The sequence below is a fragment of the Scomber japonicus genome, chromosome 16, assembly GCF_027409825.1.
Source record: "Scomber japonicus isolate fScoJap1 chromosome 16, fScoJap1.pri, whole genome shotgun sequence".
NCBI lineage: Eukaryota > Metazoa > Chordata > Actinopteri > Scombriformes > Scombridae > Scomber > Scomber japonicus.
Genome location: NC_070593.1, coordinates 15,968,995 through 16,100,152, shown reverse-complemented (window position 1 = coordinate 16,100,152; position 131,158 = coordinate 15,968,995). Strand labels below are relative to the sequence as shown.

At 39.8% G+C, this 131,158-nt stretch overlaps 7 protein-coding genes across 8 annotated transcripts; 4 read left to right on the top strand and 3 right to left on the bottom strand.

Moving 5' to 3' along the window:
* Positions 1 to 16,533: 16,533 nt before the first annotated feature.
* LOC128375938 (14-3-3 protein beta/alpha-1-like) lies at positions 16,534 to 23,781 on the top strand. 2 transcript variants are annotated; one of them, XM_053336360.1, is made up of 6 exons: positions 16,534 to 16,664; positions 17,195 to 17,637; positions 21,055 to 21,178; positions 22,136 to 22,299; positions 22,394 to 22,489; positions 22,743 to 23,781. In XM_053336360.1, exons 2-6 carry the CDS (start codon positions 17,344 to 17,346, stop codon positions 22,815 to 22,817), a joined length of 753 nt encoding a protein of 250 aa, XP_053192335.1. In that variant the 5' UTR covers positions 16,534 to 16,664; positions 17,195 to 17,343; the 3' UTR covers positions 22,818 to 23,781. The 2 variants fall into 2 exon arrangements, with proteins under 2 accessions (XP_053192335.1, XP_053192336.1); XM_053336361.1 differs by having other exon boundaries at positions 16,555 to 16,660.
* A 1,587-nt stretch (positions 23,782 to 25,368) lies between these two features.
* Positions 25,369 to 41,155, top strand: adam17a (ADAM metallopeptidase domain 17a). The gene is made up of 19 exons (XM_053336357.1): positions 25,369 to 25,557; positions 25,800 to 25,932; positions 27,217 to 27,350; positions 27,947 to 28,035; positions 29,200 to 29,389; positions 31,492 to 31,622; positions 31,854 to 31,940; positions 32,632 to 32,757; positions 34,030 to 34,174; positions 34,698 to 34,786; positions 35,215 to 35,367; positions 35,924 to 36,123; positions 36,251 to 36,354; positions 36,516 to 36,650; positions 37,094 to 37,224; positions 37,386 to 37,464; positions 37,580 to 37,668; positions 37,821 to 37,880; positions 39,463 to 41,155. The coding sequence occupies exons 1-19, from the start codon at positions 25,452 to 25,454 to the stop codon at positions 39,865 to 39,867; spliced, it is 2,586 nt and encodes an 861-aa protein (XP_053192332.1). The 5' UTR covers positions 25,369 to 25,451; the 3' UTR covers positions 39,868 to 41,155.
* A 141-nt stretch (positions 41,156 to 41,296) lies between these two features.
* Positions 41,297 to 44,449, bottom strand: iah1 (isoamyl acetate hydrolyzing esterase 1 (putative)). Its single transcript, XM_053336362.1, is given in 7 exon segments — positions 41,297 to 41,599; positions 41,601 to 41,698; positions 42,391 to 42,512; positions 42,605 to 42,766; positions 43,888 to 44,039; positions 44,198 to 44,250; positions 44,353 to 44,449. Coding segments are annotated over 7 exon segments (723 nt in total). The 5' UTR covers positions 44,416 to 44,449; the 3' UTR covers positions 41,297 to 41,526.
* A 794-nt stretch (positions 44,450 to 45,243) lies between these two features.
* On the top strand, positions 45,244 to 46,802 carry LOC128375936 (dnaJ homolog subfamily C member 18-like). The gene has a single exon (XM_053336359.1). It carries the CDS (start codon positions 45,244 to 45,246, stop codon positions 46,264 to 46,266), a length of 1,023 nt encoding a protein of 340 aa, XP_053192334.1. The 3' UTR covers positions 46,267 to 46,802.
* A 1,575-nt stretch (positions 46,803 to 48,377) lies between these two features.
* Positions 48,378 to 53,549, bottom strand: LOC128375935 (cleavage and polyadenylation specificity factor subunit 3). Its single transcript, XM_053336358.1, has 18 exons — positions 53,479 to 53,549; positions 53,292 to 53,355; positions 52,654 to 52,751; positions 52,337 to 52,465; positions 52,076 to 52,253; positions 51,827 to 51,916; positions 51,563 to 51,713; positions 51,273 to 51,448; positions 51,023 to 51,181; positions 50,198 to 50,344; positions 49,925 to 50,077; positions 49,658 to 49,766; positions 49,434 to 49,532; positions 49,223 to 49,317; positions 48,946 to 49,033; positions 48,773 to 48,839; positions 48,584 to 48,680; positions 48,378 to 48,479 (listed from the first exon to the last, which is right to left on the bottom strand). The coding sequence occupies exons 1-18, from the start codon at positions 53,547 to 53,549 to the stop codon at positions 48,378 to 48,380; spliced, it is 2,073 nt and encodes a 690-aa protein (XP_053192333.1).
* Positions 53,550 to 53,943: 394 nt separating this feature from the next.
* itgb1bp1 (integrin beta 1 binding protein 1) lies at positions 53,944 to 57,368 on the top strand. The gene is made up of 7 exons (XM_053336364.1): positions 53,944 to 54,033; positions 55,820 to 55,940; positions 56,038 to 56,116; positions 56,218 to 56,348; positions 56,457 to 56,549; positions 56,890 to 57,039; positions 57,182 to 57,368. The coding sequence occupies exons 2-7, from the start codon at positions 55,869 to 55,871 to the stop codon at positions 57,251 to 57,253; spliced, it is 597 nt and encodes a 198-aa protein (XP_053192339.1). The 5' UTR covers positions 53,944 to 54,033; positions 55,820 to 55,868; the 3' UTR covers positions 57,254 to 57,368.
* A 3,115-nt stretch (positions 57,369 to 60,483) lies between these two features.
* asap2a (ArfGAP with SH3 domain, ankyrin repeat and PH domain 2a) lies at positions 60,484 to 116,532 on the bottom strand. Its single transcript, XM_053335343.1, has 29 exons — positions 116,319 to 116,532; positions 96,642 to 96,714; positions 87,760 to 87,905; positions 86,047 to 86,121; positions 79,464 to 79,513; positions 75,889 to 76,018; positions 75,404 to 75,489; positions 75,215 to 75,290; positions 74,991 to 75,077; positions 74,505 to 74,513; positions 73,523 to 73,626; positions 73,036 to 73,105; positions 72,461 to 72,548; positions 70,848 to 70,896; positions 70,247 to 70,413; positions 68,814 to 68,947; positions 68,234 to 68,328; positions 67,524 to 67,713; positions 67,266 to 67,351; positions 66,795 to 66,910; positions 65,540 to 65,607; positions 65,310 to 65,417; positions 64,537 to 64,780; positions 63,910 to 64,062; positions 63,348 to 63,453; positions 62,763 to 62,821; positions 62,520 to 62,599; positions 61,979 to 62,098; positions 60,484 to 60,669 (listed from the first exon to the last, which is right to left on the bottom strand). The coding sequence occupies exons 1-29, from the start codon at positions 116,442 to 116,444 to the stop codon at positions 60,595 to 60,597; spliced, it is 2,970 nt and encodes a 989-aa protein (XP_053191318.1). The 5' UTR covers positions 116,445 to 116,532; the 3' UTR covers positions 60,484 to 60,594.
* Positions 116,533 to 131,158: the final 14,626 nt, after the last annotated feature.

Genomic DNA, 131,158 nt, shown 5'->3' with positions numbered 1-131,158 from the left:
ATCCCAAATATTATAGTCACATTAGTTTGTTCAGAAATGCCTTCAAAGACTAATAACAGTGATGACATTTTCAGTCTCACCAATGATGATTAGATGCTGGCTTCAAAAAGTTCCTGGCTCCAAGAGACTCCCATTCAAAAAGCATAAACTTCTCTGTAGATATAGAGCCTTGAGATTTGAAGACTTATTGTTTGTCACTTTGATGTCTGCCTTGTGGACATTTATTGATAGCCGCGATTGACAGTTGGTTCACCTTCTGCTCTCTCTGGCTAATATTTCCGTAAGTTTAACGCACAGATTGTATATAAAGATGGACAATACGTCTCCATCTTCTACCGCTTTGCTAAAGTGTAGCCAAAAGAAAGAGCAGGTTGATCAATAACTAGAATGATAATAAAAACTTGTTAGAAAATAAAAGGTAGAAACTGAGCTAAAGAGAACCACAATAGGACATGAGAGGGGAGACAGCCTCTAATATCGTATCTAATGCAAGTTCAATGCTGAAGAGGAAATGTCAGCAGCTCACTGGTATCTACAATAAACACTTGAGCTGAAGGGCCTTGGTATGGTGGAGGCCTGCATTGCATTCAAATACACCCCCATACAAACACACACACACATGCCCTCAAAAGCCCTCAGTGAGCCAAGTTAAAGAAATAGTTAAACATTTCGGAAACTGCACTTATTTACTTACAGAGTGATAAGAAGAGACAACACAGATATCACTCTCATACCTTTACGGTACAGATGAAGCTAATAGCCAGAACCCGGTTAGCTTAGTTTACTTCACTAAAAAACAAGTTAAAATATCTTGAGGTGAAATATGTTCCCCACTATTTTGTGGCAGGGTTCAAATTAAACAAACAAGTTCACTGAGGAGTTTTAGAGGCGCTGGAAGGCAGATTTTGTTACTTTTGGACAAAGGTCCAGTTCTAGCTACTTGGCATGCAACTCTAAGAAAGCAGTAAACCAGATGATGTGTGTACAGTATATATTTAAGAATGCAATATTTATGCAATATCTCACACATGGCAGTGGTATATTGTGATCATGTCACAGCTAAAAGCTCTTATTCAACTCCCTTCGCAGTTACCAAATATTATAGAATATAAATTACAGACATAATCAAATAAAAACATTTTTATTAAATTACATTAGAAGATTCATTTACAGGAAAGTAGCCCTGTAGTTCTTATGCAACATTAGACAAGCTGGTCAGCAATCAGTTTATTTATTCACATTAATTTGAACATTCTCATCAATTGTACACACATGGAATAACTGTTCAACGTCTGTGGGGTCAGATTGCAAACTGCTTGCAATAATGTTAGGCCTGCTTATAAGTTTGGAGATGCATTGCTTGGTGTGACGAGGATACGGCTTCACTTTATCGGGACAGTGAGCTTCAGTCACCAATAGTTCAGGAGAGTGCTCTCACATACAGACATTATCTCTCTTGCTTTAAGGCTTGCATCTGAAAGCTTTGCACCATTGTACCGCAGAGACAGTGACTCTGCGTTGTCCCTGCTTGCCTTCAGATTGCGGGCAACATTCAACGATAGAGTGATAATTAAAAAGAGAACATTAAATATCATAGCCGTAGTATATGCTCATTACCACGGCTATATCAACCAATCAGATTGCAAGATTTTGACTACCCATTGTATATTGCTTAGCTTTTTCTTTTTGTCAACTGTATAAAATGTTCTATTAGCCAACAAAACTGTCATGTCTATAATATCAGTGGCAAAGTTGGCCTGCTTTACCTGCTGTGTCTCATATATTCTCATACCCCCCCACCCCCCCCACCACCTACTTATTCTTCCTCATTCTCTCTCCTTCTCTCTATTAGGGCTGCAGTCTGACCCGGCTAGCTGTTGCTAAGTTTATCTCCGTGCCAATCTGTGCCCGAGAGGCTTGCAGAGGCAACCCAGAAAAGACAGAGTGCACTGTCAGTTAGAATAATCAGGGGAGGGAAGAGGGGAGGAGGATGGGATGAAAACTCATGATGGCCTGCTCTGTTTTTACATGCGCTACAAGCTGTAATCTACTGCGGAACAAGGGACAACGTGGGCGAGTATGTGCACGTATGAGCAAGTGTTTTTTTGAGCGTGTGGGTGTGTGTAGAGTCACTGAATTTGCTCTCACATTTTGCATTACGTAACAGTAGCATCAGAATAGCTGCAAATGATAGCAGGATGGCTTTGATCATTAAAAATTAGCCCTGTTCCCAGTGACCTTGCTGCTGTTGTTTGCCTGACTCAACCACCTAATAATTAGCACCAACCCCTCAAACCATTTCATCTGGCCCATGCTAATTATGTTATGGTTAGAGAGGCACCATACTGTGTTTTTGTGAGACTCGCTAGTTTTCCAGCCATGCTGCAGCTTTGTTGGTCATATGTATTTTTAAAAATAGGGCTTGTTACGATCACATCATTTTTGTCTTTCAATGTGGGAACATTAAGGTTTTCCCCTCAATTAAAACCTTGTGGTTTTCACAGGTAACCATACATGGTATCAAATATGTATGTATGTTAACATCTCAGGAAACACCAGGAAACCACATTAGTAATGTCCAGACCAGCACAGCAAATTGTTTTAGCCGATGCACTAGAATATACTCCAAACAGCAGTCAATATATTGATCCAAAATGAGGCATGCCTGTGAATAATTGAGTTTGTGACCTCTATGCAGTGAGCTGACATCATCACTCCTGGTCTGGAGCCAAGTGCCTGGCTTCACTGGAAAAGCCCCTCTGGCCAGTACTGGAAGCCTTGCTGGTAGTGTGCTGTATCAGTCCAGGTTATGAGCATGATATGATGGCTCAAAGATTGACACTTTGGCTGAGGGCTTACACACTGTAAGAACCGCATAGACACTTATTGGTATTAGTTTAGTTGTGTCTGTTGTAATCACATGCTGTATATGATTTAACATGATTTAAGAGTTTATGTACAGTTGAAGTATATTTTGAAGGATTGAGGATTATAGGCGGACTTTGCTAAGGATAAGTATACAATATACTTGCTTTTATTCTGTTCTTGGAAGCTGAAATGCAGGGAAATATATTTTTGCTGCTGTTAATATGCATGTGTATGTTGAAAATATATTTTTGCTGCTGTTAATATGCACGTGTATGTTGACAGCACCACACACGCGGTGCTAAGATGTAAGGAATCTGCAAGTTTTGGTATGTGAGATAGCGGGTAAGAAGTAAGCGTTTCCCTGCCTCCTGTGGATTTGTGAGTACATTGGGTTTTCACAAGAAAACTGGATTTAATTAGATGGAACACAAGTCAAAACTAAGATACTAGAAATATGGTAAAACCGCCACTACAGACACACACACACAGTACAGTCGCCGGACGTTTCTTCCTTTTTTCCCTTTTTTAACCTTTGACATATAGTAGTTTTGAAAGGAGATTGTGTAACATGTCGTTTCTTATTAGATCACAGGTGAAGAAGGCTTCTAAAAAGGCTCCTGAAACAAATGCATTTTCAAGGTCAACAGTCATCTATAAACATATCTACAAAATCACATAGCCATTATTTGTCTTTAATTTATCAGCTGCAGCTTTCTCTTTGGGCATGTTGAAGCACAGACAGGGCAGTGTCTATATGCCTCCTAGCCTAATGCTTGAGTCCTGCCCTCTGATGACTCATAAAATACTTAAAGATGACATTTGTATGTCATTGTGAACTTTGAAATTATGCCTGTTGTTTGCCATGTTGTTTTTCAAAAGCAGATGCTTGCATTTATTGGTCATAACGTTCTCATCCACTCTGCAGCCACAGACGGGACACACCCCTGTCACACATTACAGAGTCCAACTGTGTGGGACACAGCAGCATGCCACTCAGCTCACCTTTGGGGAAACCACAGGGAGTGGCTAACATATCATAAAAGCTGTAGTAACTTTCCATTTCAGTTTACCTAACCACAGAGAAGGAAGGGAGAGGCTTGTCTGACAGCCAGAGAGCATGCTCCAGCAATGCTTTATTGTTTGAAAGAATCACTTACATTTCTTTAATATCAACCTCAGGAACAAAGACAGATACTTAATATTCACACAATGATCCATGCAGAACCAGATCGCTCCAGGGAGTAAACACATGGATAATGTTGTTTCCTGTGGTTCCAACAAACAATGCACCACTACAAGCACACCAACGCTACTCCCCTCAGGAGACACATGTCCTCATCATGCACACTTCCTGGGAGAAAGCGTTCATTCTCTTTTTACCGTCTCTTCCACCTTCATTCTTGGCTGCATTCCTGTGCAGTGCTGGCTGCCTCTCATCTCTGCAGGTCGACACAGGAGCCTGTCTGATCTCCTGACAACCTGCACTCAGAGCGTTGGCATTTTGGGTGTGTAGCTTGCAAACATGCAGCAAACAATGCTTACTACAAATATAAAGGGATGTTCTGGAGAAGGGAGTCAGTTATATCTTTGCAACACCAGCAGCACAAAGCATAAATAAACTGAACGAAAAGCAGGGATGAAAATGAAACAATGAAATAGAGACAGATGGCAAATGAGAGAGAGAGAGAGAGAAAGAGGAGCACTTCAGCCTACTCCTATCACTGCTTCATTTGGCTGAATCTCTGCTACTGTAGCACCCTGGGTGGGAGTATTGGAAGCCCACTTGTTGTGTAACACCTTTTCCCTCCTCCACACTATAACCAAACTCTGCTACAACAAGGTTGAATCACAACAGCTTTCATCTTCCGGTGTGGGATGTTTCAAGTTTTTTTTTTTTGTACTGTCCCCCTCCCCACTTTCCCTAAATATACAGTAAAATCAACATACATCAACATAATTAGGCAAACTGCATTCAACAATCAATCAGAGCAATAAGTCAACCTGACATTGACAGAAGTCAAACAAACCTGCAGTGCATACAGCTGATTCACTGACAGATTGGAGGCTGACTGGTTTACTAAGAGGCTGTTTACACTTGGATTTAAAATGTGTTTTGGTGATCCCAACAAAAGTGGATAGCTGATACATATGTATCCCAGATCACCTCAGCAAGTGGTTTGAGAGATCGGTTCATAATGCAGCTTGGTGGTCATTTACACTTTATTTAGCGCTTTGCACTTGTGATTCAAGACATGTTTTATAACCAAATGTAAACAGGGTCTCAGAAGAATCACTGCTGAGGACAGTGGAGTGCTAAACATCCCCTCATAAAGATATACTATTTTTTTTCAATTAATTTTCCTTTTTCTATTTACTTCTGTACATCATTTATATTTGTTGTCAGCTACATCTGGCTATATATATATATATATACATATATATATATATATATATATATATATATATATATATATATATATATATATATACTGTATGTGCTGAGCTCATATTGCTGGACTTTCTCCCCTTTTCCCCTACCTCGATGGAGTCTATGATGCCTTGAGTAGTTGATGCCTGATGTGTTTTGTTAAAGAAAGTATGACAAATTAGCATACAACTGATGAAACAGGTTTTAGTATAGCCATCACATACTCAAAATCCTGAAATACCTTTTTTTCTTTTTTATTGTTGGGAAGAACAAGATCACACACATCGGTGGAACCTACAGTAGCTTCACTAACTCTGTAACAACTTGCTACACCTCTTGTGTCAAAGTAAGCTATTCTAAACCTGTTTTTTGCACTGATGACATTACTTGATTGCCCTACACCGATACCATGACAACAACATGTCTCTTACATGACATTTATCTAGCCTGGGTGTTATTGTAGGCCTTATTTATGTACATAATCTTCTACCTTTGTGAGGACACCCCACCCTATGGAAGCATAAATCAATTTCAGTGACTAATTCTCAAACCACTGCAACATAGTTGTGTTCATTTGGAATCTGATATGTTAAAGAGCTATCATGTCTCCTGACAGGCTGTTGATTTTTTTCTTTGATCTGCTCTTTCGTTCACCTCAACTGTACTGTAGAGTTGTCCTGGGTTGGAGATTGGCTTCCTTGCATTTCTAACAATTAATAGAGACAGTGATAAAACAGCCTCTACGTCAGCATCTAATGGTAACTTCACTCTGTTTGACATTGATCTCTTTTTGGACCAGGCCAATAACACCACAGCTGACTTGGCTGGTGTGGCTGTGAGACTAATTACACCACAGACATCATCAATAATTGACTGCCATAGCATTCGATCCACTACAGCAGTGAAAATCCAAAGCCTTTGTTGTAATGATGACCTTTCACTTTTCTTCATTTCTTCTCTGCATCCTTACACGTCTTCCGGCTCAGATGGAGCAGCCCAACAGAGAGCTATAAAACCTTGACAGAGTGTACCTCGCTTGGGGCTCCTCTGCAGCCAGCTGCCAAACCACTCTGCAGCGAGGTGGAATGATGCTTGGCGGGCATAGGTTTGAGGCTGAGAGTGCTGCAGCATGTTGTATCTGTGTGAATAGGACTGCTGGGGGATGGATGGTGCATTAAAACATTATTTTAGATGCTTCGTCTACACTTGTTAAAATGAAAGAAAGTTAACATAATGGAGAAAATGGGCACAGCTTGCAATAAGCAGCATGATTTTCTGCCAGTGAGGAGCAAGTGCACGTGTGTGCCTGAACACGTTTTGACTGATTCAGCCTTTCCAGGCTGTAGAGGAACCCAGGGTGAGTGCAAAGAGAGATGGGAGGGAGAATTATTCTGAGCAGACTAGAACATTATACACATTATAAAAGCAGAGCAGGTGGGAAAAGGAGAGGTGACAAAGACTACAGAGGACACTTTTTGAAGGGTACTGTATCTGAATGAAACTCAATAAACATCTTGTCCCATCAGATAGCAACCTTTGCGAGTCCCTGCTTACATCTATTTAAAACTTGTTAAAGATTTTTGCTCCATTTTCTCTTGAGCACAAAATGCTTGATTCAAACCATGAAGACAAAGCAGCACAAATGTGTGACTTTCAACAAAGTCACATTGAAACCACTGAAGCAGACAAATGGGACTCAAGATGATTACACAAATCTGTATTGAAGGTGACATCAGGACTGGCACCTTCACACTGACATTGCATGTAATCATAAAATACATCAGATAATTAAGATTTAAAATCTCCAAGAGGGATGTAAGACTCAAATTTGAGGGCAGTTTGCAGTTCATTTCATTACCTGAATCCAGTTCTGACAACATTAATGCGAACATGAAGGATATCTAGAGTTAAGTAGTTATTGTATCTTGTACTGTAGTTCCTAAATGTAAAGGAGAGATATGAGCTAGTTTGGGAACTTCAATAGTCGAGCGGTTATTTCTTCTTGACTGTAATGAAGTCCATCCAACTGCTTGCATTACATTTTATAAAACAAGGGTTAGCTATCGGAGTGTTGTTGGGGCAGCACGACATTGCAGAATATCTCTATAGTCAAGGACAGGCATGAAGACTGACTGCATAATAACATTATTGATTGAAAAATACAGAAGTCCTTTGATTCTGTAACAGAAGCCTAGTTGGTTTTTAATTTCTGAGTCAAAATGAATCTTGAATGATAGTCTGTTGTCAAGCCAAATTCCTCAATATTTGTATGACTCAGCAAGACAGGTGACATTTAAAGTTGTAATGGTAGGATAGTCAGAGTCACTGGTGTCGGTGGAGAACACCTGTGATTAATAATAATAGCCTGTGATTATGGAGTGATAATTGGATAGTATCAAAGGCAGACCGGGAACGAGTCAGGGCCTGGACTGGGGTGGAGCATGATGGTAAGAGGTCTTGCCTGAGCACCATCAGCAACAACAGTCTGAGCTCTCTCTGTTAGACAAGAGTGGAGCCAATTAAGCGTGGCTTCATCTAAACCTATAGACTGTTGTTTGTGAAGTAGGATTTTCTGATCAATGGTATCAAATGCTTTTGAGAGGTCAATGACGAGAGCAGCACAAAATAGTTTTTTTATCCAGGGAGGAGACGATGTTATCAATGACTGAAACTGCAGCTGTCTGTCTGCCACTTTCTGCTACTGTCAGTCATCACAATCCTATAACTCTTCTTTAGATCTAAATATAAACTGCAGAGGTCATTGATGTTTGCATTTTCAAACACCAGCTAAAATACTCTATGTGGCCTTTATCCTGGAGTCAGATTTATTCCCTTAACAATTTAAGATAAATAATGCACAAAGTTTGGTTTGTCAAAGAAAACATGTATGAACCACCATCAGATGAAGCTCCTCCATTTGGGCATCTAAAGATGATAACTCTAACTAACCCTAACCCTAACCCTGTCTCTTGGTGTCATAATATAACTGTGTTTGCTCTCCTACAAGATCACACCGTACCGCATTGACTTACTGAACTGTAAATCTTTTATAGACTGAGGAGAGTACCATGACCTTCATCAAATATGACTTTTGATGTTATACAGTGATGGCTGTAGTACATATGTCCTATTGGACAGAAAGACTGACATGTACATGAATACACACACATGCACGCACGCAAACACACACATACACACACACACACACACACACACACACACACACACATACACACACACACACACACATATATATATGGAGCTTTGGTGTTGTGAAGAGAGAATCTCTACAGTGCTGTGCACTTAGTGAGCCCAGGTAATGCATTATTCATATAAGCAGTCAAAGAATGAGAGTGAATGCAACCTGCATACCAAGCTAACTACTGCACACACACATACACACGCACGCACACACGCACGCATGCACACACACAACAGATGCAGCACTACATTTTCCACATATGCCTTAGCACATTGCCCTTGTTTAAAAAGCAGTGGAAGCAAATGTGCCTAAGCTAATTTCCAGTGTGAGGAGAGATAAGTAAAGCACATCAGAACCTCAGAAAACGACACAAGCCACAAGGAAAAAGCACTTTGACATCACTAAAATGAACAAGCACAGTCTAAATCCTACTTGATAATTCAGTGACATTCTACGTTGGATTTAATTAGAGCCTAGACCCTATTGAAATCCTGGTGTGTGCTTGAATCTCTGTGTCTATGTGTCTGTGTGTGAGAGAGTGTAAGGGTGAGTGACAGGAAGGCTATGGGTGCTTTAATTACCTCTAATTAGAGCCGAGAGATGGGCTGTGAACTGGAGCACAGAGGCATAATTGCCATGCAACGACCTCCCACCACTACGGGGTTTGGAACGGAGACCACCGTCTACTCTTACAGTGAGCCATTTAACAGTCACAACCCACTAGATAAACACAACGAAGTGCACAGTACCCAGAAAAACAAGCTATCTCTATACACTTAGACACTGTATTCATACAAATTTTCGAATCAGTCGCCGCATTAGCGAATGAAATGTGTAAATTATTGTTAAAAGCAGTCTTTTACAAAGACAGGGTGATGCTTCTCATACACAGAAGAAGAATCTAATGAAGTCTGCAAAATGGCTTCATCTCTCATCTATTATTCAACCTCTTGCCATCAGCAGCTCTAAACACACACACGCTGTAAATGTGCTGTTGAAACTAACAAAGTCCATTTGCAGTGCACATCCACAGTCCATCCGAGGCAAAATGAGGGCTACTGTACAGTGAAAGCATTAAAGTGCTTGCGTGTGTGTGTGTGTGTGTGTGTGTGTGTGTTGCATGTGATTTTATGACATTTGCTAGTGGATGGTTTGCAATAGATTATTATTTTAAAATCAATGCTTGTCTGTCTGTGAATGAGAAGGATATGCGTGTCCTTTTAATAAATCATGAAACCTGTCCAAGCCATCAGTGCTCTTTTCATAGGCTAGTGCAAAGCATTTTATTATTGAACATTATTAAGACTATTTTTAGATATCCAAGCATGCAAGAAGACAATAATCTTATATTACACAACCTTGAATTGCAACAAATAGCCTAAAATAAATACGAATTAAATCAGATAATGCTGTAGCCTGATTTGTATGAGATGTGTTGTCTGTCTGTCCTTCATAAACAAACTGATAACATGATGCAGTTGTGTGGCCAGGCGTGTTAAAGATGTTTCCTCCGACAGCTGTTTAGAAGGCTGCTCTGGCACATATCAAAACCATCAATAAAAGTAAATTAAAGTTCAGTGTTTGCTGAGGTGTGGAAGAGAAAAAGAAATCTGCGTGCAGCGCGAACTCTCAGTCTATTGACTGGTAAGCTTTTTATGCGTAGCCAAGTTGGCTTTTACCATTGTAGCTTTGGTGAAATAGTTATATTTATATTTAAAAATTTGTCTACTTAAATGTTTCAAATTATAACTAACCACAAATAAATTATAATTTGTACAGACCGAACCTAGAAGTTTGATTATACAAACAGAATAACTTCCTTAATCTAAACTGACACTACTCTCAACTGTAAAGACTGCAACAGTTGACTAATTTGAGTCTTTTATTGAGTATCCCATTATTAAGTAAAAGACACTGTGTTTTAGATAATAATGGGATAATCCTAATATGCCATCAGTAGTTATTTTCAGTTAAACATTATGCTGTGGCCACCGTTCTGGCAGGGTGCCATAGCAGATGCAGTGTAACTGATAGGTGGCTGGGCAAATATTGACAGGAATCTATTTTCCGCTTTGGTTCCTATTGTTCTTTTTTTTTTTTTTTTACACAGACAGGAGTAAAAAGTGTATTGGGTAAGGACTATCGTCAGCTGTGGATTTGGTGCTGTTGTAAGCATTTATGGCAGCAGGAAGCACATTTCAATTCCATGACTCAATCTGCTGGATCACAGTGAATCATGTGAATCATGGTCAAAAGCTCCATAGCAGCCTCTAAATGGACCCTGGGGCTGTTTTGTCAACTTCAGTTTCCATGTTCATTGTAAAGAAGGATCATATACGTATGGGTTATCAGGCTTGGCTACACAAAAAAAAAATCAGTTAATTCTTACTAATGAAAAATAGTGAATACCAGGCATATCTTTTCATTTGTATTTGTCTGTATGAATGGCTAAATACACCATTTACAGTATGTGAATGACAACACTATACTATCTATATGGCATTGCTCGCTAATAACGGACTCAATCAGTGCTCAGCTATACAAGCTATAACTTAAGATAGCGAAACAAGGGAAATTTCTAAGTAGTCAGTCACCCTTTTTAAAGGTCTTTAGTGTTCTAGTTCCTTCTCTTACACAATCCAAACCCTCTCACTCTGACCTTTGCACTAGCTTGTTCTCCACTTTTTTGCTTTACCTCTTAGTCGCAGAGGAAAGCAGACTGACAAGCTGCTAAGGTCATGAAAAGGCGTGGGCTTATGTAATGTTTGGAAACCCTTAGGTCTTGATGGTGTCCACTGATGGTGTCTCAATACGGTCAGTAGACATACATGGGTCTTGTGCAGTTTGTTTCAACTCCAACCATGATACAGTCAATAAAACCTCACTGGTTGGTTAATAATTATTTTTGAAAACAAGAGATTTTTTTTTGTTGCCTTGATCCACATGATGATAAATACTGTATGACTCACTGACCAATGAACAATGTAAATTATATGAAAAGCTTATTTGAGATAAGTAATGTATATGTTGTTGGGCTTGACGTGCTGTGCAAATAATAAAACACAGCCTTAGTTTTCCTTCCATATTCTTATCTGCTTGTATCACAGTCTATTTTTTTTCTAGATAGTGTGTGCTGAGTCATACTTAGCCCGGGGGTAGTCACATATGCATTATTTACTGTTCCTGACAGACAGTAATTGAGCTAATTGGAGCTTTAAACAAACCCTCAGACTGGTAGAGAAACAGAGACAGGATTAAATCTTAGGTAGGATGACACTGGCTTTGCATAATATCTTTATACTTCCTTCTTCTTTGTGTTAATGGTTGGTGTTTCCACAGTGCAGACAGACTATATACCTGGCTCATAGGGAATGCTCATGAGGTCTGTTGATCCTTTCAGTTGTCTACTTTTCGACTCATTTATTTTTTTGGTTGACTGCAGGTCTGCACTTGTAAACGAATTAAAAGTCATTCGAAAGGACAGAGCCCATTATTTATTGTATTCTGACATTCTCTTCTGTATTCTCTTCTGGTGGTTATTAATTAAGAAGTGGTTTTGTTTCTGGGTTTTTTTGTTTTTTTTGTTCTGACAACGCTAAATCTCAAATACACAAAACTCCTCAGTGTTTAAATAAACTGTTCAAACCTGTCTGATGCACCCTGAAAGTAATTTGCGGGTTTTTTTCTCTCTCTCTCTCTCCTCTCTTTTTACCATAACTTTACTCCAAATAGTGGGCTGCAACTACAGTATTTGATGCCAACTCCAAATCCTAAAGTGGCTTCAAAAATTAAAGAATTTGACTCCCCATATCAATAATATTAATATTATATTAAATAGTCTTGGTGAAAATTAAGCAAATGCTGTATGTGTGCTGATGTTTTTACAGAACAGTTGTTGCGCAGTGAATACATCCGCTCCTGTTTTCTGTGAAGAGCACATAAGGTATTAGAGTCAGTATTTGCTGTATCAACGCTGACAACACATAGACAGCATATGATGACCTGCTTTCATATAATGTCAGCAGTGCAGGTTCAGTATACATTACAACAACTACCTTTGCTCTCAACAGGAAAAAACAAAGATAAGCATCCTGTATATGTTCAAAACTAACCACAGCAGTCTTTCTTTGCCTTTAGGGATTCTGAGAACTGATGAATAGTTTCAATTCATATTTTCAGAGTAACCACACCTTGTCAAGTCACGTCAGATTTATTTATATAGCACATTTCATACAGCAGGCATGAACTCAATGTGCTTAAAAACATAAGGTAAGTACAGATAATACATGACAAAAATATATAACATTACAGTAACATTACATATATAACGAATAAAATAAGAAGATGTTACATATATAAAAACATGTAAACACATATAAGAACATATAAGACAGCATAAAGTCATTAACCTAACTAAAAGCTTGTGAAAAAAGAGGAATCTAGTCTGCCATCTACTTTTATGTTCAGAAGTTGCATTTAATTATCTTTTCTCTTAGGCTAGTGATTTGAAAAGAAGAATCTAATAAATGAACTCCACACTGGTCCACATCTATTATATTTTTGAAAGACATTTAAGTCAGAATACATGTCCAATACGTTCTGACTTAAGACATGGTTCAAGACGTGTGTAACAATGATGTGTAACATTCTCAAAGCTTGGTGTTTTTTGTAAAAAGGGGAGCCAGAAAGTGTCTAGAATTTGAGAAAAAGACATGATCTAGGGAAATTCTGCAGATACCAGCAGCTATGACATTATTACAGGAGAGAATCAAAATAGATCCCTCCATGGAAGTGAAAGATGTGATTAAAATCTTGATCAACTTGTATAAAGAAAGTAATATGACTAATTTCAGCATTATATTTATGATTTGAATGATGATGATGACCGGGATATATCACACATCCACCATTTCATGCCATGGAAATATGGACATTTTTGGGACTTATTATGTGTTAAGTGTTAGAAAAAATAGTAAAATATGAGGTCCATATGAACTGTATGGTTCTGTATTTCTGTGATTTCTGCAAACAAAATGTGATAGGAAGCGACAGATATTGTTAGTAGGAAGTAAAAAATGCTATTACAAGAAATTGGGGGAAGGTGACTCCCTTGACAAAAAACCAACAATGGCTGGCAACTGTTGAATAAATTACCTTAAATGGCAGAACTGCAAATAAGCTAATCAACAGTACTGCATCCAAGTCAATGAACTTCCACCACTGTTTGTTCCTGCTTTTCCCCTTTTTGATTTTAGTTTTACTTTCTATTCCATGGTGCAATGTTGGAAATCTTTTGATAATAAAGATATAAGTTGGGGGGGGGGGGGGGGCATCTATTTCTGACATATGAAATGGTGTTCTCAGATGAAGAGTCTCTTGTCCACAGTAGGCCACATGGCTATAAATAGGAACGGTTAATAGGTTGGGAAATCCCAGGGCTTCAGTTCTAGTTTTGAGCTGTGCATGTGGATATTAGCCAGCAACATAGCAGCCTCTGTAGCTCATGTTCACATTTCCTGTTGTTTTCTTCTGCTATGTGTCGTCAGGTTTGAAACAATTGTGCTTACATGCTGTGGAAGAAGGGATGGTGACGTACACAAGCCTAACAGTTAGACTCAATTGTCGCTTGTACCCGTGTCTTTCAGGTCTGACCCAACTGAATTTGACTGGTACAGCTAAGTTTGAGGCACAGACCCAAACAGAGACGTTGGAGCAACAGTATAATTTTGGTATATTTCATCACTTACTGACCATTTGCAATGGAACAAATTGGCTATACACTTGTTTTTTCTCTCCTCTGGCTAGACATTTCCCCTCTACTTCCAACATAACACACATGGATGCAGATAATTCACACACTCAGATATTACATTTAAACTTGCACCTGACCTGAACCTGAAGCTTTAAGAAACAAATATCCAGTTCAGCTTGGGTCGGTATGTCAGTATTAGTATCAAGTAACATATAGTATGCAGTGAACATCTGGGAGAGTGTATTCTTGTTACGCTTTTTTATTAAATACTTGGTTAATTTTTTAGCAGTTGCTAACCAGGATATGTGAATAATTTCTGTGCCCCCATTGACAAGTTATCCAAGATTAATTCTATCACTATTAACTAAGATCTGTAACATGTCTGTAGTGCACTTACAGTTTTATCTTTTATGACAGCTAATGCTGTGCTGTTTAAATGATGGCCTCTGTCCCTTGAATAATCTCTGAATGTATTAGGCCTTTATCTGCAACTTCTTTATAGTAGTGTTGAATTTGTATCATATTTGCATCAGAGTGGGTAATGTACCTTTATTTGTAAGGTATTTAACCCATGGGATTAAACTTACACTGTTATCTCTGTGGGGTTATTCAGTTTTCTCAATAACTTTACAGACATGTCATTGCATCACAATACTGATTACATGTGCTTCAGTCGAGCATTTTATCCATTTCATGCACCTGAAATCAGTGTTCATGTTCTTGTAATTCATGACGTCATGCTAAATATTTAAAAAAAGCACCATCAAAGATGAATTTGATGCTATTGCCTTCACTAGCTGCTGTTTTAGAGCCACTGTTTTAGAGTATATAGACAATGCAACATCTAATTTATTTTGAGATTAATAATAAAATAGTAAATAAATAACAAAAAATGTTTAAAAAGAAATTGATGGTGAGTTCTCTCAGGTCTATATGAATATCACAATTAATTAGAATACCTTAAAATACACCTTTTACACACACCTGTAGACCAATAGTGTGGACCACCTTTGTGCTTATGACACAGATATGAACTCTTTAACAGATTTTCACTGTTTCTATAGATAAGTGCATCTTATTTCTTTTGTCCTGACACATTTCTGGTTTATTTCCTCAGAAGAAGTATCAATTTTGTAAGAATGATTGATGAATGCAGACCCTGTTTATTGCTATATCTTTTGTTGGTAAATTATGGGGAACAATGGATCTGAATGACTCTTTTGACCCCTCACTCCGCCCATACTCATGGTAATGACTAAACATGTCACCCATTGATTTGCTTATAGAGCATTTATTTGTTCAGTAGTTTTTTGGACAACAAAGGAAGCCTATTTTTCAAGTCTGTCAACAGTCAGGCGCTCATATGAACACTGAAATCAGTTTTATTCCTCACTGTAATAATTGCTTTCGGTCTATGATGGCTGTTAAAAGATCTCTTTCAAATGTGCTTTCGATGTAAGTGAGGGGGGCCAAAATCCAATGTGTCCACAGTCATTTGATAGAAAAATTCATTTAAAAGTTTATCTGAAGGGTATATGGCTTCAGCATTCTGAGTTAGTCATTATAGTCATTACAGTCTTTTTAGCATCAAATTCTCTCTTTGTGTTTCCTTGGACAGTGCTTCATTGTTGAGCTGCGGTGGAACTATAGTAACAAAGGAGGGACTTTGGTGCTAAAAAAGACTGTAATGTTGAAAGATATCCTCTTGATTAGCTTCAGACGCATTTTTAAATACAGAATTGCACAGAATACTTTATTTATACTGTAAGCACATTATGAAGGGATCTTCTAATGGCCAGTGTGAACAGAAAGAAGGATTTTGTCATGAAAAACAATATTCAAAACACAATGGTCAGTGTTCTTTTAGGCACCTGACCATTGTTTTAAGACAGACTTGGGGGGGGGGCGGTGAAGTTGTCGGGTTTGGACTACACGTGAGTGGGATTAGATCACTGTCGGTAGGAATTTGTTGACTTATCTAGTAATAGAAACTTGAGAGAGATAAATGTCTAACTGGATGGGAGTGGATGCCACGCCTACGCTACAGCGCCCACAGTGCGAGAGAGCAGGGGGAGTGATTGGATAAACATCGCCATGACAACGCGATGACGTCTTCTCCCTTGCTCTAATTGGAGGAAACCCCGTGGCCCCTCCATCAGCTGCAGTGTATCGGTCTATCAAACTATCCCCAAGAAAGGCCCGCCTCTTTTCCCCGCGCTTAACAACCACTGGCTCACACCGCTAAATCCTTCTGTCGATCAAATGAGATAGCGCTTTACGATTGGACAGTGGACTTCCACATGAACCGCCCTGTTTTAGCTGTTGGGTTTTCGCTGGTGCTGCTGCCGTTCTTTGCCTTTCTGACCAATCTCTCAAATCGGATCAATTTGTGGAGCAATCTTGGACCTCAGTAGGTCAGCAACGATGAGTATTTTATTCTTCTTTTCCCCTTTTTAATTATATCATCGCTAGTGAATTGCTAAGTTAACAAACCGTGGCTGCTTTGGTGTTTTTTGTATGAGTATCGCTTAGGTGACATTTTTTTATTGAAAGGAGTGGCCCGTGTAGCTAAGGCTAGTTAGCTTTTGTTGCTAACTTGATAGCTAGCTGCAGCAGACAGCTTTGTGGCGGGTTGCGGTGCCATCAGATCATTATTCCCGATGATGGCAGCCGACCTCAGCGACAGATCAGTAAGATGAGAGTTAGTTCGCTCTGCCACACTCACAAGCGACGGGACATCCTTTTAACGATATTAATTTAGTAGCTTTTAATTGAATGCGGGCTTGGAAAGCTATATTAATGCTGGCTGTTAACTAAATAGGGCCATTTGCAGCCAGGCGGGGTACATGTACTTCCATGTCACCGTGATGATCGACAGATTATTTTACTCCTCAGTTGTATATTTGATCGTCACATACTAATTTTAAACATCTTCTTTCCGCAGCACGAAGCGTTACTGTGGGGTGTAACATCGCCGAGTCCCCTTTGCTACACCCATTCTTCAAGTTAGCAGTCCTAGACTGTCACACCCCCCTGACCCCCGGATTTCTGATATATCAGTCCCCTCAAAATATATATATATAAATATAAACTATGGATAGAACGGATCTTATCCAGAAGGCCAAGCTGGCGGAGCAGGCTGAGCGCTACGATGACATGGCAGAGTGCATGAAGGAGGTCACGGAGAAGGGAGGCGAACTGTCAAACGAGGAGAGGAACCTGCTGTCCGTCGCCTACAAAAACGTGGTCGGGGCGAGGCGGTCCGCATGGAGGGTGATGTCCAGCATCGGGCTGAAGACCGAAGGGTGCGAGAAGAAGCAGCAGATGGTTAAGGAGTATCGAGAGAAAGTGGAGAAGGAGCTGCAGGATATCTGCAACAACGTTTTGGTAAGGTGTCAGATATTTTACCTACATTTTTTAAGCCTGCTGCATTGATCTTATTTTAAGTGTGTGTGTGTGAGAGAGAGAGAGAGAGCGTTATCACCTTTCTGAAAAAGTCCTATCAAGCTGAGCAATGTTGCTACACTACATCATTATGATTTAACGAAGTTCAGGCAATGATGCATATAGCTGCAATATGGTTTCTTTAACCCCCGCCCCCACAGATTGCTGCTCTTAAGGCAGAAGTGAAGGGATGAGGTGTCTTTGTATTGCGTGATATGTGCAGTCTAATACATTTCAAGAGTCCAGATTTTCGTCACTTAAAGGTGAACATGACCGCATTGAATGTCTCACAGCTGTCAGTTTTCACAAATTCATAGCAACATGTGATTTCTTTTTATGCTTGTGTCAAATGGCATCTCCCCTGTTTCCTGCAAGCTCCCCTGTTGTATTAATATGGCCTCCAAAGCGGGAGAGGACAAGGAAGTATTATGTAGTCCTCCCACTGTTCCTGCCTTTTGGGAATCTGGATTTAGAACAATGGGCTTGAAAAGCTGTGAGGGCGTGAACTGACAAAAGGTCACAGTGACTACTACACAAGGTGTGTCTGAACGGGTGGAGAGAGGGAGAAATTGGGACACGCGCAGGAAAGACACTATATACTCTGAATTCAATAAAGCTGTGCTATATATCCATGCAGTCCCATCTGGCAGATGGATGCCTAATGTGGGTAGCCAAGTGCAAGAACTTACATGCATAAACGAGTCATACTCACCCTAAAGCCCAGTTTGCACAGACCATCAAAAATGACTCCTGCAGAGCTACATATTGAAACCAATGAGAATATGTTTAATTGTTGAGACAGTAGATGCACTTTCAGACATTACACTCCACTTTTCAAGCTTAGCTTTACTGGAATACTGGGGAAGGGAAGGGGAGGGGGTATGCTTTCACCTCTTGTTTAATCTAGTGCAACAGCAGGGATTGGTGCTTTACATTATTTCTAGCCTGCCTTGATAATGGATTAGAGGAGATCTGGGTGAAAGCTTAGCTGTAAGATTGAGATAATTTCCCTGAGCTGCGGTCTTTAAAATGCACCGAAAAGCTGCAGGGGCTATTCATTTTCAACTAGCTTTCCATGTGTGTTCCTGAGACTGTGCGCTTGCACGGTCGTGACTCAGCCTTCCGTCTCTCCACCACAGTGTTATAGAGGGTTTGTCAGCAGAGGAGGGTGTGTCAGTCCTCATGCCTTAACTTGTCTGCAGAAGGCTGACAGGTTAGTTATGCACCCACAAAGTCAGAAGCGCAGAGACCGCAGTAGGCAAGTAAGCTGCTTGTGTGCCACTCTATGTTGATTTCCGATTGTGAAACCAGAAGCACTTGCACCTCAGCTGAAAGCAAGTCTCAGGGTTTGGAGGCAGCAGAGACTTGTAGATGTTTGGGTTCCACACAGGATGTGAATGTAGGGCTCGTAGGCCAGACAGGGTGACGCGAGAGCATGCTAAGGCTATTCACTCCTCCTTACATGACATTGTAGAGACTAGATTTCTGGCATAGGCTTGTCTGATATTGCGATGGACATATGGACATTTCCAAGTCTTGTCTCAGTTGTCATGGAGACTGCCACAAGTTTTTCATGCCCAGTCATCATTTTGCTGAGTTAATAAAAGGAACAAAAAACAACTTAAACCTGAAACCACAGTTCATTGTAGTGTAGTTGCTATTTCAATTAAATTGATAATGAAGGGTCAGTCCATGCTTGGGGGGAAAAAAATATACCAATTCCTGTTAGACATGTGAAGGCACCCAGACACATAACCAGTCAGGCATTCGTCCACCAACACAGTGTGCACTCTCTGGTGAGCGCTGGTGACTGAAATCAGAGCTTTGTGTGAAAGCACTGAGAGCGAGGCAACTCCTCTTCTGTCTATTGTGCAGAGCATGCAGTGAAAGAGGAATGCTTAGCACTTGAGACATGCGCATGTTTCGGCTGAGCCAATCTTTGTGTCAGTAAATGACTGGGGAGGGGCTGCTGGGATGGGCTTGGCTCAGACTAGGCCAGCTTCTTTCTGCCAAGGATCGGAAAGGAAAACTCTTTTTTAACAATGAAAAATAAATACATTTCTTCACTTTAAAGGCAGAGAGGGTGTTTATATCCTCTCTGAACACCGTATTGCCTCAGTCGGGTCTGTCATTAAGATCGAGGTGTTGGCAAGCATTTGGAGTGAAGGAGTTAATCTGATCTCTAAATTGATTAACTTGAGCATAAACCACAGTTTCACTTACACAGATTAGCCCTAGTAATCTTCTCATGTCAGTTGAAAGACCCATTACTTAGCCTAGCGTGCAACCGCAAGATGTGATTTGTGAGATGTTTCATATTTTTGCTACATAATACTACATATTTAATTTCTAATTTCTTATCTGTTTGCATTGTTGAAGCCTCTTACTTGAATTTTTATAGAGAATAGTCTCTAAAAGCTGCAGTATGCCTTCTGAGTGGACAAGCACAGATTGAAAGTCTACCTGGTGTATATTGTGTAATTAAATAAAAAAGGAAACCAATATCTAATCTAAAAAGAAGCATGTAGATCTCCAGTAGTGAATCCATAGTAAAGCATCTTTGCTCAGATACATTTTTTCATCTGTTGACTTGTCGGCCAAAGATATAGCTGCCATTGTTTTTTATACATGGACTTATAGTGCTTTATTTTATTAAATTCTTTAGCTCTGTGGTTTCAGGAAATAATTGGGAGTATGATGCATGCAAGCAGTGCTGGTATCTATTCTTAGACTTTGATAATGGAACATTTCAGTAGAGAAATTAAATAATGATACCAAGTCTGTTAAAATCAGCAGTAAGTCTGGTGTCAGCAATAAGACACCAAACTTTGGCATACAGTGCCGATTGTGGAATCTGGGGCAGAAGCCAGCTGGGGACACAGCAGAGGCCTGGCCTGATTGTGGATGGTTTGAGCTGAAAATGACATGGAGAAAAATGTTTAGTTTTTTTTTTTTTTTTGTACATGACACTGGGTGAGCACATGCACTTGACTCCTGCTGGAGCAGAACTGTTCTATTAATCATTGAGCTGAGCAGCTATTAAGAGCAAAGGGAGCAGTGCTCTCTGGTGGATGCAGGATATTGGGACACTTGTGATGGGTGAGGCCCACCTATGTTTTGTGTGTGTGTGTGTGTGTTTGTGTGTGTGTGTGTGTGTGTGTGTGTGTGTGTGTTAAATTTGCCCAGTGTGGCATGGTTAGTATTTGTCTGTTCTGTGAATATAACTAAATTTAGCAGGATGTGGTTCTTGATCTGTCAGATAACATTGTGCTTTAGTTGACTGTTCTGAAGGTTATTCAGAATATTTATTTGATCTGTGCATGTAATTAAATTGATATGATTTTTTTTTTCTTCTCACAGAAACTGCTGGATAATTTTTTGATTGGAAACTCCACAAATCCCGAGAGCAAAGTCTTCTATCTAAAGATGAAGGGAGACTACTATAGATACCTTGCTGAAGTTGCCTCTGGAGATGACAAAACAAGTGAGTTTTTCTCTTGTACTCTTTTTAATTTTCCTCCCCGTCAGTTATTTTTTTACTACTTTGTCTCTTTGTATGTACGGTGTAGTTGAGAATCTTTTAAAGTTTCCAGTCATCCATCTTTTTTAATTGAATGTACAAGCAAAAATAAGTATCCTTCTGTCTTTTTGAAGCTGGACCACTTCACACTGCAAATAGGAATGTGTCAGATTCTGTGTCACTCAGAGCTGGACATGACGTCAAGCAGGTTGTTTGAGTCACAGCCATATGACCACAGGGCTCCACCTCATGGAAGGCCATGACAGTAGTGTGTGTGGCAGCTAACTGAGAGGGCCTCTAGCTTTGCCAAAGGGTAAAATGTAAAGTGACTGAATATTTTTATACATAATAGTAAATTGAATATCTTTGGTAATATCACCAGTCTCATCTTTAAATTAATAATCAGTAATATTAGGAAATTTGCTTAGTCACCCTTGCTTTTGCCAATAGTTAGATTATAGGAAATTGATACAACTCTGTGGTAACTAAATTCATCTACGAGCACCTCAAAAGCTCAGTAATGAACGTGCGATATGTCACGCTTGTTTAATCCATACAAAAAAACAGTGTTGAAACAGCAGTTCACTGGGGCTTATGTGCCTGGTTTTCTTGGCCAGCAGCAGTAACCTTGAGTCTCCACTATCTTGCACATAACTCTAAAACCACAATTTGTCAATCTCATGTTTTTGTTTGGCCAAACTATTGCATAAAGCTTGTGTTTGTCACAGTGAGTCAAAAGGTTTTATTTTTGTGGCTTTGACTAGAAGCTTCTCCGGTTTTCAAAACTAAGTATCTAAGATTCCATGCTCCCACATATTTTGTGTGTGTGTGTGTGTGTGTGATATAGCTGGAGGTGGACTTAAATGTCAACCTTGATGTATACATGCATATTGACCCATTATGTGGTTTCTTTCTCTTCAGAGACCATTGAAAACTCACAGCAAGCGTACCAGGAAGCATTTGACATCAGCAAGACTGAGATGGACCCCACACATCCCATCCGCTTGGGCTTGGCACTTAACTTCTCCGTCTTCTTCTATGAGATCCTCAACTCCCCAGAAAAAGCCTGTGAATTGGCTAAAAAGGTTTGCACTGACTTTCTTGCACAGTCTGTCACGTTCCTCTGCGTCTTCAGTCTTAAGATGTTAAAGTGCTGACATTCTCCTTTTTTGCTCGCAGGCATTTGACGAGGCCATCGCAGAGCTCGACCAGCTAAATGAGGAGTCTTACAAAGACAGCACTCTTATCATGCAGCTCCTCAGAGACAACCTGACAGTGAGTGTCGCAGTGTAACAGTGGTGTCTAAAAATGTCTTGAGGCAAATGTGTTAATACTTGTTTGTAATGGCTACAATGGAAGGCAAGGCTAAAAGCTTGCCGTCATAGAGAGGTTTGAGAGGGGTGAGACACTGTTAACCTCACAAATGGGGACAATTTCTTCTCAAACACATGTTTAGGTGTTTCCAAAAATGGTGAAGGAGTCTGTATCTTGAACATATTTGTGTGTTTGTCTGTTTTTTCTCCCTCAGTTATGGACATCAGACAACGCCGCTGAGGAGGGCGATGGCGGAGACGCAGTAGAGGGCGGCGAGACTGAGAACTAAATACAAATCCTCAGTGTTGGGGTCATCTCCTCCAAAAACGACAAAAGGAAAAAAAAACTTTTTACACATCCTTCATTCCTTATTGCTCCACTCAAAACATTGTACCAATGAAACCCATTGTTGAAAAGAGTCGTGTAAGGAAATAAAATGGAAAAAAACCCCATTCTTTTCACAATACAGATTTGGGCAGCAACCCGTGAAAAGAGAAAACCCTCCATTCCTTTGGTTTGTGTTCGTCCTGGCCTTTCCATTTGTGCAGTTTCAGCTGTAGAAAAAAGTATTGAAAGCTTGACATGTTGTTAACTCTTAGCTCAATTGGCAGAAAACCTTAAGTCCCAACATCGAACTGGAAGTACATCGACACAGAAGTTTTGGATTGTTAAAAAATGTTAGATATAAAAACTAGTTTTCTCCCATTACTTTTTTTTAGTGTCTGTCTCAACACAGTAATGTGGTACGGTTACAGCAGCTGAAATCCAACTTCAAACAGATACAATATTCATACTGCAGGGAAAGCCAGTGTACATGCTGGCATCAAATACTATAATACAGCCAAGTAGTGCCCCTTGGTTTAATCCTCACTATCTGCCCTGGTTATGATGCCACTCTTTCACTGAAGCATGCCTGTTTGCGGGGGGAGGGGGGATTGTGGGGCTTGTCTGACCAAACGCAGGGACCTTTTTAATGGGAAGAAGACAATTCTGTCATGCATGTCTCTTGAGATATTACACTGGAATGGGAACAATGCTGTAACACACACGTGTCAAGTTTAATAATTTTCAATGCAGGTTTGTACACATCCTAAAAGAGGGTGATTTGTTAGTCTGTCCAGTGATTGTCATTAGAGATTTGGACCACTATTGTTTTGCTATTCATTCAACTGTAGTCCCCAAAAGCCTTGTGAAACCGTTTGAATCCCTATGTATCAGCTATGTTAACATGAATAAAACATTTTATAAACCAAGCTCAATTTGTTGCTATTTGTACTTCACTCCAACATATTTTATGAAATGAGTATTGTAATAGATAAAACTACCTGCACTGGCTAATTTTTTTTAGCTATATATTCTTTTTTCTATTTAGTCAAACTTGAAATACTATAAGCAATGCAGTTCACATATTACATCATTCCACCCACTCCACCTCACAAATGAAGACACATCCAACCAAAAAAACAAACACACTAAATTAGAGAGCCGCTCAATGAATTGTGTGCAGGAAAAAGAAGTCATGGCAATGCATGATACTAAATAACAAAATATATAGACAAAATGAATACAATTTCTTGGAGTATTAGTACAACGTCCACCACTTTTTAAAAAAAGTTAAACATTATGAATCATAACATTTCCATTTCATCAAAATGTTAACCACTGTGATTTGAAATGATACTGAAGTCTTAGATGGACAAGTATAATGACAATAAATGAAAAGTATAGTAGGCCTAAATATATATTTTTAAAAAAGGCAGTTCTATGTTATATTTAATAAATGATTAAAAATGTTCTTGTAATGGATTAATATACTTGGACCACTGCCATAAACTCCCAGTGGGTGTGTTGCATCAGTCTCTCACTCTATTAGTTTTAGTTTATTTTATTTTGCACAAGTTAAAATGTACACAAAAGAGGGCAGAAAACTACAAATGGCCTTTTTTTTTAAATCTCCACCTAAAAAATGATAACATTTTACAATATTACAGGAAATAGTATGACCACATAAAAACATAAGTGTAAGTACACGTGTCTAAGTGTGAGTGTGTATATGCGATGGAGACACTGGCCTCAGCATCTGTACATGATACATGAAAACTATGAGTGAAACAAATACAACAAGCAAAATGCATTGAGAAAAACAGTTACAATACAGTAAGTATGCTAAAAAAGTGGTTGCCACTTTCATTGCTACTACACTGAAGACTCTAGTCTAATGTTTCATTCATGGCTGATTTTGTTTTCTTTGTATAAGCATGTACTATTTGTACAGAAACATGTACTGGAAACAGTACAGAAACAGAAAGAATGGGAAACAAGCTCACATGATCGATCATATAATTATCTTAGCTAAGTTTCATATTCAAAAGTGGAAGTTTGCCAACAAAGAAAACTCATCTCAGTTTGTCAAAAACAATGTGAGCAGTATACAGACCATTAAATATTGCACTAATAAGAAGGCTGTGGGAATTGTTGTCTTCATTTAACTCTATGTTGTTGTTTAATTGATATAGTTTTCATTCATTATGTTGAGTGTTTATTATTTGTATGTATTATTATATTATCTCATGTTTGTTAATGGCGTCGACAAAATATTAGGAACACCATTCAATTCAGTACACCACCACCAAGTTCAATAATAAACTTCAAGCAGAATTATCACCTTCTTGACAACGTTAACAAAAACTGAAAATGTATAAACTTCAAAATAGTACAATTTAAAGCAGAGCTGTCTGTTGTATTGGATTGAATTAGATTCTCAAGAATGTACCTCACGTTCTCTCAATAAAGTTGGACACAAAAAAAAGGCGGATGTTTTCCACTCTGTGCTCTTCCGGGTTGCTCAGCTAGCTATCGAAACCACAAACAGACCAGTCCGGAATGATGATAGCTCTAGTGTAGCGGACTTAACTGCCTAAAAATGAGAAACATAATCTTAATAGCCCTTCTGGCCCCTTGTTGGGTCAACGGTGCCCTTAAATCCAGAATAACTGAGGAGGAGAGCCGCGAAGAAAGCCCGGAGCTCGGTAAGTAACACAGCAAGCTAACTGACACGTTAAATGTACTTCTGCTTTAGGAAGAATAAGTATTGTAACTTTATGCTGCTTATGTTTTATTTTATATACATTGACACCGATTTTTGTCGATATTGTTATTAAAGTGGTAAAGACAGAGCTTGGCGCTACACAGGAGCATATCATAATCGTGATACCGGTAAATGAATAAAAGCGTCGTGAATGACCATAGCCGCTCTTTCATGTTTTCCCAGATGATCTGAGCTCCATGCTGTCAGATTTTGAGGTACTGCCGGTGTCGAGCCTGCAGCTGCACTCTGTAAGGAAGAGAGACGTCCACACCCAGTCTCACTTGGAGCGGCTGGTTAGCTTTAGAGCCCTTCAAAGGTACAGCAGCATCCTCACGTCTCATTTATTTACACCCGCTTCAACGTGATGCTGCATTTTCCTACATGATGTTTTAAAGAAGTTATAGATCCACCTTTCCATACTAGCAATTAAAATATCCCTTCTTAGTGCAACTTCAAAGTAATAATTATGGATCACAACCCACAGTCCTTGTTTCAGTTTTAAAAATTGCATTTCCAAGTTCAGTCAATAGTCAAACCTAGCATGTTGCTTACATAGCTGATGTTAGTCAGGTTAAGTGGATGTCTTCTCAAATAACAATACTTTTTAGGAGGAAATGTCCCTCCTTGCTCTCTGTCCTCTGCAACTCAGCAAAGAAACCCTCATAACCATCAAACAACCAATAGAAGCAAAAAAATGATTAATATTTGTACCAAAAAGACTAACTGGAATGTATAATCTTGATTTGTCCAACTACAGTTGCTGAATAGTCATCTGTCAGGGTTTCTGCAAGGTCTTTAAAAAGCATTGAATTCACTTCCCTAAAATAAAATAGGTCCTAAAAGTTATGAAAATGTCCTAGTCCCAGTCTCAGCTTAAAAGTTTTTTTTGCATGGTGTAGTCAGTGAAATTAGTTAAAACTTTTTTTTTTTTTTCTGTCTGTCCTGTCATACTTTATACATCTATATGTTACAAGTGAGACTGGTGTGACAGTGAATTGTGTTGAAGGACCTGTAACAAACACTGTTGCTGCCACATGCTACAGTAGCAGTGAAGTTCATCAACTCATAATGGGGAAGTGAAAGAGTTAGCAAAAACTGATTATTTTATATTTTATTAACCTGTTCGTAAATGTTCTATCACTTAGCTGTGTCCAGGTCACGTTAATTGATTGTGTTACTAGGAAGTATTGTTATGAACAGCTGGCAAGAACTCACAAAAATGTGAAATTGAGAAGTGGTTTAAAGTACCTTGAAGAAACCTTGTATTAGATTCAGATGATCTTTGGGATGCCTTTTTGCTCACAACAAGGACAATAGATTCTGTTGTCCTTCCCTTACATTAGAGTAGCACTAAGAAGGGATTAGTATGGACAGGAAGTACTATTACAGCAACTTATTACTCTGTTGTTACAGGTTGGTAATGGTAATATGTACGTGTTGTATTGAGATAGACTTGATGATGTCAACTTTGAAAATCTTTGATCAGAAAAGAGACACTCAAATTCTGTGCGACTCCTCACAGTATTTAAAGCATGTATGTAGATTCATGGCATCATGTTGGGATTCATGTAGATATGTTGTTTTCTTTACCTGACTCCAGAAATTTCAAGCTTTACTTGACCACCAACACAGACCTTTTCACGGAGGACTTCCGGGCTGTGTTTGTTGATAAACACGGGAATGAGGAAAAATTTGATGTCCCGCTCCAGAACTATTTCACGGGACATGTTGTCGGTGAGTGGATGGTGAAGGTCTTTTTTTAAAATATGTTTTCCCTGAAGCCACATTTTACAAGAGTCTTCGTTTGCGTGTGGGAAAACAGGATAAGCTCTACATACATGCATGTCTGAAAACGTTTTAAAATCTCAATCTGAGAACTCTTGGTCACATAAATGCTACTTTTGAATGAATATGAGCAATAACGCATAATAAGACTAGATGCTGACTACACAGGGTGCGACTTGACAGGGGGCACAGTAGGTATCAGCCCCCTACCCACCCTCTGGTGTTTGTATTCTTGCCTCTGCAGAATTTTTTTTATCCCCAAACCCTCTCCCCACCTTTTTGATTTTGTTTTTCTTCCACAAATTGCACCATGCAGATATAGTTTAATTAAGATGATAGTGATTGACCCAATAGCAGAAGCACTTTGTGTATGATTTGCGGAGGGGGAGTGCGGGGGTGGGACATAGGAGGGAGGAGCGGTTGTTGCTGTTCAAGTTTTTTCAAAGTGCTGTGTGAAATGCAAGAAAGGTAAGAGTCGTTTTAATAGATTACTGGCTGTAGTTCAGATTGATTAAAAATAACTTTTATTTCATTTGTGTTTGCAGGAGAAGAGAACTCTCGTGTGCAGGCACACATAGACGGAGATGAATTTTCTGCTCACATTCAAACCAATGAAGCAGAGTACAATGTAGAGGTAAGGAATGCCTTTAAAGTCATTGGGGACAAAGCAGGAACATGTTTGTATATTTATCCTAAAACATTTTTTTTCTGTGAGGTTTGCTTGTATAAGTGATCCAAGTTAGATTCAACAAACTCATTTAACTGCCCCAATCTCTTATCTCAACCTGTCGAATGTCACCCGTTCATGAGTAGGAGACCTGTTGTGTGATTTAACCTTTTAGCATAATCAATGGCCCTAAAATTACAGTATAAGGCTGTGTTCAGTTCTGTTTGTGGGCAAGTTTCGTTCACCAAAATATCATCAAAGAGTAAAAGGAAAAATTTCATACAGCGGAGCTCCAAGTCATACTGTGAGAAATCAGCAGACAAAACATACGAGAAAATGGATGAATACCACAAATTTTCTTAAATCAAATTAAAGTGCCTCTTTAAAACGGATCTGTTTGCATGAGTGGTTCTTGCAAGAGGCCCGTTGTTTTACACAGAGGCGTAATTGACCCTTTACTGTCCTTTTTTTGTAAGACACTTAACCCTGGGCTGTTTTATCCAAGGCATTTGACTGAAATTTGATAATAGAGAGGCCACATTATTGAACCCTGCAAGGCTCTCTCAGCAATATCAAAGCCACAAAGTATTGCATGCACATTCAAATATTCTGCTGGGTGCACTGGCAAAAAGGCTAAATGCAGTCTAAGTGCTTCCAAAACCATTCATAGAAACAGTACTACAGTGCTGTACTCAGCATTATAAAAATGACTACTTGGCACATCTGTATTTCAGTTAATTGTTGAGTGCAATATTGCTTATACTTGTCTCTTTGTACTCTGCCATCTTGTATGTTGATTGATTACTTATTTTATTTTATTGCTATAATCTTTTCAGCTTGCAGTTTCTGATAATGTTGTTCAGTAGCTTCTAATAGATGCTGATACTGGAGAAGGACATGATTGCATACAGTAGTAACTGCCCTGTAGCCCAGTTTATCTCACAATGAGCATATTTTGCATCAATAAAATTGGTATAATCATCAGTCCATGACATCATCATCATCTATATCTTTATATTTATATTTTCCTCTCTTTTGTTGCTTTTCCCCTCTCTCTTCATCTCTTATCTGCTCTTATCTGATACCTCTGTTTCGTTCTCTAATGCCACCTCTCTTTCCCTGGCCATGCAGCCCTTGTGGAGGTTTATAGACTCTGCCAGCGATGACAGGTTGCTGATTTATCGCTCTGAAGACATCAAGAATCTGAGCCGCATCGCCTCTCCAAAAGTGTGCGGTTACGTCCATGCACAGAACAAGGACCTGCTGCCTCAGTCGGCCAGGAGGGATTGGGACGAGAAGGAGGAGATGGACGCGATAAATGGTGAGTTCAGCTGTCTGGTCTCCTCTCTGATTGTGGCGAGGCCTACGTATGTGTGCGGGTTTCTATTCAATCGTCTGTTGTGGAAATATGTAGGAGGAAGAAGGAGTGTATGAGGGGTTTAAGATCACTAATAGACTCTGTCCTCTTGTTGGTGGATGGTTAAGAAGAGATAAAAAAAAGAGTAGGAGTAAAACAAATGTTTAAGGTGGAGAGAAGGAAGGGGGAGGCTGTAGCAGTGAGACAAAGGAGGTGGGTGTTATACTCTGTAATGGTTACTTTAATAAAAGCTTTAATCTAGCCTATTTTGTGCACATACACACTACTGACAAGAGGGTATTATGTAAAAAGCAAATGCCTTTTTCTTCTTTTGTGTTGCTGTGTAAATGTAAAGCATATGACAGTGGTAATGTGCCTGAGGAGATATCTAAAACACCTCTCACTGGCTCCCAGTTGAAAGCACTCATTGGTGATATGAGTTGAGGTGAAGGTTCTTATGGAGGAGGAATTAAAATTCATGGAGGCTCCGCTGCCCAATGAGAAGACTGGTGAGTCGTCACTGGTCTCCCACTGCTTGTTGTAGAAACCAGAGCAGCGTACACCCACACTCCTGAACAATGTACAGCCAAGTGTATGATGTAATGTTCAACAGAGATTTCCTCCAGTTTTCCTTTTTTGTTTATTCCTCAACAACTGATTGTTTAAAGAGTTTAAGATGTATGATGCTATGAGTCGTTTTTCCGAGTTCCTGTGCATACATACTTTGTGGGAATTCATTCTAACATATGTTGTGTATTTTATGTGAAAATACACAATAACTGAATATTTACATTTAATCATTTAATTTATTGGATTAATGAGTCTGCAACACATTATTATGTTGCAGCACTCATACCTCATTCTTTGAGGATATCCCTAAAATATTATCCTATCACCTCTGTTCAATTTTACGTAATTGAATTCTGAATTTCAACACTTATGGAGGCGAGTAATTTAGAAGACAGAACATGGAGGCTTCACAGACGCACAAATCCAACTTTCTGTCCCCTGGTATTGTTTTCCTACACCTCAACTCACATGGTCCTTGCAGATACCAAGTGCGATCTGTTCCAAAATTCAAATCAGAGTATATCTCTGTGTGGAAAACTTCAGGGTTTGCTGTGGCACCAAAAACTGATTCCGCAGCCCACTGTGATGTATTGTAATGGAATGAATGTAAGTGATAGTGGAAACATAAAGTCTTCTAATGACAATGACATAGAAAACGTATTCAGTATGGGTCCGTCACATCACATCATGGCTGATACTCAATCATCATACCCCTTAATCAGATTATTAATAATGTATCGCTGTGAAATATAGTAGATTTTGTGAATATTAAGGATACACTGAATACTTTGAGGGGTTTGGATGGTTGGTTCACCTAAACAAGCAATTTAAGGGTCTCTGGGAAATTTTCATACAATTTGTTTAGACTAACCGATTTATCAAAGAATAATGAACAGATTTATTACTGATGAAAATAATTGCTAGTTGCCCCATTAACCAAAACATTTCCAAAGTTGAAACTGAGTACCACAGATGTTAGGTCTTGCATCATGAACACTGCCTAATCTGTGTGGTCATGTTTTCTAGCAGTGGATGATTCACAGAATTATTTTGTTCTGACAATCTTTGAGTTTGTCCCGAAAAGCTCTGCTCTAGCTGAATAATTGAGTAGTATTGCACAGTCTATGTGTGAAATCAGCTTTAGTTTACTGAGGCTACATTGCCTAGCTGTCAGGATATCACATTCATTATTACACACTCAAGCCTCTCCTATAGAGGTAAACCATGGTTTAATTCTGGCTTGAAGAGCAGAGCTTAATCAGTTCACAGGCAAACAATAAAGAAGACGTGTTGCTAAATGTGAAAATGAGGGCAATTAACAGTGGGATACTGGAGCATGGCCTCATTGTGTAACTTCTTGATGTCCTTATGTATCTATCTTCATGTAAAGCTTACTCTTCTTGACCTACATGTTTGAATATGGCATTGCTTTTTGTGAACATTTTCCTTCGTGCACGTGTCTCTTAAAGCTGCTCCTGCTGCCTCTTGCTTTGCAGGGTACCACCACAGAGAGAAGAGACAGGCCCACGACCACAGGAAGAACACCTGCCCGCTGTTGCTAGTTGCAGATTACCGCTTCTTCAAACATATGGGCCGTGCACAAGAGAGCGTCACTCTCAACTACCTGGTCAGACTTTATCATTTTGTGTATAAAACCTAATTCAGTAGTGCAGAAAAGGAATGGCCATGTGAAGGTTTAACATGCATCCACAGAACTAGAGGATAATTGACAAATCTGTAATCTAAAATCAGTTTGTCGAATAAAGCGCAGAAGGTTAAAATAATTAAATGCAGTGTTTATTTATTTTTATGTGATGATCATTGCTATATGATTTTTCTTTTTCTTTTCTCATTTCAGATTGAGCTGATTGATCGTGTCGATGACATTTATAGAAATACAACCTGGAATGATGAATTCAAAGGCTACGGGGTCCAGATCCATCAGGTGTGTGTGTGTGTGTGTGTGTGTGTGTGTGTGTGTGTGTGTGTGTGTGTGTCTGTGTGTCTGTGTGTCTGTGTGTGTGTGTGTGTCTGTGTGTGTGTGTGTGTTGTGGCATCAAACATCACTGTTCTCAGCAGCATGGTGACTGTGTGACTGCTGGAAATGAAGCTGAGAATAACACCGTCCCTCAGTCAGTTTGAGAAATACATTTTCAAGAGGAACTGAAAGCTTTTGTGTGTGCCTCGTGGGGGAATTTAATTTGTTCCACAGGCTTTGGTAATGAATGGAGACTCTGTTTGTAATACTATGAGTCCCCAGGCTTTGTCACTGAAAAGATATGCATCTATTAAGCCACTCTGAGTTATTTTCCTTCTTATCTTCTTCACCATATATATCAAAAATAACTTGTAATGTCCCACTTTTTACCTTTTCAGAAATGTTTAGGATTCCGCCAAGTTGAAAATCATATGGTCCTCTCTAAAAATACTGTTTTTAAGCTGTTGCTACTGGTTGGCTGCTAGGCAACCACTGACAATTTATGTTGCAATTTACTGTAATATTATTTTATATCGCAACAGATGTCGAAAATATTCTAAACTTTTCCACGAAGATTTGTGACATTGCAATGATTTAAAATTGTATAATTACATATGATGCATTCTTCATAAATGGTGTCTTTGGTTACCATTTTCAGATTATTATCCACAAAGAGTGGACAAGGCCTCCTTCTGGCCGTGCTCACTCCAACTGGCGCCACTATAATATGGAGAACAGTCCCAACCCAAAAAAGGAAGTCTGGGACGTGAAGAAACTTCTGGAGGTAGGAAAGCAACACATAGAAAATATATTCCTATTCTGACTATTCTGTGGGCATGAGATCCCACACATGAAATGGAGGTGGTATTACAAATAAAAGCATTTTTGTCTTTGAATATATTTTTTGGGCCATTTTATGCCTTCATTGAATAGCAACACTTAATGATGAGATGACACGATATGAGGGGAGAGAAAGACCAGGACATGACATGCAAGGGTGTGGAAGTGTTTTGCATTCACTTGAAAAAATAAAAAAGCTCTTGTTTTTCTGAGTAATGTTTTTCTGAGTAATTTCTTTTGAATTAACGCAATACTTCTAAATCCTGTGGGAAGCCCCCACCTGCAAATAACGTTAACCTACTGTTGCTGCTCCTTAACTACAGAAACGTATTTCTGTCACACCAGAAAAAGAAAAACAACATCAGCGCTGAACATCTATTCAAGTTACAACGTAAAACTAACCACATTATAACATGAAACCTAGAGGTCTGGCCTTGTGACGTTATAATGTGAAAGTCATAGTTGGTCTCAGGACTCTGTGATGTACTCCTACACTTTCTTCGTATACCACAGTGTCATGAAACGGTCTGCCGCTGGTGTGTGAATAGGGGCACACACCATGCCCTCTATCTGATGTGATTATTTTCCTGCAGCTGTTAGAAGTTAGGCTTCATGTTTGGGTTGAGACATGACAAGATTCTGCTGTTATTGAGCACAAAATGCATGGAGCTGTATACAGAGGACTCATTAATCCTGCTGTATACAGAGGGATGAATGAGTCCGACCCTCCAGAGGTAGGGTTTCATTAATCATTGAGGAGGAGTTACCACAGTCCACAAGCACTAACACACATGTTTAGGAGCGCACAGGTCTTACTCCTTTTAGGGTGCACAAAGACAGATCTCTCTCCGTAGATTAGGAGCAGCAACAGTAGGTTAATGTTACTTGCAGGTGGGAGCTTCTTGCAGGATTTTGAGGTATTGAGTTCATTCAGAAAAAATGACTCTGAAAAACAGAAAACAATTACCCAGAAAAACAGGAAAATTATCTTGTTAATTCAGAAAAACATTAACAATTACTCAGAAAAACCAAGCTTTTTTAATTTTTTTCAAGTGAATGCAATACACTTCTGTATGCATTGCAATTATGTGACATGTGTCTTAACCAGTGGCCTACCAGGACAAACCAATTATAGCTCTTCTAAATATTAATGTAATATTTTTGTAATATTTACATGTAAAACTGCTGATAACTAATGGTCTCCTGTGTCCCTCAGCAATTCAGCTCAGACATAGCAGACAACGCCTCCACTGTGTGTCTGGCCCACCTGTTCACCTACCAGGATTTCGATGAGGGCACACTGGGGCTCGCCTACGTGGCCCCCTCTAAACCTCAGGCCTTGGGGGGCCTCTGCCCCAGACGTAAGTACAACGCCCTTCGATGAAATGCTTTCATTTAGATAAGCTCACCACTAAATTCTATATACAATATATTATCACAGCACAGGCAGTAGTGATAAAATGACTTGTTGAGGTTGAAGTCTTCCAGCTACTGACAAAAGTGGCACTATCAGCAGCAGGCCACTCTCCTCTCCTCATCTTCTACACTCTCTCTCTGGCGTCTGACAGGCTCATATTAGCTACGACTTGCCTTTTTGGTGATTGGAAATCAAAACATAAAAGACTACCTGTGACTGTGACAATATATACATCTACATCTTGAAATATAAACATCAGTATATGATAAATAGAATGGATATCTACATGTGGAATATTGACAATATTATTATAATTTTCTCTGTTGTGAAGTTTGTGTATCATGTTTTAAAGACCATCTATGATCGAGTCATGTAAAGAGATTATATTATTGTATTGTAATAAAAAACTGTAATTTTGTAAAGCCAAACAGACACTAACATCTCTTTTTGGTTGTGTTATTTTGCAGCATACTACCCAACTGCCAATGCCAAGCCCAGTTACCTCAATACAGGATTGACCAGCACCAATAACTACGGCAAAACCATCCTAACAAAGGTCTGTTTCACTGTGTTTTTTCAGTCATTATCTTTCATATATAACTAATTATGGGGTGCACACAGTTCCAACCAGGATGTTACACAACATGTCATCCTGCCAAGTCTGAGTAGAGCAGACATACTTTTGGTGTGGGTGTTTATGAGTAATAACATAAAAAAACACACTATTATTAAAAAAGAATTCTGCTGCATTCTGACAACTAAAGTTTCTTGCACATAAAATCAGTTTAGGTTATTTACTAGGACAATGTACTGTACTCACTTGAAGACTTTTCTTTAACACCCGCATCTTACAAGTTTAGACACAGTGTCAGCCTTTCATTGTTCGTTCCTTGATAGAAATGTGTGATTTGTTCTTAATTGATTCCTTGACACACTAGTTAACTGTTTATCGTGAATAAATCTGGTGTGTTTGGGTTCCAACAGGAGGCAGATTTGGTGACCACTCATGAACTGGGCCATAATTTTGGAGCAGAGCATGATCCTGACAACATCCGTTACTGTGCTCCAAGTGATGATCATGGGGGGAAGTTTGTCATGTACCCTATTGCTGTGAGCGGAGACCATGTCAACAACAAGGTACACACACTATCAGTGAACAAGTAAAACATTATATACAGACTTGACATTAACATTTAGTTAATGTTAACCACCAACTATACTGCCAGTTAAGAAAATACACTGACTTAATGATGTAAAGTGTGATATGTGAACACTATTTCTTATCTACAATGTTGGATAAGTGTGACTCAGTTGTTCCTGTGAAATATCACCACAGTTAATGTGCCTCCTCCGCCGTTGGCCTCAACGGCTAATATGCATTTGACTTTTCTTGCAGGTGCAAAGTGGTGTTGTTTATCTCTTGTGACTTTTACTGCACTTGGCAATATCTGTAGGGTTTAAAACTAAATCATTGATATGCATCAATAAAAATGCATACCAAGGCGATGAAGCCTGTAAATACAGGCTCAGTTTTGTCAAAAACAGGAAGGAAGAAATTGAGCAAATAACTGCTGAGAAATGTTTGCATTTGATTTACTTCTGTCCTTTGCCACCATCACCTCTTAGAGTTGAGCCAAAATCCTCCAGTCCTAGTTAAATATAACCCCTGTCTTCTTCTCCTTTCCCATCAAAGCGTTTCTCCAACTGCAGCAAGATCTCCATAGGAAAGACGTTACGGTTCAAGGCTCCTGTGTGCTTCAAGGAGAGGAACAGTAAGGTATGTGGGAACTCCAGAGTGGAAAAAGGGGAGGAGTGTGACCCTGGGCTACTCCACCTCACCAATGACCAATGCTGCTCATCCGACTGCAAGTTCAAACCTGGTGTTCAGTGCAGGTATGAAACCCAAGAGACACAATATCACTGTTTTACAGATGATTCCATTTCAAATGTGTGCAAATAATTCATTTATTGAACTTGAGTTCGAATCACACATACGTTCATGTTTCTGTCTTCTCCACAGTGACAGAAACAGTCCATGCTGTAGGAACTGCAAGTATGAGCTGGCAGGAACAACGTGCCAGGAACCAATCAATGCTACCTGTAAAGGCATATCCTCCTGCACAGGTGAGCGCCATCTGCTGTTCTTAAACAAGAACTGCAGCAAGCACTTTTTGAAAGGCTGCTTGTAATATTTTAAACAATGATCAGTGAAAAATGGTAGTAGGTTTTGTAATGATGTCACAATGACAAGTGATTCAACTCTCAACATTTCTTTCACATAAAAGGCAACAGCAGTGAATGCCCACCTCCCGAAAACGCCAAGGACGACACTGTGTGTGTCGACAATGGCCTGTGTCGCAACGGAGAGTGCAACCCTTTCTGTGAGGCTGTGCAGAACCTTCGGTCCTGTGCCTGCAATGGTAAAGAGCAATTTAAAAAAATACCAGAGAGCCCAAACTGATAGATAGATAGATAGATAGATAGATAGAAGTCAGGAAACTTTAAGATGGCGAATATAGAAATAATACCTTGAGATATTACATCAAATTAAGTATTAGGTATTGAAAAATACAATGTCAGTTGGATTGAAGGGTCCTCCAGTGGATGAGAAGTTTCTACAAACCCTTTTTTTTAAAAAGCCCCTCAAATATATTATTGTTGAGCTAAAAACCAAATACTTTCTTCAGATAGTTTACATTTAGAGGTTTTTCTCCAGAAGGTCTAATGGGCGTTTTCTGTTAGAGTCCTTACTGAATGAATCTTGTAGTATGTACTACCACTGTTAATAAACCAAATACTTATTACAGTTTTGAAAAGATACAAAACTGATGCTCTTCAAGTAAATTTTCTTCCCTGTTTGCAGAAACGGAGGATTCCTGTAAAGTGTGCTGTAGGGGAAAAGATGGCACCTGCGCTCCTTTCATCCAGAGCAACGGCAGTCTCCTTTTCCTCCGCAAGGGAAAACCCTGCACTGTGGGCTTCTGTGACGAGGGCGTGAGTGACCCCCACCTGTTGATTCCTGCTGATCCTGTCATTGTTACATCATGTTTATTAAGCACTAGAAACACTTAGAAAATGTAACAAACATAGCAAAGGCTTTATAGAGTTGCTGTGTTGGCTGTTTGGAGAATGTTAATACTTCCTTGTCATCACAGGGGAAGTGCATGAAGCAGGTGCAGGACGTGATCGAGCGCTTGTGGGATTTTATTGACAAACTGGACATTAACACATTCGGTAAGTTGTGTACAGAGCACTACATTCTCACAACAGGAATATGAATTGGAAAATGAGTCTTGTGATTTTTGTATTTATTGTGCATGTCCATCTCTTAACCCCACCCCTCCATCAGGGAAGTTCCTGGCTGATAACATAGTGGGCTCTGTTGTGGTGTTTTCACTCATCTTCTGGATTCCTCTCAGTATCCTGGTTCACTGTGTGGTAAGAAACTGACAGTAATCATTTTACACTAGCACACTAGAACTGCTCTTTTTTTCTCTGTGGTTGACGATATATTTCTTTACCAGCTACGGTATATAACTTGACTTCATTAAGTGCTGATGATGCTTCTTTTTTGTGTTTTCTCTATGCAGGACAAACGACTTGACCAGCAGTATGAGGAGAACGCAAAGTGCATCTACTACCCTCAAAATGTAAGTTTGTCATCTCCCTGATACTGTGCTCGTATATGATCTTGTGCACCAGCATTGCTGCCACACTAACCAAACTAAACCAATCCCACAATGCTTTATGAAACACACTGACATATTTTAATAAGGAAGGGAGAGGGCCACATAAAGGTTTATTCAAGACATGCACAGTCTGTCAACATTTATCCAAAACCCTGCTGAGAGAGAAAAACATTACACCTAACTTATCTCCACTATATTTGGCAGTAAGTTGAAAAATGTTTAAAAATAATAGTTCATTTCAAGACTTTTAAAATTAACTATATATCTGTCTTTTTTAATCATTTGAAAGTTTTTAAGAAATCATATTTTTGCAACCACAAAGAGGTAGCTGTAATATGAAGCAGTGCGAGTTAGCAGTCAGGCCTCACTGTCACTGCTGGGCTCCAGCTCTGAATGACCTGTCCATCACTCTTTGCCTTGGCCCCTTTCCATCCTCATTGGAACTGCAGCAGATGGTGGAAGTTTGTAGTAGAGCTCCCGCCATAGGTGAGTGCGTTGTGCTACGGCTTGGTGTTGCGATGCGTTTCCATTGAATCCATGATGATGATAATGATGCACGGTCAGTGGCCCAACGTTTGGGATACTCCTGCAGTCGTTCACTCCTTGATGTAATCACTGATCTAGTCGCACATTTCCAGCTCTCAAACTCACCTGCGTCCTTCATCTGAGAGATGAAGCGAGAGAGGCTTAAACTGAGGCTAACTGAATACTGAGGCTAATATCATCCTCTGCACAGATGTCATCCATGCAGAGTCGTATCAGATCAGAAATTACCTCAAGAAAGCAAGATTGCATTTTAGGAGTATTCAAACAGAGAGAGGACTGAACAGGTTTCACCTTGTTGTCTTTTTGTGATATCGGATGCAGTGTGTGTCGACATTTTATGTTTGCATCTGTTGCTGTTTAAAGCCACAACAAGAAGAGGTTAATGTCATCTAGGTGTTATCCTTCTTTTTTTTTTTTTACTCTTTTTTTAATCCTTTTTTTAATGGCTGTTTGCTGTTTAGTCTGTTTTTTTAGGTTTGATTGGAAACACGTGGAGACTGAGGGTACATTCCTCTGTAGACCTTCCTCGCAGTAGACATTTTGACTTAACACTGGAGTAACTAATACAATTAATGATAGCTTAATTTCATGTCAGTGAGCCTGTCAGCCCTGCATGTGAGCTGGCAGGCATAGCAGCAGGGCTCTGATGCCCCTATGGACTTCAGCCATTATTAATATTAGTTACACTTCTGTTTTACAATGCAAAATGTCCACCACAAGGAGGGTCTAATGTTTTACTCATTCCCACTTCTAATGGGGATATTAGGGGTGATGATGGGGATAGAGATGACTATTAAATAGTAATTACAGAATTTCTCTTTAACAATCATGGAAATAATATTATGATAATAAAACTATTGTACGTCATGTAAAGTTCAGGAGAAATGCACAGAATGGAGTAAAAAATGGAATGGATCCTACTTCAGTCAAAGACCGTCAGTTTTTTTTTTTTTTTGTTTTTGTTCTCGCTGTCTCACACGTTGTTTTTGCTCTTCAGAATCAAGAAATGCTCGAGTCGGCGCCCGTGCGCATCGTCAAGCCTCCTCAGCCTCACTCCTCCTACGCAGGCCGGACCGCGCCCTCCTCCCTGCCCCAGCAGTCTCAGCAGCTGAGCCAGGCCGGGGCAACTCCCGCGGGCAGCAGTACCCAGGACCCCGGCCCGAGCTACGCCCCCACCCCGGACAGCGCAGGGGGATCGCGGATGGCCACCATCCAGGAGGACACCAGCAGCGACTCTCACCAGGGAGAGGAGGGCCTGTCGGAAGATTTCACAACCGCAGGAGCCTGCTCGTCGGCTACGAAATCCTCCTACGAGGATCTGACAGATCAGAGCCAGTCAGCCAAGGACAGACGGCGCCTCCAGAGGCAGGATTGTTTTGACACCAAAGAGACAGAGTGCTGAGAAGGACTTTTTGTTAAAAACACGAAAACTAACGTGTTTGAGGGAACATGCAGCAATTTTTCTTGCCACAAATCACAGACAGCAACTGTTAAGGTCACAGCGTTTCTTATGTCAGATATTAGTGTTTAACATTTCAGCTAATTCTAGATGTGGGTACTGTTTAGTGAGCTCTAAATTTGTACCACCGTACAGATGATACATGATTTCTTGAAAGCGAGATTGCAGTTAAATTGATATGTGACTTCATGTTTTCTTGTTGGTGAAACAATGCTGTGCCTTTTTTCAGTTTGGTAGGTGGTTCTTGGCGAGCTGAAACCTGTGGAAGTGAATCTAAGTTGCAGCTCCTTTGTGCTAGATTTTTCGCGGACCAGTGCCCCAAACACACCATAGAGTTAAATTATCTTATTATTGTTTCTAACGTGGTTTCTCACTATACAAATCAAAAAAAAGGTGAAAACTGTTTAATGCCTCTGTCATGTTGTGTCAAAAAAAAATGGATTTTTGTGGTTCTTAAGTAATCAAAGCATCATGTTAAAAGCCTACATCTTGCTCCCCTGCCCCAAAACACTTGCACAAAGTACAACAAAGTACTGTCTGTGAAGCAACATGACCTCAGGTTTGCTCCATTTTAAGTGAAAGATGTTAATATAATTAATGCAGCTGCAGTTATTTTCTGCAGGAAACATTTCAGTGTGAGACATTGACTCTTGGACACTGATCATGGATGGCTGTTTTATCCTGAATTTTAAAAATGTATCGTAACTGCACTTGAAGTATTGTTTGCATCACTGGAGACATGAATTATGTTTTATAAATGTATTTACTGTGCTGTGGGCCATCAATAGTTGTTGTACTCATAGTGTAACATTTTGATTCTGTGCAAGGATTGGGCAGTAGACTCTGCAGTATTATGCTTATTTTATTTGACTCGTCGTTTGAACTTTAAGAAAGTTACTTATGTTAGTCTCCTGTAGTGTGATGCTTTAATGATTTATCATGTACACTCTTTGTGGTTGATCCCTAACACTTTGGTGCCTTTTCTGATTGTGCATGGACTGTTTCTTTTTCTGTAATGAGAGACAGGAAAATTGAAGTACATGCACGTGGATCTGGACAGCCTGAGTTTAATTTTAGATGTCTAAAGTGCTCAGATGTTATTTTTTCCAACATGCTGTTTGGTCTTCGGTCCTCGTGCCAATTTGAGTCATGCACCTCTTTCACTTACTTATGCTGTCTCACCACTGTTGCCTGCTGTGTCACATGTTTAATTGCTTTAAAAATGTATTAACTGTAGGTCAAGAAGAAGAGTAAACTGCATATCTAACATGGAGTCTGTTGAATGGATGTGAACTGTTACACAACAAGCAGATTTTATGTCATATCAGATGAATAATGTGTATTTTTAAGTTGATTGCTTTGCATTACTTACTCAGCTCAAAATAAAATCTTTATTGTGCATTTTGGACACAGTCTTACATTACTGACAAATAAAAACCACAGCTGCTTCATTCTTTGAAGCATAAGTGTAGTCCAGTGTCATGCTCTCAATGTACCAGGCACCACAAAGATGCTGGTGAGTGTTTTCTTCTCTTCTCAAAAGTTCAGCTCTGTTGGATCCTGAAGGAAAATGTTTTCCATATAAAGCCAATGTCCTTCAGTTCACTGGTCACAGAGCAGGCTGCTCTCTGGGCTCTTACTGTCCACGTCTCCCCAGTAGGGCAGGATGAAACCAGTCAACTCGGCTCTCCAACAGCTCCCACAGGTGCTGTGACACAAACTGGTTGCCCTTCTCTGAGAGATGCAGCCCATCAGATAGGTAAAGCGTGTAGTCCTGTGAAGCAGAGGACATTACGGGATTTTAAAAGATAAAAGACTCATACTTTATAATACATTAAAGGATAATAATGAACAGTTACACAGCTACTACTTTATATGAGATTGTTGAAAAATCGTCCTGAAAATAAGTGGAACAATTAGGGATTCATATAATAATGTTACTGAAATTGTAGGGGCTAAGTTAAACAACATAACTTAATATTTTGTATAAACTACATGCTGAAAAGTATGTTTTTCTCTAAAAGAATTCATATGTAAAGATACAAATGAACCCAAATATAAACCAGTATAGCCGACTGAACTCTTCTTTCCCCATTATTCTTAAAATCTGCACCATTGTTTCTGCTAAAAATAAATATAAAACTTAATCCCTTATTTTCAAATTAGTGTAACATTTAAGGAGCTGTAAAATAAATCATTATCATCATTCAGTATTCAATCATATCAGCTGACTCAGAAACTGATGAACTGCCTGTTTCAGTAACACTTATTCATATATTTGAAATTTTCTAGGACCTTCCTTGAAAATTACATAGGAAATTTCCTGAAAAGTAAATTCAAGTAAATATTTATTCTCTATATATGTTGAATTATGTTTCCCTGAAGACAAAGTTCACATTTCTTTCATGTTAAGCTGAAACTTTGTGGAAATAATTTAGAAATGCCGGTTCTGTTATGACTGCCCACCTGTCCATCTTTCTGCATGAGTGTCCAGAGGTCCAGGACGTCTGCACCACACTGACCAGCTGCCTGGACACATGCCTGGGCATACTGTCCTACTACAGAGTTGTGGCGATTGAGAGGACATCCTGGAAGAAATATAAAGAGTCACTTGTGATTTTTTCAGGCCTTGAGTGTAAAAATGGATCAATGTGACGATAAAAGAATGAGGGAGTGTTACCTTTCTGCATACACTCCTTCTCCCAGGCCAACTCGTGAATAGGAGGAGGGGTGATGAAGATAACTTTGTCCAGTGACACTCCGGCTGAAACCAGGAGCTTGGTGATCTCCTTCAGGTTCTCGGAGTACTCCTGCAGAGGGATGTGCTGCTGAGGGTTCTGATCTGTGTGGAGTCAAAATCGGAAAGGAACATGAGGAAGGAATTGTTTTTTTTGTTCTCATTTACAAAGGTCATAAAATGGCTTACATAGAAATATTCAAGAAACAGAGTATTGCACTCCCATTAAGTTGAAGGACTTGCAAAAGGAGAAATAAAAATAAAAATAGTAAAAATTAAAGCATCATATATCCTGAGTATGTTCCAAGCAACAAAAATGCTGGATCCTACATTTCCCATAGTGCAATCAGTGGTATCTTTTCATTACACTCTCCCTGTGTGGCAAACACCTTCAAATTGCCTAATGCTAGGGCTGCAACTAAGGATTCTTTTCATTATGAATTGTTATGTCATTATTTTATTAATTAATCAGTTAATTGTTTGGTCTATGACATGTCAAGAAATTATGAAAAATTTCCAGATGCAACCTCAAATGTCTTGTTTTGTCCTGACCAAGCACAGGCATTCAGTTTACTATCAAAGAAGACTAAAGAAACCATAAAATATTCACATTTAAGAAGCTGCAATCAGATTATTTGGGCTTTTTTTCTTTAAAAATGAATCAACACGATTAATTTATTATCAGAATAGTTGCCAATAAATTTTCTGTCAATCAGCTACTCCATTAATACTTAATTGTTTATGTAGTATGTAGTTATACAAGTATATTAAGATAATATATATAATAATAGTGTTGTGATTTTTGAGCATACTCTCAATAGACACTACTGTCCCACAATGCAATGTACAAAGGAAATGGAGATGGTAGCTGTAAGGTTTTTTTGTATCTGTAAAAAACATATATGTACTATTAAGACTATAAAGATTAGCATATATGATTAGTAGTAATGACATTCTGTAACACAAGTTTATCTGTTAAAATGTGAAAGTCTCCAAACCTAAATCGAGATTAACCCATTGACATCATTGTGGTTATTATGTTAAACTTTAGAAAGCTCCGCCTGAGTATAAGAAATACTGTAACCATCTTCATGTGTATAATATGTTGAGTGCTCCTTCACAATGAATAAAGTAGAGATCTATACTAGCAATCAGGGACAATGTTTGCAGTGAAATGCTTCAAGTTGCAGTGAGTGAACTTCAGCCTCTTTCAGTGTATTTTTTACCTTCCAGAGCACAGTCATTGGCTCCAAAGAAGACAGTGACAGCTGCTATGTTGTTGTCTGCTGAGCTCTGATTGTTGATAAGACGAGGAAGAACAATTTTGGCCCATCTGGAGTTGTATCCAGACAGTCCCCTGTTCACAACATCACACTTTCTAAAGGAAAACATATGCCAGGTTCAGATATTAGTCAAAGTTGCATGCAAAATTCAAAGTCACAGATGTACCATTTGGAACTAAACACCGAAGTACTTATGAGTAATTATATGAAAAATACAACATAAGTCAAAAGACAATAAACAGGAAACACTGACCTTGCTAATTTGTCGGCAATTGTCGAACCCCAACCATGGGCTTGAAAAGAAAACTGAAAGAAAAAAGCACTGTTAGCTAGCAGCAGATATTACTAAACGATAACAGCGAACAAAATGCACAATAATACTGTCCATATTAATATGCAGGAGCTAACCTGTGTGATAGAGTCGCCGAATAAAATCACTTTAGGCCAAACGATTGTTTTGAATTTAGACATGATGAAGCTGCAGGGAGAACCAGGCTGCACAGTGGGCCAGACTTCCGGTTGTGGGCGGAACTTCACAATTGACATCATGACTCTTCCATGAGAGATTGTGTCTAGGTAATATAAATTGTATATATGATAATAACTTATATCTAAAAAGTGTACAAAGTGGCTTATGTTCCCTACAAACTTTGCATTTGAAGTGGGTAGTTTTTTTGAGATTTACAATCACACTGTGTAAATTAGTTTTATTAATACGTCCTCAAAAATAGTCTCCTATCATCGTTTCCGGTGATTCATATGACGGTTTTTCTGTTTTCATGATAATGAAAATGTACAAACTCGTCTGCTTTGCCATTATTATTAAAAGTTATCTTAAGCCATTTTAAATCAAGACCCGTTGTGAAGGTTTGGCGAACCCTAGTGGGGGTCGGGGCCATAGACATATATACGTATATATGCCTATGGTCGGAACTCCCAAGTTGGGAACCTGCAATAAACGCTTTGGTTTTTTGTTGTATATAGTCTATGTTTTTTTTCCCCCGCCGTATTCAGTGAAGACCCGCCCTACTCTGCCTCCGATTGGTTATTACTCACTAACTGCGTTGGTTAGATTGGTAAGATTTAGACATTAGTAGAGTGCCTTTAAAAGCACTCTAGACATTAGGAATGAGATGATTGGGTTGGAGTAAGAATAAGAAAGTCACAGCCAATCAGGGCTAACGTAGGGCGGGTCTTCTCAGAATGCGGGTGGACTGTTACTTCATTCATACTCACCGCTGAGAGGCGCTGCAGTTAGACTAACTTGTTATATCAACCTTCTTCTGCGGTTCTGCGAACATGGCGGAGCTCAGGCTTCGTTTTGGTAAGAGAGCTAACGATATTGTGCACAAACTATGTCACCGGCACCACCTTGAAACTCAGAGCAAACACGGTAAATGTGCAATACTCGTCCCGTCCCTGTCTGCTGGGTGTCTCTCGGTTGACATTCAAAGTGGCGGCCTGAGTGGAGCCGTTACCGCGGTGACCGCTGGAGCTCCACCGGACGGTTACACAAGGGTAAACCTGCCGCCCTGCACCGGTAACTGTGTGTGGGGACATGGCTCTGGGGCCGAAGGTGATACTTGTATTGGACTTAAGAAAGACTATTCAGTTTCTGAAGAGATTTGCATTCAAATTAGAGGAAGACATATCTCTCGGTACCGGAGTCCAGCCGAGTTTCGGAGGACTTTCTGCTCGTCAAGGGCTCCTCGTCGACACTTGTGTTTGAGACCCGAACAGGTAGTGTTTATCAGGACTTTCAGCGAGGAAGGAAGCCGCTCTGTGCCGCTCTACAGAAGCAAAACAGGCTATTATGACATCCTGGAGGTGTCACCCACCGCCACTCACGCCCAGATAAAAACAGCCTACTACAAGCAGTCCTTCATCTACCACCCGGACAGAAACTCCGGCAGCGACGAGGCCACTGTCCGCTTCTCGGACATCAGCGAGGCTTACGCCGTGCTGGGTCACAAGGGGCTGAGGAAGAAGTACGATCGGGGTCTGCTGAGTCTGTCCGACCTCACAACTAAACCCTCCGCCAAGGACACCGCCGGGAGCTCGACCAAACAACAACCCGAGAGCCGGCGGTCTACCGTGGGAATAGAAAGACGAGGAGATGTCTTTGATTTCGACGACTTCATCAAGTCTCACTATGGCGAGCAGCTGCAGAGGCAGAGAAACATCCGAGTCCGCAAAGAGGAGATGCTGAGGAAGAAACAGGAGACGGTGGCCGAGATGAAGCTGGGCTGGATGTTGGAGCTGGGAGTTGGGCTTCTTATGGTGATGGCCGTGGGTGTAATAGTTAGCTTAAAACGGGGCTGAAGTGAGGAAGGATGGATCACTGGACACTGTTGTTGTTGGGGCTTAGAGCTGGGCAATATATCGATGTTATATCGATATTGTGATGTGGCATTAGTGTTGTCTTTTCCCGGGTTTAAAAGTTGTATTACATCACAAGTGATGTACTTTTTTGAACTTACCAGACAGTTATTTGTCTTTACCACTTAGTCATTATGTTCACATCACTTATGATTGTTAACCAAACATCTCTGTGTAAATATTTAGTGAAACCATATAGTTATCCCAATAATATTGTCACAATATCAATATTGAGGTACTTGGTCAAAAATGTTGTGATATTTGATTTTGTCTATATCCCCCAGCCCTGTTGGGGCCCTTAAATCTACACCTGTCACACTGATGTTTATTTAAAACCTCATCTTCTACCCCAGAGACATGAACAATGAACTATCTGTAAAATCACAAAGGATGATTCACAATCATCCTTTGAGTCAGTGCAATATTTTTTAAAGATAACATTCTCCTCCTGCAAGTTGCTAACCAAAGACTTAACTGTAATGTGCATTAGAGCTGCAACAATTAGTCAATTTAATCGTCAAGGAATAATCAGTAACTACTTTGATCATTGTTCTTTTTTAAAGTATACATGATGTAAACTGAGTATCTTAAGATCTTGGACTGCTGATCAGATAAGATAAGACATTTGAAGACATTACTCTGTGCTCTAGGAATTATAACAGACATTTTCCAGTATTGAAATTTTATGACAAAACTATTAAATGGTAATAAATAATGATCGTTAGTTGCAGCTGTAATGTGCATAACGCTATAATGATTACTCAGTTACTTGATGAGGGAATTATCGTCAACTCTTTCCAAAAGAGTTGACGATAAGTTTTCAGGCACAAATGTCTAACAATTGTGTTGCCAAAATATATTTGAAGTTTCTGGACTGTTAATTGGCCAAAACAAGTAATTAGAAGTCATCACCTGTGGCTTTACGAAACTATGATGGGCATTTCTCATAAATATATGGCATTTTATAAATACAATTATAAATTGCCACTAGAAAAAAACTAACTTGACATGTGCATATGAGTAAGCATGTGCCACAAATGAAGTGCAATATTTACATGAACACATAAAATAAAAGTGTTTATTAGTTTGTGAAAACTTAAGGTTTGCTAGTTTCCTTTTATGTTTTGCTTGGTGATCGGGTCTCTTTCAGTTCTGTTTGTCAGCTTGAACTCTCCACTGTGTTGAGCATGTTCTGAGCATTTCATCACATGCTGACAGAGAAACTTGCGGTGGCTACCTTTTTAGTGCCACTGTTAAAGACCTTTGACTTTTATAAAGTCATCTGTCACACATTTCTATTTATGGAAGCAAGTGTTGATTATGGTCTCAGTTTCTTGAGAGACCATTAAACAGGGAATTGTAAGGTTGTGGTGAGATGGTTGAGTTGAATAATGTGCCTTTTGATGATATTTATTGTAAAAATCCAATAAGTTGTCAAGATATTTGACTAATAAATGACTTCTGAGCAGTGCCTGTCAGTGCACAATGAAATGCATGTTGTTTGGGCTCTTTTGTTCACATGCACCACCAACCTAAATCATCAATATGAACTCATTAAAATATGCAAAAAACCTGACTCAACACATGAATGTATGTAAAAGTTTTTATTTTAATGTTTTATTTACACTGAACACAAATATTTAGTGCATGTAGAAATTCACAGTTCACATCACAGGTTAAAGTAAACAGTGCACATTAGTAACGAACTTGAATAAAACATCCAGTGCATGAACACAAATACTATCATTAAATATTAAAAGTTTAAATTAAATTAAAAGTGCCTGCATATCAAACAACAACATTAAAATCTATTAAATAAAACAACATAGCTTATTTATTTTCTCCTCTTACCCTCATCTGATGTCTGTCTTTTCATGGAGTCACTTGTTATCCAGTAGTGCACAAACCCGAGCTGCTTATTCCCTTAAATCACATAATCTGTGAAAACAATAATTTTAGCTTTTATATCTGCAATGATCGAGCTTCCAACCTTTTTTAGGTCAAAGGTTAACTGTAAGTGGTTATGAATGCTGCAGTCGTGTCTACACACACACTCAGATGACAGGATTGAGGGCGTCATAGAGCCGCTGCACCGCCAGCTCCACCATCTCTCTCAGGGAGTCGTCCTCGGTGTCGTCGTCCTCACAGCAAACCGACTGGTGAGGGGAGAGGAGGCCGGTGAGAAATACCCCAAAAACAACAAGTCATGCTCCAAACACACCATCCTGTTCCTTAATGTGATGGACTGAAAGATTCTCACCCTTGTTTCTAAGCAGATGTGAACCGTCTTCCCGTCTACTGTCACCGAGATGTTTTTACCATCACTGAAATCCACAAATTCCTCTCCAAACATGTCTCTAATAACAGAAAGAGGACACAGATAGATTGTATTACAGTGTGTGCAATAAGTAAATACACTGTAGATATAAAAAGCTTGTATAGCACTCACTGCAACATGACCTCCAGTCGCGCTTGGAAGACGTCCATGTCCATAATGGCACTCTGCGTCTCCATGACTGTTAATGACACACACATTTATTCACATTAGAAACCTTTCTAGTGGTTACATTTCAGTGAGAGTCAAAGAAGAAATGTAGACGTTCATAGTTTGATGTTTCCAACCTTTCTGAGCCTTTGGATTGGACTGGACCTCCAAAACTACAGTGGTGACAGCATCGGCGTACATGTCATTCAGAGGGTTAGCAATCCACTGAAACGGGGAAAAAAATGGTTGAGCTGAGACTGCAACCTTTATACAAAGCAGAAGATCTACAGTCTCTCTTTGCCCCAGAAGACTGCTGGCTGCACAATTCTTTTAAATCACAACTGAAGACTATTCTGTTTGCAAATGCTTTTTTATTAAATGTAATTTTTAGGGTTAAAATTTGACATGTTTTACCTCCAGCAGCACCATGCCGACTTCATGGATCAGAGTGATGCTTTTAAAGATCCTTAAAGTGTTTTTCTCGGTTCCATCCAGCTCCTCCACGTCACCTGAGATGAAGAAAACAAAAAAACAGAAGTCTGAATGAGACACACTTTCTCATTCAAGTAAGCATGAAGGTGTGTCATAACTTTTTTGACTGGAATTGCAAATGTAGAAGTCTTACCAGTGAGGTTCCTCAGATGGCACACAAGCAGTGAGTAAGGTCCGGTGAAGGGGATGGCCTGGGTCTGTTTCACTGTGCTCATGGCTAACTCTGTGTATGCTGCAAAACACACACAACACACAAAACAGATTCACACCAGCAGCTCCGTTTTTCTGATTAGTCACATGACACTTTGGTTTTAGTCGCAGGTGGCTGGAGGATTTGGGCAGTTGAAGGATACTCACTAGACAGGTCAGAGGGATTGAGGATGTGGTAGTTGAAATTCTTCTTCACCAGTATGCCTGATACCCTCTGGCCCTGAGCACACTTCTTATCAGCCAGAGAACCCATCACCTGAGCAGAGGAGCAGTGTTCAGTTTGATAAGGCAGGTTTGTGTTAAAGATGACAAAACTGGCTCAATTTGACATTATTAAGCTGGAAGGGAGCTTAAAAAGTATCATATAGAGGAAATAAATGGATAAAGGGCAGACAGGCTAGTTAGTTCATTAACCTTGGCTAGTTTCTCTCCTCTGAAGTTGAGGGTGACAGCTTCTGTGTTGCGAGGGTTATGGACTTCGATGTGAACCTGGTCATTATCCTCATACTCTCTGATCAGCGCAGCCTTCAGACGGGCCATCTCATTCTGCTCCCCGTGCACCAAGATCTGAGGATGACATGCAGACCAGAGAGCCAAGAAGGATTAAAGCTTTTTTTTCATTCATAATTGACCAGACTGTCAGGTTCAGAGAACAGACCATTTTAAACTTTTTATTTTTCCTTGTACCACGTGTGGAGGTTTGAGAGCCCTGATGAACTCGCTGGTCTGCTGGTAGTCTGTGTGGGCGGAGAAGGAGATGTAGTCCACTGACATCTTCAGCTGCAACTTCTGCCCTGACATGGTGGTGATCTCCTCTGGCTCAGACATGATATGCTGCAGAGTGTACACAGTAAGCACAATGGTTTGCATTCATATATTAGTTATGTATATCTGAATAAGTAACTGCCTGTCTATACCAGATGACAGGTTAGCTTGGTGATATATTTTTACATTCCTAAAAAGGATCAAGTCTGTTTGTTTTGCTGTAATTCTTCCTCATGTTCATACTGGACATTAAAACGTGTATTTAAAAGTTTATTTGAAGCTAATATGAGGCTTCAGTCATCCAAATGAATCAAATTAAGTCATTATCTTTCAAAGTTACTGTCTTTTTTTGTGCCAAATTGTTGTGATTCTTCCACTGTAGCTGAATAAAAAAACAACAACAGTCTGTCAAGGCACAAAAAGGGAAAGGGGATTGCAACTGTGAATGATATACATACACTTTATTTGACTCACTTAGATGGTTGAAGCTTTATATAATCTCCAGAGTGACTCTGAAAAATATTTTTGCCGAAACGAGGACTGTGAATTGTGTTCTTCATCACTTACATTGTAAGCATATTTGGAGGAGATCTTCAGGGTGAGTATGAAAAGGAGGAATTACAGTATGTCTCTCTGTTTCAGTGTTCATTTGGGCCACCTGACTGTTGTTGTGAGACTTTTGTTTGATTGTGGACCTTTAATGAGCCATTGACACAGCTGTACATTACCGTCCTGCCATACTCTGACCTTGGCCAGCGTGCCCTCCACACAGTAACCAGCGATAATGACTCCGTTCCTCTTGTCGGTGCACCAGCTTTCGAAAAGCTCCCTGGAGAGGCCGCTCTGCATCATACCCGGGGACGCCATCACCACACTGGGGCCGATGTCATCGAAGTGATCCATGCTCTAGAGAGGGACAGATGCCACAGTTAGAAGATAATGATGAAGCCTACAGATATAGGACAGCGTGGGTGTCTGGATCTGTAGCGCTCTCCACCTTGAGGTTGCTGATGTGCTTGAAGACAAAAGGGTTGTTGATATTGATGGCTTTGCGGATCTTGTCATTCATTGCATTAACATAGGTCTGGTACACGGCCATGCACTTCTTGGCCAGGGATGAAGCATAATAGATGGGGATGTCATGGAGCTCTGGGTGGTTCTGCCAGTACTCATCTACAGGACGACATAAAACAGCCTCTTATTATCTGTCTCTTTTTCACGACAGGAGAGCAGAACTTTTAGATGGGATACATGAAAATTTAGAGACAAACAATGTTGCTTTCTCACCCAAGATGAGCAGCAGTTCCTGGGCCCGTCCCAAGGCGAACACAGGGATTAAACAGCGGCCTTCTCTGTTGACAATGTCGTGCACTGTGTTGCAGAACCGAGCCTCACGCTCCTCCCTCTTCTCATGGATGTGTGTGCCGTAGGTCGACTCCTGGAATAGAAAAAGAATAGTATGATTCACCAGGTTGCAAACACATAAAGATCTATCAAAAGTAGATTTCAATGTGAATGCATAATGTAAAAAATGTTGCACTTTTGGCGTACTATGATTAAGATATCAGGTTTGACACTGGGGATCTCAGCTGCCATCAGATGCCTGTCTTCTTGTCGGGAGAAGTCTCCTGTATACAGCAGCTTTGGAGGGAAAAAAATGGAGTAAGTACATTTTAGACATTTAGATGGATAGTAGACATTATGAATAAACTGGGTTTAAATTTTCAGCAACAAGGATCTCTGAAACAGAAAATATCATTACAGGACACAAGGGCATCCTGCAATTACAGGACGCGTCACCTTGACTCCAGCTATTTCGATCATAAACATGGCAGCTCCCAGCACGTGACCGGCGTGGTAGCACCAGAACTTGATTCCCGCCACCTCCTTGACCTCGTGGAAGTTTATGGTCTCGATCTTATCCATGCTCTCCTCCAGGTCAGTCTCAGTGTACAGCATGTCATCTGCTGAAATGTTGCTGCAATAAATTGAAACAGTGAGTTAATATCGAGCAAGTTTCATCACAGTTCAGAAAAATAAGATGATTGCTCCTTCCCCAACCTGACTTTGACGTAGTCTGACAGTAGCCAGCGGTAGATGGCCTTAGTGGCATGAGTCATGAAGGTGCGGCCTTTGAAGCTGGTCTTCTGGAGGAACCAGGGCAGAGCTCCACAGTGATCCAAGTGGAAACTGGCAAGAGGACACATAGGTCAGCATCAAGGTAAATACCCTCCTCATTATATCTGAGAGCTTTTATTCCCATATAACCCTGGTCACACTTTATTACATGTTATTATTATTATTGTTATTAACATTAATTTTTTTTATCATTATAATATTATTATTATAATAAGACATAGAAGAGATAAAAGACCTACTGGCTGATGAGCAGCAGGTCTATCTCTGCAGGGTCAATCAAGTCTATGTAAGGGAGAGCATCCATTCCCTCCAGGCCAGGGTGGATGCCACAGTCCAGCTGCCAAACACAAACAACACAGACTCTGTTATAATATCCTACATATACAGAATATGCCATATATATATATATTTAAAAAAATACACACTGTAATAGTTCTTATAATTATTCCTGCTGACCATAAATTAAGCCTAAATTAGATATTGTAGTTGCAGATTTGTTATTGGGTCAAGGAATATTATAATACTCAAGTCAGCCATAGCTCCCAGTACTACCCACTCCCACTAAAGACTGATGCTGTCCTTACTATGTAAATCACAGGTACATTGCACGCATTTATATATAATGTCAGGAACTTATGCATATTACACATTTATATTTTGCAGATTCATTTTACACAGATTCTTTACTATGTCTAGTATTTAATGGTATTTATTGTATCACCTTCACCCATATGCTGCTACTTTTTTTTTTTTTTTTTTTACACTATACTGCTTGTGTCAATTTCAATAAAGGTAATCTTGTCTTATCTTACAACTGCATTTAGTCTGTTTTGAGTCACACATCTTAACCTACATCACACATGAAACAATTATTCACCATGATTTTCCTTCCTTTGAACTCCAGGATGATGCATGACCTCCCAACCTCCTGACCAGCACCTCTGAGCAAATATAAAATAATAAAAATAATAATAATAATAAATAAAAATAAAAAAGTAAGATAGCGTTAATTATGGTTGTATATAAAGAAATTGGCTGAATTAAATGGATAGAAATGAGCTCACAGCGGACGGATGAGGAGCTGATCACTCTCCTCTGCGGGAACGATCACCTCCACTTTGCGTTTCGTAGCCATGGGGACGAAAATATTACAGCTGCATTGTTACAATATAAAAAAATATATTTGACATATCAATAATACCGTGTTGGATTGAATGAATGAGAGGGGCGGCCTCTTTACGTAACGACACACTTCCGGTGGCGCACCAAAACACCGCCGACGAGAGTCAACGGCAATGAGAAATGTTCCGTGACAGATGCTGGTTGCTGTTTGAGCTAATTTACCAAATAAATACGCTCATAAAAATACGCAAACGTAGCCAGAAGTAATGTGTGTAACCTCAACACAACTATAAACAGTCATACCCCTGTCGTTTTAATATTGAACTTTAGAGACAGCGTTAGTTTTAGTGACAGCTGCGTCCCCTTTAAGTGATGTTGGGTGGCGGCTGTGAAACTCTGGAGGAAACCGAAGAGTCAAACTAAACGTAAACAGAAACCAACAATACGCCTCTTTGAAGACAAAAAAAACCTCACTGAAGAGGCCAAGGTACTAACAGGTACGCAGCTACATTATTACATTCGCTGTTAATATGTTTGTTAAGTCTTAATGTAAGTAATTTCAACTTCAGCGCTGCAATGACTGCGGTGGGGGAAGAATATTAAAGCAGCAGGAGGATACATAGTTTTTACTCGTAACATTTGGGCTTTTTAAAAAGGATGTTCAGCATAATAGGTTAGGAGTACAATAGCTTAGTTTCTGTTATGTAACCTATTTTTAGCTGCTGGCTCAGTGTTTAGCAGCCAGCAGTGGTGTTATTTGTCTCTTGTAAAAGTGTAATGGTAGATACACCTTCAGTACACGGAGAGGCATCTTTCTATTACTATGGTGCTCGTCTCTGGTTCAGCCTTCCTGAAACCTGAGAGCAGCAGAGAGGGGGGATATATTTAAGACCTATACCTCTTTAATCTGACTTTCAATTGAACTTTATTTATTCATCTGTCTTTTATTTTTATATTTTAGTAGTTACTACTTGGATTAATCTATTTATTCTATTTTATTTCCTGCTTGTTTTCCTCTTCATAACCCATCTTTTATGTCTGGTTTTACTCTTAGTTGTTGTTATATTGTCTGTTTTCCTTTTAATACCCCTCCTAACATTTCTGGTTTTAATCACTTTATTCTATAGTGACTTAATTTTGTTATTGTATTTGGGTATTCTTCATTTTTTCATGGTGTTTCCTCATTGCAGATTCAGTGAAAGTTATGATAGTTTCTTTAGTTCCTGTTTTTATTGATTTCTTTTATTGTTGTAAAGCACTTTGGGTTACCTTATGCTGTATGAAAAGTGCTTTACAAATCAAGTTTGATTGATTGAGTATTAGCAGGTGGCAGGTGGAACAGAAAAACTGCTAGACTTCATCAGTTTTTTGCCACAAGCTGCAGTCTCAAAATTGGCCAGCAGTCGATACAACACCTCTGAAAAGTCTGAATATCTTAACATTGTAAGCACACCAGAGGTAGTGTATATGTGTATATTACAGTGTTATATCAGCATATTTTCCAGTCATAGTGAGCAGGTGTTATTTGATCATTTAACCCCTTTAACTATTGTTTACTAACACAGCTTTAAACATTTGAATGGAAATGAAAAGAGGTAGTCAAAGCCAGGGTAAATGTTTCATTTGTAAATAAATACAAATATTTACATGCTTATGAAAGAGTGTTAAACATATTAGCAGAAACTTTTAACACTCTTAAACCCACTTTCAGATTTGTGAAACATTTATTTATCAGGGAAAAGGTAATTTCACAAAACCAATATACTTAGACTTGTCAAATCATACTAATAATAATCTAATCCAGATTTGACAGATCTAAGTATAATGGTTTGTTATTTAGATCTGGTCTAATGTGGCCTGAATAGGGAAAAGTGAAAGCAACCTTTTTCAGTTTTTACAAATAGGAAAAAGGTTTAGCAAATCTGAAACTGTGTTTTAATGAGTCTCTAGAGTCTCCTTGGTAATCTAGTCCAGTGGTCCTGATTGAGAAATATCAGTGTAATTTTGTATTTTCATAAGCAAAATAAAGGTTTCTGTAATCTGAAAGTGGGTTTAAACAGCATTCAGGCTTTTTGCTACAACGTCTCATACTTCTTCATAACTGTAAGTGGTGATAAAATGAAGAATCAGACATTAAATGTCATAATTATGTTTCCCTTAAATTTTCCTTTATTTACCAACTTCTCAAATTTTAGACTACATAATCAGTTATCTGTTCATCATCCAGTGAGGCTTACAAATCAGTCCTGTGGTATCTTAATCATTGAGGTTGATGATGTTCAGGTTGGCGGGGCTGGAGGGCTGGATGCCGTGATCAAGGATGAGGTGAAGGATGTTCCGCAAAGTCAAAAAGCGCCACAGCAGCAGCAGCTCCCAGAGCAGTGAGATCAGCACCAAAAGTAAGGTACGGTAACACACACACACACAAACACACACACTCAGAAATATTATGACACAGACGCTGGGTTGAACTTTTATGTTTTGTTTCTGTTTCTTTGCAGTCTGTGGACTCCAGTTTGGGAGGGCTGTCCAGATCAAGCACCGTCGCCAGCCTCGACACTGACTCCACCAAGAGCTCAGGTCAGTGTTTCTTTTCTTCCTCAACCTACCAACTCTATCTTCTCTTGTCTCTTCTTCTGTCACCTTCTCTAACTAATTGTTTGGATGTATGGCCTTTGTAGGTAACAGCACATCTGAGACCTGCGCTGAGTTCAGGGTAAAGTATGTGGGAGCCATCGAGAAGTTACAGTTTGATATGAGCAAGACGCTCCAGGAACCTCTGGACCTCATCAACTATATTGATGCTGCTCAGGTAAGAAGCAGGAGAAAGATCGAGACACATTTCAAGCAGTCAATATCATATAATTCATTTATTACACTACATAAAAAGCCTCTATAAATATTCTGCTCCTTTTCACAGCAAGATGGAAAGCTGCCCTTTGTGCCTGGAGATGAGGAGATGATTCTGGGAGTGTCAAAATATGGAGTCAAAGTGGCCTCACTGGACCAGTGTGTGAGTCCTGGCTTACAGCAGCAAAGCAATAGAAAAGTGATATACTGTATACTTCAGACTGAATGATCATTGATTAGATTGTGCAGTACTGCTGGGTCATCAATGCAGCCTAACAGCATTGCTATGGATTCAGCATCAATTTATATTTCTGACATGGTTCTGCACAAAGCTGCTGACTCAGATATTTCACAGATTCCCGGATAACGCAGCGTGATGTAGTGCTACACTAAAATATTTAGTCTTAATAGAGAAGTTCACTTCTGAAAACAACTCAGAACTGATGAATAATGCTAATCTGAGACTGAGAGTGAGTAATCAAGTGTTTGTAATTGCACCCCAGGATGTGCTCCATCGCCACCCTCTCTACCTGATAGTGCGTATGCTGTGTTATGATGACGGCCTGGGTGCAGGGAAGAACCTACTGGCTCTCAAAACTACAGACGCAAAACAACAAGACTGCAGCATCTGGGTGTACCAGTGCAGTAGCTCAGTAAGTGCAGGATAGTCGGAATTAAATATGTGAAATAAAAGTAAAATGAATAAATATCTATATATATGACTTGATTGTGGTTATTTATCCAGTTACTGACTGCTGCTTTATTTCCTCTCCCTCTTCGCCATCATGTGAGCAGGAGCAGGCTCAGTCCATCTGTAAGGTGCTGTCAGCTTCTTTTGACTGCGCTCTGACATCAGACAAGTCCTGAGGCCAGAGAGACGGACAGGAGGACAGGAGGACAGGAGAGAAGAGAAACAACTGCAAAACAAACAATCAGGACATCACCACAGCTGCATTGTGATTGTCTAAAAGAAAATCACAACCATTTCCCTTTTATTCTAACTTTCCTTTGATTTTTTTTAAGGGCAGTTATCTGGAGGGAAAATCCTGTGATTTCTCTGTTGGTTTGCAGGAAGCATGATTCAAGCCTTTTGTATTGATGGTAGTCACTTTGAACTGTCTGCTTCCCGTAATCCTCCATTCAAGACATCGTTACTGTGAATTCGTCTGAATCATTTCCTCAGGATTTGTTTCCTTTACCTCACTCATTCCTTTTGACCTTTCAAAAAAGTAAAGAGCAAAATGAAGTAAAGTTCTGAAAAAAGGGAAATGGTTGCATTTTTAACAAAAATAGTATTGTAATACAGTGCACAGATTTCAGCAATGTAATGTAAATTAATTGTATTTAATGTAAATTATGGCACAAAATGGTACATAATGTAGTAAACCATCATTAAGTTGCTAGTGTCAGTATATGATCATTCATGGGAGATATGAATCTACATGGTACTCAGTGTTTTTTGATACAGTATTGGTATGATAGTGATCACAATTTGACTGGCAGGTACGATACAAAGATGCTTCAGCTGTGCCCCTCATCCTGCATTTTATCACCTGTGAGATTTACCAGTTTTAATGATTGAATTCTTGCCACCAAATGTTTTGTATGTTTTTTTCTGGTTTCTTTACTCCTTGTTTTAATGTTGTGGTTAAATCTGTTTCATTCTGTTCATTAGATTATTTGACACCACTGAAATCTCAAAAAGCTGTTAGACCCATTAGAAAGAGATTGGAGGGAAAATGTTTACAATTCTGGTACTTACTGAATTTTACTTTGTAAATTATAACAACCCTGTTTGCTTTTTTTGGTCCTTTTCACCTTCATCCAGTTGTGATTGGGTTGAAAATGTGTGACAATCTGGTACAATAAAGGAGTGGAAGAGTTTTTGATAATTATTTGACTGATTTAAATGTCATTCTCTGACTCTTCCAGTGTAGCATTTGATGAATTTGCCCATTGCACCATTTCAGCTTAGGCAATTAACAATTTAACCACATTTAACCATATAACATCTGTTTATCCCCCCCCCCCCCCAAAAAAAGCACAATGTACATCTATTTAAAACATATTGTTAGTTAGATGTAGACAAGCTTGAATATTCCCCATCAGAGGGAGCTCTTGATACATCATCTGACTATTTCTATAATAAGAATAAAACCAGTCACATGATGTAACTTAATCACAGAAAACATTTCTACACAAGACAAAGTCGATATTTTAAAAATGCAGGTCATTTGCTTTAACAGTTGTTTGTAAATTAGTGACACATGACATTATAAAGCATCATAACAGGCTAAAATTCATTTATCAAGGTCAGCCATGAATGACTGAAAGTAACAATTTTAACAAACAGACCAGAGCGTTGTGTTATTTCATATTTTATTCCAGTTTCAGTTCCCCATTTACTTGCACAATAGAGTTGAGAGTCGATGCAGTGATCCACAGACAGTTAATGAGAATTAATTGAGTTTATTATCCCAGTTGTGTGTGTCTGCATTTGTGTTTTTGACACACACACACACACACACAGGTCCAGCTGAGGTCGTATCTGTAACTTTTCATCACCACAGTGCATTTAAAAGACATTTACTGGTTAACTCTGCTCTTTTTTTACATTTAAATATCAACAAACAAAACCAAAATCTATTTACATGTATAGATTATTAATAAATCTTCCTGTTTCCAGTGAGTTCATATTAAACATGATGAAGAGAGTTGTATCAGCTGCTTTTAGCATGCTGCTCCTCATGTCATTCACAAATCCATGGAAGGCTCTGGTTTCAGGTTAAATGCCTAAATATGAACATACAGTATTTATACACAGAAAGAGAGTTGCTCTGCAACCAAAATGAAGTAAATTACATTGAATGTTTTAGATTTATTTTATAACACTATAGATAAAACTCATCTTTCTACATTATTTGACCCCAGAGATGTACAGACAGAAGGGAGAGGCTTAAGCTGTAGGAAGGATATTCCTTTCTCTATGCAGGGTTGTACAGACTTAATACAGGAACAGAGAAGAAAATAAATCACCTGTCAGAGTGTGAATACTCTCAAAGGCAAGATGAAGAAACAAAAGTCACAGAGCTGGCTTCTGCTTTTCATCACATTCCCACGCTCTTAAAAAAAAAAAAAAAAGTTTTATTTGTTTAATGTCCTCCGACTTCAATATTCTTTCAGTCTCAGCTTATTCTGTGCAGACATGACATTCACACTCAAACACACTTCCTATTCCTCTAATAAGGCAGATGACAGGCGAAGACAGCCCGAGGTGTCAGACTCGGCATAAGCGTAATTACTGGCTGCTGCAGCTCCAGTCAGTATCGTCATTTGACCTAAAACGGTGAGTGAGGAAGCACTGGGGTGTTGCTGTTGAGTATTATCTTACACACTAAGACAGCACAGGCAGAATGAGTGTTTGAGAAAGTATTTGTAGAAGTAGTTTATATGCAGATATAGTATGTTCACACGCTTGAGAAAAGTGAGTTCTCCCAGGTGTGATGAGTTGAAGGCTATTTTTGCATGCAGCATCCTCCTTTCAATGCTAGTCTGACTCTGAAATGAGGCCAGGGAGCTTCTAGCATAATCCAGGGTTAATTTAGCACCATTAGGAAACCTCCACACAGGAGGCCTACTACAGAGTTCAAAAAGTTGCACCTATAAGCATAAGCATCTAAAAATCACTCATGCGCAGAGGTGGAATGTAAGCATGTTGTCTATGTTCACATTTACAGTTGTTAGTGAGTTAAAATACATTGCTGTAGTCATCCCAGTACAGAAAACGGATGAAATGAAACTTTACATACAACCTTCATTATGTCAAATGTCGTTGTTACATTGCAACAAGGATAAAGACAAGGAAAGTGCATTTTTATTGCGAGAGGTCAATCATAGTTTTTAAATCTTAGCAAAATGTTAACAAGCAAGCATTAAAACCGCAGAGTCCTGTGAATCCTGGTCGTCAGGGGAGACGCCCAGAGTTTGTGGTGTTGAGTCTATTACAGTTGCCACAGTGACACTTTTAATAAGCTCGCTGATGGTGCCAGTAAAGATGATGTCGGCAACAACGCTGGGATGATGGTTGGCGGCTCACACACACACACACACACACACACACACACACACACACACACTGACAGACACAGATGGTTGAAGGAGGGGACGCTGCATCCCGGGACACTTCCTGAGACCTGCGGTGACCTTTCTCAGTCAGCAATGAAGTGTACAAAGGTAACCGGGAAGGCTCCTCTTCTCATCGGATCGCCTTCGATGTGGCCCAACTGTGAGGAGGGAAGACAGAGGCGACGTCAGAGCAAGATAAAAAGGCACAATGTAATATAATCAGAGTGGTAGTCAGGTTGGGTCTCAGTTCTTGTTTGAGGACATCAATTCAATGAAACACCAAAGGATTTGACCGCTAAAGCACGTTTACAGAACACAACTAAACACTAAGACTGACTAAAAAAATTAAAAGATTCAATTAATCCGTTTTTTTGGATGAAATGATCCAAAATCGATTCCTCAAATGCCAACAGCACTCTTTGCATCTTCTTATCCGTGCTAAAACTTATGTGTAGCCTGTGATGATGATGATGATGCACAAGAATTAAATCACACATTTCTGAAAACTGACAAACACTCAGCCACACTAAACACAACCTAATGAAACACATGGACTGGACGTACTGTACTAGGAGAGGCTAAATCTCACCAAACACCAGAAATATTTGAAAACATACTCCCAGATTATTACCTTGAGCGATATAGACGACATTACTGAAAACCTTCCTTATTATCTCCATTTAAGTCATTTTTTAACGTCGTCTACACCTGAAAATAAAAAGCTATGTTTCTGACATGTTTCTGTTCCAACAAGATTTTTCACAAGCGCTAAAATGGGAACATGACTATAGAAAAATACATGATAGTGTTCAATATAGACTCATAAGAAATGGTGTTATCAAGTGTTGCGACAGTCTGATGTGGGTGTAACTGAAACCGCAGACTCATTTTTATTACCAAGAAACTCAAGACGAAACTTGGAAGCTTCATCTCACATAAAAGGCCTGTTTTCCATCAAAGAAAGCTATTTAACAATCCAAAGCACCAGAGACACACACACACTACCGCTGACTCAATCCCTTTTTGTGCCGCCTCATCTGCGTGCTATCATATCGGTACTTCAGACGCGGAAAAGACAGATAGTGCTGCTGCTGGATGCGGGACAGAGAGGAAGCATGGCGGGGGATCTCCGGGGACTTTGGGTCCATGCAGGGACAGAGACGGTGACTAAATACGGTCATAACTGCAGAGGTGGCTCAGAGGAAAACAAGTTGCAGCTGGTCAACATTCACACAAGGGGCTCTACAGAGGAAGCAACAGCAGGCGGAAAAAGAGGAGAGGGGAGAGGGGAAGGGGGGGGGTATCGGCCAAGATGAGGTCATGGCTTTCTTGCTTTGGATACCATGGTTACGGAGCGAGCACACTAACATCCACATGGTGGGAACTGGACCAGAGAGGGACCATTAGTCGGACTGGGAGCACTTTGTACTCTTGCTCGGAGAACATGAGCAACACTGAGATACTGACCCACCACTCCTGGTCCTCCTCTCCGTCCACCACGATCACCTCGCCCTCAGAGAAGGTCAGCTCATCCGGGTTGTCTGCTACACAGTTGTAGATTGCTTTCACTCGCTTCGGCCTCTGCTTCTGAAACACACAAAACACTTTTTTTTTAAAATCAAGTTTGTGTAGAAGAGAAAGAAAGTGATCCAGCACAGACTCTGAGACTAGGGCAGAAAATGAAAACAGGAGAAAGAGTTGTTGCAACCCTAACATTTGCCATATTATATATCACAGCATCATCATTATTCATTTTTAAAGACTTGTCTGTTGTAAATTAGGCTCTTTCTTCTATGTTAAAAAATTAGAACACAGTCTTTTCTCAACAAAGGAGTTCAGACTATATTGCGTAACTAAACACTTGAAAAGTTTAGACAAGAGGTCGACCTGCAGTGTCCCAAAGAGAAATACTAATGGCTCATGAATATGTTCGGCACTATGAATGAATAAGCACTTAACTATCTGCAAAAAACTGGGTGATAATGAGAGGAAAGAATGAGCAACCTACTGGATAAGCCTTCCTCGGCATGGGGGCTGGAGGCAGAGATTGACCTATGGAGTTCTGGGGGCATCCTGGCACTTCCTTAGCTGGAACAGGAAAAGGAAATGACATCATAACGTCAACAAACTTTGCACGTTTCCACAGAAGAAACAAGGACCTGGACAGATAGTGAATGTAACTTTTTGAACTTGCTGAATAGATTAACACAGATAGAGCTGATGTTTGCTCTCTTTTATGGAGTTTACTCACCTGGTCTTTCAATAGATTGCGTTCGATTTAGAGGTCCTCTGCTGAAGCTTTTATCATTCCTGAAAGAACAAAAAATAAAATTAAAAAGGATGCTGGAAGGTCTACTGCTTTATATATATTTATTCACACAAATCTAACAAAACACAGTCCAGCTCTCTAAGAGTCTCCACAGCTCTGTTACAGATTTATTAGAGCACTCTCGGCCCTGTGGGAGATAAAAAGACAAAAGGGCGACTGTGGAAGAGAGTTATCGCTCGTCTGGCTCAACACAGAGCTTAGCCTGGGAGCTAATGAAGCGGCTAAACAGCAGCCGTGTAGCCTCATTTCTCTTGGGAAACAAACGTATGAAAAGACCAGCTCTTCACAACACCAAGATGCACGACTGCAGGCTAATGCACGATGTTTTTGTGTATGTGTATTCAATTATATGAATCCACTGTTCAGCTGTGAGGACGCTAAACTACTAAACTAAACACACTCTGGCCTAGTTTCTACACATCTTTACATTTCATTTGCAGCTGCGGACTGTTCGTATATTAAACTTGTGTTAGTTGTTAATGCATCTTTGTTGTTTTTCACTCTTACCCTGCAGGTGATTTGGGTGGTGCTGCTCTTGACCCCGGTGTTCCCTGTCCTGTCTTACAGTGTGGGCTCAAAGCTTCCATCTTCACCACAGAAGAAGGACCCAGACCTACAACATAAAGAAGAACACTGTACTTACTTTGATCCGTTTTATATCTTTACAAACTGAACACATCTTTGGGTTTTCTTGATTGTTAGTCAGACTAAGTGAGTCATTTGAAGACACTGATAAATGAACAGATGTTAGATTAAACAGATGCTTTTGCTCATTGCTCGTAGTCTTTGCAGGGTCATGGAGTGGTTACATCACTATCCAAACATTTTGTTTTGATTTATGATATTAAAAGCAGCACTACAGTTAGAGCTGTATAGACCAAACTTTGCACAGCACACTAGTTTCTCTCTTTTTCTTTTTCATTTTGAATTTTTATACATCATCAGTTTGGTCTTTTTGTCCCATCAACATTGAATGCCTCATTTATGACACACTCAACTCCACAGATAACTTTAAACCTAAAACACTAAACTCTACTAACATAAGGAATACATCTTGTGATGTTCATACCTCCGGTTGAGGTGAGTCTCATGGGGGGGATGGGAGGGTGCATGTTGGGGGGGTCTGAGGACGATCTCTGACGCCCAACCAGATCTAAAGAACCGGGCTTCCAGCTGCTGGATGGTGAAGACTGACCAATTCCTCCGAGACCAGATAACTGGGCTGTGAGAGGGAGAGACAGAGAGCAAGGTTATAACGAGGGAACAGAGAAGAAGAGGGACACAGAATACACAAACAAGTGTCCACTTTAAAAGTCAAGCTGTTTTTATTTGAGCGTAATTGAGAGTGGCAGTTAATGGGGAGAAGGGAATGTGCAGAATGCCGAGGCTAGGGGGCTGCGGTGGGCAACACAGCTGGTTGTTTCTCCTCTGCTCCTTGGTAGCACTCCAGAAGCACAGTAATGTTATTAAGAACTGACTGTAGTGGACGTTTCACAAGGTCTTTACTGCAGCACATAAACAGACTTTTATCATACGAGGTTTATGATTTTCTTCCTATCGAGTAATATTCCACATATTTAAGTACCTGCTTCGGTTTAGAAATTGAATTTTGTATCCCAAAACACTTTTCAAATTAAAAGTAAACTGCCCTATAGATTTGAGATGGTTAATATTGACCGTTCAGCTGCAAGCTTACCCAGGTTCCTCGGGGGCAGGGGTGGAGCAGATGTGGTGCCGGGCAGGCCGGGCTGAGGTGGGTTGGTGTTGAGGATGGTGCCGTAGGTCTCGTTGTTGACCAGGTTGGGCATGTAGGAGCGCTGCTTGTCCTTACCGAGGTTGACAGCGTCGCGGCCAGCGGAGCCCAGACTGGCCTGGAGGTGGGAGTTGCTGCTCGGAGTGTAACAGCTCACCGGACGCTCGTCTCTGCGGTGAGGGCTTGGCTGGACGGGCAGGAGAGGGTCAGGGGGTCAGTATTGGTCTTATGCGAGCATGAAAGAACAGTTTGTATGGAGTTCATAGGATGTGAGATCTGTGATGCAGATTTGATCTCTTCATTTTCTGGTAATAGTAGTATAAGTATGTTTACTATGAACAGTCAAACTAGTGCAAAAAGGGCACAAATCTGTAACAGCCGTGTCCTCTTATACTTAATTTGACACAATAATTTTTAGATTTTTTAGCAACTTTTGAACATTGTGATATTTTGTCTTTTAGATAAGAAACACTTAGTCTACCACACTTTAGTCCTGGTCCCTATAGTAATAATCTTGCAATCCCAAAAAATACAAATTTAATTGCATTACAACATTATTATAATCATCAACATTATAGTCAATTCATAAACTTGCAAATTCATCTTTTTTTCTTTTATAAAAAAAATCAAAAACCACATAAACTCTAATCCAATAAACTCTGTTTCAATGAACAAAAATCCAGTATCATCATCAGTCTTTACAAGAACAGTCTCACCTTCTCATCCAGATCCTCGTCACTCTCATCTAAGTCTTCGTGCTGCAGACACCATTCATACTCGACGTGTACGTGGGCGTTGAATTTCCCTGCCAGTGCTTGGTTCAACTAAACACACAAACAAATCCACATACATACAAAGTCAAATGACTGACGGTCCTTACATGCTGTTTGATGGATGAGGTGACATGTTTGCAGGTGTAATTCATGTCTAAACATAGAAAGCTCACCAGCTCCTCACACTGCAGGTGTTTGAGCCTACGAGCGATATCCAGCGGCGTCTCCCCGGCCTCATTAGCTGGAAGGAAAACAAGGAAAAACATGATCACTGTTGTATCCACATGCCACATGAGCACAAACTAAAGGCCCATTTTCTTTCTCCCTTTCACAGGGACATGAGAAAGGTGTAATTAGGCTGTTTCCCACACTGAATAACTCTCTGGTTTCTCTCCATCCTCCTCCTCTGTGTATCTATTATCTGGCTATTTTGCTGATGTCAGGCTAGAGAAGAAAGATTAGTGTTGTGAGAAAGAGCTGTCATGGTCTGTTGGCAAAGGCCGCATCTCTGGGAACTAAACCTGAAATACTTGGTCTGAAGAGTGTGTGTGTGTGTATGACTTAAGGCACTTCTAGGGACACAAACCAGCCGCAAGACCAGTTCACTGGGGACAAAAGCCATGTATCTTACTGAAAAAGCTGATTTTTGGGTTAGCGGTTAAGGTTAGGGTAGGGGTTAGGCAAGTAGTAGTGATGGTTTGAGCTATGATAAGGCTCCAGGAAATTATTGTAAGTTTATGTAAGGTCCCCAAAAGTGACCCAGGACGTGCTTGTGTGTGTGTGTGTGTGCACGTGTGTGTGAGAGAGGGGGGGGGGTGAGAGACAGAGAGATAGAGAGTGTGTGATAGCAGTGGAAGTATATAGATCATTTAGTAATACTACATTGTAAAAATACTACATTAAAGAGCTATTTTAAATACATAAGTACTCTTTTTAATTATGATTTTAAATACTTTATAAAGAGTTGGGCAGTTTCATCTGCATACACCTCCTTCTAAACTTATTAAGACACTTCTGTCTATAACTGAATCCTAAAAGCCTTATTCTGCAGTGCAGTCCAAATATTTAAACATGTTTTAGAAAATTATGAAAGGTGTTAATTAATATCAAAATAGTTTGAAATATTCCTACGTGAGGGAAGATTGTTTTCACTGATGAATCAATCTGGTTTCTAAAAGGCTACAGATTTTTTATGTATGAAAAATAATCAGCAAAACATGCAAATTAACCAGAACCTACAGCTGTCAAAAAAATGCAGTGCAGCAAAAGTATGAAGGTACAGAAATCTCAGGCTATCTCAGGCAAAATATTTAGTATTCAACCACTGGTATGAAAAAATAAAGACAGAGACGGTGAAGGAAAGGGATGGACATGAATGCACCACAGCAGTCATGCTCAGTGCACAGTGCTGCAGGTGTGTTTCCTTACCGATCTCTATGGACGCCTTTCCTCGCAGCAGCAGCTTCAGACACTCGCTGTTGTCAGTCAGACAGCAGTAGTGCAGTGCTGTGCTGCCTTTGGCTGTCTGCTTATCTAAATTCAAACTGCCAGCGGACAAAGACAGAGAAAGAAATAACACTGTAAACACAAAGCAAAGCTCTACTTTCACCTGTCCAGCTCCCATTAAACTGAACATTACATTTCCTCCAGCAAAATGAACGTTAACATCCATTATAGACAAAAAAAAAATCATCAGGTTGGTGCAATATGTACAATATCTGTATTTGAATTCAAGTGTAAAGACGCATCATCAAAATCAGACAGGTGGTGTCTTTGGTAAAGTGGTGTATTATATGTTTTCTGCATAGACAGATCAACAGTCAAAACACATTTCAGCATAATGTCTGTTGTAAATAAAAAATGAACAGAAGCAAAGCGCTAACGATTGTTGTTTTCTACCTGTTCTGAGTGAGGAAATCGACGATGTGAAGAGAAGTTCTATCCACCAGTCTGACGGCTAGATGAAGGGCTGTCTCCCCTTGTTCCTGAAAATATAAAGATAAACATTTGCACAAATCCTCTGGGAATATGAGGGTGTTTGTAGGAAACAACAAAACGCTGCAACAAAAGAGCAGTAAAACCCTGGTAGGAAAGCAGGGATCAAGTTTAAACTTCACCATGTAAGGACAGACTCAGTTAAATATTTTGTGTACTGACGTGTCCATTGGCCAGAGGTATGGGCTCCATGAGGTCGACTCCCTCGGCATAGACCTGGATGAGGGAGAAGATGTCGCGAGCCTTCACGGCGTCGCACAGTGTGTGGAGCCGCGATGTCGCATCTGGACATTTCTTCCTGGCAAAACGCTTCTCTGTGTACTTGGCTGTGATGAAATCTTTCCTCGCCTGCCTAGTGGAGGACGAAAAGAGGCAGCTGTTCACTTAGAGCTCACAGATCACTCATATCATTGATTTCAATGTAAACTAATGGATTGCTGATTATAACTGGCTCATAATAATAGGATCTAAATTTGATATATGTGATGAATTATTATTACACAACTTTTAATAGCCAAATACGAAAAGGAAATGAGATATGGGAAAGCAAAAGTATGATTCATCATTCAGTGCTGAATAGTGTGTTACATTACAGTCCTATAAAGTCTATTCATTTCTTTGGGAGATATTAAATTGAGCAACAATACAATGCCTAATTAGCAGCTACTGTAGAAGAGTTTTTCGATACTTTTAGTTGTATTATCTATTTTACTTTGTCATTGAAAGGTGCTATATAAATAAAGTTATTATTATCATTACGTGTGAAGAGAGAGAGAGACAGAGAGAGTGACGAGGGAGGAGGGGTGTGGGGGAGAGAGAAGGAGACAGAGTGAGATACAGTGCAGAGGAGAGAGACTGAAGGGGTGACTTACATGTCACTGGCTGGGTTGGGTTTCACCACATTTTCAGCGCTTAAACAAGCTTCCATGATTTCATTAAAGCCTGCATTCCCCACATTCTTGGCCAGCTGTGGAGCACACACACACACGCAGACACATACACACACCCACACGTTATATGCCATTTTCTGTACCACATACGTTAATTTAAAAGTTCACCTCCATCAGGATGCAGCAGATATCCTAAACGATGTGTGAGTGGAGTTTTATGAACTGCACAGTCTGACTGTGGCTAGTGGGACTGGCGTCTTAACACCGAGGGGAGCAATCATGACTGGAAGTGTTTAATCCTGACCCACCCAAGCAGTAAATCTCTATACTATACAGTGATTTGAAAAACCAAACAAAATCTAAGCTATTAGCTAAGCATTGAGACTTCCAGAAATCTCGGAAAGAAGATCATTTCCCCCTGTCATCATTGCCCTTTCACTTCATTCAGTCACCTTCCCCTCTCCTTCAGTTTTATCTCGCCTAAAATGTCTTTACATGGAAAATCGATAGAGAGGAATGACTCAATCCCGGACAAAAAAACAGGACGCCAGTAATGATTTACCAAGAGCTCTGAGGTGCTGAGTACATCCAGAGTGAGAGACTGGATCCTGGAGTAGTGGACTCCGAGCTCCCTGTGGATCCCTGAACATTCAATACAGGTGAGGATGCCCAGGTTGGTGGACAGCCATGTCGGGTCTGAAAAAAAAAAAAAAGAGTGATGAGAAAGAATAATAATTTAAAAAAGTGAGATGATGTTAAGAGAGGTAACATATGAGGGACAAGAGGGGGACTTGAATATGGGTGACGAACTGTCCTCGAGCAAAAAAAAAAAAGCTAAAGTAATTTGTGCAGCATGTGTGCCGACTTTGAAGCATCCTTGTGGAAAGCTGCTGTGGGCTCTGGAAATTTAATAGCCGCCTGAAGGCTTTTTACTATCTCACAGCGCACCATGTCAGAGGAAAATGACCAGGCTGAACTGTAACCACGTCTGGCCTAGATACTGTGCAGTGTGTTTATGTGTAGATATACTGTATGTGTATGTCATATTGAGTACGGTATGTAAAAGTGTGCCGTGTCTGCAGGGAGGAATTTCACAGGACATGAGGAAAATGATTGGGGGACTGCATGTATGAGGATTTTAAAGTAGTGACAGTATATTTCCATGAATACAAAGTCTGCAAGAATTTTTATAATTTTCTGGACCAAGGACGAGAACCTGTGGTTTCACATGCCTTACAGTACTTTATAACTAAGCATACTAAGCATATTAAGTACAAGATTTTCTCAAATCATATCACAAATATCTGCTAACATATTTCAAATAAACCATGGCTCCACTGGCTAGTCCTTCTGTGACAGCATGATAATGTATCATTATCCCATGTACTAAGAAGACAAAATGTATTATCTTTACAGTGTTTGGTGGTAGTAGTGATTTTGGAAATGTTTATTTTGGTATTTCAGTAACTGCAATGTGGAGTATATGAGGCTCCTTTAGTGCAGCAACAGGGAGAGTCTCTGATTTTAACTGCATAATCACATAAAAACAATGTAACAAGCTGTGAGAGACGCAATCAAATTAGGCTCACAGCCACAGGTCAGTCTCTAAATGTTTAATTTGTGGAGAATGAGGACAATCTGCCAGGTTTCCTTGTTAAAACTGGGTGGAAACAATTAAAGACGTTTTTAAAAGAAAATCTGCATTGCAGAACCAATATAAAGTCTTCATACTGGGACAACTACATGCAGTTTACTACAGAGGAGAAAGGGGAGGGGGGCATCATTTCCAGTAGGGTTTAGGTTTGTGAGCGGCTGTTTTCGCTAGCCACTGTTCAAGCAGCTACTGTGCATTTAGAACTTCAGTAGGCGGAGATCTCCAAATGTCTGTATCACAAGACTACAATTAAATATACTTATCTCAAGCAAGTAAATCTCTATCATTTCTGAGGTTCCCCCAATCATTTCTGAGGTTCCCCATCCATCTTTGCCACTTACTGGGCGCTCCGCAGTCGCAGCACATGTCATTCCCTGTCATCCTCTTGACCTCTCCCAGGATTGCCTTGGTCAGTTCCTGCACGATGTTGTTCTCGCCGACATGCTGGTCGCCTTTGAAGGCCTGGTTCAACGCCTCTTCTTTACTGTTCTGTAGCACCGAGATCCAGCTGTGGGGAGGAGACGAGACAGGAGGGATGCCGAGTAAATGTGAGTCAAGCAAAAGAAAAATGAGAATAATGACAAAGAGGAGGAGAGGTAAAGGGAGGAGAGGGAGAAAGTAGGTTGAGAGTTGGGAATGAGAGCAGCTGAGGTAGAAAGACAATTGTTTTAAAAATGCTGGGAGTTTTAATAAAAGAAAAGGGGGACAAGTGAGAATGGAGTAAAAGGCAATAAATTGGCAGGAGGTGTGGGGGGGGGGTAAAGACAAGGCCAAGTGTCTGGCTGGGTGTGAGGTAGGAAGTGTGTGGAAAGTGGTCGAGGTGGTAAACAGGATGCACTTAGGTACAAGACTGAAAACACACACACACACACACACACACACAGAGACACACAGAGACACACACACACACACACACTCTCTCAAACACACACAGGCACTTACATCTGACAGTCCTGGTCGTCCTCGGCTTGAAAGTGATATGTTCTGTCATCTAAAACAAAAAGAAAGAAAGAAAGAAAGAAAGAAAGAAAGAAAGAAAGAAAGGAAGAAAGAGATGGGAGAGGAATAAAAGTATGTAAGTATTCTGCTGACAGGTCAGGTTGAGAGTGAGGAATTGAACGCATAACTATGAAGACTATTTTTACACCACTGTATCCAAAGTAACAGAACTATGCTGCATCTCCACTATCCAAAGTTTAGCCTCTTCGACTCGAAGCGAGCATCTCTGCTCAGAGGAAAGAATGACCAAACCTTAAATATTAGCAAGAAGCCACGTCTCACACCCCTGCCAGAAAAGACAAAAGCTTGCCTGCCACAAACGGACTGTTGAGTTTATATTGTGGAAAAATCTGCAGAGCATCCTGCTTCAGAAGTGCTATTAAAATTTATTTCACTCTGGCTCTTACACAAATGTGTGCTGGGTGTGTTATTTCACAGTTTTTCCAAGGTGTTGGCAGAATTGTTGAAATCAAAATCATGTTTCTCAAAACCCTGACTGAAATTCTCAAATCCGTGGCTCGGTTCTCACAACTAAAATGTGTAAATCCTCACATGCAGACAATGGCCATCATCTTTAAAACATGTAAGTAATCTGGTAGCATCATAGAGAAATGATTAATAACATATTCCTCCTCAAATAATAGTGCAAATTATAACATGCTGTCAAGTGCAGGAATAATTCATAGGATAGAAACATGGACTTGACACTAAGTTATATGCAGGCACCGCGGCTCGTGCTCATTAAAGCAGGCGGACATCAGACAGTCAACAGGATGCTCACACAGAAGGGAAAAGTTTACTGTAGCTGTTGTTGTATGAAGACAATGTATTGTATGTAAAGTATCTTTCATATACACTGTTACAGTAAAACAGCTTTTTTCTGGTATTTTACAGAAATGATGCGATTAGAAGTGCACCCTAACAGTGAGAAACCTGTAAATATTGACTTCTCTTTGTTAGATTGGCACTATTAAACTGAATATTTCACTTTACTATTGGCTCACTGTATGCAAGTCTCAATGAGGACACAGATAATATAAAACACAGTTTCAGTCAACTCCTGTCATACCGATACTTTTCTATTGACATGTGATGTAATGGTGAAGTAAAATGTCAGTTTGGTTTCCGGTTGATTCATTTATTTACACAGGATAAATGTCTCAGGTGAGTAACGGACAAATGAAGTTGCACAGTATAAACTGGTTTGGTGAGCTCCGACTGTGTTTCAGAAAAAAACAGTAAAACACAACAGCTGCAAATCCTCTCTGCTGTTTAACAGATCAAGACTGGCTGCTGCTGGGATGAAAGCAGCTACTTAAAATAAGGCATTTGAGTACAAAGATCTAACGCTTTAAGGACAGAGGATGTGTGTATGTAAGCCCCTTGATGCAAATGTGTATGATACTGGACTATACAAATAAAATTAACTTGAATTGACTTATCATAGATTTAGGCAAGCAAAAAAAGAAAAAAAAAAGGTGGGAAACAGTGGGTAAAGACAATAGGATAAGGAAGGGTCCATATAAAAGACATCAAAAAAAAAGAAGTGAACTTACGGGATATGAGGTCAAAGCTCCTCTTCTCTTCAGGATTGTGTTTCACCTGGCAGGTGAGCAGGTTGAGTTTAGCTGGCGGCCGGTTAGCCTGCCAGAGAGAAAGACAAGGACAGAGAGGGAGGGAGGGAAATAACAACAACATAAGTGAGTGAGAGCGTTGCCTTTAACCATAACAGAACGCAGACGGAGCCAAAGGAAACATCTGATAAGCTGCTCTGTGTGAGATGAACTGTGTTACCGAGGGGAGTCGACTGGTCCAGAGCTAAATCTTTATATGGGAACAAACAGAGTTCAAATTAAGGGAGACTGGGCTGAGGAGGCATTGTGGGAAGAATGGTAATTTGTTAATGCGGCCTGTACTCTCTGCTGCTTGCTGTTAATATTTTCACAGCTAATGTTTAAAGATAATAACCGGATATTATCCAGGAGTCACTGAAACTGCAGTGAGTGTAAGATGGGAAAGACTAAATGATGCCGTTTTGAATTTTTAATCAAAACAAATACATCGTTCCCGTCTTATGCTCGGCTGGTTTTTTTAAGAGCAAAGAGACAAAAATGAGGGTTGGTTTGCTTACAGTGCCGTGAGAGATGGTGAGGTATCCGTTCTTCGCTGTGCACTTTCTCTTCTGCCACACTTTCCTCAGCCTGTAACACACAGAGGGTAATAAGTGTGTCACTTACACTGTGGCACAGTGGACTCTGAGTTCATACAGGGGACACATTTCATAAAATATTCATACGATCACATGGTATAAGAAGGATTTCTCTTTATCATACAGAACACATGCATAGGTTATGACATCCTGACTGCTTTTCTCTATTTTATATGATTGTAATCTAAAAATTTGGAATTGGAAGCAATTTGAAGACTGTGACATTTTATTTAATTTGTTCATTAGTTGGAGCCCTAATTGGTTCAAATCTTTGCTTCACTTTTGAGTATGAAAGAAACTTTAATGTATCCATTACAAATTTAAAGCTCAGTACAAAAGACAAACTCATTTTGACACCTATACACAGTAATCCCACATCAAATTTTTTAAAATTATTTTAAAAACTCACCCGTCACTTTTCTTGTAGAGGTACCCACTGCGCTCAGTGCCATGCTCCTTATTGCCCTGCGGCTGGTGCAGGCTATACGTGGTGCTCTGCCGCACCTGTGAATCCTGGGAAATTAAACAGACACCCAACAAAGAAAAACACATCAGAGCTGTTCTAAAACACGCCCAAAAACCAGGAGCTGCACATAGGATTTACAGATTGCTATTACAGTCAAGCGGGATCTACACAGTTGTTAAATGGCTTTGATTTTCACTCTGCTTCTGGGTCACCTCCTCTGAGAATTTCAAGGCAAGTATGAACAACAACAGGAAGATTGCTGCTGTGAGTCTGTGTGCTTTCGGACACAAGGAGATTATAAATAAGAGGAACTTTTACACCTCTGAAATCAGGGTCTGCATTAGCAGATGTACAAATGTTTAGTCTGAGGTCATTTTGAGAGACACAAAAAACAAATCAAAAGCCGGGATTCAGTTTTAGAAGATATCTGTTCAGCATCAGTTTGTTTTTCATATCAGCTATAGCAGACATCTTTCAAATACTCAAGTTTGACTGCAAGGTAGCTCCCACAGAAAAAAGACCAAACAAAGGCCAGGATTTTGCACAAAATGTCATTTCCTGTCTGGAAACACCATGGGAAACAGCAAGGATGACTTCTGAAGGTCAGTGTTGATGCGGCTTTAATGACTTTATTGGTGTTTGCTGTTATCAGCGGACACACACACACAGCCGACAGGATAATCTTGGAAGAGCAGTGCTGTCTGCAGCTTTTCTCATTGAACTAAAACAGTACAGCAGACTTTAACCAAAGCACTGAGAAAATTCAATGTCATATTTAAACAAACACACAGATTATCTGCTGCCATAAAAAAACATAAAAAAACTTACTGATCTACCACAAAGCACTACAACTGAAATAACTTCACAATGAATGATGCAAACAATCACAGAAAAATGTTTCTTTTTTTTCAAGAAATCAACTTACTCTCCTAGACTTGTTTCACAAAAGACGGAGGCAGTAGAGGAGAGAAGAAAACAATCTTCAGGTGAAACCAGGAGCTGCTGTAGTTAGCAGCATATTTAATCAATCACTAAGCACAGGGCTGGGGTCACTTTCAATTCAGCTCAATTCATTCAGGTTTTGTTCTCAGACTTAATAATGTTAATACAGTTTGAATATGTATTTTTACAAGACATGTGTTCATAAATCTGCTCCTGAATCAGTTGAAACATGGAGCTGTGGACCCCAACCCTGTGTGAGTCCGACATTAATAACAACAGTGTTATATGAATGTGTGTGTGTGTGTGTGTGTCCATATGTGAGCTTTGTGCCGAAGGTTAAAGAGCTGTGAGGTTCAGAATTGCTGTAAATCAAATATAATCTGAATTTAGTGGACGTTTGTGGATGTTAAAATGTGATATTTGCCTGATGTGTTCATAGAGGAGCTTCATGTATTTGTGTTTGTGTTACCTCCTTCTGCTCCACCTGTAGCGCTGACTTGAGGACTTCTCGTAACTGAGTGAGCTGCTTCCTCTCCTCATCTTGCACCTGCTTTATCTGTTGTAAATGAAATATTGAGAAATGCGAGAAAACACAGAGAGAGAGAGAAAGAAAGAAGGAAAATATTTGATGTAAATCAGAGAGGTGTCAGAGCCAAATGAGGTAAAGAAAACAAGGTTGGCTGTCGTTCTCACCGTGTGCAGATCTGTGGCCAGTTTTTCTATGGAAGGTTTCAGGTTGTCCACAGCTTTCAAACCGTCCTGAAAGAAACTGAAGAAGAAGAAGGAGAAGGTGAAGTTTTATCTCCCAAATGTCACTTTCAGGCGTTAAATTACAAAAACCTGTTTTTCAGGTTTACTCTGAACCAAATGTGTATGTCTTACTTGCACTGTGCGTGGAAGTACTTGATGAGGTTCTGCAGCAAGTCTACTCCCTTCTTGATTTTGATCTCGTTGACTTTGAGGAGATACTGTAAACATGTGGAATACAGATCCGGTTAACACAGTGAGGCCAGGTTCAGTCAGAGGGAAAGGCAGCTCTCAAGCCTGTGAACTTTACTCGTGCTCTGTCTCCAACATATACACCCCTTTCATCTCATTCACTTCAAAGTCAAAATCTTTATCTTTCAAGTAAAGCTTCATTAAAGTGAAACAGATGACGCAAACATACCAACATGTTGTTTAAGGCTTTGTATTCCAAAAGAATATACAACAATTCTGAAAAATATCTAACCGTCTCCTCAACAAATGACATTTTCAGGATCTAGTCTAAAAATATTCACTTTTTCATATTTTCTTATCAGGATGAAACAACATTTTATCACGTTTAGTAGATTTTCTGAAACAAATAAGTCATTAGTCAAACTAACCTCACACATCTGCAGTTGGAAGAATCTCCTCTCCTTCTCCATCTCTTCTGCAATTTCCGCTCCACTAATTTCCGTCCTGATCATTCCATGCTGCCTCGCGTGTTCCTTCTTCTCCTTCTCTATCTTGGTGCTGGCAGGAAGTGACATCACAGGGGTCAAAGAGCACACCTCATCTCCGTAACAGCACGGCAAACACATGAAAACTGTTTTATTGTGTAAAATCAGCCCTAGTGCTTCCTGGCAGATATTGGAGTGTCTTTGTGTATTATTATGTATTAATCATCCCTGGCCTTCGCCTCCTCTAACCTATGAAGTCAGAAATGTGTATCAGTGGTTCATTTCAGTAGTCCAGTATACTAAAAATGAAGGCATTTCTTAGATTTTTAGGTCACTTATCAGGCGAGGCAGCCCATAAGGGACTCCACATCTCAACATGACTTGTCTCACACTTATAACTCTTTCATAACAACGCTTTGATCATCACTGACTCAGCCCAGGAATTTAATAAATCACTTCAGAAAGTGACGGTTTTCTCATAAGACAACAGAACTAAATAAAGTTTTTACCTGTTTTATAATCATGTACTGATAGATGCACATGTATACTAAACATACAATATTTATATATCTCTAGAAATTTGTAGCTGAATAACCTACAATTGCATCCATCTCTTTTTCTTTTTGAAATGTGGGACAGTGATCTATGTTGTTAAATTGGTTAAATATGTGTCTAAGTAAATGAAATGTGCAATACGAATTGTTATTCAGGGGTCTTAATCTAAAATCCCAGCATTAAAATCTCTGAAATTACCAAATGTGGGCATACACTTTGGCCTTGAGTGTTACTGACCAGATGAGGATTTTTTTTTTTTTTTTGTATGAATGAAGCTTTTCAGCCTACTAGTCAGTGTCCCAGATTTCAGCATGAACTGTCCCACATTAGGAAAGACACATAATCTGGGACAGTTTGGCACAAAGAACATCTTTGTATTTGCCATTTCTTCTCTGAGTGTGGTATCTGCATTCTCTTTTCTGATACGATTAGAAAAGACATAATGTACTGGCTTCATATTAAAATTGATTGTAGTAATATATAGTGCCAATTGCAGAATTTGTCCCACATTAGTCAAGTGAACCCTACCCGGTTTGCTGCTTCACGTTTGGTGCTGCAGAGATACATGTGAAGATGGTAAGAAAAGGGTTTTTTGACAATGGACATGTCAATATAACTTTTACAGTCTTTCAGGTTTTCGGTTTTAACGTCTCAGATTTTTAAAAGGTCTCAGCTTGTTTTAACCTTAAAGCTTGTTAGCAACATCATCACCTCTTATCTTATCAGACTTTAAATGCCAGACAATGAGAATGGCTTAACTCATCATTCAATGTGTTTTAGGTCGACTTTCAAATCCCAATGAGGGTAATCTATTTGTATATATAACTGATGTGCATTATGTGTATTTGGTTATGCATATGTTATACTATGTTGGGACTGATCAAAGTTACATACAGGTTTAGGGCATTAATAGTCAGGATTAGGATCAAGGAGGGCACAAGCAAATGTATTAGTGATTACAGAAATTTTGATCGGTGTAGCATGCCAGTGCTGGTTCTGGTGAAACCTTTCACACACCATGTTGGCTAACAGTTAGCATTCAGTGCGGATTTTACACAAAGACCATAAATTCTGCATACAGTGTCTTCCACAGGCAATCAAGAAAACACATCACACAAAAGGAGGGGAGGCACCAATCCATGCAAGAGAGCATTCTTTTCTATATGCTGTGTTTTTTTTTTTCTGATAGCATATTCCCTTCAAAAAGGATGCAGCAGTTTGTTCTCTCTTAGAAAGATGGGAACAATGTGTCGGTGTCTGTGATCATTTGCCGCAGTGCAGATGACGTTTGAGAGCTGTTCAGCCTGGTTCATGTGCATCTAAGATGAACTTCACTCCCTGATACTCAGCTCTGTTCTGAGATATCTTGGGTACATTTCTAGACCACTAGAAATAAAAAGATAAAAAAGCCACTCCAAAACTCAGCATTAAGAAAGGGATATCAAGGCAATATGAGTGCATGAGCCAGCTTTTAAAACATTTTCTTATGACATGAAATTGCAAACTTTTCTCTACATTTCTCCTCCCCTGACCAGGCACACCCTGTCATTGTGATTCATGATGTCACATCACTTTAAAATTACTCACTTCTTACTGTTGGCTCAATGTGCAAATAAATAATCTTTTTTTTTTAATACTAGAAAGAAGAAATTTGGCATGTTCCCAAAGACTGTGTTAATATTATTTTACTGTATATACAGAGCAAATTGTCTTGGTTGGAAAACCAGAAATGAACGACCTTTAAGACACAAATGGTGAGTTCTGACAGTCTTTAGTTTTTGTCACAAACTCACCATTTTGTCAGTGTGAACATGTCAAAATGTATATCATTGAGAGGCCCCTTCTGTCCTTTGTCAGCACATGAATCTTCAGCTCTGACAGCATTATAGCATCATCAGTGCTGCGACTAATAGAGAGACATGTTAGCCGGGCTGTTTGGCCGCCAGCCAAACTGACAGTTGCTCGACTGATGATGGGACAGAGAATCCATTAACTTTCAGTCCAGTCAAGATACTGGATGAGGTTTTTCTACATGCATTCGGATTAAAGGAAAATGGTCTGACTTTAGACATTAAATGAAGGATTAAACACACATTCCTGAATAAACAGCATTCAAAGTGAGACGATCCCCAACCTGGAGACTGAAAACAGCACTCAAACTCAGGTGTCAGACGAAGAGAGCTGGCAAACCAGTTTCGGGCAGCAGAAATCAATGTTTTAAAGACCAAATAATTCAATCTCTCTCTGTAAATTTAAAAATAGTCTGTTATTGTGAGAGTAAACAGCAGAGAGATCAGAGATTTGATCACAGTACTGAAAAAACAGAGGATCACTGAGAAAGAACTCTATTGATGGCGGACCATCAATAGAGTCAAATCATAAGAATAGAGTGGGGCGGAGACGGTGAGTCATTCAGCATCCGGCTGAACTCTTGATGCCAGTACAAAATCTGTACTGTCAACTTGAAATGTTTGGAGAGAAGATGTATTACCCTTTCAGTAAAGAATGTCCTTTGCAGCTTGTAAAATATATGAAAGTGCTATAAAAAAAAATTGTGTTTTTTTTTCATGCACAGTCACAATGATGTGTCAGTGTGGAGGTGGAACAGGTGACAGGGAGGGTGGTTATTCACATTATTGAGGATGTGTTGACATATATTCACAGGGGGAGAGTGGTTAGTCAAGACAGTCACAAGACAGACAGAGACAAGACACAAACTGCACATTTCAGTTCAACATACTGACTCACACATATGGATTTAATCAGCAAAATACAACTAGTTTGAAACTCTAAAATGATAAATCAATCTAGTTATGACAATGTAATCACAAGGTTTTACACACTGGGTTTAGAGTATTGCACAACTGTAGCTAATTAACTGAAAAACCATCCGCTGTCTAGTTTTATTTATGACAATTATTTCAACATGATCAGCTGCTGATAAGATAATTTTAATGTCTTACACTTTGGTTTCGTAGTCCTTCCAGGCTTTGTCAAAAGGCTTTTTCAGATCCTGTGAAAAAAAAAAACACAAAAGAAGAAAATTTGACTTGTTAACAACAGTCAGGAATAAGGCATTGAAATTGATTAACAAACACATAATTACTTTTGGAAAATTACATTTTTTGATATAACAGAGAGCTTCACAACAGCTACTAAATGGGCCTTTTTTGTTTTGGCAACTACAATTTTCATAGCAAAGGCAAAAAAATGTAAACATCACACTTCCAGCCTGATGGAGATGGAGAAGATGTGATGATCACCATGTTTTCACATTTTATGGTCCAAATGATCAAAATCGAAAAATGTGCAGCACTACAGGAATACACTAAAATATACCAACTTAATCAAAAAGAAAAACAATGGGTGTAGAGCAAGAGATTGCACAAAGACAAGAATGCAAACACACATCATTACAGCAACCAGGAAACACAAAGATATTCACTGTCATCATGATCGCAGTCAATGTTTACTGGTCATCACATGCTCAGAGAGGTACTTTCCTTTCTCGTCACTAATGAGCAAAGTTGCTGTGTGTGCAGGTGTGCAGCTCTTCACTGTGAATCAATAAGGTGAATCATTCTCCTCACAGATGCAGAACAGCCCACAGCTGTCTCAGCAGGGAACTGGGTGAGGTTATGCTGGAGGTTTTTGGGAAGGCAGGAGGCACTGTGCGATTGCTTTTGGCATTCAGAACATGATTCCTCTGGTCACAACGACGACAGGCAACGTTGATTTCTCATTGTCATTGGTGAGCTTTTAACAGCTGCGTGAGCAAAACGCTTGATTAAACAACATCCCTACTGCTGCGGTGCTAATTAAACAGTGATTAGGACAAACAAAAGCAGATGTAACTGGGGCCAATTGACTGTGTCATTCCCTAAAAAACACGATTCAACAGAATTAATTGTTGCCTGATACAGGAACAAAAGGTGCCAGATCAGATCTGCTCTACAGCACGCAACAATAACGAATAATCAAGAGAATTATGTAGCATTTAATTCATCTGTTCGCTTTATAAATAAACACCAAAAAATAGAGTAACAACCTGCTAAATCACTGTGCTGGTGGGAGGTTATCCAAAAAAAAGAACCTAAAACCAATCTTAACATTTAAGCACTAAATGCTTAGGCAGCACTCCTGTCTGGCTTACTGTGCATTTCTGTACAAAAATGTGAAAAGCAAACATATTCTTGTTCGGTTGGTCGGATAGCTTATGGCTATAGTGCCATTGTTAGAGCTCCAGAGAGGACTTTGATCCTGCTGTTGACCTCCACTTCAGCAGCAGAGGAGTGGCAGGCTCAACCTGTCAGCCCACAGGATCGGGGTCTGGTTCACTGGGCCAAGTCAAGGAGCACTCAGCCATTCACTCAACCAGCTCTAGGGCAGAAACCACCAGAGGGAAGAGGGCATGAAAGACCATAAAAATACAAAGAAAAGCTGAAAACCAAAGTAAAAGAGCGGGCTTGTGAAGAAAACAGCCAAAAAAAGAGAGAGAGGAGGAAGTGGCTCAAAGAAATGGCAAATAGCGTACTACAGGTCAAAAGAGAGCCAAAAAGAAAAGAGAGGGTAAGAGGAAGGAAATGTCAGAACCAGAGAGAGGAGAAAAATTGTAACAATGGCTAAAAATACCAGACACAGGCATCTCTGGGCAGGGAAGGGCAGAGCAGAATAGGCCAGGACAGAGGGCAAAACGCTCCCTCAGAGAGAGACGAGCTCTTAGCGCCCTGGTTCCCTTTCTGACTGTTTCTAAAAGGACAGAGGAGGAATGTCATGCCCTTCACAACGGCCCCCATTCGCAAACTTATCACCTCCTACTACCTACTACCACACATGTCTGAGAATAGCAGCTCTTCTTACAAATTCCTCACACCTTTTCCCCACTACTGTGCAACCAGTTATGAAATTTGGTGTGATTTAGAAGAAGTGGTGCCGGTTTGTGTCAGTTTACTAAAATTACAAGAAAATACTTTCTCCTCTCTTAACTGCTGTGGTATTTGGTCATGAGGATAGTTTTAATTTGATTTTCCCAGATTTTAAAGATATCCCTCTATCTCCACTCCAATGCAATTTAGGCAAATATAATTTTTTTTAGTTTTCACAGCTTTAAAAAACTTTTATTTCAAAGATTCAATGACAATCTGTTTCCAGAAAAAAATGTTCCCATTATTCTGAGATCACACAATGCAGTATTTGTGTTTTTCCAGACATCTCTGTGTCAATAAGGCAAACATAGCAGCATTAATTCTCATCATGACATACTGTAGATGGTAGAGTACATGTTGGACATTGCTCATCCAATCCAAGCAGCAACTACCACAGCAAAAGACAAATATACTGATCTTAAAGTGCAATGCCAACAACAGCCACTGGATGCTCGCTACAAGTGGCTCCCATTCAAAAAAGTGTCAAGTTCGCTCTTGAAATACTAAGAGTCCTTATGATCTCAATTGAAATATTCATGCCAGGGACTGACTTCAATGTTCAACGGCCAACAACTTCCTCTACTGCTTCACCATATTTACAGTTGACAAGAGCGCTCTGTGCTTCTAAAGAATGGTTCAAAGTTGCAGAACGAGCTGTAAAAAAATTGTCAATTGACACTCAAATCTGTTCTGTTGGGATGTTGTGAGGCGTCTCAAATGCTGTGTTAGTATTCTGACTATGATACACTACACAAGATAAAAACAGATACACAAAAGAGACTTGTTTCTGTATCCGACGCCCCCATATTTGTCAGATTTAAGTGATGCAGTCTGATCTCTTGCATTACTCTCAACAGAACATAGAAAGTATTTCTTTAATAGAGAGTAGTTAGTATCCAGCACAATGTATTGTCAAGCCACAAATGCATATCCTCTGTATTTGGTACATCAAAACTCTCAGACAGATATCTCTACACTGTAATTATGAAAGTGAAAAAATAGGTTTTTAGTAACTTAATCTTCCTACTGCGGTGGTTTGTAAATCCTTTGTTCAATTACTTTTCAAACTACTAATGCTGCGGATGTTCCAGGTGATAACGGAGCATGAAATATGCTAAGTAATGAGAAAAACCTATGATCATTGAACAGGAATCTGCTCTTATCTCAAATCTATAACAGGAAGCATGAGTGGGCGGTTGGGGTGTTCACGACCCACTGAACCACAATGAGGCGAGGCGCAGCTGGATTCATATGGCTCAGTCCGAAGGTATTAGACTACAGACACCCCCCCCCTCATAAATCTCCTTCCTTACTCAAACACAGTCAAATCTACAGCATCCATCCAGACACTGTGATTGAATAGTGATAAGCTGAGTTGCTCACTGGTCAATGAGCAGAGGATGCAAGCATGACATCATTGCTGGCGTCCACTCTGAAAATCCACTGTTAGCAAAACGGTCTTGTGGACTCATCACTTTCCATTTTCCACTGACCGAGTGTGTGTGTGTGTGTGTGTGTGTGTGTGTGTGTGTGTGTGGGTGTGTGTGTGAGTGTGTTTATCTTTAGCAATAACACTGCTGACCCATCCTCAGTCACTTTTGCTAGTAGTGCAGTGACTGAGTTGTTTAGTTAAGAGAAAAGCTTTTTACTATAATGCCCCACATGCAATAACGTCTTTCATGTTTCCTTTAGTTCATAAACTCTACAGAAAGCACTGACAGTAACCTAAAAACGACAAGGTCATTTATTTATTTTTTGTGTGTTTTTTTACGCATGAAATCCCTTTTACCCTGTGTGGTGAAATGACCATGGCGTTAGATGAGCTGGAAAATTGATTGGTTTTTAGCTGAGTAACAGCAGTGACAGGTTGCTAGGTGGTAGCCCTCTAATCACAGAGCCATTAGCGGCTGCTTCCCTTGGGGGTTTAGTTCATCGCACTCATTGCCAAAGACAGCACCGGCAGAATATTAACAAGCTTTGGAGAAACAGCAGCCACAAGAAAGCCATTAAATCCTGAGTTAAATCAAATGAAAGAACTGGTGACTATTAAAGCTGACACACAGATGCATTCATTGTGGAGGATTTTAAGATAGACGAATATTTTTTTTATCCACAATGAATGAAAATGATGAATTATATTTTTTAGAGTTATTTCATACATGCACCATCTACCCATTTGCAATGAGATGTTACTTTTCATACCCCTAAAGATAGTTTTCCTCTTCCTCTTATCAACCCATTACATCATCTCACTCTCCCTGCAGTCTAAACTGCCTGACATGCGGGTCTGGACTTCTTCCTGCTTCCCCATGTGCTCACAGGTAGTTCCCCTGGGAGAGAGTGGGAGTAAAAGGAGCAGGATAATGACAGAGGAAGAAGATGATGATGAAAGGGAAGGGAGGGACAAGGAAAAGGCTTTGGGCTGTAGAGGTGAGCGACAGCCTGGAAGGAGGGTTAAACTGCCAGCAAAGACAATAACTAATTCATCATTTCAGTTATTACTCCAACTGCCTTCTTTAGTTTTCTTTCCCTGTCACTGAGGGCTTCATTTCTGGGGTTTCCTGGCATTATACCGGCGATGACATTTATATGTGTGTGTAAATGTGTGTGTGTGTGTCAAGAGGTGTAAAATAATCGGCAGCTCATTTGCCCCATGTCATTGGGGTAATGACAATCATGCGAGGGCTAATGAGTAATAAGTGGGTAAGCTTTACAGATGTGACTGGCTGCCACTGCCGAGCTTGAGGCTGAGGGGTGTAGGTGGGGGGGTGAAGAGCGGAGTGAAGGAGACAAGGGCGAGAGGTAAAAGGGGGAGAGAGACAGCGGTGGAGTTAAGAGAGAGACAAAAACACAAGAAGGAAATCATGGAGCAGAAAAGCAGATAAAGGGTGAAAAGAAAAACACTGCACTTGAGAGATGCACAAAAGAGCAAGAGAAGAGAAAGGCCGAGAGGGGACAAACAGTCCAGAGGTCTAGACAAAGCCAAGTGGCTCAGGGTCATGAGGACAACTGGTGTTACTATAGTTACCGACCTCATTAGAGCTGGCTTACTCGAATCATACCTTGGTGGCAACCACAGCCAGTCATGTGCCTGGAGAGTGAAAGGTCACAGGCCACTGTGGACAGTAACAAGTGCTGATTGCATTACAGAGCCACAGAGACTGTTAACGAGTGACTGTCTGGGTTCAGTCCGGCTGCTGGATGCACATGACTGCCTGACTGACTAACTAATGAGTTGCTTCACTACATGAAGGGTGGGGCACAATACTTTTTTGGCACCAATCAAAAAGTGTCTATAGCAAAGAGTATTAAAAACTGTCAAGTAGCAGCGGATTTAAATATTGTTCACCAAATCTCTGATCAGATTGAATTGCCCGTTTTAGACTGTTTACTTTGTCAAATATGTCACATGTCTGATTGTGTTCAGATTATTAGATAAAATGTGTTTGTAGAAAAATGTGTATTTAAGTAAGCAATCAAATTGAATATTATGTTGACAATAGTATCAAAAAATGTCACACAATACTCAGTCCTTCAAAGCTAATTCAGGTAGTTATAGTTTATAGAAAGGAGACAGGTTTTAGGGAGTCTGGCTTGTTACTCAACTTATACGAGTATGCATATATAACCCTAACTCAGAGTGTTTGCTCTCATGCATGCAGGTCTCCATTTAACACTTTTTCATACATTCTGGTGAGTGATCGCAGGCTCAGTTTTTACACTTGAGCTTACGTATATTACACTGAGTGATTACAGAATTTGTGCTTAAGTTGAGTGATTGTAACCTCCTTACTGACAGTGCTGCAAAACTTCCATCAGGCTGAGTTATTGCAGGCATCAGGCTAATACTCAAACACTCTCCTGTAAATGAAAGGTGAAATTTGTGATTCTTATTTTTCGGATTCTTAGATTAAGTAAAGTTATGCCAGGAGTATTCTTCAAACTACTACTACGTCAATTATCTCGTCTCTAGCCAACCCCACTTTCACTTTTTAAGGGAAATAAAGGAAAGTGGCTTCAGGTAGATCAAAGCAGCATGTCATTAACCTTGTCAGAGTGACAGGAAGGTTTTAAGAATGGGAACTGATTAATTCAAACAACTTAAAACCAGTTGGGTGTAAGAGTAGTTTAGACTCTAGTTACTGCTTATGAGCCTTTTAGACTCTTAATGACAGGTTCCCAGAAATGATAAAGCTTCACCCGAGATGAGACTATTAATTTTATCCTTAGTGTGGGACTAGATTTAAGGAAGGAAACAAGCAAGGGAACAAGGCTTGGTTTTGTCTTTATTACTGGCTGGGTTTTGTGTCAATTAAACCATTCCATCATATAATAAAATGATCTACCAGAACAACCAGAAAATAGCTGATAATCATTTCTAACTACTGAATAAAACTCTCATATTTTACTGCATGCACCACACTGTCAGCTGTAATATTAGTGAAGGACTGGAACAAATTATCTACTAATGGATGATTCAGCGCTTGCATCAGTTTAATGAAGATATGGTTCAGGCTCTTGTCTCTGTCTCGATAGAGTCACTGATGATTCAGCACAACACTCACAAAAATTCTGTTTAGTTGTAAAGTGACACAAGATCATGCTGTTGTTGCTGCCTTACCCCTTTGACTCCTTTCAGGTCTCCTTTCAGCAGGCTGTCCAGGGGAAAGGTGATGATGTTGTTCATGTTTTGGAACTGAGGAGAGAGACACACAAGAGATGAGAGGTTACATCAGAGGATTTAAACCTGCTGGAGACTCAAAGTCAGGGGCACCCAACACCACTGAGATGTAATCTTTTCAGTATCCTCTGTGTGTGTGTGTGTGTGTGTGTGTGTGTGTGTGTGTGTGTGTGTGTGTGTGTGTGTGTGTAGTGTCTCAGAGGGAGAGAGAGCTAAACCCGGGTGAAATGCAGCTATCTTTCTGTTTCTTAATCCTCAGTGTCTGGTGATGAGAGGATAAATGAGCTGAACGAGGAAATACACAGGATCTAAAGTCACTCTTAGGTCTAAAGGACCATTCACACCTACTTAATTTGGTCAACACTTTTGGACTTTTCAGATCTGAACCAAATTACAGGTGTGAAACATCCCCTGGACCATAGTCCAGACCATAGTTCGTTTTTTTTCTCTACAGTGAAAACATTTTTTGGATGGTTTGGACAAATTACAGGAAGTTTCAAGACTCTTATCAGAACTGGAAAAGGGAAAAATGAGCCACGGTAGCACATGGGAAGAGAAGGAATTAATTGAAAGATGGTCCTAAAACATTATAAAAAGTCAATTGTAAAAAACATGTACAAAAGCAAAACTTTCCAGGTATTTTCTGAGAGGATGAGAGAAAGGATATGAGAAGAGCGCAATGTCACCTGAAGATAAAATAATGGTAAATAATAATACTAAACTGGCAACAAAATTAATCTGTCATTCATTTTTCTAACCGCAATAGAAATCAATGTCAAGTACAGTGACACGCAACCCATAAACTGGATGCGAGTATGTCATGTAAAGGTTTTTATTGCTTTGGCATTATTACAATGTGAACCCAAAACTAATCGGATAAAATATGAAAATATTTTAAAAACCTGAATGTTGACTGTTGTTGACTTTCAGGTGAAAAAAAGTAATAACTGTTCATCACCACCATTTGCACCAACTTTTAGTCAGCTGAGAGCAACGATAACTATGGAATTTAACAGGATAAAAAAAATTATACATTAAGAGAACAGTGCTTACTCTGTTTATGAGTGATTCTGTGAAGGCCAGCCTTTGTGTGTAATGCTGCACATGTATTCTAGGAAGCCGGAGCTTGCTAAAGCTTTTAGAGATTACATCTTCACATCCAGGTCAGACGGCAGCTCATGTTTCTTTAATATAAGGCGTTGAGATAACGCAAACACAAAATCTCAAGCTCCTGGTCTCAATGCGAGTTCATTCAGTGTCCAGGGAGAGCGACAGACCTCACATGATGGTGTCAAGTTTTCCTAATAAAGGTTTGGACTCAATACAAAAGTTGCTTTTACCGATCCGGCTGATTTAGATCCAGAAGATATTTGCTGTTGAAGTGGCTCTTTGGCCGTGTCAGTGGAAAAGTAGTCCTACCTCCTGAGGGCTTTAAGTTGAGTGTGTGTGTGTGTGTGTGTGTGTGTGTGTGTGTGTGTGTGTGTGTGTGTGTGTGTGTGTGTGTAAGAGAACAAATACAGTGACTCAAGGGGATAGAGATAATTAGGGATGGAAATCTTTCCTTGTCCCAGAGGATTTTACTCTTACCAACTCCATCGACACACACACACAGACAAGGACACACACACAGACACACACATAGCATATATTCACCAGGTTTTTGAAGAGTGCAGTGAGCTCCTTGGTGAAGACGGAGAACTTGAGGAAAGCTGATCCCAAGTCAGGATCATCTCTATATACACAGTTTTCTCCAAACTTCTCCAGAGCCTGTGTGTACTGCTCCTCGTTCTCCACGTGAGCTGGAAAAAAAAACACAAACAAACAAAAGGTCAGCTTTGACAGGTACTGGGATCCAACCATGGTCTTTCACTCTCTGGTAGTTACAAGTCAAAATCAATCTCTGGGTATTAATAATGTATAGGTTTTTTCCAGGATATTTGTCAACAGAGGCAGTAAGCCACTGATTGAGCTGTTTGTCTTTAGGTTTTCTTTTCTCTCTGCAACATGCTGTTTCTTTTATGAAGCAAACCTACAAGATCATTAATCAATCAACCTGCAGAGTTGAATCAGATCAGTTGTCATCCTGTAATCAATGCTATTATTACCAGTGCCTCTTTGTTAACATTCTTTTGTAGAAAAGTCTTATTTCAGGGGAAGAAGAGAGGCAGAAATCTTGTTATCGTCTTGTGTTAAATGCATTATTGAACAGAGTTGAAACGAAGTCCATTAATCATTTAGAAAACTAATCAACAACACTTCTGATAATCGATAAACCGCTGAAGTTGTTTATCGAGCAATTTAATATCTCTGGGTTATGGACTGTTGTTTGAATGAAACAAGCAATTTTAGGATGTCACCTTGGACTCTGAAACTCCACCATTTCCTGGCATTTTGTAGACTAAATTATTATTATTAGGTATCCCATCATACAGTCACAAACACACACACACACATGTATGACCATAAAAAGAGAAAGATGCAAATGTAGCTGAGAGAGGAAGATGGTGGTGACATTTTTGTTTTAATTTCACATTTACTTTTATCCCTAATATGATGGCTATGACTTGTAAATCTCCACCTCCACTAGCCCCATTAACAAAGAGGATATTTTGATTTGTGGCTTAAATAAGATTTGAGTGATGGAGATTATAACGTCACTCAGAGTGAGACAATGAAGAGAAAGTGGAGAAAAGGAAACATTAAAACAGGGAGAAAAAGAGAAAACTACACCAGCGTGGCTCCAAAATAAAACATAGTCCCAATCAGTCACCAGCAGGAGGGAAACCCATAAAAAAGATGCAACCAAAGTCTCCCAGCGTGTCTAAAGTCCACATAATCTACCACGAGGTTAGGCCTAGATGATTCCACTTAATACACTTCACGCCAGACTAGGCAGTGGATAATAGCTAATGCCACTGGGACAGTAGCGAAGCGAGGGATGGAGCACAGGGGGACTGTTGCTATGACAACAGTCACTGAGAGACATGACAGAAAAGTGGTGGTGGTGGTGGTGGTGGTGGTGGGGGGGGTGCGTGCTGTGGGCAGGCATGAGGAAGACTACATGGAAAGAGAGAGGGGTAGTAGGGCGTGTAAAAACGTGAAGGTGAGCACTTAAAAAACACACCTGCTGCCACATCATGACTCAGCTTTTGATATGCCGAACACACACATGCACACTCTCTCATATACATACACACACAAAGATAAATTCAGAGCAGCCAGACACTGTTCACAGATGTGGCAGGTTTATAGATGGAGCTGGATAAGCTCATGTCTCAGCCGCATAGATATCCATCATGTTATTTAAAGGGAAAAGCTGAAAGCCTCTGACTCACTACCTGCAGACCTCCTCACATCAGACTAATCTAATTTAAACCACAGAATATCAACTGATGCAATGGCTGAGCTGGGTGATAAGGCTCCTATGAGACCTGGGGGCACAAGTTAAACTGAGAGTAAAACAGATTCTAGTATTAAATACCTGAGATAGTACAGTTTGTGGTTGCCTCTTTTTTTAACCACATCTATAGAAATCTAAGCCCGCATATTTTGGTTGAATCATGCCCCATTTCCATTTTAAAAGAGATATCATCACCTGAGTACAGGGTTCAATATTTCAAGACAAGACTATGAGTCTACAGCCACACTCGCAGCTGTGTGACTTAAGGCTAGGGCTTTGAGTTAAATGCTACCTTAAGGCAATATGCTTGAAATAACAGTGCCAACATTAATGTTTAGCAGGTATAACGTTTACCATGTTTGCCATCTTAAGTTGGCATGCTGCATGTTAACATTTGCTAAGAAGCACTAAACACAAAGTACAGATGAGGCTAATAGCATTTGGTCATAAACCAAAGTATTGGACAAACTGTACAAAATGTTGAGATATTTCAGTATGGACCAAAGTGGTGGCCTGTTCAACAGACTGACAACAACATCCCTATGACCACTAGCATTGCTAAAAGGATAAAGCTGTTAAGTCTCAATATTTGGTTTTTAAAGTAGTACTTTCCAAATATTGGTTCCAAAACATTTCTAATTCTATTTGATTATATATGCTTGGTGACTATTGAGGAAACAGAAAAGTTTCACCCACAAAACAGCACAAATAATGCACAAAAAAAACATGTCGATCACTGTCATTTGTCAGACATTCAGCCCTACCACACACACCCACAGTCTACTGTTTACACATCAGCTCCAGCTGTTTGGATGTGGCTCTGCCAGGCGCTGAGCCAACAGGGCAGTGGCATGCTGTTGTTTTAGAAGTGGCACACGAGAGCTCTACGCTCAGCTAATCAACACCGACAAACAGCATGAAACCCCCCTGGGCTGCTTAGTGAGTACAGCATTTGTTGTAACATGACCTAAACACATCACACATGCAGATTGGAGTAGAGAGGAGTGCATGAACCTCAAAGGGCTGCATGACACACAGAGCCGGTTTATAAGCAACGTGGCAGAGAGAGGAAGCGAAAGAAGAGAGGACGGTTTACACTGTAAACAATATGTCTTCATTGAGTGATGTCCTGAAAATGTTGTGTAATCACTTCCAATTAAACTGAAGTTCAAGAGCTTACTTAAAACCACATGTCACACACACTCTAAGAATGCCATCTGTTTTAACAATATAAAGCTCAACTAATGTGATTTTAACTTCATTATACCCTAAAATGAGAAACTATAATTTAGGTCTTGGTTCAAGTGAAATAATTTGCATTTCATTGAAATGACCTCAACCTAGAAAACTCACATTTTAACCTGATCTTGACCCATTTGTTGTTCAAATGTCATTTCCATAATCTACATGTGTGATCCCGTTGACCTTCTCAGTGTGTCAGCCTTTTAATAAAAGTACTAATTAAGACTTTCATTAGAATCAGAGTTTGCCAATTAAAGGCTGTTTCAATAAAAAGGATTTGGGTCTTTAGTGGAACTCTGTAGACATCCAGCAGCCATCATGGGAGGCAAAATTCATCCCACAAGAGAGAAAAATCAAGCCATTAATGAATGACAGCTTGTCTCACTTTGGTGAAATAACAGAAAAGCCTGAAATACATTTGAACTGCGGCTTATACTATCAAACCAACTTTGGTTGAAGTTGGACTTAAATACTATTTTAAAGTGATTGTTAGACTTTCCTGCTGAGTTATATGAGAACATCAATACAGCTCTCATGTCTGTAATATGAAACTACAGCCAGCCACCTGTTAACCTACCTTAGCAAAAAACACTGGAAACAATTAGTCAGGCTTGATCCAGACGTAACATAATCTGTCAACCAACACCTCTAAAGCTCACTAATGATCAGCCCATTATATCACATTTGTTAAATCCATACAAAAGGTTAAGTGTAAAAACAGTACTTTGTGGTTTTGTGGCAGAATTATTTCTTAGACCAGCCCATTGACTCTTGTGAGTCTTATCATCTCTGTGAAGTTGCTAAGCAACTAGCAAAGACTTCAAGAAGTCCCAAGAGGAGTCATTTTCTAGAAATGTTAAATTATTCCTTAATGCCTAATTATTATGCCAACACTAAAAGTAACCAACACTCCTCAAATAACTTAGTTATTCCTTAATTGTAACCTCTAACTTCATGTATGAACAATGCTTTTTAAAGCAATGACAAAACAGTGCATGTGTGAACCAATGCCAGTTGAAAACTGGTGTGAGGACATTTTGACCAGTCCTCACAACTGCGAAGGACAATTTGAGGGTGAAGATTTGGTTTTAAGGTTGAGGTTAGAATTGGGTTCAGGTTCAGTTTAGGGTCACGGTTGCCTTTAGGCATATAGTTGTGATGGTTAAGATTTGTCAATGAGTGTCCTAACAAGGACATAAAGACAAACGTGTGTGTGAGTGAGAGAACAGCTTCTGTTGCTTGACCCCAGGAAACGATGACTTTGTGTTGACTGGAGGACAGAGGCTAAGGTCATTGAACGCACATACACACATTTTGACAACAGACACATATGGCCTCTTAGTATACAGTTACAACATTATTAACGGTGTCTTTCCTCTCACACACGAGGGAAAATTACAGTCTCCAGGCGCTTGCTGAGGGCTATCTAACATCCCAAAGTCTTGTTTTGACACACACACACACACACACACACACACACACACACACACACACACACACACACACACACACACACACACACACACACACACACACACACACACACACACACACACACACACACACACACACACACACACACACACACACTTTAATCACCAGATAGCAGGCTGGCCTCTGCTTCCTCTCCTCTTGTCTCCCACACTCATTCCCTTACTCACGGCTCCATCAGGCCTGGTTGACTGACGCTCACTTACACAATGTGTGACTGACCTCAGATCAATTCCAGATCTCTCTACGGACTCCATGAAAACAATGCTGGACTCCATGTCCACTTAACAATATGGACACCATGACAAATAGAAGGGAGAGCAGTTCACTTTTACCCACAGAGGACAGAGAATTACAGGGCGTGTGAGTAAGACAAATAAATAAAAAAAGATACATTTTCCCTCTGTGATAAAAAAACGATAAAGTTTGTGGTTTGGGGAAATATTGTTTATCCTCTTTCTTGCCAGGCGTAGCTTAGCACAGTGACTGGAAACAGGGTGAAACAAATGGCCTGGCTCTGTCTGAAAGTAAAACAAGCACTAACTTTGTAGACTGTTTCGCACATATGGACTCCAAAGCAACAGATGCTATTGATTATGAATGACACATGAGACAAGTATTGGACAAATTAAAACTATGACCTGATGATAGCTGAGAGTTTAAGGGGTCATCAAATACATTATAATTCATCTTGAAGGGCACGTGAGCATCTGTACCAAATTTCAATGCAATCCCAATAATAGACATTTCACATCATATGTCAACCTCAACATGGCGCTCGAGGAAAACTCAGGTGATAACCAAAGTAATCAATCAATAGTTATCCTCTGAGGAACATGAATGTCTGTACAGAGTTTTTTTAGATACCTCAGTCTGAACCAAGGCGGCAGATCAACGGCTCCACAAACCAACATGATCATTTGAGTCAGGCAGCTAGCATGACTACAAATCCACCTATCAACACCTCAGCGTTCATTTTTATTACACTTTTTTTGTGTGTCTTCTTCCTCCTTTTATCTCAGTGTCTCCCCATGTCTTTGTTCTCAGACATCCATCCATTTTAATTACACTGGAGCTTGGTGGGAGCCTCATTTTCTGGGTTACCTGCCAGCCCAGAGAGAATTTGTGTGTCTGTGCTGCATTGACCCAGAGGACATGTCCAGTCCAGATCCCGTGGAGTTGAACATTTTCCTGATGCGACGTGGACCAAGTGCTGTATTATTCAGTAACTCCGTGCAGCCATCCTGCCTACCTATATGTACAGCAGCTGGGACACGACATTCACTCTTCCGCCTTCAGTCGTTTTCTGTTCAGCTGCTTGGGCAGGCCTGTCCTAGCAGTTCTGCTGGATCAGCTCCAGCTTCTTTAGCGGTTTGAGATGCTGCTGCTGCTGGTGCTGGTTTACTCATCAAAACCTGCAACCTGACAGGCTGACAGGTCCCTGCAGCAACACAGGGCTCTCTTGCCTATCTCTACTGCCTTCCCCAAATCTTCCTCTATCACTTACTTCCATTTTTTCCTTTGTCTCTGGTATAAGCTCATGCTGTACCTAGTATGGTAACTCTTATAATCTTATTTATTTTCCATTGCCATTGCTAACCAAATCATCACCTTCTTACCCATCCTGTCCCCCCCTCCTCCTCGTCATTACTATTCCCTGCGTCACAGCCAAAAAGACATCCTGTGGAGTTTGGGGTTTGACAGCCAGTCATATCAGGAGTATACTCTCTGAGTATTGAGGCATTCAGTGTTGAGGCTTCCTGTTGTGTGTCTCATTATTCAGGCTTCTCCCGACATCCTCTCTGGAGAATATGAAAAGTCTGCTTTCACTCTCGAAACATTCAGATGGCAGAAATCTGCTTTAGATAGTGTAGCTGCTTCCCAACATGTCAACTTCAGTTTATGCATGTCACTTACTTTCTGCATTCCAGTTTTGCTGTATTTACATTTCATGACAACCATTCTGTTTTGTTGTGGTTTAATTCACCTCGTCAGAGCAGAGAAATATACACTGATTCTTTATAAGATTGTATGCTCATACTAAATACTCACAAGTGATTACTACTGATTTAATCAGGTGTAGTCTCTACATTGAAGTTTCATCAATGTGCAGCCTGCATCAAAGTTCATCATGAAAAGGGACCATAAGAGGGTGATTGTAAGTTTTAGCATTTAAACTACATCTCATCTACTATATACTTCTTTTTAAAACATTTTCAAATTATATACAATTGATATGTATTGATTTGAAAAATCCAAACTGCATTACCCCAAAACAATTACGTTATTTTGAGCTAAATAAATAAAGACCCCATCTTGCGGTCGGCGCACAGCGGATGGCGGGCGTGGCGCATGTGTCAAACCAACTGCATAACATACACAGTAATATCCCTCATGTGCCTCAAGGATTATTTTTTAAATATATGTTTTGGTCAATTAAAAAATATGAATAAAATTCTGCTTTTCTGCACTTTTGCAGCGATTACTCTCAAGATGTTCTTATTGAGACTTTTTGTCAGGTTTCCTGACACAAGTTCTGAAACTGGAGTGGTGGTAAGGTTATTTATTTATTGCATATGTAAAAAAAATTGACGAATAGATATATTTGAAAAATAAGCCTTGAGGCACATGAGGGATATTAGTTTGTATGTTATACAGTTGGTTTGACATTATTCACTCAAATGGTTGAAGCGCATAATAGGTTTGTATTTTGAAAGTAAAATGAATGTTGAATATTGAACTAACTTAATGTCGCTTGAAAATCTGTACCTTTCGTATAGGATGTCATCGGGGACATCAAAAGGATTGCATCTCCCTAAAAACTCTTTCTCTCCTAAGTGCTCCTCTCACGATCCGCGCACCAATGTCGACAAGATCTAAGAATCAAAGAATGGGCAGGCCATTTTCCAAGAGAACTGATTGATCAGGAGGTGCTTTTATACTCGTTGATCTCTTATCCAGAACATAACCTGCTTCGGAGCAGGTTAGCCGTTCAGCATAAGTTACCATGGTGATTTACCCCGGTAAGAAGTGAACCAGCGTCGTAGGACGGAAACCCCAGGGTTAACCCTGAAGTTACCTCGATCAGAGAAAATCCAGCTTCGTAGTACAGGCCTCTGGACAGCTCTTCCTTTGTTGATAACAAAAGGTGACCCTAGTTCATGTGAGCTTCTCTTGGCTAAACTGTAAATAACAGCATTCCCAGTGGTATTTCCAATGTTTCTATTGTCAACATCGATAGAAAAACTTCATTCAGGGACAAAAAAGTGGATTATCCCAGTTTTTACCTTAAGCAGATCTTGTCAATAATTAAGACAATTTTTAAAATGGCTGTCACGCCTTGCAAATGTCAAATGTGCGAACTGCTGTATTAAAAACACAGATTCAAATGACTGTAATTAAATTGGTTTTGGCAGCTGAAAATCTCCAGAAAGCTAAACAGATTAATATTCAACATGTACAACTGTACACACACACACACACACACACACACACACAATATCAGCTTTTCATGTCAGAAGACACCACAGGGGCTCAGAGTCTGGCACCCACGAGGAGGCAATATGTATATTTGTAAATGCATGTTTAATAGTGAAGTGGAGTGAGAACATGAGCGCGTCCATGCTTCAGCACCCACAGAGTGTGTGCATGTGTGTGTGTGTGTGTGTGTGTGTGTGTATATGTGTGTGTGTGTGTGTGTGTGTGTGTGTGTGTGTGTGTGTGTGTACCCCTCCCCAGCTGTTCCTTTGAGGGTCTGGATCAGACAGCTGTCCCTCTGGCCTGAACAGAGCTCACACTGTTCAGAAAAAGACATGCTCAGCACATTGTTCAGAGGTCTCTCTCTCTCAGCGGGGTTCTGTCAGGCAGGCTAAACAAAAGACGCTGGAAACACCCAACACTGGCACAGCCAGCCACAGTGAGCATGACACACACACACAAACACACGCACACGTACACACACACGCACACACTCTGCCTCAAAACTAAAGGAACAAAGTGTTAGAGGGGCAAATAATGATTTTTTAATTTTCTATGAAAAGAAAATATAAAAAGGACAAAAAAGGCAAAAGCTTATCATTAGATCCCACAACTGAATGCACTGTCTTAAAAAGTCTCATATTTTTCACTTTACCAGTGTTTTTCTCTTGATATCCATCAGGAGACATTTTAAATGATAAGTATAAGTAAAACCATCTCTATATAGTTTTACATCACCAGGCCAACCACAGGTGACCAACTGTAGCAAAACCAAGGCTCTGGGTAAAACTCAGCAGTAAATTGCAATGGAGTAGAGCATCACATTGTCCAACCTTTGCTTGAAGCTTGAAATCTACGTGAAATTCTGAGTGTGATAATATGAGCAAGTAATATAATCCTGACATTAACCGACAGGGGGACTCACCCAGACCAGACGTGTAGATGGCCTTCACAGACTTCTTCATCTTGTACAGAACACTGCGGTCCACATCTAGAGCCTGAAACAAACCGACACAGAAGAAAAGAGTGAGAAGAGAAATGGGAGCGAAAGGCAGATTATTCATGTACCAGTTGCTCAAATTGGAGATTATTACTTTTGAGTAAATATATTTTTCATGCTGGAGATGGTCATTGTTTAGCCTGTATGAAATTTTTGTCTAATGAAAGATTTAGGGGCTCCACTCTGTATGCAGACAATCTATATCTGAACTAATGTACTCTGATAAAACAGCCCTGTTGATTGAACTCTCTGGTCATTTGTATTGTAGCTGCACTGAATTAAATTACACTGTTTGGTGTTTCTGCTTTTTAGTCCACGCCCTTAATGCATGCCTGCATGTGGTGGGTACTGTGTGTGTTTTGTGTGTATGTGTGTGTGTATGCCATCCACTCTTGCTGCAAGTAATACATTATTCAAGGCGAAGCTAAGAATAGATCTCAGCTCCCTAGTCAGTTATTGTGTTAGTGTGTGTGTGTGCATGAGTTTGTATTTATTAGTACAACAGCTTGTAGGACAAGTGCAGCGAGCATCTGACGTCCTCTACATGAAAGACAAATTTCCTGAGATGTGTACACACACAGACACACATCAGACCATGGTCACTTTTGGGGACATTTCATAGACTTACATTACTTTCCAAGAGACTTATCTGAACCATAACTACTACTTGCCTAACCTAACCTTAATTTTAACCGCTGACCCAAAAATCATCATTTTCCCAATTTGGCAAATGGCTTTTGTTCCCAATTAGACAAGCAGTCCCCAATTAATTAGTTAAAAGTCTGAAATTTGTCCCCAAAAGTAGCCTATGCTACTACACACACACACACAAATCTATGAACAACCAAACACAAACACAAACACAGACACACAGTCACATATAGGCCTATACATACATTGAGCCTTGACTCACTCAGAACAAACACAGTGAGTCCAGCTGAGACAATGCACCACTGTACCAGTGGCGAGTGAGGGAGTCTCTCAGCTGAGGGGGATTTGGGGATATTAGTTTTTTGGGGTTTAATTAAGTATGTGTACCCAACCAGGCCAAAGCTGGCGCCACTTTTCTCTGTCCTGCTTCACATCTGACAGTATCATACAGTATCAGATCCCCCCACAATGGCCCCCATTCACCTGCAATACACAATCCAATACTGGCCACACACACTTTCTTCATTTCAACATTAGTAGATGTGACGACAAAAAATTAAAACCATAAATCAGTGCTGTATTAATATCCAAACTATGAGCCATTTTGCTATTGCAAAGTGGGAGAAGTGCTCAGCTCAAAGTGTTTTTTTCAGGGTCATACACACACACGCACGCACACAAGGAACAGAGAAACAGAGACAGAAGTGACTTTGAAAGAAAATGATATAGATAGTGCCGCTGGTGGAAGGACGGGCAGAATAAAAGAAAGATACACAGGCTCACAGCAAAGACAAAAGCAGTGACAATGTGCTCTTTCACTCTTCAGTCTGGATGTGGCCGGGTGTTGATAAGGCCATCTACAGTATCAAGTGTAAAGAAAGAAATCCAGTCAGTCCGTTGGGGTGTAAAACTGTTAAGTGTGGGAGGACACTAGTTCTGCGAGTGTCTGCATTTCCATTTCATGATTTTCTTAAAACAATATCCTCAATGTTCAAAAAAAATTGTTCAAATAGACACATGGGACTCTCCCAAATAATGTAAAGATCATATATCTTTAGAATTTGAATACCAGCTTTAATAATGTCAACTTAGTTTCTGAGAATTCTTGACTTATCTTTCATTTTTGGCACAGTGGTCTAAATACTACAGTACCCATGATGCTTAGCCACTGTTGTCATGGAGAAGTCGGTGAGTGTATCAATTAAAATACTTTGTTGTCACAGATGACGCCATAAAAAAATATTGATTTAATCTGCAGATAGTGTTTTTCTGTCTATGTGTTTGTGATATTATAAATAAAAAAACAGATAGTCTGGCACAGTAGTTGAAATTGTTCATCTCTTGCACTGATGATTCATCCAAATGTGTTTAATGCCAATATAAACCATATGAGTGCTCCATCTGTGACTCACCTAAACTATCAAATAATAAATGAATGAGACTTTTACCTTCCAAACTGAAATAGGTCCTTCAACTTTACAACTTTAAACGAACAGAAAAAAGAAGAAGCAGGCAAAAAATGTAATCTATGGAGACAGAATGAAAGAATTTCCTGCTTACGGTAAGAGTGAGTTTGTTCACGCATTTTAAATTTGATTGCATTTCAAAGAGAGAATGCTGGAAGATTTATTTGGATGGGAATAATATTTTGGGCACATTTCAGATTCATAATGATCTGTTTAGCTTTAACAGCAGAAAAAAAACCTTGTTGGGTCCTCTGGTGGCCTAATAGTTAGGATGTATCACTGTAATCAGAGCCTCCAATTTGATCCAGATTGGGGACTTATGTCACATGTCACTCTAGCACACTTCTTGTCACATCTCTACTGTACATTTTTAAATAAAAGGCATAAAATGCCAAAATAAATATTTTGCTAAATCAATTTCAAAATAGGCACCATCCATGCCACTGCATGAACTCAAAAGAAAAAAAGAAGTGTGACAGTAACAATAAATGTCAAATTCCTGTCAGTGTAGTGATGGATCAGTGTCACAGTAGTTTAAAATCAAATCTTGCCAGCAGTGTGTGCTTCTACCAAACTATTTCCTCTGCAAAATCCTAACAGTGACAACAAATCTGTTATTCCACTGAAAAATAAAAGCAGAGTAAATTGTAGTAGAGATGTGATCACTCAGTCCTGACCTCTGACAGGCAAAAAGTAAGACTACAAATAACTACTAATATATATTATAATAATAAACACAAACCTTTTGCATTTAATCTAAGTAAACTTCCGGACAAAAGTATTTGGTACAACCAAAAAAAACAAAAAAAAACAATCTGATGTCTTTTTATCAGGGGAACTGTGCGAATTAACAGTAGCCGACCAGAAGCTATTGGTTCCTCTGAGTAAATGTAGCACTCTCAGCGCTGCGGTTTTGGTTCCTTCATCTCCCGTTAAATGACTCATCGGTTACATATGCCATCATCTCATTAGCTGTCTGGCTCAGAGAGACTCAGACCTCACACAGGCATACAGTGTACTGTACATGCATGGTGTTAACATGTCATGTTCAAAACAAACCCAGAGACAAAGTGACACTACTCCATCTACACCACCAGACCAGTCCAACCACCAAATATTTTTAAAGAGGTAACTGGAGAAGGGTACTCAAATGTGTTTTCTTAGCAGAGCTGATACCACCTTGAGCTCAAGTCTGAACATTAAATTTGATATGCTGGCACCGGAGCTCGACAGTGATTGAAACAAGAGATGTTTCGTATATGATTCTTGAGGTTTAAATATAATTATTGAAAAATGGTTTAGTTACTTCTAAAAACCTGTCTTTTTGTCAGCATGTTTATTGAACCGAAGACATCAGTTATGTTCAGACACTTCACAGTTTTAGTGTGTGCATAAAAACCTCTAGATTTTTATGGGAATCACTTCAATTAACTCTCAGAGACGTAAAAATTTCTTGAAACTGCTGCCATTTCTTTATTGGCTGTTTGATGTAGTGAGTGTGTTTTGGCGTGCACGATGTGAGGTCAAACATGGGTGAACAACTGAAGTCCAAAGTATGTAACAGTGTTTAACAGCTGAGGGGTGCACCGAATCAATTAGACATCAGACCGCCTGTGTAGGTTTAATTCATTATATGCAAAGAGAAGTGCAAAACTGTGTCGAGGCATGTTTGACACAGTACAGAAGGAGATAAATTACTTTCTGTGTCACTGCAGTTTAATAAATGTATTATTATTGTGAAAATAGAGTGTGTAATAAGATGACAAAATATATGACGAAAGAGGAGACTCAACTCAGCTGGGTTCTCTGGCAGTAGCATGAATGTTTTCGTGGAGGAAGACAAGCCAAATGGACAAGAGATTTATAGCAATCTGTTCACTTTGTGACTAAAGCTTTTGGTGCATATGCTGCATTAACACAGTCAGATGGCAGTTCTGTTTTGTGCTCCAGTGTAATGTAACGGCTACTTCCACATACACTTCTTCACTGGTTTACATTCAGTTACACTTACGCTTTACGATCCAAAGTGTACAAACTTCATTTCTAAAATCAGGGTTTGAAAAGTGGTGTGAGAAAAGCTATAATAATTAAATCTTATCTGCATCCACAAATGTCACTTTAGAACATCAGATGAGATATAGCCACTCTAAGGGCCTGATTTACTAAAGGTTTGCGTGTGAAAAAACGTGTGCAAACTTGATATCACCCGCAAAAAATGTGCAAGCTGATCTACCTTTCTGCTATTTAAGTACCCACTATTTGGGATCTTATTAAATCAGGCCCTAGAAGTCAAACCTCAAAGTTATCATCACTTTATTGGGACTAAAAGTCGACGTCTGCTAGCAGATTGGTAGATCTAAGCCCCTGACTGACCTCCATATAACGTCAGTAATCAGCCTGTGAATCAATTTGACTAGCCGAAGCTTTACATGCATATCGACACAGACATCACAGCTCCCATTGATCCAAGGCCTCCCTTTCTCTCACACGAACACACACACACACACACACACACACACACACACACACACACACACACACACACACTCGGGCAGTACCATGCTCCAGTAGGCCCTTTCAATCTGCAAAGAGTGGTCTGTCGGAGAAAGGGGCAAGACAAGAGCAGGGGGACAGGCAGGCAGGGTAATAAACCAATCCCAGCTGAACACAACAAACACACTGCCCTAAATCATTCACACTCTCACAAGTACACACACACACACACACACACACACAAACACCTCTTCAATCACTTTCACACATTTCCACTCAGATGTGCTCTCCGGGGTTGAGAGAAATGACTCTTCACTGAGTACCAGGCCATCCTTTGTGCGAGCCCTCGTATTTGTAGCACAGGCCGCTCTAAAATTAGACTGTTTTAACCCAAAATCTATTCACACAGCGAGAGGGGAATTCCGCTGCCGTGTAGCCTTTCAACAACGCAGGATCAGAGCTGAATCATCGCACAATGGAGCCAGCCTCCGAGTCTGAGGCTGTTTCACAAGCACACTTCATATGACATTACTGCAATGTCAGCATTTCCCCTGATAGGAGCTAATACAGACTCTTTTCTCCCTCCCTGCCCCGCCAACTGCACCAGCCTGAGCAGGAGGAGGAAGCCAAACTGAATTGAACTAATCCTTGTCTTAATGCGTGACAACATCGTTGCCACCACCATCATCATCATTGTGATTACAATCGGGCACCATCTGCTGCAAGCCAATCTGCAAGGACTATCACAACATGGCAAGGTCACCGGGGTTGTTTCCACGGCGATCCATTCACTCATGGTCGTGCATTTCCTGAGTTGCAGAGTAGCGTGTGTCAGGTTACTGAGCTCTGTGAGTACAGTCCAGATAGATACTGTCTAATGTGAGTTCAGAGGTGATAGAGAAATAAGATACTGTAAACTGAATTAATGTTGAGAAAATTCGACTCATTCACTATGACGGTCAGTGAGGGAGCACATAATCTTCCCAACCAAGAGTCTGCAACCGTGCTAGCAGCTCTCAAGTCTGGACTGTAAATGCTAATGTCAGCATGTTAACATGCTTGCAAAGAGAATGCTAACATATCAATGCTGATAGTTTAGCGTGTTAGTATGCTACCATTTGTCAAATAGCACATCACACAAACTACAGCCTATGCTCAGCTGATGGATGACGATGGTAATGTCATTATCATTTGCAGATATTTGGTCAAAACTCAGTAAAAAGTATTGACAAACTTACATTTTGATCAAATGGGGAACCTAGATGAAAAGTCTGTACCAATTTTCATGGCAATCTACCCAATAGTTGCCCAGATATATATGCAGTATAAATGACTGACACTGCCATCCCTAAAACCACACTACTAGTATGGCTACAAAGGATTTTCGTGTCTGAGGCTGTTGGCCTCTCAGTTAACAGAAACCACCTTTTGGGAAAATCAAAAACAGCACAAGCACAGTAGATCCTCCCAATAGGTGATCACCGACTGCAGCAAAGCTCTGTTACATAAGCACAAAGTTTGACTACAAGGACCCAAACCAGAACTGATAAATCCAACATGTTTGGCCTAGTGTTTGGCAAAGTCTTTAAAACCACAACAACGAGAAGATATTAGCAAAGGGGGGTTAGCGTGTATTCTGACAATGCAACCATTGTCAACTTGCTGAGTCCTTCACATTAAATATTGAAGTCTTGTTATTCCTTCACTATGCCGGAAGAATGCAAAGCAAATTATGGATACAAAGTGAGGCAATTCCATTTGTTTTGGATTAGTTGCCCTATAAAATAATATTTTACACTGTAATATGCTTGTGTGACAAACAGACATAACAAATGGAATTGAGACTAATATATGAACTACTGTGAGCAGAAGGATCATCGCAGACGAACATAAGACGATGAAGCTAAGCAGCAATGACTAGAACAAAAGTGAGTCCAGCGGATAAGTCTGTTTTAACTGGCGGCCTCCTCCTTTTTGTCCGCCGTCTGAAGAAGAAAGACATTCCTGGATGATTGCATGCTGGAGTGACTGACAGACAAGACAGAGACCCAGCCCCATTGTTTCTGCTGTTTAACTATCTGCTGAAGACAGCATGTCTGCTCGGCAAGACGCTGCCCCGCTTTGCTCAGAGGTCCCATCATCATACAACGCACATACATGTCCCACACAACAATCCAAGCAATCCTGCCTGTCTGTAGTACTACTGTCTTCATCACCACACTTCTTTAGATCTCAGTCAGACACACTCACACACACACACTCTCACACACACACGCATCTGGGTTATGTCTAGTGTCGCTTCATAACATGTCTACTAACCTTGCCTAACCCTTTAAGCCTTCCCCCTGCGACAGTCATGCGAGGAAACAGTCTGCCACATACTTTGGAAATCAGGCAATAAGAAGGCAGCAGTCTGGGATGTAATTATCCAATTTATTTCCTGCGTGTGTGGGTACGTTATCTGTGATGTCATTGGTCTGTTTTAATCCATGTTTTATTGAGGACAGGTTAGACGGAGAAAAAAAAGAAAGCAATCTTCACTTCACAGAAAAGAGAAAACTACTAAAACTTCTAAGAGTGTGTTAAAAGGGATAGCACTTATATAGCTCACACATACTGAAACAAAGCAGACCCGGTTTTGATGTGCAAATTCTGGGCAAGACTTGACATCATGTTAATCCTATTTATTCCAGCAACATGGTTACCGTTTAGAGAAGCAGCAAAAAAGTGAATCTGCATCTCTCAGTAACACAGACCTACTATATTTTCCTCATGATTTTCACATCTACAATATACGTTCATTAGTTATAAGCATCACTTCACAATATGAGTATTGAGCTGTGATATTTTCATAAAAACCCAAATGAACCACAATAAGTCCAAATTCTCTGGTTCAAGCTTCTCAAATATTCTCTGGTTTCTTCAGTCCTCTGTGATAGTAAACTGTATATATTTGGGTTGTTTGGGAAATAAGGCACTGGATAATGTCACCTTGGGCCTTGGGAAATAGTGATCTTCATTTTTCACAATTCTGACATTTTATGGATCAAACTAATCGAGAAAATAAATTGACAGATTTATTGATAGTGAAAATAGTTGTTAGTTGCAGCCCTAAAACTACTAAATTTTACACAGAATTTGGCCATGTCTCTTTTTTAATCACTTTTCAGAAATACAGACAAGTGCAACATAATGAATGCTTTTGAGGACATAAAAACAGAGTAGGTAATTTTCCCTATTTAAACAATTCAGTCTCACCCCTCCTTATGACAGCAGGCTTTTCACTTCAACATCTAGTTCTGGCCATTTAAAACAATTATAACCACTTTTACCAATAAATGTGGTTAAATGACACTTCATATGAACTAGTTTCAAGCCTACGTCAGCTATAAAGACAATCCACTACTGGGACTGTCACAGTAGTTGCCCAGCCACCCCTACCTCCTCCCTCTTGCAGCACGTGGCATCACTGTGGGGTGTTAACAGGGAGGACAAATATACCAGCATGAAATGCTGTAATGAAATGCTGGTGTGAACAGTTGGTGCAATACAGAACAATTCTGCTCTCCTCTATGGCTGCCAACGGTTTTGTCAGGTCCTCTCAAACCACTCTGGGGAGAATTCGCCTCAAGAAAAATAAATAAAACAACAGATCCTTGGCAGGCACTCTTATCCATTACTTTACAGAATGAGACATGTCAGCTTTTATGCAGGTGTGGCGTTAAAGTGGTCATTTGGTCCAGTGTATTTTCTGCTGGTCAGCTTGAGGCCGGACACAGAGCTGCTGCCTGCAGCTCCACATGTGGCACAGTCAGAGTAAACACAGGAAGGGCACTTTCTTTCTACCTCAACATCCTCGGAGGAAAAGCTGTGACTCATTCAAAACATATGTCAAATATACAGTTCAACCCTGTGGGCCTGGAATTATCCTGCAGACATTAAAGAGAAACCAGATCTCTGAGCAAGTCAAGCTATTCCCTGCAGTTTATATATTACAAACTGTTGCATTATTGAGCTGTCAGACTACGGTAGCTCCACTATAAGACAGACTTAAGTACAGGTTTGATTTTGAATCCATTCAGTGGTGCCAAAACTACAAATCCACTGAAAAAAAAATCTATCTGAAAACACCCTTTAAAGTGTTTCATTCACAACTTCTCTCCATGCTGAGTGAGTAAAGTCAATATTTGGATAAAGTGGGTTCCATCGAGCAGACCGCTAACAGGCCATGGTTGCAGGGTTGCTCTGTTCTCTCAGACAGCTGAGATGTGTGTAGTCAGCCTGCCCCAGGGCAGAATGGAAAACTCCAGCCTGCAAGTTCAGTGGGAGTGTGGGACGCAGAGAAAGGGAGGAGGAGAGGGAGAGTGCTTTTTTACTATGTCATAAGACACAAGCTCATTAACACACACACACACACTCCCACACACACACTCTCTGTAGTGTATGGCACCACAAAGCTACTGAAATCTTACACTGTGAGCCAATTTCCACCAGAGACGGATCATAAACCTGAGAGAACCCAAAACGACATTAAAAACTTCTCTTGTGGGAATTATGAGCTTAAAGTCTCAGTGCTAGCAAGCTGATTGTGTCTCCCGCCGTTTTAAGTAGAATCTCAAACATGCTGTGGTTCAGTTTCTGAGCAGGTCTTTCTCAGCCTGACTGCAAGTTATTCAAACATCTCCTCTACCTTTTGGTATTTTAGCACAGGGACACTTGGTGCTTTACAGCTCCTCAGTGTCAGCACTACAAAGACAACTGCACTGGTCCAGGGCCTTAACCAAAAAACTGCCAGAACTCACACTGGGATGACAACATCAACTGCAGCGCTTAAAGTGTTAGAGAAAACAAACTTTCATCTTAACTGCTGAGGCGTTGTTCGGGGCGTTTTACATTATATTAGGTGAGAGACCACGGCAGAACTTGTTTCCGTTTGCTTTTCCCAGACGGCTGCACTGCTGCTTGTTCCACATGTTGTGGTGTAGATACTTCAATAGTAATGGTTTTATTTGTGTCTGGTCAGAGGAAGCCCCTTGGCAGCAGACTTATCAAAGCATTAAACCTAAAAAAAACTAAGTGTTAAGTTTAATGCAGTGTTAATTAGTGTTCTAAGGTTAATAATTCTTCAATTAATTGAATTCTTCAACCGTGATCATCACTTTAAATAATCACATCTGTCAGGCTCTGAAATACTACAGGTAAAAAAGTCAGTGTAGACCTGATGGCACCATGTTTAAACCTGTTAAAATGGTGTGCCCAACTTTGAGGAGAGTATTTAATGAAGTCTATAAAGTAGCAGGAGGCTGATAAAAAACTAGTTTGAAGGAGGGGCTGGGAAATAGAGACCAAATGTGCTGCATTTTGAGGGGGAAAAACTGACTTCACCTTGGAGTTTCTCTTTGGCTCTTTCATATAGTCAGATGTGTTGACCTCATGGTGTCAGAGCAGAAGTGGAGCCAGAGGCAACATGCCCAACAGTTACCACGAGGTTCGGATGATGATGCCAGAAAGAGACAGAGGGAAAATTACCTGCTTTCTCTTGGAAAGGGCTGCAGTGAAACAAGTTACTTTGAACTCTGCTGGGAACATAAGACTTGAAAAGAGTTTCACTTGACATAAACCCAGGTCTCTTCATGAAAACTCCACTAAAGAGAAAGAGAAAGGAGGACTCAAACTAAACTCTTTCAAGATGTTGCCTGTTCTACAAATGGAAGACAACACTCTTACTGAAACTAGGATTTTCAATATGAATTAAACCACAATTATTTTTTCAGACTACCAATCAACAATTTGGTTTAATTAATGAAAAACGGCCATCATAAGATCCAAAGGTGACTTCAGTTCTACCAAATATCCACATAACACCACAACTGAGGACTTCAAACTCACCGATGTTTTTACTTAATAAATTATCTGGATATCAAAATTTCTGTCGATTAACAAATCTTTCAATCGACTAATTGTTTTGGCACTACACAATACAGGGTTAGATTACGCCTTAACTCAAATAATTGCAGCACCAGACAACCAATTTGATTTAACTCCCTCGAGAGCCTTTAAGGAGTTTGTTTTAAACTGTTCCACCATCAGAGAAGAAGTCTGGATCGGCTCTGAGTGAAAGTGACAGCAGGACAACACAACTGTGAGGATTCACCCCTCCCACCCCACACTGGCCCCAACCGAAGCCAAGTGGCTACGACTACAAATCAATGGTAGAGTTCATTAATGAAGAGGCGAGGCTCGTCTGGGAACAATAGCAATCAACAGGAGCCGTCTCAGGCAATCTGGGCTTGGACAATATGATGGATGAGAAGAGCTTTATGTCCCCCTTTACCCCCTGTGCCCCAAGTGTCCAACCCCATAGCTTCTGTGCAAGACAGCGAGCAGCCACTGTTCCCTTTAACCTCAATCCCCTTCCTCATGCCAGACTGAAAATTTCAACCCTAATTTCTGACAACTCTAATCCTCACAATGGCCAATAGGCTCCACAAAAAGTAATCAATTCACTACCAGCTCCCAATACACGCATACACAATGAGGTGTACAAAAGTGTGACAAATCGAATCACATCTAAACAGTCAAATCCCATTGGGGAGATAAGCGAGATCATGTCTTTGAATCGATTGGGACAGGACCATGACCTTTGCCCCTGGTAGATCCATAGGGAGGGCTGCTGCATTATAATGAGGTCCTGATAGAGCCTGTCTCTGGATGATAACACAACCCACAACCCACGACCCTAGAGGCTCGAAAGACACCTCTCATTTCAAACAAAGATCCCATAGGAAACACTGCGGTCACATAGAAGATGCAAAGTGAACTGTACAAAATACAAATCTTCAAAATAAATACAGTCTTATAAATGTAATAACGTCTAATTACTGTCTCATCTTGGCACTTACAACATAAATGCCACGTGGAAGTACACGGTGCCAAAAAGCTGTCATTCAAGAAGATCATGTTGATTTTCCACCAGAACTCTAGGCGTTACTGACCAGTCATTCAGTGTGTTGTGTTCTCTTGTATTTAATGTCGGAAGATTCATGCTCCTTTCTGACAATCGAAAACGAACAAAAAATCTCAGCAACTTGGTGGAAACAATCCTAATGGGTGGTCTGTCCCGTCTTTTGTAAGTCTTCAGCTTTGTCCCAAGCTTAACCAGACTAGCCCCTCTATAATATTCAGCTGCACCCTTACGCAAGACCAAAATGACGAAGAACTTACGCATCATTCTACAGCTCCTTGTACGGGTAAATAAAGGAAACTCATCTACAACAAAAACCAAGAGTTCTCACTGAGGATTTGGAAGAATGAATGAAGTTGGCTTTGCTTCAATGTATTTGGCCTGCTCTGACGCATTAACTACAGTAAGGCAAAGTCAAGGGACAGTGGGGACAGGGGATATGGAGTGTGGTTGAAGGCAGAAGCCAGGACTGCGCTGATCCTGCCAGAAATCCCTTTTCAATTATAGGGAACATTAAGCTTCTTAGGTGGTATACTCAAGACTGGCCAGAGTGGCTGGGGGTTTGGTTTGCTCACTTGAGCCACACTGCACATTTAGGCCATGTGTGCGAGCGCTTGTAGATCCACCCTGTGTCTCTAAAGCTATTAGATGTGGATTGTCCCTGCATCGATAATCCTACCGTCTGAAGCCTTGTTAAAACTTTCCTCCAGGCCACCTGTTCCACGTGGGGCAGCTGTTTCCCCCAGCCAGGCCACAGCCGTTCCCGCCAACCATGCCAGGAATGGGGGGAGGAATCTGGGCTGAAGAGGGCCAGGCCTTTCGTTGGCCCGGGAACAACTCTAGCATCAACACAAGCTGACAGACTGACACATGAAGAAGAGTTACGATAGCACACTTGCCTTTGGATGTTAACACATCAGCCATAAATCATTGCACTTTTAATGAGACATTTCAGCACAAAGCAGTTGTAGAGAAGGACAAGTGTCTTGTACGGCAACAACCAGTTTAGCAAAGATAAAGCAGAATAACCAGTGAGTGAGCGGGAAATTGAACAAGATATTATCATGTGTTAAGTTAGAGTTGGAGTCAAGTTAAAGCATGTGCCCAAAAACAATTGGTGGCATGAGATTATGCTTAAAGGTCTCATAAGGAGATGAGAAACACTCATAGCAGGCACTCATCAACTGTTTTTTAAACTAATAAATTCAATGAGAATCCACTTGCCATTTTACAAGCCTCATTATCTTGTTGTACATCAACATCAGGAATGCTAGGGACAGTCTGAGAGAAGCAGACTGAGGGCTAGTAAAGCCTTTACAGCCAGTGACAACAGTTGCCTATGCATGCTGTGAATACCATCGCCATTCCCAGAGGTACTCCCCAGTAATCTCTCGACAAAATCAAGCAGCAAGGCAATGTGCCTTACCAGTGCATAGCTGGCATGCCAGTGTGATGGGCGGCTGTTGGACGAAATAATAGCCAGATGGAAGACTAATGACGATAGCCTTCAGGACCAAGTCAGCCTACCCCCTCAACACCAGCAATGGCCCATGAAAAGCTGACTGGGCTATAAATAACCGTTATTCATCCGAGAAAAATGAATAAACTGGACAAAGGGATATGGGACAGAGAGGGAGGCGTAGTGGGTGGGTGTGTTTCTGGCACTACATACTGCAGGGGCAGACATATGCCATGCCTCTCTTCAGATACTGGCCTACAATCACTGGAGTATTGTGGATGGTTATTTGTACTCAAGTGACACACAAAATCCCATATTGCTTTTACAATATTCATGTCTCTTAAGATGGTACATAATTCAATTAAAACTTAGGATAGTAAACCAATAAGACACCACCACTGCCATGTTCTCAGGAAACTAAATCATGATAATTTTACTAAATTTTAATGCATAAATACTTAACCATGCCCTTTGGTAAAACCTCCTTTGAAGAGGCATCTGTCTCTTTAAGGGATCAATTTGTGAAACTCTCTTTTCATAGACCTAAAAAGGGATTCACGATAAACTCAAGTCAAGTAGGTTCTACAAGTTTGTTTTGTGATGAACTGTATTTGTATTTGTATTTAAGTATTTGTATAAAGACTTGTCTAGGGATGATGAGATTAAGCTATGAATGCTGCAGTATGCGGCATTAGTTTATGTTATGCGAGACTGACCAAGGACATCAAGTGTGGTGTAGAGGGTCAGGAGCAACTGGAGGATATTTGTATATTAATCAAACAAACTTTATTTATACAGCACTTGTCATATAGATTACAAATAAATACACTGAATGTCCCAGACAGCGTAACAAGCAGGAACTCTACCTGTCAAGCAACTCATCGTAAATTACAAAGCAGCTGTAAATTTCATGAATCATAATGTGTTTCTGTCTAAACTGTGAGCAGATCTTGAATGTCAAATAGTGATGCTTGTTTTACATCCACAAACTGAAATACTCAGCAGTCTTTTGCAGTCTACTGTATGAGTCAGGTCCGTTTCATACCCATTGTATGCAGTCGACGTTTAGAGCCGGCTGTTGATGTAATACACAGTGATCCTAATAACGGATCCACTCTGCAAGAGAATTAGTAATCCATTAAAGCTTTAAATGCCAGCCACAACTCCTCAGTAAGTGCAACACTGCAATATTACACAAACATACCTGCCTGAGCTAGAAGTTGATGCACTTGAGATTTGTTCAAGGAGAGAATGTTATTGATTGAATCATTTCTGGAGTCTCCTTCTGCCTGGCAAGATTCAGTAACTGGAGCATAAAAACAGTCACAGGTGAAAAATAGCAGCAAGACAAGTAAAATGTGTGCCAGCTCTGGCCTCAGACAGACATCCCGCAGACGTCCTCGTGGGTTTTCCATGGGTGAGACAAAAGCACTGAGGCATTTTCACAGAAATCGATACTTAACACAGAGGTCAGCTCAGCCCTCGGGGCTAATGCCTCCTTCAAATGGAGCTTGCAAGATCATGTTTTTGACACAGAAAGTTGAGTACACAATAGGCTTTGTGTTAATGTGGTTTACCTCATGAAAACACTGTAAAAACAGAAATTAAGAGGGGGGGGGGGGGGGCGGTTGGCCACTCTACACATTTTGAATGAAACTCTGAGGGGAAATCCATATCATGGAGTTCTTATTTCTGAAAATGTGTTGACTGTGGTCTTCCCAGAGGAAAGTCGACACTAGTGTGGAGGAAGAAAAGATCTGCTTCACAGGAGCACAAAGGGAGGGTAATGACACAAAGCTTAACATCCTCTTTCTGGATAAACAGGTTTTTATTGCTGTGGTTTTACCAACATACACACACACTCACACATGCATACACACGCTTACACAAGCTCTCTGAATGCCCTCTAATAGCCAGCAGTTTAAGACTACTAGTCTAATTAAGATTTGTGTCAGATATAATAAAGTTTAAGAAGAAATAATTGCACAGTATTGCTCACCCATTAACGTAAAGCCTCTGGGTACTTGAGTGTCCTATCCTGTTAATGTGTATAGCCTTTTCTCCCACGCCCAACCCTACCATAGACCCTTTTCTGTCTTTTTTTTAAAGGAGTTGGGTATTTTCAGGAGGACATAGCAGGTCAACAGTATGCTATACTATACATGATCTGAAAGCTGACATTGACACCTTTATTGACAGTAATGAGATAGGAAATCACGGGAGGGGGGGGGGGTGTAACATGCAGCAAAGGTCTGTTGGCCGGGACTTGAACCGGGGTCCGCTGCGTACGTGGCATGCGCTGTTAACCACTCGACCACCTGCGCACCGATTTGGTACGGATTTAACCCATTTTGACCACTTGACAAATGATAACAATGCACAAAAGTCCCGCCAAAATACCACTTTAAGAAACAAAGACTTTGAGGAACACCACAGACCTATGCCCGAGGTCTTTAGTTTGTGACTGTAAAGTTTGGTGAGGCTGTGATTATCTTAGAGGTCACAATAGGTCATTTTATACAGTGAGGTCAAGTTTCAAAATAATGTTCTCACCACAATGAAATGGCTACAATGTGAACTAACATCATCGCACATGAATACAATTGGGCTTACCGAAGCCACAAGAGTCTCAGCTTTCCAGGCATACCCAATTCCAATTCATGCAGTTCCAAGTTTGTAGAAAAAAATCAAATATACCATTTTTAGAATGGGTAAAAATAACTAATTTATACTACATACAAAAAAAGCTACGTGGGATTAGCATAAAGTGGGCATGGCTGTAAATGGGAGACTTGTGGGTACCAATGGACACATTTCCATTCTTGGGCTGAGTGGTCAAAATGGGCCCTCACCTAACAATTTAGCCTAACTTTGGAGCATTATTAACCCCCTTCCTGACAAATTAGCATGACATGTTTGGTACCAACAGATGCTTTAGGTCCTCTAGTTTCATAGGATACCAGAATGAATCTCTAGCGTTAAAACTCAGCTACAGCCTCTGTAACACAGTAATGTCGGCCGAGGACGCCGGTCTCCTTGAAGGAGTTTAATAGGTTAAAGGCTTCCTGTAAACAACGAGACACAAGGTCTGCTTTAAAAGGATTTCTAAGAAAGTAACAGAGTAAGTGCTGCAGCTATTCTGCACAAGTGGAACCTCGATATAGAAACACAGAACATTAGATGTGCTCCGTTTCATGCAAACGAGATAAGATGGTATGAAGGAGAAGCATAAGGGAATGAGAAAAAGCTTTACTGGAAAGACCTATTAACAGCCTAAACAATCACTAATGATGGCACTGCTGATTTGCCATATTTCTCTTAACAGTTCATTGTGCCATTTGTGCTACAACATTAACAGCGTTTTGATGTAGACTGAAAACCCTCCTGTTTTCCAGCACATTTGATTAGGTTTATTGTGTTCATGTGTATTTGTATTCACTGTGTGTTCTTCTTATTTATGTGAAAGCACATGAAATCTGCCCTGGAATGAAAGGCACTGTATAAATAAAGTTCACTTAGATTTTAGAGTAATCAAAACATATTACAATACATGCCAGGAATGTGACCGGAAATTAATGATTTTTGCACAATAAATAAATGATACAGCTAATGAGAACATATTTTTCCCCCCATCATGTAGTAAGCTCTTCACTTCTACATTATTTATTAAAGCTGCACTATAGACTGCAATGAAAGTCATGCTGTGTTTGTGTAAGAACATATCTACTGCAGTATACTAATCAGCATTAGACTTGTGGTTGGGTTAGGGTTAGGTTAACGTGTTTTGGATCTGATATGTGACACACAGTACACAGGTTAGTGTACTCTCAGTGATTACTTCTCTATTCTTATTGGTAACAGGACTGACATTAACATTAATCACAATATTTTCCTAGCAAATTCATCTCTGTTGCCAAGAAGTTACGCACACAAAAGCCTGAACACATGCATTTGAGGTTAATTGTAGGATTTGCTTTACAAATGTAACAATGCACCACCAGACTACTATAACAGCAACATTGCACATCCAAAATAGGGTACAAGGCACTAATTCCCTTTATTCAAACACTATATCAAAAATGTTTATAATACACATTTTTAATAACTGATAGCATCTTCATATACACAATATGTTAAGTAGGACCCCACATGGTTGTAGCCAGCAACAAAAGAGAGCTCACTATCAAAATTCACAGGTGCCACTTCACAAAACAGAAGGCATCTTGTTAAATGATACATCAGCCCACTGTAGCATTACAGAACAGTGTGCTGCTGCGATCGGACTGTCCTCAGCTGTCTGATCAAGGGTAAAAACTAAAAAGAGAGTACTTACAGTACACAACAAACTGCTGATCTCCAGGAGGCCAGAATCAGCACAAAGCTTTAAACTCAGCACAGTGCCGAAGACAGCACAGTCTGATGTTCTTATTTTCATTTGGTGTTCATGAATATACAGCATGTGGGCGTATTATGATACTCAAGGGTGAAATCAGATTTTAAAAGTGACTTTAGTTTAGGAAATGTCTAGACCAACATAAACAAAACAAAAATTAACTTTAAAATATGCACGCTTGTGAATACCGTGTGTGTACATGTTAATGTGTTTATGTTTGTGTGTATGTTTGAGATTCCAGGCAGGCCGACGGACAATAAGTGGAAGTGTTCCGCGTCCATTGCAGTGTTTAATTAGTCAAACAGACCAAAGTGAGTGAGGTCTTGTTGTGCCAACAATAAGGCCTTGTGTTCCCTGAGCCAGAGTGCTGGGAGGTCAACGTGAAACAACAACACGCTACTCCACATCTCTGGAACAACAATTCAGCAGCTTCAACAGCAAAACTTCTCCTAACATAGTTGCTGAATTAGATTCTCAACCCGACAATTCAACTTCACAGGCCAGCAATTACTGCTGACCTGCTATTTAAAAACAGTAAAATATACACATTTATTTGCTTACTCCTACATTGCACACTCCTACATGCACATTCCACTCTACGAGATGCTGAACTCATTCCCAAAAGCAGATTAATTCCCATTTTAAAACCACCAGCATCGGGAATTGTTTGAATGAAACAGTGTGTAGCGAGGTGTCTGGTGCTAAACTGAAGCACCTGCCAGGCTGAGCAGGTGTATGTCTGTCTGGCTGGCTGGCTGGCTGGCTCAGTCCTCCATAAACACAGGTTAAAAATAAAGCCACAACCCTCACCAAAGGGGAGGATCAGGGAGCTTAAGGCAAAGTTGACACTTAGCCCAGGTGTGGATTAGTTGAGTAAAACTGACATTAGAAGCCAACGACTCATCTCATCACTGCACATCTTACACATCCAGACGTGTGTTTTTGCAAATTAAAAAAAGGGGGTATTTGGCACAAAATCTTCTGTCAAGGCTCCATTTGGATGACAAGGAGAACTTTTCCTCTGCAAAGTCAGGAGGAGAAGATCCACCCTCCCCACCACCCCCTTCACATCACCTAATGTCTTACAAACGTACTCCAACTTATAAAGCAGAGACACACTAACACACATACACACTGCCATGCTCATGTGGGAAATTCTATTTTTACCATCAGGCAGGGCGAGGCTCTGCTAGGGAGCACACAAAGTAGGGAAACTATAACAACGGAGGGAGGGAGGGAGGGAGGGGAGGCTGCGGAGGGCTGACAGGGAACAAAGCGGAAGTGTCCTTCCTCCTGATGACCTGCAAGTTAAAGGAAGAACACAAAGTGCTCTCTGTCCACATTACAGTGCCATGCAGCTGCAAACTGGGGCAACAGCGTAATTCATTTCCTGCTATCAGTGTGGGAATGATAATTAACCCAAAACACACATAGTAACCACAACTGGAAAAACTAGGGAAGTGTAGATTGTCTTTTTTGTTTACTGTCCACTGTTTACTGTACACCTTATTTATTTCTCTATGGTGTACTTTCACTATTAGTGTTTCTGTCTGCTCTGTACTCATGAGATGTTTTGCACGTCTGACTGTCCTGAAAGAGGAATCCCTCATCAGTTGCCCTTCCTGACGCTCTTCCTCTTTTTCTTATCTTAATTGAGGGTCTACAGAGAGAGTAAAACCCTCTATGGAACATCTTCTGTTTGTGATTTTTGGACAATACATACATATATATATATGTAATTCTATATATACATATATATCACTGACTTGGCTACACCTGCTCTTGCTGGCTCATCATTTAGAGAAGGACAGACCTAATTCAACTGCTACACTATGGTGCCAGCACAGGAATAAAAGACCTTGTGGGGTTGTTAGATAAATATGGAAGATAAGACATGGGAAGAGGTGTAGTGGAAACTGGAGAGTAGTTTCTATACACTTTGAAGACAGCTGACCTACTATTCTGGACCTGACTGTTAGCTCTTTAAAGTTAAGTAGAAGATGCTTTTAGACCCCATTTTATTTTATTACCCAATGAAAGTTATTACCAACCATATGTAAATATTGTCCTAGAACTGATTGCCTTTCTGATTTAAATCGAATTAGTGATAGTGAATGTTTGCCTTGTAACTTATAGGAATGGGGACTATATTCCCAGTCCCACCAAACACACTCACCTCCTCTAGAGCGGTCACAGTATTCCTGCAGTGGGACATCCTGGTGGTGAAGTTAGAGGCAGTCGGCGATTTATAATCTTCATTCGTCTCTGCCACAAACTCTGAAACTGTGATTTGGTCCGGCATAATTAATCCCTTTTCTCATATAAAAAAAAACAAAACAGAAGAAGTACTTTTCTTAATCCCCTCCTCGTCACTAGTACACTTTTAGAATAGAAAACTTCACAGCAGCAGTGTCTTTGAAGGTTTCAGTGGAGAGTTAACCATCTCTGGGTGTGTTTATGTCATTCCCTTGTTTGCTGCCAGTACAATCCGGTGCAGCGGTGTCGCACGCCGGCTGGAGGAGTCGCAGCGTTGCTCACACCGCCACAAGGTGATGGATGTCCCTCCTGCCTTTCTGCGAAACTACTCCCTTCCCATTCAGTTTTCACAGGTCTCCCTCTCCTCACAGGAGAAAGTGAAGCTTCCTCGGCAGAGCCTGGTTTCCTCTCTCCGTGTTCCCAAAATATCCGACTTGACGAAGCAGGGTTGAACTTCTTCTTCTTCTTCTTGTCCTTCTTCTTCTCCTTCTCCCAAGCCCCGGCGGGTAACAACAACCAGTCGTTTCAACGGGAGCGCAAGAAATTGACAAAGGTAGAGGAGGGGGATTCAATGGAAGGGATTCAGCCAATCAGAAACATTGGCTGGTAATTGGGAGCCAATCAGCGTCCATGGAAGGCGTGAACTCATGCTGCCTTCAAGTGCTCCTCGTAAACTTTTAAATAGTCGTAGTAGTGTGATTTCTAATGTGGCATTTAAGACCTCAACGCTGCTTTTAAAACGATTTCACCAGTAAAAATTATTCAGTTAATGATACAAAAGAAAGATAACATCGGTGTTTCTTATGTTTTTTTAATCATTTGTATTAAATAAAAAGGCAAACAAAGTGACTTTTGCACACAGACTACAATACACAGGAATATACAGTAGCTGCCCTAGATAATACTACTGCATATTTTGTTTACATTTTGTATTTATCTCTTCACTCATATATAACTATAGCTACCCCTACTAGAACTTACTTACTTCTTAATTCGTATTTCTGCATACATTTTGCACTTTTTATTTTTACAATCCACAAATGAGGTCATGTTTATAGTATTTAAGTACTGTAATGTTTATAATGTATATTAATGGGTTAATGTTTTATTGTGTGAAGCACTTTGTTATATACAGATGATGTATAGCTGATTAATATATCAATTTAATTACATTTACTTGACTTTGTATTATGTTTGCATTTATTACTCTTGTCCTTATCTGCTGTCTTTGTTCCCTGCACTGTTATAACATGCAAATGTTCCCTCTGGGGGTCAAAGAAGTCCTATCTTATCTTAAAACATATTGGAAAACCATTTAACATCTCTAAATTATAATTACATTTATTCTGCTAATAATGTGGAACAAACAGTACATTATTAGCTTGATGCCTCTAGCAACATGTTGTCAGCTAGGATAATAAAATGTATAGGAGTTTACCACTGAAAATTGAGAAATTTAAAGTTAACATGTTTTGGGTCATGCTTATAAAACCTTGACAGAGCATTCATATTCTCTTTTTGTAATGTCTCAGTTAAGTTGAGATGATATATGGTTTGTCAATATGTAGTTCACTCTTATGGCAAAATTGTTATGTTTATGACTTACAATACACCTGCTACATGTAAACTGGGGTTTTATAGTCCATAAAAATTTGTGATACAAATAAATAAGTCCATCAAGTTCTTGACCACACTAATTTTCCACTGGTTTCTTGTGTGCATGTAATTGCAGACATTGATTCTAGTGCATAAATATGTATCGAAATGGTTTAGGTGTTACATCCTCCAGGAGAACATCTTTTATCTGTTGAGACAAAAGTAATGGAGTAGACAGCACTCTCTGTGCATTCAAAGAGCTTTTAATGGGGCAAAAGAGACTCTGTCTTAATGGTAACTGATTTGTTGCTTTTGTTTTGTTTCCAAAATCTGTCGGCACACAGATTGAATCTCTACTGTGGTGTCAGGAAGAATCATATTGTATATGTGATGCTGCCATGCTGATATTAAACTAGATAAATTAAACAGATGCAGATTAACAGATGACCTTTCAAAGTAAAATGCCTCAAATTTTTCCACACAGTTCAGTTATTTATCTCCACATTTTTTTGTAAACCATATATTTCCAGCAGCATTTGAAAGCAGCATCTCAATGACAGCACCACCAGTAGTTTCTTTCTTAAGGTGGAGATAGGAGAAGCAACCAGCTCTGTCAAGCTTACTTAGACAGTCACACAGTTACATCACAGTGTAGTTCAGAGTGACATAATGACAGTAGATTTTTGTTGACATTGGTTGTTGTTTATGTGCTTTTTTTCATTCAAACTTACCCAGAGTCAAGTATTATTTAAAGACAGCAGTTTAATGTACTAGAAGGGAATATTCTCTCATCTTTTACAACAATACCTGTGCTATAATATCAATTTAAAAATTTTAATTGATTACGGAGGGATGTGGTTTATCATGTATAGGGAGAAGCACTGTTGAGGGTATTCCTAGATACAAAAATATACAAGCTAAACTTAACTGAAACAACAGCCCTTCTTTGACACTAATATCAAAAAACCTCTGAATATGTGTTCCTATGAGGGTTCATCTTCAGATGTGCAGCTACCAGCTGCACATGCTTTTCACGCCTGGAAAATCCTCCTTTTCACCCTTCTGCTGTCCCCTAGGTAATGTCAAATGTTCAAAGAGCTCGTTATCTGCATCTCCTGAATTCATTACTCATTTACACAACACAACAGCACAAAACTACTGCCTCTTCATCATGCATACATCACTGTACTATACTGTTTATAATATAGTCTTCTGTGTTGTAAGGAGTTATTTTTGCATATGGTCAAAATCCCTGTGTTGTTTGTTATGCCTCTGATAAAGACAGGAAATGGATCCAAACTTCTGTAATTAAATCAAAACTGATGCTGGTAATGAGGCCCAGTAGTGTGCAATCATAATGTACTGGATAAAACCGCTAATTAGATCAGTAATTAACACAGTGCAGTCAACTTTTTATCTGTGTGTGCTCCAGAGTTAACATGAAAGTAACTACTGTATTATGAACCATGTTAGGATATGTTAAGTTTGTTCTTTGTAGGCTGTAGCTAAGAATAAAAAAAAGGCAGCCACATCTCCCAAAAGAGGAGAAAAGAAACATTCTATCACTAGACCGCCTGAAACTTGTGAAGACTGTCTCCCATGCCTGAATTTTTGTCAACGGGGGCTTGAAAAAGTAACAGCCTGTTTTCCTGGGTTTTGGGATAAAAAATCTGCTGATGTTTTCCCAGCTCATTCAGCCCAAGTGTCGGTATAAATAGTATCACAGCGGCCAAGGCAAAAAAACCCTGGGCAGCCTTTAAATCACAAACTGGGCAGTGTTCACACATTCTTTTAGCTCTGCAGCGTCTCCTGGCAAGCTGGTAAATGAAGAGCCCAAAGACCCAGACTGACCCTGACTGGCGAGCGGGCCTCCACTCCCATATGAAATGAATATATGCACACTCCCAACGAACATCTGCTCTCCAGAGACATAGCAGCTCAGTCAGTGAGGTCAGCTGAACCAAACACCACCAGCCCTCCTCTTCACCGTTGACAGTTTTATATTCTTCAGTACCATCTGCCTTTCTACATGCAGGTTAAATCATTTCAATTGAGATCAAACCAAGCTAAAAAAAAAAAAAAAAATCTAAATCGTGATCTGTTTGATTTTCCACTTTCTGTTGTTGAAGAAATACGATGGAAACCAAGGTGAATAAGGTCATCCAGCAGGTGCATGTTGGGAATATAATATGAAAAGCACATTGTTTTATATTTTATGGGAATTGGAAAAAGCACAATCAAGTATATCAACGAGGAACCATAAAAATAACTGTTAAAAAATACAGTTAAAATGTGTCATGAATGTAGCCTTTTGAATAAATCTATTTTCTCCTTTTGCTACGTCATTGCAATCATCAAAGCCACATAAAGTTTCGATTTCGAAATTTTACAACTGAGCTGTATTTGCTGCCAAAGCAGAAGCTGCCAGCTGCTTTATTAAACTGAACAGAGGCCTCATTCACCAGCAGGGACCATCCTCAATATAGACCTTGTTTGTATGCATGCAACTTAAAGCCTTGAGTAACAAGTCAGAGAGGTAGCTATTTGATCTGCTTCTGGATATGGATGCTGAAGTTGAATCGTCCTTTGATGATTCGACGAGACAACCAACAGAAGATGGATGGTTTTTTCGTTACTTTAGCTGTACACAATGTGCCGTTTCACTTTCCTTTAAACTCAAATTAATCACTGTGTCATACAATGTTGATTTGGTAATGGAAACCAAATGTCATCATGCAGCTGCAGACAGCATAGCCAAAGCAGATGTCATACTGTACGCAGATCTGGAAAAGATGTTGGTAATATGTATTGTGAACAGGGTGTGTCAGTACACTCGTTCTTTGGTTAAAATGAGCCACAAACATCCAATATATAATTTTACTGATTTGGCATTTTGAATGTTAGCGGCACCATACGGCATTTCATGGCAATAAAGGGATTGAGGTCTGAGAGGGAGTCACTTTTTCCTAATTGCACTGCCATGACATCATGATTGTGTAACAGGTGGGATAACCTCACAATCCAGCTGCTTGTGCTTCAAATAAGTGGGATGAATGAATGCTTTGTTTAAAGTAATGTGCAACCAATTCCTCTCATTCTGCAGCCGAAACTTTCCAACACACTAGTGGAGGAAAAAATAAACAGAATATTCTGGGCCGAGCTTGGGTCCTCTTCTGAAACATCCTGCTGTCTGGACCGTATCGTACATCACATTACTGAGTAAAGACTGCATTTAAGAAGAGCTTGTTACACAAATGAGGTAACTGCACATGAGCATGAAGTGAACAAGCAGTGCCTGGTGAACCTGAGCGGTAGCTGCACACACTGGGACTCCTAATGGGAGAGGAATGAAGAGAAAAGGGGAGGAGAGGGGCAACGGAACGAGGGGAGGGAGGGGAGTGCTGAAGGGAGGGCAGTCAACTGTAACAAGGCAAGTCTTTTCTCACAAACTCTCGAAGAGGGAGCTCAAGAATATGTTCAGGGAGAACTACTTTGTATCAGCTTATACCTTCTATGTCACTACGTGTCAGTTTCTGTATTGGTGATGGAACAGCCTGAGGAGCTGAGAATAGCTGAAAGTGTTGAAATCTTTAAGCACTAACTTAAAACCTTCCTCTTCAGCCTTGAACAATTTATAGATATTATTGACTGTATATTATTCACTTATTCATGTTGTAAAATTTGATTGTCCTCTATCTTATTATCAACATTATCATCATTATTATTATTATCATTAATAGTAGTACAGTAGTAGTAGTAGTAGTCACCACCACTTTGAATTGCAGTAACCTGTATGAAAGGTGCTATATGAATAAAGTTTTATTGATTGATATGAACAGACTCTCTGTACAGTATGAAATAAAATAAACTAAAACAGCACAGTGGTGATACAGAATTTAGTTTACCACAATATGAAGATATTTCCTGTCAATGCAGGTGTGCAGTGTATGCCTGCAATTGGAAACTATTTTAAACACATTTTCAAGTTTGTGTTATTTCAGTCATTAAAAGTAAAGAGTCAAGTAAAACTGAGGCATGACATCATTTGATCAATACCCAATGTCGGATCTTTGGATTCTTTCCTGCCTGTTGTACTGACAGATACATATATTATCTTAAAGCCAGGTGACAGTATCAATAGGGTCAAAGGTCAGATGCAATTACACATTGTCCAATCAACAATGGAAGTTCAATTAGCTGGTGGAGATGAAAAATTCCTCTGTCTGAATGTAGCTGACTGTAATGTATGACCTGGACGCAGCAACATATGATTCATTGTGTTAATCTTCCTTTTTTTAATGGCAAACAGATAAGGTCATTTGATCATCAAATCATTTGAATTAATCAGATTTTGATCTTTAAAACAGAACCATCAGTTATGGACAAGGAGTTTTTACAAACCTACCCTAACTCTGGCTGCTGCACTCACTTTTCTCATACCATCCCACATCTGAGCATGCCCATTCATTCCAAGCAGAGGAATGGTCTGGCTCGTGGTTTTCATTTAACCTTGCCACCCTGAAGGACACCCAAGAAATGATGTTCTGTAAAATAATTGCATGACATTTTTAGCCAGCCCCCACCACACACCCATCTGAGTGATGATCGCAAAGAGCTGGGGGTTTGCAGCTGCTTCACTGTCATCATTAGGAGCAAGTGGCTTTTACAGTAATTATGGCTCCTCTTAGGATTTGCCCCCCCCCCCTTTCGAGTCTGAGCATATCCAATGTCCCTGTACTTCATTATACCCTGACAGGCAGCATGTCAACCTGCCCCATCCTCTCTTAGTTTCCTAGTTACCATAACTCGAGGCGCTTCATCAAGCATTTCACTTTCACTTTGTGCCCTCGGTGGAAAACACTCCACACTGCAGATTTGTTTTGTCTTGCATACTGCAGCAAGAACACTTTCATTGTTATAGAGTAGAGGACCCTATTTTATTCAGTGTCCCCGGAGACAGTACGCAGATGAGGACACGTCTAGTGAGCTCTCACCAGCTCATGGGCTAATAAAAAGGTCATTGGCAGTGAACACTCCCTGTGTGTATGTTACTGATTATCTCCTCTGGTGCCCAAGCAATGTAAACTGCAGGAAATTAATTGTTAAAACACACACACTGCTCTACACTGAGTATGTAAACTCCCTTTATACCTTTCAAGCAGATTAAAAAAGCTGCAAAACAATGCATAGCCTGCTGCATAGGATCCACTGTTTGCAAAACATCTCCTGTATCACAGTGTCATCTGTTTTAATTTCAGGACAGATTTAGTGAATCGGTTCATGTACTGTTGCCACAAATGGAAGATAAAATGTGATATGCTTTGCGAAAGAAAATCTGCCAAACAGTGAATTCTTGGCTAGGCCAGTCACATAGAAAACACAGTCATATATTGATATGCTTGCCACTTACTGTATAAACACATACTCACAACTATATAATATATAATTTTAGTAATACACCTGTTCTCTAAGGATAAACACTTCTTTTGCATCCAGTGTTTTCTCTCATTTGAACTATATCTGTATTAAAGATACAGAGCAGTACAGAGCTATATTGCCTCAAGTAGGAGATTAATTTAACAATCTTATATTCCAATTGTCAGATAATTTGAAGTGTCTGGTAAAGTTCAAACCGAATGAGGAATCAGCGCTACTTTGTGGTGCACCACAGGAAAGAAGAAAGTGGAGCAAGCATGGTGCGTGAAGTGAATCTGTCAGTATCCTCCTGGGAATGCTAATGGAGGGCCAGTGAGTTCAGTCAATGTAACTCAATGATTGTGTCCGTCCCACCCACAGTGAACGGTTCAGACAGACGGCGCGCAGAAATGGAGCTTTCACATCCATCATGTTCATCCATCTTCCTGACAAGATAGAATTTTAGCCATATGGAAAAGCTAATCATGGAAATACAGTCCTGCAGTAAACAGCAGTTAGTGAAAACTCAGAGAGTGGAGAAATGGAAGTTTGTCATGCTCTCTGTGTCAGATCGATACTGATGCCAATGGGGACATATTACATCTACCACAATTTGGTTATTAAAACACAGCCATGATAGATGACTTAATGTCCTTTATCAGGTCAGCCCAAAGATTAAACTACATGACTGACATTAGTCAAATCTCTACGATAACTCATTGCCTCAATGTGCTATTGATTTGATACTGTGAATGGTGACTTCTAACAAAAGCTGATATCTCTCATTCATCTTAGTCTGTCACCTTATTAGAATGAACACCAGAGCTGTTTAATTAAAAAAAATTTAAAAATCTATAGTCACAGTGTTTAATAGTTCTGGTTAACTTCATTTTAAGGTTAAAATCTTACAGTAATATATCATATAATGTTTGAATGTGAGAAAACTCAGGCCTCCTTAAATTCTTCTACACTATATCCCAGTTATACTCCCGCTCTTCCCCTCCCCTGCAGCCTCTATTGTGTGTCTACTTTGCATGCTGCATTGGTTTGTGTAGCTCTGCCAAACTTAAGTGTGCTGCCAATGGAGTGACCGTCATCTCAATCTCATCCCAAGGACTGGCTAAAATAAGGAAATTATTCCCGAAAATTATGAATGATTTTAAATTCCAGAGATGAATTCTGTGCATTCATTGATAGACACCATTGACAAAAAATTGACATTGACAAAAGGCAGGAATAGCTGACTGGAAATTAAGTTTAGATTAAAATACCTCCACTCTCCCTGTTGTGGCATGTACACCGGAGACCGTTTTGAGCTTATTTGAACATATTTTTCTTACAGCACCTCAACAAGGACAAGAATCTTCTCTTAGTGGAATTGATGCAGAGGTGAGAAAGTAATTAAGGCAGGGAAAAAAGAAAGAGAAGAAGTGGAGGAGATGTTTGGACACATCAGGTCAGACTGAAGTGAGAAAAAACAATGAATGATTGCCCCACCCTTCAGCTAAATGTGGGCATGTAGAAAATGAAACAATGAGCTGAAAGATCTCATGTTTCTGCCTCTGAAATAGATGGTGGTTATGGATTAGACTCCATTGTTGATATGGGGAAAAGGATAGGCGTGTGTTTCTACACTCAGCAGGCTAGCTGGGGATAGCACGATAGCATGTACAGTAACTGATTTTGGGTGTTACTAACTCCTCTCCTCTCCTCTCCTCTCTGCATCATTTATTATTAATATAGAGTAAGTATATTTCTTGGTTTTTGGATATATCTCCACACTTATTCACTCAGGATGTTTTAACTTTTACATTCAGGAACTCCCAATATTCCCAGTATACCAAATCTGGCTTTGTCAATGAGTAAGAGCTTATTGATTGAGTAACACTGTTTATTGATTGGAAATAAGCAATAGCTCAGCGATTCCTGCAGGTTGAATGATTGCACTATTTTTTGAGGGATGATGATAATGTGCGAGCAGAGAAATCCCACTGGGATTGCAGTACCATTAAAACAGCAGACACTCGGCTTGCTAAGTAAGCTTTCTGTGTCTGCAGGCGAAGCTAAACCAAAGATGGAAAGGGAGGGGGAAGAAGGGGGGTTGGGGTTGGGGGGGGGGGGGGGGGGGGGTCAGAGCAACAAGAGTCATAACATGATTTTCAGACATAGAGGATTGTGGCAGTAAATAAACAGCACATGTCCATCTCTGTGGACTTCTTCTATTTCAAGAAGCTTGGTCCAGGGGGAACTCTGGCCTGACCCTCAAACACAAAGACACTTCCTGTCTGATCTGTAAAGAAAAAGGCTGCATGTCCCTGGAGGAGCCAGACTGAGTGCAAAACATAAAGTATTGACTATAAAAGGAGCTTATGGACTTTATTACCACAATACAGATCAGCTAAACCGCTCAGCTTGTAAATAAATGTCAGCTCCAAGTGATAGGAAGTGTTTTGGAAAGTAAAGGAAAAAGAAGGCTGAACGCAAAGAGGATCACATATGTGTACACTTGTGAGCTGCCTGGCCTTCATTATGAATAAGTGGGAACCTCCATTAACTTATCCAGCATTCACACTCGCTGCTGCAGCCTTTTAAATAGATTAGTTGAGGCTTTGTTTCTCACTCCGCTTTCTCACCGTCTCTTTTCCTTGCACTCTTTAGGTGGAATATCGGTCCACAAGAAAGGTGGTGAGGAAGGAGATGGGGTTGCCATGACAATGCCAACTTAACGAACTGAGTCTCCCCCTCATGATTGTGAGTTTAATGAGATATCATTGAGGGGGAACAAAAACACGGTTGAGTGGAGTGACATGAATGCAATGGATCTGTGTATGTCTAGCTGTCTGCCTCTCTCTCTCTCTCTCTCTCCCTCTCTCTCTCTCATTTTGTGTAGTTATGAATGATTAATGGTGATTATATAAGAGCTGTAGTACATGAGGTGCATGGTGAATGTTTCAGGGGTAGTCCATCGAGTCTACATAAATAACCTACAATGATAATGGCATTTACTGTATGTCATAATCTCCCGTTTTCAAGTGAGTGAAATGTTTTGTCATTGTCGTAAAGAGACTAACTGTTGTATATATGTTGCTTTGGCAAATTCTTTTTCTTTAACATTTGATAGAGTCTCTCTGCAGTGCTGAAAATCTCAGTGATACACCAGCAATTGTAAATAATTTAACATGCCCTTCCCTCTGATGCACACACGCACACACACACACACACGCACGCACGCAAGCACACACACACAAACAGACACACATATACTGTATGTGCTGAGTCATTCTTCCACATACTGTACAGTCAAAATGGTTGAAAATCAGACTCACAAAATTGAAGAAAAGATTTTGACACAAACTCTTTAAAAAGCAAAAACAAAACTTGGAATGAAGTGAAATGTTGATATGATGCACACTCACAGGTTCAAGTACCAGTTAATGAGGAAAGATATGCAAACATTACTGCAAAATGACAAAAATAATACTTGTGCTTCAGTAGGTTGAAGTTTCTTGTACACTCTGCCAGAGCAGGTTGGCTGGTGGATAATTATTGGTGCACTGTGACTCTCTGAGGTTCCAGTATTTTTATTAGACTCCTATATAAAAAGGCTTTGCTGCATAAATAACAGCTCAAGTAAAATAATAAAAAAAACACAAAACAAGGTCAATATATGTCCACTTAAGCTTGCCATGACATCACTGCACTTCTGCAGAAAACTTATTGGATGCTTTCAAACCAATCTAAAAGCATGTATCTTCTAATTAGGAGCCTTTCTCCTATAGTGAACAACAATTATTACACATATTATTTACTGAGGTTACATGAATAACAAAAAACCAGTGTACAGCATGTGAATTATCCAATGTTGGTCTTGTAGTAGTAGCAGTAGTACTATGGCTTAGTTAATTGGTCACTTTAAATTGCCCGTGAATGGTTGTCTGTCTACTCCATGTTAGCCCTGTGATGGACTGGCGACCTACTCTGCTTCTTGCCCAGTGACAACTGGGATTGGCTCCAGCCTCCCGTGACTCTCTAGAGGATAAGCAGTATGGAAAATGAATTGTCTTGTAGTAGCAACATTGTACGTAAAATGTGGCTATTTGTACTCATGTTCATATAAATTTACAAATACATTTCATTTTGACTTTAATGTCAGTCATGTAGTCTAATGAGTGATTCTCACTCTGATAACAAGGATTCACAGCACAGTACACAATGTATTTCTCTGTCTTTCTTCATATACCTCATCTTATCAACACATTATTAACCCAACATATTTTACATACATTTCAACAGTTCAATTTCTTTATTATATTGCATGAATCCCGTGGAAGAACACAAGTGGAAGATTGAAGTCAGCTGAGCTTTAATTGGTTTGTCAGTGCTGCCCTCTGCTGGCATCAGTGAATAATTGCAAACAGCATTTTATTAAAACAAAACCTAACTAGATTATTTCAGTGAAACAAACAAACAAAATAAACAAAATAAAAATAAGTTAACATATAATGATAAATTCAGATTTTAAAAATCTTATTGAAAAAAATCCATTATAGTGACATTTTGTACCCTCAAACCTTTGAATATGATATTAATTTATTCACTGTATATCCCCATTTCTTGGGATACTTCACAGTCTTCTACTATATTTATTGTCTGATTAAGGAAATACAATTAAATATAAATGTATATACTAAATTATATCTAATGGGTTCTAGGACAAACTGGCTATAACCAGTAGATGGTGCTGATAGGCAGTGAATAATAAAATGCTTCAACAAGTTAAAGTATTGCATAGTAATTCAAGTAAACAAAAGTTATTTGACTGCTGACCATAGTTTAATTTTCTTCTTTTTTAAAGAGCAGTACTGACTTTACCCTGTCTTTGAAACGTTGACATTTTCATATGCTGTCGAGGCATATTTACATATTTAAAGTCTTTTGTATCTGCAGGTTATGGTGGTTATTCAAATTTACTAGTCTCACCAGTGGAGGAGGAAGCACTCAGGTCTTTTATGTAAAAGTAGCAATAAAAAAAAAACGACTCAACAAGTAAAAGTCCCGCATTCGTACTTAAATATATGTTTAGTCAGGAAAAAAGGTACTGAAAGCATCAATAATATATATGTATACTTTTTAATATTAATACTGATTCATTGAAGTAATGCACACAGCATTTTAATGTTACAAAGTAAGGTAATCAATAACAATGCATAGATAAACTGATCATATATTTTATGTGAAAAATATTGATATGAACATTAACTAACATTACAAATGGGAAATAAATGTAGAGGAGTAAAAAGTACAATATATCCCTTTGAAATGTAATGGAGTATAAGTATAAAGTTGCACATAATGGAAATGATCAAGTAAAATACAATTACCTTTAAATTGCACTTAAGTGCAGTACTTGAAAATGATAGATTACACCACTGCCTCTCACTTTCAGATTCATTCTCTCTATTGCAGCTTCACTGGTGCAGTGAAGGGTAACTTCCTGCCCCATGTTCTTATATATCTTATACTCTCACTATGTTTGTATTTGCAGCATAATGTACATTCAACACCATGTTAGTATTTACAGGTTTTCTCAATTGCTTACACACAATAAATGGGCCTATTGTTTAAACATCCCAAATACTGACATCTACTAAAATAAAGACCCATTTCCTGGTAAACAAATCAATAAACACTATCTTCCTGTTTTCACTTATGTGCTCATTTAGAAACCACTGCCATTCAATAGGCTATCATTAACTCATGTTATCCCAGCTAGAACCCAATTAACACACAGTTCTCCAAGTCCAAACGCTGAGTCAAAATTGTTCACGCACCAATCAGAACCTCAGGATGGATAGATAACAAGACTGTGGATGGGTCACTTGTTTTGGAACAATGGATGCACAATAATTTGAGGCAGAATATATGTCATTTCTTTCTTCGCTCTCTTTTTTTTCTCCAATGGATTTTATTGATATATACGTGGACATTATTTTTCTGCACTCTATGTTCTTTATCAGTTGCATATTTCTTACAATAAATGTACCTTTTCACTCAATTTCAATTTACCACAGCACAGTACATTAAGGACTGAAAAATGTTGAGCTTTATATTGTGCTCATCATGTCAAGAAGTTGTCATGAACACTATTATTCAGTGCAGTAACACGTTTTCACAGTGGTGGTTTATGTTGATCTCACCAGTCGGTAATTGCTATTTTGTGTTGTGTTGTGTATGTGTAATCGATGGCTTTAGTGTGGTGTCTGAAGGCAAAGTTTGGTTTAGATGTGAGATTACATGGTTTGAGTAGAGGGTTCGACATGGTGGTTTTCTAAGATGAGTGTGCATTTGTGTTCAGTTCAGTGTTGAGTTTTTTGAAATGACACATGCTTTCAGGAAATATGTCTTGGCAACCAAGAAACACTCTAAAATGTGCACAAACAGCTATATTATTAAATTTATACCACATGAATTTGTATTTTGTATGTTTAACTCTTGGAATAGGCCTACATTTCTTCTCTATGTAGCCCGCCGTTCCCACAAAGTGCAGCATGCTGAAAGAGTGTGATTACCATTTACAAAACTTCTGGAGATCTTTTTTTTAAAAAGAGAAGTGGAAGTGCACAGGCCATGCAAAAGGCCTGGATGTTCACCTTGGAGGACCGTCACTGGTCGCCTCAGAAAAACCCTGCCGATTACCCTCCTTACGTCACACTTTTCCCATGTGTGGAATTTGCCATGAATGTGGAAAGGGGTGGGGACCACATGCAACAGTGTTCAGTTCAAATACAATTTTCCCTGAAGACTGTTAATCAAGTCCCCCCCCCCCTTCCCCCCCAGACCCCCTTCCCCAGTTTGCTTCCTAAAGTGGGATTGGCTAATGGATTTTTCACATCTTCCACACGATAGGTCAAAAAAGAAAGTTATTACGGAGGGCTGGGCACGCCATCTCCCCACCCACACTATCACCATTTTTATTGTCGTCAAAGGTACTCTGCTGTCAAGATGGTTCACGCCACTCTCTGGCGTAATAATAACTGTTGTCTCATTAGCACATAAACTAGAAAATGGACGAGTGAGTAAGTACATATGAGGTACTCTTACTGGCAATGTTTCTGTTTAACAAGTGACCGTTAACTGGGGCCCAATGCGTTGCCGTGGCGACGGCAGCTGTTGAAACCATTATCACACAACATCTAGGTGTTCTCCTGAAAAGCCTAATTGTTTTAAACCGAATGTCCAATACAACACTCTGGTCCTTTTTGTCTTGCAAGAAGCACTGACATTTGTTTAAGTTACTTTTTATGTGGGGAGAATTATTGATTAGCAGAGCAGCTAGCATATTTATTACTCAGCAAAGCATCATCATACAACTTGTCTGGTTGTTTTGGAACCAATCAACGTCGTGAATCCAGCTGACAGACAGATAGTTCATCCAATCCTCTGACGCCTGCACTTTTTCAAATAGTTTCCATGAAGGACTTCTCACATGATTCTGTGAAATATTTAAGCATTTTGTGAGGAATTTGACACTTATAAAAACAGATTATTTGGTAAATATGGGCCACTTAACTGTATAAAAAAAAATCCCAAGATAGTTACACTGCTAATTTTTAGGCTATGGTTTGCTTCCCACAAAACATTAAGAGAGGTAAAGGAATCTTGCTAAACACAGTTTAACTCTCGTAATGGTTAATATAGATAGATAGATAGATAGATAGAGATAGCATAGACTGTATAAAAGAAAGACAG

What these genes read in the sequence shown, in the direction of transcription:
- LOC128375938 (XM_053336360.1), top strand. Translation starts at nt 17,344, where the DNA reads ATGGATAGAACGGATCTTATCCAGAAGGCCAAGCTGGCGGAGCAGGCT. An exon ending in ATATCTGCAACAACGTTTTG is followed by an intron (nt 17,638 to 21,054) that starts GTAAGGTGTCAG and finishes TTCTTCTCACAG; the next exon opens with AAACTGCTGGATAATTTTTT. An exon ending in CTCTGGAGATGACAAAACAA is followed by an intron (nt 21,179 to 22,135) that starts GTGAGTTTTTCT and finishes CTTTCTCTTCAG; the next exon opens with AGACCATTGAAAACTCACAG.
- adam17a (XM_053336357.1), top strand. Translation starts at nt 25,452, where the DNA reads ATGAGAAACATAATCTTAATAGCCCTTCTGGCCCCTTGTTGGGTCAAC. An exon ending in AGGCATATCCTCCTGCACAG is followed by an intron (nt 36,355 to 36,515) that starts GTGAGCGCCATC and finishes TTCACATAAAAG; the next exon opens with GCAACAGCAGTGAATGCCCA. An exon ending in GTATCCTGGTTCACTGTGTG is followed by an intron (nt 37,669 to 37,820) that starts GTAAGAAACTGA and finishes TTCTCTATGCAG; the next exon opens with GACAAACGACTTGACCAGCA.
- LOC128375936 (XM_053336359.1), top strand. Translation starts at nt 45,244, where the DNA reads ATGGCGGAGCTCAGGCTTCGTTTTGGTAAGAGAGCTAACGATATTGTG.
- LOC128375935 (XM_053336358.1), bottom strand. Translation starts at nt 53,549, where the DNA reads ATGGCTACGAAACGCAAAGTGGAGGTGATCGTTCCCGCAGAGGAGAGT. An exon ending in TCGAAATAGCTGGAGTCAAG is followed by an intron (nt 51,917 to 52,075) that starts GTGACGCGTCCT and finishes TTCCCTCCAAAG; the next exon opens with CTGCTGTATACAGGAGACTT. An exon ending in CTCTCAAACCTCCACACGTG is followed by an intron (nt 50,078 to 50,197) that starts GTACAAGGAAAA and finishes TGTCATCCTCAG; the next exon opens with ATCTTGGTGCACGGGGAGCA.
- itgb1bp1 (XM_053336364.1), top strand. Translation starts at nt 55,869, where the DNA reads ATGTTCCGCAAAGTCAAAAAGCGCCACAGCAGCAGCAGCTCCCAGAGC. An exon ending in TGACTCCACCAAGAGCTCAG is followed by an intron (nt 56,117 to 56,217) that starts GTCAGTGTTTCT and finishes TGGCCTTTGTAG; the next exon opens with GTAACAGCACATCTGAGACC. An exon ending in TGTACCAGTGCAGTAGCTCA is followed by an intron (nt 57,040 to 57,181) that starts GTAAGTGCAGGA and finishes TCATGTGAGCAG; the next exon opens with GAGCAGGCTCAGTCCATCTG.
- asap2a (XM_053335343.1), bottom strand. Translation starts at nt 116,444, where the DNA reads ATGCCGGACCAAATCACAGTTTCAGAGTTTGTGGCAGAGACGAATGAA. An exon ending in AAGGACTACGAAACCAAAGT is followed by an intron (nt 76,019 to 79,463) that starts GTAAGACATTAA and finishes ACTTCCTGCCAG; the next exon opens with CACCAAGATAGAGAAGGAGA. An exon ending in TACTTCCACGCACAGTGCAA is followed by an intron (nt 75,291 to 75,403) that starts GTAAGACATACA and finishes CTTCTTCTTCAG; the next exon opens with TTTCTTTCAGGACGGTTTGA.